Source organism: Carettochelys insculpta, chromosome 2 (genome assembly GCF_033958435.1).
Source record: "Carettochelys insculpta isolate YL-2023 chromosome 2, ASM3395843v1, whole genome shotgun sequence".
Taxonomy (NCBI): Eukaryota; Metazoa; Chordata; order Testudines; family Carettochelyidae; genus Carettochelys; species Carettochelys insculpta.
Genome location: NC_134138.1, coordinates 83479513 through 83618828, shown reverse-complemented (window position 1 = coordinate 83618828; position 139316 = coordinate 83479513). Strand labels below are relative to the sequence as shown.

General features: G+C 43.7%; 3 protein-coding genes across 6 annotated transcripts; 2 read left to right on the top strand and 1 right to left on the bottom strand.

Moving 5' to 3' along the window:
• Nucleotides 1-28849: 28849 nt before the first annotated feature.
• Nucleotides 28850-39637, top strand: LOC142008582 (transthyretin). Its single transcript, XM_074985814.1, has 4 exons — nucleotides 28850-28918; nucleotides 29871-30010; nucleotides 37809-37944; nucleotides 39530-39637. The coding sequence occupies exons 1-4, from the start codon at nucleotides 28850-28852 to the stop codon at nucleotides 39635-39637; spliced, it is 453 nt and encodes a 150-aa protein (XP_074841915.1).
• Nucleotides 39638-44332: 4695 nt separating this feature from the next.
• On the top strand, nucleotides 44333-56439 carry LOC142008581 (transthyretin-like). The gene is made up of 4 exons (XM_074985813.1): nucleotides 44333-44401; nucleotides 46542-46672; nucleotides 49283-49418; nucleotides 56317-56439. Exons 1-4 carry the CDS (start codon nucleotides 44333-44335, stop codon nucleotides 56437-56439), a joined length of 459 nt encoding a protein of 152 aa, XP_074841914.1.
• Nucleotides 56440-61878: 5439 nt separating this feature from the next.
• On the bottom strand, nucleotides 61879-131043 carry B4GALT6 (beta-1,4-galactosyltransferase 6). Of its 4 annotated transcripts, XM_074987243.1 has the most exons (10): nucleotides 130912-131043; nucleotides 121520-121636; nucleotides 120949-121062; nucleotides 116229-116315; nucleotides 103922-104046; nucleotides 96414-96530; nucleotides 93808-93995; nucleotides 92332-92454; nucleotides 72876-72977; nucleotides 61879-67590 (listed from the first exon to the last, which is right to left on the bottom strand). In XM_074987243.1, exons 1-10 carry the CDS (start codon nucleotides 131024-131026, stop codon nucleotides 67443-67445), a joined length of 1236 nt encoding a protein of 411 aa, XP_074843344.1. In that variant the 5' UTR covers nucleotides 131027-131043; the 3' UTR covers nucleotides 61879-67442. The 4 variants fall into 4 exon arrangements, with proteins under 4 accessions (XP_074843344.1, XP_074843345.1, XP_074843347.1 ...); XM_074987244.1 differs by lacking the exon at nucleotides 116229-116315; XM_074987245.1 differs by lacking the exons at nucleotides 61879-67590; nucleotides 116229-116315 and having other exon boundaries at nucleotides 72872-72977.
• Between the last annotated feature and the right edge of the window lie 8273 nt (nucleotides 131044-139316).

The window sequence follows — 139316 nt, the reverse complement described above, 5'->3', positions numbered from 1 at the left end:
ATGTTTAAACATGGAAAAACGTTCTTTCAAAATTTCATCTTACTCGAAGTGCTATCTGGGAAGCATAATTATCTCTTAGTCTGAAAGAGAAAAGTACTGACAATGTAACTATGTTTTGTAGATCTAATTTTACTTTGGATGAAATGATAAAAATTTAGTTGGCAATATGTGGAACAAGGTACCAATGTAAGTACTTGCCTTCCTCAAAGGAGTGGTGTAAAGATGACTTCATTTAATGTTTGTGAGGTGCCCAGATAAGAGTGTTAAGGGTCCTATAAGTAGAGGTACTGTCCTCTAATATTCCTCTAATACTCACTTCTACAGAGTTCAAACTTTGTCCATGGTTCAAACACCTTTTATGAATAATTAACCAGGGAATCAGTTACTGCAGTTGCTTCACCACCAGGACAATTCATAGCTTGATTTTGTGTCTTGTTTACTAAAGATAACAGATTTGTTTAAAAAAAAAAAAAAGACTCCATACTATATCACAGCAACATATGGGGATTACAAAAGCTGAGAGGGCACTCTGCACAAGAAAATGTCTATTTTTTTGTTACTTTTTCCAACTCATATGCCACCTATTGCAGTACAGCCCAGTGACATCCTCCAATTGATGAGAAGCAGCTTTCTTCTGCCTGTTTCAAACACACACACACGAGATACTTGATTTGAAGAGGGAGGGCTAGCTCAGTGATTTAGAGCATTGCTCTTGTAAATCCAGGGTTGTGAGCTCAGCCCTTGAGGGGGTATTTTAAGAGTAGATGGCAGGGTAGGTGTTTTTTTGTTTTGGTTTTTTTAAGTCAGGGAATGTGATAGGTTCTGCTGTGAGTGCAGGGGACTGGACTTCATGACTTCTCAAGGTCACGTCCGGTTCTAGGAGATATTTATAAAGGGTGACAAAGTTACAAATTTGATCCAATAATTAAAGGATCAATTAAAAGATCAACTAAGAGCACTGTATTTATATACAAAAGAAAATATCTCTGATTTTCACCAACTGCAGTTCAAAAACTGTGCCTTGCCTATACTGGACATCAGCACTGCTCTGAAACATTTTTACTAATGTCTCATCCCCTACCAGCGTCTCATCCCCTACCAGCACTATTGCACCTTAATGTCAAAGGTGTGCATAGAGCTTTAACAGCAAGGACAAGGGATAAAATCCTGTCTCTATTGAGGGCAATGGGGATTTTGTCATTGACTTCAGTGTGGTCTGGATTTCACCCAAGGTGTCCCAATGTAAAGACTGACAATGTCAGAGAACAGCAACGAAGGGTCCTGTGGCACTTTATAGACTAAAAGAAAAGTTTTGAGCATGAGCTTTCGTGAGCATAGAAGTGAGTCTGTGCTCACGAAAGCTCATGCTCAAAACTTTTCTGTTAGTCTATAAGGTGCCACAGGACCCTTCGTTGCTGTTACAGATCCAAACTAACACGGCTACCCCTCCGTTAAATGTCAGAGAAGTTACTTAACGAAGAGCAGGATATGATGGTCTGCCAGTCATCGAAGCAAGAGACGTTCATTTTTGCAGCTTCATTTTGAATGGTTTGAAGAAAGGTGACAATGTCAGTGAGAAAGTTACCCAAGGCCTAGATATGGGGTTCTGCAAGTGCAAACAGAAAGAGGGCTAGACTGAGAAGATGTTGCACAGGGAAAAGCAGAAAGTGTCAGTGATAAGATTACAGATATGTGATAGTACTGGGGAGAAAAAAATCTGCAGCCTGGATAAGAGAGCAACTAAGGATGGCCCCCAAGCTGTCAACCCAAAAAACAAGGACTAATAACACTCCTGCCCCCTGGAATAGATCAAGAAAGGATATTTTAAAGGAGGAAAGATGAGCTCAGTTCCTGGCATGTTAAGTGTGAGTGCTCTTTGAGCATGGGGTAGTGAAGTAATGCACAAAGTGCCTGCTATCTGATGACGGTATGATCAAGCTTCTTGTATTTCCAGGCACAGGCTGCTAACGTCCTCCACTACAGTAGCTTTTCAGCCACATTGGTGAAATACAATGGGCTTGGTTAATACTGGCCAGAAAACAAAATCATATTTCATCATCAACATGAATATTTTCTGAAGCCTATCTGATTAGTTTTAACTAAGGAATTGAGACAACTTGTATTAGCTTTTGAAGAGAGAACAAAGCATCTTAAATAACAACATATGGGTCTATGGGGTCCCAGACACAGTTAACTAGCAGCTGAACACTGACCAGATGTTTCCATTAATCTAGAGCTGTAAATTCTTCCCACAGTGTAACCAGCTACACAAAGATCCATCAGAATCAGAATGTCAGTTCTATTCGATGGTCTGCTTGCATTAGAGTTTACAGTAATTATATAAAATGTTAGCAGCTGAACAGAAAGGCATAGCACATTATTACCCTCTGTACCGAAGGCAATTGCTGGATTTTCTTTACAAAGTGCTTTGAGAGGCTAAGAAATGCAGTATAGAAGTGGCAAATCGTATCTTTATTATTTGATTATACAAAACCACTCATCTGTCAATCCCACCTAGTGCCAAATTGGAATGATTATTGGCGTATGTTTTTTTCTCTGTGTGCACTGGCGCGCAGAAGGCACCTGCTTGATAATTTTTCTAGTGTTGCATTTATCACGAGAGCAACGGTGTTTTGGCCTACAGTGAAGAAGCATAACTTTCTTCTCAAAGACGAAGATAAATAGTGTGAAGAAGATCAAAAAGTGTCTCAACCATCTCTTTAAGACAAGTTTCAGTGTGGTCACCCAGTTAGTTTCAGCTAAAACAACAAGGAGTCCTGGGGCACTTTAAAGACTTAACACATTTATTAGGGCTTAGGGTATGAGCTTGTGTAAGATACAACTCACTTCCTCAGATGCTGAAGAGAAAAGAAAACATAAAAGGAAGGGATGCAGTGATGGGAGTGTGACATCAGTACTAATTAAATCAGTGTGGCTGTGGCTCATCTCCAGCAGAGATGAGAAGGTGGGAGAACCTGAATAGGAACTTACCTACCATAATTTGAGTATCACTTTAGGTGTCTGTTTAGTTTAATGAGATCCAATGGGAATTCAAACAGTGCCACATTATATTAAATAATTACCTAAATAAATGCCTGCCCCACTTCCCCAGGCCCCACCAGGGTTCCCTCTAAATAAATGCACTCCCCCTCCCCCAGAGCGAGGCCCCCCCCACACTCCTCTCCAACTGAATATCCTCCCACAGAGCCAGGCACCCTCAGACCCCATCCCATTCTAATTCAATGCCAGTGACTCACAAAAGCCACCGAGGCTGCCACTTCTGCCACGTGTCTCAAGTGTGCGTACAGAGCAGGCAGATGGCACCCCTCCCCCTCCGCCATGCGGCTCTCAGGAGGAATCACATTTAAAGGCTCCAAGAGCTGCATGTGGCACAAAAACCATATTCGTCACAACGCTGTTCTAATTGCCACATGTGGCAAATATGTTGGAAGTCACAGATTTCGTCCTTGGGTCATGGTGACCAATTTCCGTATGAATTCCAGCTCAGCAGTTTCTCTGCTGTCTGTTTTGAAGTTAGTTTGCCTGTGAATGGCAACTTGCAACTACCTAGAAGCTGTGTCCAGGAAGTTAAAGTGCTCGCCCCCTACCTTTTGTATATTGCCATTCTTAATGTCACATTTGCGTCCATTTATTCTTTTGCACAGAGAGTCCAGTTTGATATGGGCATCGTTGGTACGTGATGGTATATTAGAAGATGTGCATGTGAATGAGCCTTTGATGGTATAGCTGATGTGGTTAGGCGCTATGATGGTGTCACTAGGGGAGATGGGCAGACTGAGTTGGCAACAGGGTTTGTTGCAGGGTTAGGTCCTGAATTAGTGTTTCTGTTGGGGGGTACGAAGTTGGTGAGAATTAGTCTCAGGAGGCTGCCCCTCCAAAGTCTGAACCAAAAGCCAAATTTGATAGATGACTAGCGACTTTCCTGTAGACACCCACGATTATGTTTCTTGACTACAAAGACATTCAAATCAGTTAAGCCATTTTGCGCTGGAAAATTTTAAGTCAAACCCTATTTCCTTAAGTTTGAGAAAGTCTCTGTAATATTTGTAGACATCCGCTCTAGTAGCGTGGAGATACCACCATTTAAAGTTCACCTATGGCTCGTAATGCCCACGGTATCTCTGTGTTGTAATTATTGATAAAGGCTGACTTATCAGAGGGTTGAAAAAATAAAGCTTACCTGATACTGGCTCAGTACCACACCATGCTAGCTAGTGGGAGGTTTGCTCTTGATTTCAATGGGAGCAGGCTATCTGTACGCTGGCCAGTCTCTCAAAGCGGAGGTTGTAAAGTATCTTGCCATGCTGGTTTCATAACATGAACAAACATTCAATCTCTGGGTGGACTGATTCAAAGAATGCAGCTAAATCTCAGACTGTGAGCTCTTTAAAATGTTCACATTGTCTCCTAGCCATGCTCCCGGGTTCAGTGTGTGGGTACAAACCCTCTGTGCTGGATGAGAGCTTTGTGTTTTAATAACTGGAGTCAACTGTAGAAATGAGGCGGTCTCCTTGTCTGTCTCCACTCTGCCCAGGCGACATGGCTTGCTGCTCCCCACAGTAATACACTGCCCTCAGCTAGCTTGGCAGAGCCATTTGCGGCAGGTGGGTGGCACAAAGCTCATCACTGTAGCTGAGTGAATAACTTTGCAGCTGGCCCTATATCTGTCAGAATTAGCCCTGCCCACTGGTGACCTGTATGAGAAACAACTCTATTTTCAGATTCATTCGTAATGTGTAAATCATCATTTACACTCATCATCTCCTGAGGTGGAGCAAGTACATGTTCAGCCTCTTAAGTCTCGTGCTATCTCATCCAGCAACATCTGTGGTCCAGGAAGACCATGGATGTTGCAGGGCCAGAGAGTCCCAAGCCTGAGGCTGGATGCACATCAGCAGGACAGGGGATGGGGCCAGGGCTGGGGCCAAAAGCCTGGCCTGGGCCAGAGCTGGAATCTCTACCGGCCCTACTACAGCATGGGAGGGTGAGATGGGGCAGAGCACCATCCAGAGCCCCCACAGTGAAGGCTGGGAGCCAGAGCCCCCACCTGCTAGAGCCCCGTGGCAGCCCTGGGAAGCCTGGAGTCCCCAGGAAGCAGGATGCTGGGGTTGCCTTGGGCAGAAGCCTTGGACCAACCCTGCTCCAGCAAATTGTGTCAATCAGGACCTGCCAGGTCTCAACCATGACAGAACAGGGAGGCGCAACTTCTGGTGTGGCTATGGTCTGGAAAAGTGGGTCTGTCCCACGAAAGCTCATCACCTAATAAATCATTTTGTTAGTCTTTAAAAGTGCTGCGGACTGCGCTTTTGTTTTGATAGTATCTAGACTAGCGCGGCTCCCTTTGTTTTGATAGTTGAGATAAGTGCATGGTGACTTACCGCTAGATGGCGCCCAACTATCGCACTTACAGAAGACAGATGAACTGTAACTGCAAATAACTGACAGCAGAAGTAGAGCAGACCTACAAGCTGTGGCACATTACTGAAGGGTACAAACCTGTAGCTGTCTGCACCGCATGCAGCTACAGCAGCGCTCCCGGTAAGCTGAGTGCTTGGGCAGCCGGGAGAGGTTTTAATGCCACCCACTTGGTTAGCAGAGTGTCCTCCGCACCCACAGCCAGCATCCAGTGTTTCTTCTGGTGGTCCACATCTCCGCAAGCCTCAGTGCATGTAGCAACCCCCCTGCACATGGATGGGAAAAGTTAGCAGAATATTGAGCTACAGGTACACAAAGTCACTCAAAAATGCCAGTGAAGGAGAGTAACAGAAAGCAACTGGAAAAAGCTGCCCTGGCCCAAAATTATAGTGGTAGATGAACAATAGTAAAGCCAAATAACTAGCAGTGCTGTAGCACCTTAAAACTAACACATTCATTTATTAGGTAATGAGCTTTCATGGATAAGACCCACTTCCCCAGATCTGCCTCAGGCTGGTTGTGGGAGCAGGCTCAGAGGAGGGGGAGGGGGTTGTGGTGTGGGAGGAGGTGTTGGCAGAGCTTCGGGGTGTGGAGTACTGGCTAGAGCAATGGTTTGGAGTGCAGGAGGAGGTTGGGGTGTGAGCTCCATCCAGGTGGTGCTTACCTTGGGGAGCTCACAGTTTGGAGCACAGTGGGGCTAAGGAAGGCTCCCAGCCTGATTGGACCCTGCACCACACCCAGAAGTTGCTGGCCAATCCCTGTGGCCTCTGGATGGCAGCAGGGGAAGGAGTGGGAGGAGTATCTGGCCGCGTCTACATGTGCACGCTACTTCGAAGTAGCGGCGCCAACTTCGAAATAGCGCCCATCAAGGCTACACGTGTTGGGCGCTATTTCGAAGTTGAAATCGACGTTAGGCGGCGAGACGTCGAAGTCGCTAACCCCATGAGGGGATGGGAATAGCGCCCTACTTCGAAGTTGAACTTCGAAGTAGGGCACGTGTAGCCAATCCGCGTCCCGCAACATCGAAATAGTGGGGTCCGCCATGGCGGCCATCAGCTGAGGGGTTGAAAGACACTCTCTCTCCAGCCCCTGCGGGGCTCTATGGTCACCGTGTGTAGCAGCCCTTAGCCCAGGGCTTCTGGCTGCTGCTGCTGCAGCTGGGGATCCATGCTGCATGCACAGGGTCTGTAACCAGTTGTTGGCTCTGTGGATCTTGTGTTGTTTAGTGCAACTGTGTCTGGGAGGGGCCCTTTAAGGGAGCGGCTTGCTGTTGAGTCCGCCCTGTGACCCTGTCTGCAGCTGTGCCTGGCACCCTTATTTCGATGTGTGCTACTGTGGCGTGTAGATGTTCCCTCGCAGCGCTTATTTCGATGCGGTGCTGCCCAATGTCAAAGTTGAACGTCGACGTTGCCAGCCCTGGAGGACGTGTAGACGTTATTCATCGAAATAGACTATTTCGATGTCGCTACCTCGAAATAAGCTATTTCGATGTAGCATGCACGTGTAGATGTAGCCTCTGTGTGCATCCGTGCAGCTCCTCTGGGCTGTGGTTCTCAGCCAATGGAAGTTGTTGGATGAGCCCTCAGGGCAAGGGCAGCACACAGAGCTCCCTTGCCCCCTCCAGGTTTCAGGCAGGGACATGGCAGCCACTTCCAGGATGGTACAAAGCCAGGCCAGGCTGGGAGCCCACCTCAGTGCTGTTTCACCCCTGGAATTTTAGCTGTTTCAAATCTGCAGGGCTGCAGAACCTGTTGGAAGGTGAAGCCCGACTCCTGGCAAAACTGGGAGTGTTAGTGATGATATAGACAGTAAGATGTGTCACCCTTTCCTATGTATGTACCGCTGAGGTAAGGCACACTCATCATTAGTTGGTCTTCTCAAAAAGCCAGTTGCTTTTATTTTCCACTTCTATTCCTCACCACAGGAAGCGCCAAAGCAATTAGCGTGCTAGTCCAGTCAGCAGAAAACATGAGGAGACATTTAGGGTCCACAATGAATGAAGCATAAATACCTGAATTCAGACTGTCATGGAAATTGCACTGTCTTGGCAAATTCACTCATTCACATTACTCCACAACGCACCAGCTCCAGGGGGCGGGAGCCCTCACACGCCAGCTTCCTGTGGGACAGGAAACTGAGTCATGCCTTCTTAGACAAATGCATTAATACAACATCCCACCCTGTCACACCCCATCCCCACAGCACACACACACACACACACACACACACACACAAAACTAGTGCCTTGCATAGCTTAGAAGGACTCTGTTCTCTTGTCCCAACATTTGGGGTACTTCCACACCCTTCCTCCAGTCCGGGAGAAATACTCCTCCTCCACCCCATTTCTGCCTCCTGCCACCCACTATAAATGTATTTCCCTGCTGGAAGGGGCAGGTGTCTAACACACTCCATTTATCCCACAGGCAGGGGAAGAGGAGGGTCAGAAGTAGAAAGGAAAGAAGGAGAGAGAGGGAGCTGCCATCCTTACCTCAGGGTGCTCAGCCAGGCAGGAGAGCAGATGGAGCAGTCAGGTGATCATTCTCTGGCCCTGGTTCTGGGGAGGCAGGCAAGAACACGTTGCTTCAGGGAGCAAGGTGGGCATGGGAGATGTGATGGCTGTGGAACGCTGTTGCCGAGTTCAGGGAGTAGTGTGTGCATTTGCCCACCTATAGTCACGCATGTGCTACCTCTTTAGCGCCCAGTCTCCAGGCTGCAATCCAGGGCCGTGGTAATGTAGCTGAAACCACAGAGCTTAGGAAGCTAGACTGTCCCAACCCTACATCTTGTTGAGTCTCCGTGGGTGAATCAGGCACGCTCTTAGGAGCTAAGGAGATCCCTGAAATCGTGAGTCTCTAGAAAACAGCAGATGACCTAAGTTCTGTGTGTGCACAGCCCCTGCTCTGTTCACTAACTTGTGCTTTCACACAGCATTAGATGACTGCTGCCTTTTAGCATGTTTTCATCTCTACATTCTTCCTGCTCCCCTTCCTCCCTCGTCGCACTGCTTTGACCCACCCGTCAATGGCAGGTTAGGGACTTGAACGGGGTTTGGACCAGAGCAAGTTGGGATCCTTCCCCACCTCTTCCACCTGCAATTCCCCTCCTCCTGGCACTCCTTCAGGGTGCAGGCCTTGCCACTCCACCTGGCAGGAGCACTGGCTTGGGGATGTTGGGGGCAGGGTGGCTAATCTACCACTGACCCCCCCCTCCAAACTCCCCACTGATGCTTTTTCGCTGTCACTCACTTATCCGTCCTTCCCCTGCGGTTTGTCTTCTCTCAGCTGTGTGTTGCGGTGAATTCACTGCCATCCTATTCACCCTGCTCCCTTCCACCAAGCTCCTCTCCTCCCTGCTTTCCTGCTCTTGCAAAGTCAGCCGCTCCCATTTCCCTCCTCCTCATCTCCCTTACTCAGCGGGCCTAAGGCAGCCCTGCCCTTTAGTCCCATTGTCCCTTCTTCTTAAGCTTCTCCCCCAGACTGCTTCCTGTTCTAACCCCGTTCATCCTGTTTCTGAGAGCTGGGCTGCGCCTTGTTTCCTCACCTTCAGCTCCCTCACCCACAGCACTTTTCAGATCCCTTTGTATTCTGCTTCCTGGATATGCTTGCCAGGCCTAATCCTCTACCCTGGCTCTTCTCTTTCACCTGCTCACTCCTCTCCCCCTTAGCCTATGGCATTGCTGTGTTGTGTCCCCTCTGCTCTTCCCTGGCTCATCACTTCCCCTCAGTCATCCTATGTGATTGCTTCTCTGCCCTATCTACTATTTCTTCCTGGGTTTGTCTGCTTTGTGGAAATTTAACTCTTACTGTCAGATGGTTTCCTCAGGAGCAAGAGTTGATTTCTTCACTCATCTCCAAGCCCTGGCCCTGTGGAATGAGTCACTTAGATTGTGCCTCCAGATTACAGGGAAAACTTTGGTGAGGAATCTGCTGATGGAAAGAGGTTCCCGTCAGTCTTCAGAAGAACTGAATGGTCCATTTTCCCAGAGGACAATCATTGTCACAAAATAAACAGATCAGTGAGCTCAAAACTAATCAAAGCTGATAAGTTCAAAGCTAACCAGAGGCCCAGAAAGCATAAACACAGTATATACATCAGAGGTTTGTAGTTGGAGACTAGAGGTGAAAGCGAACGATGAAGGCGGGATGAATGCCAGGTGATTGGGCTAACTAATCAATACCAGTGGATAATGGCAGGATTTATACCAGGAGGGAAAATAAGTACAAGTACTAATCATTTGCCCAATCAAATAAACTGTAGAATTATACAAAAGTTCTCACTAGCAATTATGAGCTGTTGATCTCCTTTAGTTGTCACCTAGCAACATAACCACCAACTGAGGCCAGCAAACCCAGAATTCTTTTTGGTGGGATGGATAGTGGGATTTTGTTTTCAAGTGATGGCTGAACGCCCTAGGTTACTAAGGGCTGACTTGAAAAAGTATTGCAACGTAAGTGCAAGTTCATGATAAAAATGCTCTGGACAACTAATACAGTAAGAAACAGTGCAGCTACTGATAGAACAAGGTGGTTCAAAAATGGACTCTGATTTACACAATTGCTATTACTTATACCATGCAGATATAATTACCAGTTGTGTGACACACTGTGCCTTTCAGCACAGACCTGACAAAATACAAGGCAAAGTTGCATTATGCCAGGAGGAGCATTGGAATGACAAGGTGTCCCTGAGCAACCTGGTTACAGTACGCAGCCTGTCCCTAGGAGGTTGTACTGTACACACCCTCTGTGGCACTGACAGGTGGGAAGGGGGTGTGTGGACAGGTCATGGCCGTGCCTTGTGCCTGAAAAGCAGTTAGCCAGATGCAGGTCTTGGTTGCGTGAGAGCTCAGGGACTGCAGCAGTGGGCAAGCCATGAATAGCGTTACCCACCACTGGAGACAACATTCCAGCTGAGTGGAAGAATTACTTCTCATGTCTTGCTTACAACACTCCTGCTAACTACGTCCTAAAATGGTGTTAGGTTTTTCTTTGCAACATCGTTGGACTTTTGGCATATTTAGCTTGTGATCTGCCACAACCTCCCACGTCCTTCTCCGCAGTACTCCCTTCTAGGCAGCTGTTTCCCACTTTGTATGTTTATCACTGATTGTTGCTGCCTAAGTGGAATATTTTGCATTTGTCCTCATTAAAATTCATCTGCTTTACTTTAGACCATCTCTCCATTTGTCCAGGTCAGTTTGAATTTTAACCCTGTCCTCCTAAGCAGTTGCAACCCCTTTCAGCCTGGTATGATCTGTAAACTTCATATGTGTATGCTCTACACCTTTATCTAGATCCTTGATGAAAATTTTGAACAGAACCAGTCCCTGTAGGAACCTACTTGATATGCCTTTCCAGCTTGATTGTGAATGCTTAGTAACTATTCTTTGGGAATATTTTTTTCCAACCAGTTATGCACCCACCTTTTAATAGCTCCATCTAGGTTTTAACAAAGTAGGGTCTCAAAAAAAACTCTGACATTGTAATCAATAACTGTCTGACAAAGGGAATTCTTAGTCATCATGAATACGACAGACTATGAATAGGAAGCAGTTAGAAAACTCTCCAACACCACATTTTACAGGCTCCTTTCCTCTGATCCTTCTGAGAAACACCAAAAGAAACTACAACATCTGCTAAAAGAACTCCTTATCTCCACTTGGGACCAAATTCACACAGACATACCTTTGAGCCCAGGCCAGGATTATTCTATCTGCTACACAAAATCCAACACACCTTTTAACCCCAGACACCCTATCATTTCAGGTATTGACACTCTTACTACAGGACTGTCCTGCTATGTAGACTCCCTACTCAAACTCTATGCTACCAGCACTCCTAGCTATCTCTGAGATACCACTGACTTCTGAAATCTTCCTGAAAATACCATCGTTTTCACCATGGATGTAGAAGCTTTTCACACTAATATTCCACATGAAGATGGACTATAAGTTATCAGGACCACCCTCCTAGATGTTGCAATGACACGTGTGGTGGCTGACGTATATAACACTGTCCTCACCCACAACTATTTCCAATTTGGGGACAATTTATACCTCTAGATCAGCAGCACTGCTGTGGGCACTCTCGTGGCCTCACAGTATGCTGTTTTTATGGCTGACTTAGAACAGTGTTTCCTCAGCTCTTTTACTTAAGCTGTGTCGATGTTATCTTCATCATTTGGACCCATGGTAAAGACACCCTTGAGGAATTCCACAAGGATTTCAATAACTTGCACCCCCCTATCAAGCCCAGCCTTGACCGTGACACACAAGAGATCCATTTTCTGGACACCACAGCACAAATCACGGATGGTCAAATCAATACCATTCTATACTGGAAACCCACTGACCTCTACTCTTACCTACATGCCTCCCACTTCATTCAGAACACATCACATGATCCATTGTTTATATTCAAGCCCTAAGGTACAACCACATCTGCTCCAATCCTACTGACAGACCAAAATCTTCAAAATCTCTACCAGGCATTTGTAAAAATTAATTACTCACAGGGAGAAGTAAAGAAACAGATTGACAGGGCCAGACAAATACCCAGAAGCCAGCTACTTCTAGACAGATCCAAGAGGGTTAATGACACACCACCACTTGTCATCACACCCTCAAATTTAACCCATATTCCTGCACTACGACGAATGTGATATATGCCATCATTTGCCAGCAATGCCCCTCTGCCATGTACATTGGACAAACTGGACAATACCTTTGCCAAAGAATAAATGGACACAAATCAGTCATTAGGAATCTGAATATACAAATGGGCAAGGAAGCATTTTAACTTGGCAGGACACATTATTGATGACTTAATGAGCTGTGTTTTACAACAAAGAGCTTTTAACACCAGATTACAGAGGGAAACATCTGAATTGGAGTTTATTTTCAACTTTGATACCTATCACAGTGGACTCAACAAAGATCCCAATTATCTTATACATTAATAGTAGTAGTAGCATCCTTCAGTCTACGTAGACTATAGAACGCGCCCTTCATAGTTCCGTTTGGCATCCTCATTTGCAGCGTTGGCTGTGACTGTGAAGACCCACACCAGAGTGACAGTCCTTGCTGCATCTGTTGCATATGTAATGGGTGTCTGGCAGGTCCTTGCTGTGCTTTCTGTGGGCTCGCTTCTCCTTTGTTAGCTGTCTGATCCTCAACTCACCCTTCCGAAGGCCCTTGTATAGTTCCTGCCTCCATCTGCTGCGATAGTCTGCCAGCTCCTCCCAGCTGTCTGGCTTGATGTCTACTTCCCTGAGGTCTCTCTTGCAAACTTCTTTGTAGAGCAGCTGGGGGCGTCCGGGAGGTCTTTTGCCAGAGGCTAGCTCTCCATACAGGATGTCTTTTGGGATCCTTCCATCATTCATCCTGTGGACGTAGCCAAGCCAGCGGAGCCGCCACTGCCTGAGGAGGGTGTGCATAATTGGGATTCCAGCTTGCTCAAGGACGGTAGTGTTGGACACTCTGTCCTTCCACGATATTCCTGAGTCAGAGCAAGTGGAAGACGTTCAGCCTCTTTTCCTGGCAGTCGTACAGGGTCCAAGTCTCACTGCCGTAAAGGAGGGTGCTGAGGATGCAGTCTCTGTAGACTTGCATTTTGGTGTGAGTGTACAGCTTGTTGTTATTCCACACTCTCTCGCTGAGTCTGGACAGAGTTGTGGCTGCTTTACCGATCCTCCTATTTAGCTCAGTCTCCAAGGACAGGGTGTCAGTGATGGTGGACCCGAGGTAAACGAACTCGTGGACAACCTCTAACGTATAGTTGTCAATGCTGATTGATGGAGAATCAGCAACATCCTGAGCAAGTACATTTGTCTTCTTTAGGCTGATGGAGAGCCCAAAGTCCTTACATGCTTTGGAGAACCGATCCAGCAGCTTCTGAAGCTGGTCTTCTGCGTGTGATACGACAGCATCATCATCTGCGAACAGCATATCTCTGATGAGGACTTCCCGCACCTTAGATTTAGCTTTCAGCCTTGAAAGATTAAACAGTTTCCCGTCAGATCTTGTGTGCAAAAAGATGCCCTCTGTTGAAGATCCAAAGGCGTGTTTAAGGAGTGTGAAGAAGATCCTGAACAATGTCGGAGCAAGGATGCATCCTTGTTTGACACCGCTCCAGATGCTGAAAGCATCCGACAATGTGCCATCATATTGGACAGTTCCTCTCATGTCTTTGTGGAAAGACTGGATCATTTTGAGTAACCGTGGCGGACAACCTATCTTGTGGAGCAGTTTGAACAGTCCATCCGTGCTGACCAAGTCGAAGGCCTTGGTTAGGTCGATGAAGGCAATATAGAGTGGCTTCCTCTGCTCCCTGCATTTCTCCTGCAGCTGCCTCAGAGAGAAGACCATGTCGACGGTAGATCTCTCTGCATGGAATCTGCACTGTGATTCAGGATACACCCTCTCAGCAATCTTCTGGAGTCTGCCGAGGATGACGCGAGCGAACAGTTTACCAGTGATGCTTCGGAGGGAGATTCCACGGTAATTGTTGCAGTCGCTTCTGTCTCCTTTGTTCTTATACAAGGTTATGATTGTAACCCTTCTGTTAATGCCAGATGCCTGCCAGAAGGGCCGGGTTCAACTCTTGTGGGGTTTTCCTATCAAGGATACAACCAACCGGCTCGAGCCCCCACCCAGTGGCCTGGGACAATTTCACCCCTGTGCTGGGTGCCTGTAAGGCAGTTCTCCCCCACCTCGCAAGCACAAAGTCTAAGATAGAAATGGCTTGTTTAATGACTGTAACCTACCCCAAGGTTACAGCGACAGATGCAGTATATCTCAGCACAGAAGAGACAAAACCCCTTTTACCCAGATACCATCCCCATATAGAACCCAGTCTCTTGCTGGGGCTCTTGGCCCTTTTCCACACACACACAGTTACAGGGTGTACCCTCTGCAGTGCAGTCCCAAACTCAAAGCCCACAGATACATCACCAGGGGAATACTAGCTGCCCACTTGTCTGTAGCCTCCCCTTGCTGTCACCAGCCATCTGCCAGTCGCCGTCGTCCGCCGCCGCTCCTACCGGCCGCCCGCCGGTCACCGTCGTCTACCGCCGCTCCGCCGCCGCCACTCCTACCGGCCGCCCCCCAGTCGCCGTCGTCCGCCGCCACTCCTACCAGCCACCCGCTGGTCCTGCTGTTGTCCGCCGGTCCTAACCCCACTGCTTGGGACTGCCCTAAGGCAGAACCCAGTGATTTTAGCTCTGTGTGGCCTCAGCTGCCACTCTGTGATTTCAGCTCTTGGTATCTCTAGTGTGGGGTTTCACAAACACCCTAGTATCCAGCTCTATCTTTCAACAGGTGGGGAGGGTTAGTCAAGCCAGGCTTATAGCTATATGGCCAAGGCATAGGCAGGGCCAAGGCACTCAGCAAGCTGGCTCAACCAGTACTCCTCCCCTTCTCTCTCACAATGCTTTAAACCAGGGAGCCCTGTGTAATCAATGTCTTACACAGCTAAGGCGACTGCCCTGTCCCCCACAACCCAGAGCATTGTTGAGATCTCACAACTCTCGCATTAAGTGTCAGCTTAAATTGTGATTTTACAACTACATGTTTACAATAGACCAAATCGCATGGCTTACTTGCTACCCATTAGGCTTTGCCTGAAAAGGTATCACACATGCACACCTTTTGCATTCTCATGCAGATGACCTCTGGGAGACTCATTCCTCCCAGCCTTCAGCAGCACTGCGTTCCTTCTGCCACATTCCCTACATGATGTTAGCGTTGCGCATATCCTGTGGAACCTCTCCCTCTCTCCAGCACAGGCACAGTAGCTCATGTCGGGGTTCCAGGAGAGTGTCTGTGGCACACTTGATTACCTCTGGTGGTTTTCCATCCTGGCCCGGGGCCTTTCCTACTGCAATGTTGTCAATGGCTTTCTTCAGTTCATCCACAGTTGGTTCCTGGTCCAGTTTGTCCATTAGTGGTAGGAGTTTGACGGCATTGAGGAGTGAGTCGACCACAATGTTCTCGCGTGAGTACAGCTCGGAGTAGTGCTTGACCCAGCGTTCCATCTGTTTGGCTTTGTCAGTGATGACTTCACCAGATTTGGATTTCAGAGGTGCCATCTTGTTCTGGGTGGGTCCTAATGCCTTCTTGATGCTCTCGTACATTCCCCTGAGATTACCAAAGTCAGCACTGGTCTGGATGCTGCTGTATAGCTCGAGCCAGTAGTTGTTGGCACAGTGCCTGGCTGTCTGCTGTACTGTTTTTCTGGCTGCTCTGAGCGCTTGCAGGGTATTCTGGCTCGGCGAATGTTTGTACTCCAGGAGCGCAGCACGCTTTTTTTCGATGGCTGGAATCATCTCATTGGAGTTAGCTTTGAACCAGTCATTTGTGTTGTAGCTCTTCTTCCAAACACCGACAAGGCTGTGTTGTACATTGTATCCCTCAGATGCTGCCATCTGGATGTCACATCGGCACCCCCAGGGTTGCTGCGCAGATTCTCCTCGAGGGTCACTCTGAACTTTTCAGTTTTCTCTGAGTTAGCTGTCTTTCTGGCATCGATTCGGGAGTGACCAGGGAGCATGTGACTGGGTGCTTGTGACCAGGGTGGTTGCTAACAGGAGGGAGTTTTGACAGGGGCTCTCCTGCGGAAGGAGGGGGCAAACTACAGCACCTTTGGGTAAGTGGCTCTCTGGAGTGTGTGGGTGCCTGGGTTTGGGGGTTCTGGGCCTGGGTTTGTCTGTTTATTTGGTGTTTGGAGTGCTGAGCTGTCTGTCTGTTTGTTTGTTTGTTTGAAAGGCCATGTGCTCAGGCTGGCCATGTGCTCAGGCTGCGTGCCGATTAGCTGAGCCGTAGTCAGAGGGAGGGGCTCTCTCAGGTAGGCCAGAGCTCTAAAGCCCTGCTGGCAAGTGACCAGGGAGCATGTGACCGGGTGCTTGTGAACAGGGTGGTTGCTAACAGGAGGGAGTTTTGAGAGGGGAGTTTAGAGGGGGAGCTTAGAGGGAGCTAGTTACTTCTTCAGGTGTAAGGGGCAGCATGATCCCCAACTGCTGGCTGGAGCTGAGGGACCTGCTGCAGCATGAGGAGCGGGGGGTGGGGGGGGCGAGATCGAGGGATGTCAGTGGTGGGCAAGTGGTTTGGGGGCATCTGGTACAGCTGTGAGGATGGCAACACCCACGGAGGCTGCTTGCGGTGTGCTGGCCCAGATTGCATGGCTTCCAGGCCCAGTCCTGCACTCCCTGCATGCACGCGCCACACCAGATCTGTGGGGCTCCAGGGACAGCCGTACCCAGATGAAGAGTTGGTAGCTTTGGCTGGGACCCAGGGTGCGGCTGGGCAGCGAGATCAGTGCCTTCCTGGAGGACGTGGGGCTGCAGCAGCGTGTGGCCAGGTGCGGAGAGGCCAGGGGAAGGGGGGACCTGGGGGCAACGAGAACTGATGGGGGCAGTGTGGTGCAGTTGGGAGACATGGGAGTGGATGGGGGAAAAGGGGACAGGGAGGGAGGATCTGGGGGGTGATGGTAGCTGATGAGAGGCAGAGGGGTGGGGAGGAGGGTCCTGGGGAGGTGAGGAGGTCATCACGGGGAGCTTTGGGGACATGTGGCACCAGGGAGGTGCAAGAGGTAGCGGGACTGTACCCACATTCTCCATGTCCCACTGCCTTGTGGGTTATCCTGGAAAGGAGCAAGGCTAAGGGAGTAAACCCTGACAGAAAATCCGGAGGGGAGTCCTAAGGCGGTTCTGTGCCAACTTCTGGCATTGACCCAGCAAATCCTGCAGCTGAGCTGGTACCAGATGTACAGGTTATCCTCTCCTTTGGACTATATCAGTAAAGCCGAGAGGGGAACACTGCATCTGGGCAGCCCAGGGTCCCAATAATCGCCCAAGCTCGCGCCTGGAGAGGTACTCCAGCATTGCTAACAGCATTGAACCAACACGGGAGGTAACAGGTACCAGTTATAAGCTCTTGCTCGATTGGCATAGAGAACGAGCACCAGGGGTTGCCTCTGACGGTGGGAGAGATCGTCGCATCTCACTGGACAGTCACCGCCTGCCTCAAGCTGGGCAGCCCCAGCCAATAAGGTACTGACCCGCCACAGTTCACCTGCCTCACTGGGTGTGTGAGGCTTAAGGTTCCCAAACCTGACAAGTGACCTGAAAGCTGAGCACCAGGCAAACCAATAAGAAAATCAACAAGGAAAGGAAACCATCAAAGTTTTAAGCTTGCTTGTTGGACTGTGCGGACCATGCTGACAGGTCTGACTGAAGACATGCAGGACATCAGGAACACCTGAAAGACCGCTGTCATTGATGAGGAACTGAAGAGGCTCCAAGTTGACATTGCTGCTCTGCAAGAGACATGTCTTGCAGATTAGGGATCTCTAAAAGAAAAGGACTACACCTTTTTCTGGTAGGGTAAAGCCCGAGAAGAAGCCAGGGAGCATGGTGTTGGCTTCGCCATCAGAAACACCCTTCTACAAATGGTGGAATTAGTCATGGGTGGATCAGAAAGACTCCTTCAGGTCATACTTCAAACTCGCGCTGGTCCTGTCCACCTGATCAGCGCTTACGCCCCAACCCTGTACACCGCACCGGAAGTAAAAGACAAGTTTTATGATGTGCTTAGTGCTGCCATAGCACAAATACCTGCTCGTGAACAACTGTACATTCTGGGTGACTTCAATGCGAGAGTTGGAGCTGATCGTGACTCGTGGCCTTCCTGCTTAGGCCACTTTGGTGTGGGAAATATGAATGAAAATGGTCAGTGTCTTCTCGAACTTTGCACATACCACAATCTGTGCATCACAAACACATTTTTCCAATCCAAGCCACAGCACGGAGTGTCATGGAGACAACTACGCTCAAAACACTGGCATCAACTAGACGTGGTCATCGCTAGACATGATAACCTCAAAAACGTCCTTCTGACACGCAGCTATCATAGTGCTGACTGCGATACAGATCGCTCATTAGTTTGCTCCAAACTCAAGGTGATTCCCAAGAAGCTGCTTATGCATTACAAGGACAGTTTCCCCACCTTTGATATTCACAGTGATGGTAGATGTCCCATTTAACTTAATACACACTAAGTGAGGGTTTTTTCTCTTCCTGGCCGTGTCTACACTATCCCAAAACTTTGAAACAGCCATGCAAATGGCCATTTTGAAGTTTACTAATGAAGCTCTGAAATACATATTCAGCGCCTCATTAGAATGCCGGCGGCCGTGGCACTTCGAAATTGCCACAGCTTGCCGCTGCAAGGCTCATCCAGATGGACGTCCTTTTTAAAAAGACCCCATCAACTTCAAAATCTCAAAATCAGCAGATAGGAATAAGGGGATTTTGAAGCTGCCAGGGTCCTTCAAAAAGGACCCCTGTCTGGATGAGCTGTGCGGCGGTGAGCCATGGCAAATTCGAAGTGCCGTGGCTGCTGGCGTTCTAATGAGGTGCTGAATATGTATTTCAGCGCTTCATTAGTAAACTTCAAAATGGCCATTTGCATGGCTATTTCAAAGTTTTGGGATAGTGTAGATGTAGCCCCCATCTTCTTTCCCCCCATTTAGTGGATTCCTAAGGTTTTTCTTGCTCCCTCTCTCATGAGGAGCAAGTTCTCACAGACACTCAGTAACTCTCCATATTTGAAGAAGTGGGTCTTTCCCATGAAAGCTCATCACCCAATAAATACTATTGTTAGTCTTGAAGGTGCTACAGGACTGCTTTCTTTGTTTTAGGGAAATAAGGAGATGGCCATGTGAGATGGTATTAAAGCCTTACTAAAGTCAAGAAATACCATATCTACAACTTCTCCTGCATTGACAAAGCTGGTTACCAGTGTTCCCTGTAAGCTGAGTGCTTGAGTGGCTACCTAGGAGAGATTCAGGTGCCAGCCAGGTGTTCAGCAGAACACCCACAGCCACCCATATTGAGCAGTATGTATTTCTAAGGGTGGTGCACATCTGCACATGCTTTGATTCACATAATGAAATGTATTCCTCCCATGGATGGAAAAAAATTAGAGGGAACACTGCTTGTTACCCAATCGAAGGCCAGTGATAAGTCTGGGTTCAGCAAAAAAAGAAGTAAAGAGGGGTTATGTGTCCCTTTGGCCTGCCAGAACACTTTAATTCCAATTCTCAGCTGTGAAAGATGTGTCTCTTCAGGGCTCATGTTAAGCTGGCAAGGTTTGGAGATTAGCTGAGTGCCTCCATCTTTGTTATGGTGGGAAGAGGGGAGCCAATGTCATAGAACAGACTGAGTGTGTAGCAGTATCTACTGAGCACATTGCCTTCCACTCTGGATTTTACTTCAAGGGCAAAGAGTGTCAACTGACTGTGACTCTGTCATCCAGCCTGTGCTGTTGAAGTCAACGTCATTGACTACTGAAGTGATCACCATCCATGATGTGAATAAGGATGAAGGGCCTGACTTTGCACGCATAACAGAGAACTGACTGGATGCTGCTGTAGGTCAATTCTTTGCCCAGCTCTTACCCACTGGGGTACGCTGATTGGGAAGGCTGAGTAGAGACGTGTTATATATTTTGAAGTCACGGAGTTTAGGAAGAAATTGCGTGAACACAGAGAGCTGCTTTTTCCCTTTATTCCATCCCATAGTACAAGCCATAACCAACCAAATCAGCTTGACTAACCCCCTAATGATCTAACACAGTTACTAGGTCAACAACCAGATCTATCACTATGGCACCCAATACACAACAGGAAGGTGGCTGTATCATTTGCATGTGGTCTTCAAAACACAGTGGTGCTGCTGCTTCAGTACTCAATCTGAGCAAACATGCCCACACTGCAGGAGTGTTCCCATATTTATTTTGCAGTATCACTCAGCTGGCACGGTGCTGTAAAATACACACAATGGATAACGTATGTTCTTCCAGAACATTAAAGCAGGGAAACATGTAATCACTTGCAGCCATAAACATTCCATACCTGCAAGCATTGTTTTATCTATAGAACACAGAGAAGTACTGCAGCATAAGGTTTTGTTATTATAACTTATTTGAATTATGCATTTAAAGCCTTGCATATTAATTTTTTGCTGTGATAAAATCCTCAAATAAACCAACTAGTCTCAGGATGGCCTCTAATGAATATTTTTCCCCCTAGAAAAACAACACTTTGAATTATCTAGGACATCTCCACTGCCATTAACTCTTAAGGAAGGTTTGATACATGCACTAGAATCCAGTCTTTCAACCATTTGCAAAGCGAGTAAAAGGGTTATAAGCTCAGAAGTTTAATTAAAATATAGCTCCTGTTGAGCCAATTAAAGTGGCAATTTGTGATTGCAATTATGTACTCAGCTGCAAGCAGGTAGCACTTTTCACGGAATACAAGTTAGCGGAGGATATGTCTGTACATGCAAAAAACATAGTTGACCTCATTTTCACAGGCATTTATATCCCAAGCCACAACTGCCTGTTAGCTCTATTCTTTTTGCTCAGGGCTTTTCAAAATATGTAAATGTCCCAGCTAGAACACACCAAGCTTGCTTTTCCTCATTTGTAAGAAAGAATGAGAGTTACAAATCTAGGAGTCCTCACCAGGGGAGGTGGGAGCGGGTGTCGGCCCCTGTATTTTCTAAGAGCATGGAAAGAGGTTAGGATATTGCTGCAGAAATGTTGCTCTGCTATGGTTCCCTAGAGTCAGTTACTGACTGATTAAGCCTCTGGTTTTCATCACCTCTGTTTTGGTAGGCCTGATGGAGTTTCAGTGGAGGTTTTTGGACCAGAGACTCTAGATTAAGAATTGTAGCTGCTCAATCATATACTTGTTAGCTACTCACTTCATCCTCTCCTGCTACATGTTATGTGTGTCCATAGGGCCTGTAGCCTATAATAGTGGTCTCTCTTTGAGCTTCTCTGCCATGCTTAACATTGGGCAGACTCCAAAACAGAATGAAAAAACCCTGAAGAGTCTCTTGAATTCTAAGTGAAGATACATTCAACCAGGTGCAGCCCCGTTTGCTTTGCATGCATGAGTAAGGTTGTGTTCAAGCTCTCACTCAGTCTGCACGCACAAATACATTTATCTGTGGAGGCCTAGTAACTTCAGTTAATGAATATGGAGCCTGATCCAAAACCCACTGAAGTGAATAGTCAGGCCATTGTACCTACTGCAAATGGTATGTATGAGACAGAATGTTCAGCTCAGCATTTCCTAAAAATCCCTAGCCAGAAGCTGGCATTGGAGCAATTTGTAAAAAGAGAAACACAAAGACATGTGGCCATATTAATCACACATGGGTATAGGCATGACCCATAGCTGTTAAACAGTGTGACTGTAACTGTGGTGACTGGGGATGGGTGACATAAAATGGAAATCAATTAATTCAAACAGTATAGCCACATCTACACTGGCCCCTCCCTTTCTAAAGGGGCACATTAATGAGGCACTTCGGAAGATGCTAATGAGGTACTACCATGAATATGCAGCACCTCATTAGCATAATGGCAGCCGTGTGCCATTTGAAAGTGCCTCTTTTGGAATGCATGCCAACCGTGTAGACGGGGGCCTTTCGGAAGGACCCCCCTGCCTTCAAAAGCCCCTTTTTCCTACTAGGTTTTAGGAAGAAGGGGCTTTTGAAGTCAGAGGGTCTTGTGGAAAGGCCCCTGTCTGCACAGGCGGTATGCATTTTGAAAGTAGCACTTTCGAATCATGTGCAGCCTCCATTATGCTAATGAGGTGCTGTATATTCATGACAGTGCCTCCTTAGCATCTTCTGAACTCCCACATTAACACACCCCTTTCAAAAGAGATGGACCAGTGTAGATGCAGCCCAACATAGCTGAAATCTTGCTACATAAGGAGCAGAAATACTGTAGTTCCTAATACAGCCATGATACAGAGTTCTGGAAGCCCCACAGCCAGATGCATTGGGGCAATTATTTAGAGAAGACAGACAATGAATGACCTGTGCTGTATCAGCACTGCTCAAAGTGAGCAGTGAGCAAACACACACATAGCAGTAATGCTATTACTGATGACTAATATGCCCTTATAAATGGCTGCCATGATATGCCACTAAAGCACCCTTGTGGTGTGCAGCTTCTGAGCAAGATGATCCCTCAGACATGTAGAAACCATCTCCATCCAGCAGCCTCTTAGGGAGGCTGACCCTACAGACCAGTTCTCCACCTTGACAAGAGCGGGGTTGTCCATACTTCATCTTGCAGGAAGTGATAGTCTTCCCAAGTGTGAGGCCTCATCTTCATTTGCCTGAACTTGATTCCTTCCCAAAGAGCCATTATAAACTCTCCTCAATGTGTTGCACCCCAAACACCTGTAACACAGCAATTCTGTGATCACGACAGCCCATAATATCAAAGAATTGTCAATGACGTGCACAAGGAAGTCACCAAGACCCTTGAGGACTTCAGCCCTACCCCAACAAGAATATGTTGAGATGGGAGTCTAGGGGAGTAACAAAGGGGCTGTAGGCTAACTCCCAAATTTGTTTTCTTGCCAGGACTCTTGGGCCAAGAGAACACACTGAGATGAATCCAATGAGTAATAGCTCATATACTGAACCCCACTAAAATGAGAAGTGTAAAGATAATTTCATAGATTTACAGATTACAGGGCCAGAAGGGACCCTTCTGATCATCTAATCTCTTATACAATATGGCCAGAGAATTTTCCCAGAATAATTCCTTTTGAAGTAAAATATTTAAAAAAAAAATCCAATCTTGATTTTGAAATCACAGTTTTTCAGGCAGCATGTTTCATGCACTGTAGAAGAAACTCCCAAGCTACACACAATGTTGGAACAGAGTGCTAGGGTGGGAAAAAAGTGTTTCCACACATCTGTTTGTATTAGGTACCAGAATAAAGTGTCTGTGGTCATTTGACTAAGCATTGAACAGTCTTAAACAGCAAGATACTGAGCAAAGTACACATTTATAATAGCTGACCCAGGATTCACAGCAAACATATGAGCAACCTTAAAAGATTATAATCTGGGCCTACAGATCTGAGTTAATGATAATAGCAGGGAGGGATAGGTATTCAGTGATAACACCAGCAATATAAGTAAAGGTCATGTTACATAATGTAATTAGATCAAAATCAAATAAAACTTATTTCTATGAAAATATACTACAAAAGCACCACAGCAAAATTCACTATTTGGATGTTCCTTTCATAGGGTTTAGGTTTTTGCTCACAAAGCACTCATACAACCCTTACAGAGAGGAGTAAATCATTTGAATTTGTGCTCAATGAAGGGAACACAACTTAAATGTTTTCATTAGTTCTAAATCCTCCTGGTAGCACTTGTAACCTTCTTTTTAACTTCACTTAAAATACAAGATAAAGATGTACTGTATTTATTGACGACATGCAAACCACAAGAAGCATTTCCCTCCCCTTCAGTCAATCAAAAATTAACTCGAGAAAAACATTTGAAAGATAACTAAAGTCAAATACATTTATGCTCATTAACACAGAGCTAAGCATCCCATCTTCTGTTAGTATTTAGCATTCAAACACTGCTTTCGCATTTAAAGCGCCTTGCAAATATGAATCCATAACACCACTCAAAAAGAAGGAAAGTAATAGTCCCAGTTACATAGATGTGGAAACTGCAGCACAGACATTAAAAGACAATCCAACATTCACAAAAGTCAGTAGAAACACTCTCATAGACTTCACTGGATGCTGGATCAGGTTCTCACTGATTCACCAAAGATCAGTGTCAGAGTCAAAACTACATTTAGAAGACAAGAGTTCTTGAAACTCAGTGCCAATGTTCATTCTTCTAGACTGCAAGGAAACTGAAGTGTCCCCCTCTCTTAGTGTAGGCGTATTACAGGTTGATCTTCTCTAGCCTGGAACTCTTGTCCAGCAACATCCATAATCCAGCATGAATTTAGTTAGCCACACACCCACTAATCATATGTATGGTCAAGCGTTCTGTAGTTCCATAAAGTTTGTTTACAGCCACCAGTCGTGGCTCTCAGTGTTCTGTGCTGTTTTAACTGTAATTTATCCTTAAATGTCTTCTAAGAGCCCACTAAGCAGTGGAAGCATTGGAAATGTGGCTAGACAATATTGACCTCCCGTGGTGCAGCAAATTCTCTCATCCAGCACCTGTCACGTCCTGAGGGTGCTTGATGAGAGAGGTTCAACCTGTATTCTAAGACAGTGTTTCTCAACTTATTTTTTAATTAAATGCCCCCTTTTTAAAAAAAATTATAAGTATCCCCAGACTTCTCTCACATACCCCAAAGGGCACTTGTACCACTGGTTGAGAAACATGATCCTAAAGTAATCTGAGGTTTTGAAACAAGAGCCCTTCAACCTTTCCAGATTGCTGTACCCTTTTCAGGAGTCAGATTGGTTTTGCATATCATCAAGTTACACCTCACGTAAAAAACTACTTACAAAACCATGAAAAACTATTGCAGAAGACTGCTACTGAAAACTTGCTGACTTTCTATTATCACATTATCAAATAAATGATTTGGAATACAAATATGGTACTTACATTTCAGCATAAGGCATATGAAGCAGTAGAAACAAGTCTGTCTGAATGACTTTTAGATTGTACTGACTTTACTAGTGTTTTTATGTATCCTGTTGTAAAATTAGGCAAATATCTAGATGAGTTGAAGTACCCTCTGGAAGACATGAACATACCTCTAAGAGTGCACGTACCCCTGGTTGAGAAACACCGATCTAAGAAATAAACCGTAGGTTATCTCCCAAATACAGTTCACTGTGATGTTATTCCATACTAACAAAATAGAATCCATCTACACGTTTCAGCATAGATAAATTATTAAAATATTTATGAAGCCCATGTATTAATTAACTCTTTGCGAAACTCTTTGTTGAAAGCTATTCAGATTACTGCATGACAAAGGCTAATACCATATATTAGGTGATTTTTCATACCATCAGAAGTTTACAGTTTTGTGGTGGACAAAGTCCAATTTTCAAATGCAGTAATTGTAATTCCTGTCAATTATTCATGTAAAAGTATTTGATTTCTAAATTAATACAAAATAGATGTAAGGACAACATGAAAAAAGAGGTTACTAGTGAAAGGTACAAGTGTGTGTGTCTGTATGCAAGAACAAGAAATATGTATAGTTCAGCATCTGGAAAACAGCTTTGATGTAAACAAGAGAATTAACAGACATGTTTGTTCTTGACCTGAATACAGTAATGTTGCCAAGTAGGTAGCATGCCTTCATTAAAAAGTATGTATTAATTTTAACTAACAGCTGGAGAACTTTAAACAATTTGTAAATCAGCTAAGCCGTAAAGGGTTGGAATATTTGAGGATTAAGCATGTTTTCATAACCACCTCCTTTTGTGTGTCCCACAACCTAGTCTCGTGCTGAGCCATCCAGATTCCTCTACCTTTATCTAACCCCTATCAAGTCTCCTCACTCCAAACAGGCCCCTTTTCTTCTCAGCTTCTCAGCACTCCAGTTCCAACAGGCCCCAAACCACTTACCTGTGGGTCCCTGAACCTTTCTATACCTTTCATCCTGAATGGATAGACCTTGTCTAGCAATGCCTTCAGTGGAATATTGTCATGCTATTTACATTTCATATTGTCCAAGATCCCCAAGACAGAAGATCCCCAGAGTTCATTGACTTCCTCGAGATTCTGAAGATGTCCTAGGACTCACAGAATTGAAGACCTTCTTCAAAAATACAAAGGAAAGAGAAAAAGGAGAGATTGGTTTGATATTTAGGCTGAGAGGCAGACTATTTCTCTGTCTCTAAACCCATCCTTTATGATAGCATTGCTAAAAGAACAAGGTTGTTTTGAATGAAAATACAATGCACATCATACTAGAACCTAAATATGCCATTCCTCTATACAATTTCTGAAGCTGAAACGAATCTTGCAAAGAAGCCAAAGAAGTCTGATTCTTCCAAATTCACTGTCCTGGCACAGAGAAATCTCATGTGAAGTTAAAGAAATAAATTCCAAAGGTTGCTAGTATGAGCCAATATTATGCCATGGTGACGCTTTTCTGAAAATGGGATCATTTCCCATTTAGCCATTAACATTCCTACCAAGAGTCTTAACAGACAGAGACAAAATGCTCCTTGCAGATATAAATAATAGATCTCTAATTCTCTTCCACGTGCAGAAAGTCACTGCTAGAGAGGTTCTCACTCATCTAAAAAAAAGAAAAAAAAAAGATGTTCCAAGTCAGTTATTTCAAAATAACTATCTTGGAATCTACAAAATGCACCCGCTATTTCAGATAGCAGTTAGTTTATTTCAAAATTGGTAAGTCTCATTCTGTGGCTGTGTCTAAACTTGTATTTCTCTTTCAAAAGAGGCATGCAAACGAGGGAAATGAAAATAGCAAATACAGTGCAGATTTACATATCTGGTGCCTCATTTGCATATTCTTTTGAAATAAGAAAAGCAGTGTAGACATTGTTCTTTTGAAAGTAAACCCCGTCTTTGAAAGGGAAGAAGGGTTTTTTCGAAGATGGGGCTTACTTTCGAAAGAGCTGCGTCTACATGGCTTTTCTTCTTTCAAAAGAATATGCAAATGAGGTGCCAGATATGTAAATCTGCACCTCATTTGCATTTTGATTTCCCTCATTTGCATGTCTCTTTTCAAAGAGGAATGCAAATGTAGACACAACCTATGAGGGATAGTGCCTATTTCAAAACAGGTGCTGTTAAGATAGGGAATAGAGCCTATTTCAAAATAAGCCATAGTGCATCCAATGGCTATATTTCTAAATAGTCTCTCTGGCCTACACTGGCCCAAAACTTCAAAATGGCCATGCAAATGGCCATTTCAAAGATTACTAATGATGCGCTGAAATACATATTCATTAGCCTCATTAGCATGCAGGCAGCTGTGGCACTTTGAAATTGCTGCGGCTCGTCCAGATGGGGGCCCTTTTTGAAAGGACCCTGGGAACTTCGAAATCCCCTTATTCCTATCTACTGCTCGCATGCTCTTGAGGTACTGAATATGTATTTCAGCGCTTCATTAGTAATCTTCAAAATGGCCATTTGCATGGCCATTTCAAAGTTTTGGGCTAGTGTAGATGTAGCCTCTGTGCGCAGATATTGTGTTTTGAAATAGCTAAGTGCAATTTTGAAATAGATTTTTGTGTGCAGTGGTGTTATCTTTGAAATAAGGCTGTTGTGTAGACCATACCATCTGAGAACAGAATTTTTAGCTGCAAGACTTGAATAACTCCCACTGGCAGGCAAGGAAACTGAGGGTGATTCCCAATTGTCTCATACTTTTTGTGGTCATTTTTATATGTGCAAAGTGTGTGTGGAATGCTGCCATTGCAATTTTAATGGGCAAGGATTGTGTCTACTTCAATGTTTGCACAGCATTTCCTATCAAGAGACCCTGCTCGGCTTGCATAATATATTTTATTAAAATCAGCATAACTTTACATAATGTAAATGAATACAAGAGAGAGTAGACAAAAAGACCAGTTTTATCATTTTCTGCTTTAAAACTTCTAAGGACTTGATTCTAAACCTATTCATGTCAATGGCAAAACTCCTGCACCCTAAATGATACCAGATCAAGTCCTAAAAGCTAAAGTACTTTCTCCTCACAGTTCATGCCTCCTTTTTAGGTAGATTTTGAAAGTGAAGTGTGAACTACTATTCACATTTTCAGTTGATGGAAATTACTCTGCTGTGTCAAGACAAAAAGCAAACAGTAACAGGTGCAAAGATAGAAATGAAATGAAATTTCTTATCATCATTGTCATGTGCCATTTTTTGTGTGAGTTAAGGTCACAGAGATTTGCCTTTTAATAACTAGGGATGAAATCTTGGTCTCATTAAGGTCAATGGGACCAGGATGTTACCATAGTATTTTTTGTGTATTATGCAGTAGTTTATCCCATTCCACCTATATTGTGCATGATTTTTTGTATCTTACGCAGCAGTTTATCCCATTGTGCCTGTACTACGCATGAAAGGAAACAGCACTTTGATTAAACAGCTAAGCCTCAGAAACATTAGATAAAAAGGGAAGCATACATGGGAGTAGACAAGAAATAAGACTGGATATATAAGGAACGCTCCCCATGTAAGTCAGCAATGCAAACAGGGCCTTGCTCTAACCAGTTATGCAGCAAATAAAAACAAATTATTTGCATTATTTTACAGAGGGTATTCTAACAGCCTAATCTCCCCAGACAAGGTTCATGTTTGTGTGAGTTACTTATTCCCTTAACTCAATTTATCCTGCAGTCCTTCCACATGCAAAAGTCCCATGGACTTCTGTGGCAGTTCCATGCATGGAATAATCGCAGGATTGGATTGTTTACTAAGTAAATAATCAGAATCAGCAGGTTTGGAGTCATATGGGCACCAGATAAGCAGCCTGTTTTGTGGTAAGCTTGAGTATAAAATCCCAAATCCCATCAGCTTTTAGCTGCTGGCACAGAAGTTCACAACAGCAAGCAGAATGGCCTTTTATTCTGTGCTTCTCGTTTTCTTAGCTGGACTGGTATTTCTTTCTGAAGCTGCACCATTGGTAAGTGTTTTGGTATTGAAGGAGTAGTTAAAATGATTGCATATAATGTAAACTCATTTCTGAATACAGGCACAGACATATACTTTATATTGCATGCATTATACCCTAAAAACAACTCCCACAGCCATTGTCATGTTACAGTGTTCTGATACTGCCATTTTTCTCAAGCATTTCCCTCAAAATTCACAGTGATATTTAAAATAAAGTCAATGTTGGGATTCATCCAGCTATTATTTCAAAGGCCTTGTGGTTCATCTATTTCAGTGAGGTCTTGTGGTTAAGGGAAAGCACTACGTTCTAGAAGATTGGGGCTCCCCGTTCCTGGTTCTCACAGGGATGTTGGGCAAGTTCCTTTATTTCTGTGATTCAACCTTTATATCTGTAAAACAGGGACAATTTTATTTTCCTCACTGCTGTGTTGTGATGGTTGTTTACTTTGTGTAATACACTACAAGAGCAAAAGGTGGGAGATGCTATTGAAGAATTACTAAAAATTAAACACAGCATAGCAAAGATGGAGGAGCCAATTTCCTCTCAGCTCCAGAGATATTTCTGGGGTAATAAGATGCTGCTTCTCGGACGTAGAAGGTTAGGTAGCTAGCCTGAAGAGATACTTGTTCATTATTTTCTTGCCCTAGTTCTGTGCTCATTCAAAGAAACACCCATAATTAACATGTTATGTTATTTACCGAGATATTTACTGTCTTAAACTATGTTTACAAATTTATTATGCAATTATTCCAAGTAATACAATGCACCCAATCTAAGATTATCTTGATATATGAAACTTCTATTTGTGAAGTTCACCAAATTGAAAATACTGCTGTGTTTGGTACGTGTTAAAATCTGGAAGCGTGGCTTTTCTGCTGTTTGGAAGAAGACGGCTATCAGGCATGTTGACTATGCCCTATATAATTTAGTGAGTTACACAAACCTTTTCTATTTTCTCAAGGTTTCCCATGGGTCTGTTGATTCCAAGTGCCCTCTTATGGTGAAAGTTCTGGATGCAGTTAGAGGAAGTCCAGCTGCCAATGTAGCAGTTAAAGTGTTTAAAAAGGCTGCAGATGGAAACTGGCAGGAATTTGCTACAGGGTAAGTTAAGTTGTGCTGTGAAACTTTCAAGATGTCTTGAAGATCAAAATGAGATATAAAGGGGATCCTGACTGGATGAGCAATTTGTTTCATAGCTTGTCTCCCTTACTTTGCAAAAAGCATCTAATCTAATCTGATCTAAAGTTACTAAACTCAGTGGGCCCAGGCCCATGATGAGAATACATACCAGGAGAGAGAATTACTGAGAATTATCCATCGTACCTTAGCAATTTTTCTATTTTTCTCCTAGCTTTCAAAAGGTGCTATGGTATTGCTGCTGTTAAAAAAACCACCTGTGTAACTGACCTTCTGCATAATCCAGCATAGCCATTTTGATATACAGTAGGTTCAGAGCTTTATTTGTAGAGGAGGAAGTCTTTCTCCTCCAATCTTTGTTAGAAAGCCCTAAACATGCAATCAATAAATGCCCTTCCCTGCTGTTTTCACTTACACACACAAAACTCAGGACAAATTCCTTGGATAAAGTTACACTGGTGTAACTAAGAGCAGAAAAAGGTCTCCAGTATCTGTTTGTGGTTCTTGTTATAGTGTTTACATTGCACATATTCATATGATACCTGAGCAGATAACCACTTCTCATGGATTTATAATCACAACATCCCTATGAGGTCGGGAAGCTATTATTCCCATTTTGCAGATACAGAGAGATTAGTAACTAGGCTCAAGGTCACACAAGAAACAAAGAGGTGAAGCCCAGTCTCCCACATTACAACAGAGTACCCTAGCCAGTTCATTTACGGTCTTCCTTCCAGTCTTTTGTTAAATGTTTTGTGATATTGTTTCTCTCTCTCTGCAGCATTGAGACCGCTGTTTGCCTCTGTCTGTAGGTATTTCACAGACTACCCCCTAGAAAGGCTATACAGCATAGCTGAACAGATCTGAAGAAACTCTGAAGTGCTAATATATGAACATGAAGCATTCAGAACAGATTTATAGAGTGAAACCTTGTTCAAAACTTAGTATCTGTGTCAAACAATTTGTGCAGGGTGATGGGATAACTATTGGTCTCTAAAAACCACAGCATGCTTTCTTTGCCATTATCGGGAAACCTATGTTCTTTTTAAAATATGTGAGAGTGGTGCTTTTATGAAGCGCTAGCTCCCTGATGTCAATAGACACCTCAAGTGTTCAGGACCTCTGCAAATCATGACTCATGCATCTGATGAAACAGGTCTTTGCCCACGAAAGCTTATGCTCCAAAATATCTGTTAGTCTATAAGGTGCCACAAGAGTCTTGTTGTTCTGAAAATCAAGTCACTTGTTTTCAGATCCTTTAACGTGAACTTCAGAAACTAACTTTAGATGCACAAAATATAGAAAATTTTGCCTGGGAGAGTAGGAGGAAGAATTATAGTCTAGCGCTTTTATATAAAGTCAATTTAGCTGTATTCCTTCTGGAACGGCATAGTGTTAATTCTTCCCTTGATATGGGGCTAAAGCCATGCTATTTTCAAACACGCAACTTGTCCAATCAGCTGGCAAATTTTGAGACATACTATTTTATAATCACAGGGCTTGCAGTACCGTTAGATTATTTTATACTTTAAGCAGATCTATGTTTACAAGGTTTCAGTCAAAAATGTCATTGTTTGTTTCTCCTGACATTTTGGGAATTTTTGCAGTCACGAGAATTCAAGATTTTGGTTTTATATTCCAATTAAGAACATAAATTAACTTTGACATATTAGTATTTCCCATGGGGTGAAAATTTTGTTTTTTGAACTATTGTTGTAATGTCCTCAAAAGATTGCTTCTTGTACTCCTGACCAAATACTTAGGACCTGCAAAGAGGAACCATATAAATATTCCAGTCTAGGTTTTAAACGAGAACCAGTCCACAAGGGCAAGCAAAACTGGCAATATGTGTTATTACCTCACAGACCTTCTGACTATCTGGATACAATAAATAGTTACAACTGTTAAGAAGCATGTTGGAAACAAAGTCTGGACACCATGTATGAAGCAAGGAGGAGGGTTTATTACGCACAGCTGGCAGAATGCCACATCGCCGATCAGGACTCAGGGGAGCACTGTCAAGCAGTTAGTTACAACTGATTATATAGGATTTTAATGGGTGGAGAGAAGCAACTGGATAGGCGCTAGCAGCAAGACAAAATAAGCACCGTAAGCCAATAACCTAAGAGGTTACACAAATGAATCCGCCTATAGCTCAAACAACATTTACGTAATACATATATACAACTTCTTAACAGTTTAATTAAACAATGCATACATGGAACTCCAATCATGAAGTCAAGGGAGTGTTTGTAATTCTCCCCAGATAGGTATGATCCAGTGATGTACATCTAGGGATTTAAAGCAAAAACAGCAAAGATAAATGGCAAGCATACTGAGTTTGTTATACTTTGTTCATATCTCTAAGGCTGACAACAGTGGGAGGTGTTTGGGGACAGAAAGAGAGAGAGAGAGAAAAAAAAGTGTTCTTCTAGTCTAGTTCTGAGACCTTGAATGTAGCTGCTGCTGGGGTAGTTTTCTCTTTCAGACTTTAAGGCACCTTTTCAGTTTGTGGCCTTCTTGAGGTCTGTAATGTGTGATAAAAGGCAGAGACAGCAGATTTTCACTACACTGACTGCCTATGAACCATGATGCATGTTATGACATAGATAGGCCTCATACCAGACTTGGAAGTTTAGGAATGATGAAAAGGGATCTTAATACAAACCATAATATGCACTGGAAAAATTTACCTAACAGTAATTTTTAATAGTGTATTATGTCAACAGCACTTGGAATGTACATACACAGGTAAATGCTCTTCTCAGGGTATGTACCTGTAAGTGTGAATAATTATTGTCATTCTGTCTCTTAATACTACCTGTTAGTGCAGTAGGAGAAGCACCTTGCATTTGAACTAAGAGTATTTAAAAGGCAAGGAGAGAGTTACAATACAACAAGCATCTTTATTAAGCTCAGTTTGAATTAAACTTAACTAAAAATATGCAAGTGAAGGTAATTCCTTATGAGAAGTTCTTAGGAAGGAGCATGGTCTACTTGTCCAGAGGCCTGGGAGGTAGCTGTATTAGTCTGTATTCTAACAAAATAAAAAAAGCAGTCATTTAGCACTTTAAAGACTAGCAAAATAATTTATTAGGTGATGAGTTAGGAATGAGAGTCAGGTAACTAACTCTTCATTTGGTCATCTATGACCTTTTCACTTGCACCCTTTGTGCCCACATACTGCTGCAAACATAATGCCTATCGGCTAATCCCTGACAAAATTAGTTCTTCTGTGGGGGTAGGGCTAGAATGTGGAAAACAAGCTACTTCGTATGCATTTGCAATGGTTTATATCACATATTTTACTCTAAAGTACTACTTCAGGAATTGAATATGGTCCAAATTAATGGGCGATCTGTAAACATTTGAGTGCATAATTTAATTTCAATACAGCATATGTCCCATGAAGAGGATCAGTGGGAGTGATTTCAAGGGTACTTTACACCCAGCAAAATTACATAAGACCCAAGGTCACATGAATGTAGATAATAAAGAATTCAGTCACTATACACAGCTTTATAATGAAAATGTCCCAGACAATGTAATCGGACCAGATTTTTGTGCTTTGCTAGCTATGATTCCACCTGAATCATAAAGGAGAAGAAGGGCCTGGAGGTATCTCCCCACATTCCTCATGTGCAAGAGAGAATTCCTTCTTTTCTCTCCACTCCCTTCCATCCCCAATACAGATGATTAAAACATTTTTCTGAAGAGAATTCAGATGCTTCTGTTTTTCAGTCATAGGACTTCTAGAACATGGAGGAGAAGAGCAAGTTACAAAATACCTTCAAGTAACCTTACTCTTCAAATGCAGAAGCAACATGAATGAACTATGACAATAAATGGTTCCATGTACAGTTATACTTAAGTGGGTATTCAAAAGTTGATGTTTCAGTATGGTCAAGCATGCAAGATAAGAATACCTCACAATAAAAACAGTGGATGTATCATATGATATACAAGCTAAATATGTGAGAAGACACTGTTTTATGCAAGCCTGCACTTTCACTGTTGGTATTCAATTCATAGTGTTGGGCAAAAGCCATTGAACTGAAAGTATGTCAGTTTCACACTCACAGAAGTTTTGTTTACAATCCATTGATTGAGGACTTGAGCACCTATTCCACTGCCAGGATCAATAACAGTAAATGTAGGGAAATCAGGGAACGTGGTACAACTCAGAAGTCCTTTAATTGGGTTAAAAATTGCTCTGGTTTATTGCACAGACAAGTCTAGCTGTAGAAAAGCCTGGTTGTTGTGCAGATTAAAATGAACATTGGAACCATGCTTGTACTCAGATCAATGGACAACCAGGCTCTAACAAGGCTTCATCTTTGCTTTAAGCATTGCACTCACAGGGCATGATTGCCACACATGGGGTCATATCCTTACATAAACAATTGCTGTTTTCAATGGTGTAGAGATTTTTTTTTCCAGTTCAACTCAGTTTGAAGGTGAGATGTCTCTATCACAGGGCTGAAGAAGATCCAAGTTATGCTTTTGCCTTTTCATCAGGTGAGAGCTAAGCATTGATAGAGAGGTTCATTATAAACAATCTATGCATTCGTGAACAGATATTTGCAACTCTCCTTTTGCTGAACCTAATTTAGGGCAAACTTCTGTATCACTGAAGTCTCCCTGGGAGTTTTGCTATAGGATTTTGATGAGCACATGAAGCCTCTAAGGGCTTTTTCCTGGCACTACTAACATGCACTTGGACCTAGGACTAGGAGCATTGCGATTGATGCAAAATTCCCCTGAAGTTCTAGAACCGAGTAAAGAGATGCTAAAGACTCATCATTGGTCACATTCACTCCCACTGAAGCTCAGAGGTTTTGAAAATCCCAACCTTACAAAACTACATTATTTGTAAGTAAACACTATGTGCAGTTGCCCTTCCCAAAGATTATAATAATCACAATTTTAAATGCTTTAACTAAGCCCTAGCAACCAAATCTAATGGCACCGACACTTGAGCAGTAAGATACCTATGATTTCATCTAGTTTAGCTCTTGTCGGTGCTGGCTTGTTCATGAGTTTCTATTTTTTATGGAAATTACGGACAATTTATTGGTAAGCTATTTTTGCTCTTGAGTTCATGGCTTTCATATGTCATTAACTATTTGGTATCTGCAAGACACTTGAACCATAGTCTACAAACATACACATACTTCAGAACGCTACTGTTGCCTTGTCTTCTCATTGCCTGTGATTAGCTGCATTAGTCTTTCAGTAGCCTCTTTCTATTGCTACTACACCTACAATGTTTGTATCCAAATGCCCAATGAATGTTTTAGTCTCAAATCCAGCTTCTGCTGGATCAGGCCTAAACTAGAAGTAAGGTTATATTGCAAAGTCTAAAATGGAGTTCATCTTCTCTCAAGTTTGGGCTTGTTCACAACTAACAGATTAATTCTGTGTATTATAAAAACGCAGCCTCATTGAAAAATTCAATTTGGACCTAAACTTTTCAGTGATTGTTCTGATGACAGATTTTGATTCAGGTACAATTGTTAGCCTTAACTGAAACATGGCTACAATGTATTGGCTAATGTGATTAAATAATTTCTGCTTTCAAAACTATGTCTACAGTAGCCCCCCCTCAAAAGGGGGATCCTAATGAGGCATTTTGGGATATGCTAATGAGGTGCTGTAATGAACATGCAGTACCTCATTAGCATAATGGCAGCCACAGCACTTTGAAAGTACTGCTTTCAATCATGCGTGTCTCATCTACAGAGGGTCCTTTTTGAAAGGACCCCAAACACTTTGAAATCCCCTTATTTCTATTTGGAATATTCATTACAGTGCCTCATTAGCATATCCAGAAGTATCTCATTAGCATCCCTCTTTCAAAGGGAGGGGGCTAGTGTAGACAGCCATAGTTGCATACAACAAACTTGTGCAGAATCTGACCCTCTCCCTTTTGCAAGTGTGACTACAAATTACTGATCAACCGCACTGCCCTTTTAAAAAGGTCACAAAGTTAAACAAGGTGCAATTTACAAAATGAAATAAATCAACTTTTAGGTCAGGGACTGAATCCTAGCCTTAGAACCCTTTCATCATCATAAGTTATTTTCAATCAAAGCCTAGATTGTTTCATGTTTTAGCTTACCTTAGGTACAGTACATTCCCACTGAACCAAATTGCAACCCCAGACAGAGTTTCTACTCAATTGGAAAGTAACTAGACTTTCCCCCAAGGTACATAACTAGGGTTACACAAGGGCCTTCAGAAGGGCGAGATGAGGATCAGACAGCTAGCAGAGGAGAAGCGAGCGCACAGAAAGCACACTAAGGACTTGCCAGACACTCACCACATCTGCAAGAGATGCAGCAAGGACTGTCACTCTCATGTGGGTCTCCATAGTCACAGTAGACGCTGTAAATGAAGTCAATTGAAACTATAAAGGGCGCGATCCATAGTCTATGCAGACTGAAGGATGCCTATTACATAACTAGAATAAATCCTTCACTGAGACTATTTTTCTCAGAGGTGAAGCCACGTCAGTCTCTAGCTTCACAAAAAACAAGCAGCCCTGCAGCACCGTAAAGATTAACAATTTTATTTATAAGGTAATGTGCTTTCATTAGTAAGACCCACTTCAGACTATGTTTCTTGATTACAATTCATTCTGAGGCAAAACCAACTAAAATGAAGTGGGGAAGCAGGCGAGCGGGTTGGAAAGAGGAAAGTGGGAACAATACAGTAATTGATTTGTTCTTTGACTATCATTACCGTGTTTCATTATGGATCCCTCTCTTCCATCTCCCACTCTTATCTGCCTGGACAGCTGTTTTCATGGGTAGCAATAAAACTGCTGAGCTCTTAGCTATTCAGACTTTAGGTTCCTTCCTTCTTCAAATATCAAGCCATTACACAAGATTATGAATGAAATAAACTTCACAAAGATTTCAAGAAAAGAAAAAAATTGCAGATAAAGGAAAGAAGTTTAGAAAATAAAAAAGGGAGGAAGAAACTGGTTGTGTAACTGCTTGAAGAATACTTTTAGTTCAAAAAGATAAAATTGTTTATGCTAGTTAGATAGTCACAAAATGCACCTTTCCTTTACAGTTTGCTGCTTGAGCCATTGATTGTACTTTATTAACCTAGATGGTGAGCTCTTTGGGCCAGGGATTCTTTTCATTATTCACTGCATCTAGCATAATGGGTCCTTACTCCTCAGCTCAACCCTTACGAACTGCAATTCCAATTAATAATACAAATAGAAATTTTATCATCACCAGATCATAAGCAAATACCCCTCAGGGCCACATGAAAATGCTTCAGTAGGCACATTTAAAATATATAGCCTTGTATGCTTTTCACATTTAGTCAGCAGATCTTTTCCCCAAAACATCTGCTTCCTTCCATAACTTTATCATGGCAAACAGTAGATCTCCTCATCATGACAATTCTTTTTCCAGACCTCTAATTTTCAGATCCATAGCACATTTAATGCAAGCTAAACACCAAATTAAAATAGGCTTTAGCCAAACTGTGTGGCATAACTGCAGTAATGACATGCTTTCTACAGCCCACGCTTGGTACATGATATACATGAATGAGCTGGTAGCATGGATAGATGCTGTGACACCATGAAGCATACTTTAGAGAATAATTTCAGATTTATAGAACCAATCCTTGGGACCCAAAGAACAAGGCTTCATAAGTGTGCCAGTTAGCATTCCACACAATTGTCATAATACATCTGAATGTCAAGACCAAGTATGTATGTGGCTGTTTATCATTATAGGAAAACTACAGAATTTGGAGAAATCCATGAGCTTACAACAGATGAACAATTTGTAGAAGGGATATACAAGATTGAGTTTGACACCAGCTCTTACTGGACAGAACTTGGTCTATCTCCATTCCATGAATATGCTGATGTAAGTATCCATGAATGCCTTACATCTTACCTATTGAGCAGAATATTTGCTTTAAAAAAGTACAAAGAGTAGATTTAGACACTGCAGTGTGTCACCATGTCCTACAGCATTATGTGCAGGAAAAAATGCAATACCTACCATGGGAACTGAAGAGTTCCCTTGTAAGTCAATGCACCAAACTCTCTGCTAGTGTAAATGGGCAAAACTCCACTGAAGACAATAGAGCTCTGTGCACACCAACAGAGAACATGATTCAGAGTTGTACTCAAAATGGTGCATTTGAAATGTTCTGCAGTATGGAAATACTTTTATCATTGCAAGGCTTTGGAGACCCATTATGTGATGGTACTGCCAAAGGTAAATCAGAAAAGGGTCTTTATTGATATCCAAAGCATTTCCTGTTTTAAATAGCAACTCCAGTTCCAGTAATCTAGAAGCCATTGAAATTTCTTCCATTTGACATGTAACCTCAGAAAATCAGACATTTCCATTATTTTTTGCCCACACATCAATTATTAGTAAAGTTCAATGTGCATTTTTCCTTCGATCACTCCTGAAGCATGAGATAGAGAAAACTGCAGCAAAGAACAACTAGGAATAAATTATGAAGGACAATTAAAATATAGATAAGACTTTTGAATGCTATTCTGTCAATTTCCAGAAGAATCAAGGTACAATTTCATCTTGGCTACATCTACACTAGCCCCAAACTTCGAAATGGCCATGCAAACGGCCATTTCGAAGTTTACTAATGAAGCGCTGAAATGCATATTCAGCGCTTCATTAGCATGCGGGCGGCCATGGCACTTCGAAATTGACGCGCCTCGCCACTGCACGGGTCGTTCCAGTGGGGCTTCTTTTCGAAAGGACCCCGCCTACTTCGAAGTCCCCTTATTCCCATCAGCTCATGGGAATAAGGGGACTTCGAAGTAGGCGGGGTCCTTTCGAAAAGGAGCCCCGTCGGGACGAGCCGCGCGGCGGCGAGGCGTGTCAATTTCGAAGTGCTGCTGCTGCCCGCATGCTAATGAAGCGCTGAATATGCATGTCAGCGCTTCATTAGTAAACTTCGAAATGGCCATTTGCGTGGCCATTTCGAAGTTTGGGGCTAGTGTAGACACGGCCCTTATGTTTTCCTTGGCTGGTAACCAGGCACTTTTATTGTCTACGTGCTATAACACGTACATAGTGTTTACAGGGAGAGGGGAGGAACAACCACCTTTATTTGCAGCTTAACATTTGCAGCTAGCTATCTTCTGAGAGTTAAAGGTGATAAGCACTGCACAGGAATGAGTCAGTTCTCCTGATCCAAAGCCCAAGGAAGTTAACAGAACTCTTTTCACTAACTTCAATGAGCTCTGGATGAGTCCCTGAACCCTCTGATACTTGGATTTGTTGAGGCATTAATTTGTTAATATATCTTACTTCTAGTTGATTAGGTTTGCACAGCAAATGAAATATAAAACCAATAACTGAAGGAAATCAGACAAATTACTACATTAGGGATGACCGTGTGCTGGATCTAACATTGAGGCAGCTTTGGAATACATACACTGTGCTTCAAACTTACAAATATTTTCTTTTCCAGGTGGTCTTTTCTGCCAACGATTCCGGTCACCGTCATTATACCATTGCTGCTCTTCTCAGTCCCTTCTCATATTCAACTACTGCTGTAGTCAGTAACCCACAGGAATAAGATCACTCCCAAATCATCCCAGAATACTCTCCATTGATAGAACTACCATAGGTTTGTAGGAGGTTAATTCCTGTATCGAATGGCATGCTCTCTGTTATAGTAGTCTATCATTTTGTAGCCTGGCTGAGAATTCAGGCAAGTCAATAAATGCTTAAAGATGAAATAGTTGCAATTCTCTCAGTGATTTTTCACTTTGTTCAGAAGGGACACATTGGCGTTGAAGTGCAAAAGAAACTTTTTTAAGAAACAAAACACACTTTGACTGGCCGTTCAGCATTCACCACCACTTGACCTAGCATAGTAACCTGTAACTTGAACATCCCCCACCACACACACACACACCCCCCTCACAGTGGAGACAGATCAATACATTGCCTTATTGTATGGCATTTGAAACAAGTTCCTTGCATGGTAGGCAATGAATACCAAGAGATATCGTTTCCTGTCAGCACACATACTTAAATCCCAGAAATAGCTGAACAAATTCTAATGAAATAAGTCACATTTATTTATTATTTGTATCATGGTAGTGGTAATGACAATGGACCAACAATGGAGCATATTGTGCTTGATGTTATACAAACACAGAAGAGAGCAAAATAGCACAAAAACATTCGTAACACTTAATAGAAGAACAGACAATGAAGCGTAAATGAAAGAGATATAGAATACAAGCAAAGTGAACAGTGCTATGATTTTTATCATGCATTTTTGTTCAGAATGCTAAATGCAACCAAACAGTTGACCGAGTTCAGTTTATGGATGCCATTTATAAATCTTTTCAAATATTTCTGCATTTGCCAAGATCAGCTGGAAGCAGATATACTGAAAGGAAGGGTGTTCCTGTTTGAAACAAGAAAGCGCCTCCATTTGTCCCTTTTGATGGCACAGTGATCTAATACCCAAAGTTGATTTTCTGAAGATATCTAACTGGAGCCCTATGAAACATCATGTTAGCTCAGGCCAGACCTCATGAAAAAAGACTGCAGTATTTCACCATCAGTCACAACACAAAAGGGACACAGAATAGCTACATAGATCAAGTACTAGCTGTTCTTTACTGGAGTTTTAAAGGGGAAGTGCTAAGACAGAAGCATGACTTTTTAACAACATTTATCTGCATAACAACTTACAAGAGAACTTCAAAATTCAGCATAGGTTAAGATGCAGACTGACTCTGCGAATCAGTTGAAGTCATGGAGAAACTGATTTTTGTGGGGAAGGAGGGGACTAAGTTTTCTAAACTTGTTGGCTCTCGTCTGTTGGGTTGAATGTGTTTTGTTCTAGTGGGATTGCGGTGACTCAGAGGCAGAGAATGGAATGATTCCTCTAAAAAGAATCAGTGCTCATTTGTTAGTGACCTTGTAGTTTAAATTTTTAGACTGAGAATTTGTTCAGAAGACTAGATCCCAACTGGATTAATACATTGTGTAAGAACTGCAGCAACAATAAACTGGTTGGATTTTTCTGATTTCCGGACTCAGCCCTTGTTACACAACTGTTACAAACAAATCAAATATTTCCATTTGGTGCTGTTTCAATGGAAGATGTTTCAAAGGTATCCAGTTTTGGTCAATCTTATTTGGACTGGAGCTTGAACAACAATAAATTCGCACTTGCTATAGCTACACCCATTAACTACATATTTAATTGTCAATAACAACTGCTTATGGAGAACAAAATGTGGTTTCCTAACCACATTCAAGTATCCAGCTGATGAAGTTTGACACAATGGAAAACTGAATGCAGGTGTTGAAAAGACAGACCTCAAAAAACAGGTCAGGTTAATTCAGGGCTCTTTATGAAGCAGTTTCTTTTGAAAAAAAATCATACATCCATCATTCTCAGACTCATCACATGTTCGTGTCCTGACCCAATCCCACAGTCAGTTGTGGCCACATACCACAATCTATTGGGGTCAATGCAAGAAACCACAGCAGTTCTGATAGTGGGAACAGATCATTTATAGGGAGATGTTGGGGAGCAGAGGTATGTTTAGGAGAATTCTGGGGGGTTAGGGGTGTCCAACAGGCAGCCTGTGGGCCAGAATCAAAAGCATCACTTTAGAATTCCACACTAGCCTTTATTCAAAATTTTAAATTCAAAAGTGATGCTATACCCATCCCGTAAAAATCGGCATTTTGTTATCCGTATTAGAGCTCACTAATTCAAGACTGATGGTATTTTCAATGAAGACAGTAACATTTTAATATCAAATTACTTTAAACTGGATTTTATCTCATAGTGTAGACTATTACAAGATAAAATAAAATTTATTAATATCGATTTTGTAATTTTGGAATTTATAAATTCAATTTTGACTATACTCACCTCCCCACATGCTCTTCACAAAGTCGACACTCAATTGGCAAATATCAACTGTTGCAGTAGTGCATTATGGGACTCTATCCCACAGTTCCCTCCTCCCCATAGCATTCTGGGTATGCTCGCTGTTCTTTGACATCTTCCCACATTGCATTGTCCTCATTCCCCTTCCGCATTAAGCAAAAGTTCGTTTTTCTAGTTGAAAGGAAGGAACAAAAAAGGAGGGAATCAAAAAATATGGCTAAGTTAACAGAAATCTTTCTTCTTTAACTGAATGATCAAGGCTTTCATAAAAAAATCAGCAAGTGTGGGTCTTCTGAACTGGCCTTCCATTGACTGTCCCCTATTCCGTAATTGCATCCAATCCCTACAAATAACACAGGGATCCTAAAAAGCTTGAAGAAAGAGTTGATAGTAAAGCTTTTGAAAAAAAGAGAGTTGCTGATGGGAGTGTATTTGGCTTTCCAGTGCATTATTTGGCTGTGTTCTCAACTGGCTATCCACTGACTGTCTCCCCTCTTTGCTTGCATCTGATCCCTGAAAACAACACAGGGACAGTCTCTAATCTCAGCTGGCCCTCCACCCACTCTTCCCTGCATGAAGAGGTGCAAAGTGAGAAGAAAGAGGATAGAAAAGTCTAGGAAAAAAGGTTTTTGTCTTCTCTCTGCACTGCACAGACATTGACAACATGGGGGATGGCAGTGAAATCTCATACACTGAGCTTATAAGGGAAAACAGGAATCTCAACTGGCCCTCCACCCTGTGGGCTTTTTTGGGGGTGGAAGGGGAGTCAAAGCATGAAGACAGATAGGAAAGGCTAGGAAAAAGTTTTTACAACAAATATCAAAGATTTTGCAAAAAGCAGCAGGTGTCTGCAACAGGCAGCAAGGTCCCAAAAATATTTCTGGTGGTCGTGGGGGGCCTGTGGTCTGTGGCTGCAGAGACAGTTCATTCTCGCACCCCTGAAAATCTTAGCTGCTGGGGGAGACTTCCCCATGGCGGCATCAAGCCACACAGGTCCACTGCTGGGGCATGCGGGGAGCTTTAGTGGGGGGGCCAGCTGAAGTAGCCCCTCCAAACATCTTAGCCGCCAGAGGGAGACTTCCCCCCCCTCCAGCGCTAGCAAGCACACAAAGTTTTCCCCACTCTTGGAGCCCTAACTGTGCGCAAGCCAGGACAATGGCAAATCCTTTTATTGGGTCGGGGGCTACTCACATCATGTGGCTGAGTGCAGGAAAGACCTCGACTGCGTGGTGCCTGTGGGGAGAGGGAGCGGGGCACGCACAAATGTAAACCACTGAGAAGTTTCTCAACCTCTTATGCAAGCACAAGCACACAGTGCAGCGGGGCAGCCACTCGCGCCAGGCAGCGCAGAAAAAAAATACCAAGTGTAGAGACAGAACCATGAACTCCATTCTGGGGCTATTTGTAATGGGTAGATGTGCTCACAGCAAAGAAAGAAAGACATTTCTCAGGCTCTCATACAAACATGAGCCCATGGCCACAGGCTTCCTGGTCCTGATTTGAAACTCACGGACTTCCTGTTACTTAATTCCTGCACACCTGGAGAGCAGCAGCCAGAGCGGAGCACTGTGGAGTATTGTGGGTTACACACAGGACACCTCTGGAGGCTAATAAATTCCATTTTAAGACCTGGCACCTTCACGCTTGCCTTTAATTGAACTTCTGAATTTGAGCTTGAGTAGGTACCAGCAGGTGCCAACGATATCATGCTATCGATATCAGTGCTCCCTAAAATGAGCTAACAGTATTTACAGTGAACATAGTCATGTGGTAATATCAAGCTGCCTTAAATTCGCATTTATCTCATAGTGTCAGTGCAGACATAGCTTGAGGGTGGAGTGATACACATCTACTTTGGTTCTGTGTTTCAACAAAGAATGAGAAGGGTGGAAGTTTTCATCAAATAAACACACTGGGCCGATTATGTGGATGAGTGTATTTTCCATGCCATGATCAGAATAAAATCCATATAGAAAATGAAAATCATATTACTGTGCAAGAGAAGGAAAATGTACTTTCCTCACTCAGTTTTTAAAGATGAGGTTTTGACAATGTAAAACAGAACAGGAAACATGGAAAGGAATAGGCCTTTTACAGTTAAGTAATTGTAATCAGTGAGGCAAAAGGATCCAATTTATTTTATAGAAGGTAAATGCAGCAGACAGACAAGGTTCATGTTTGTGTGGGTTACTCATTCTCTTACTATTTACTAAGTAAACAGTCAGAATCAGCAGTTTGAAGTCATGTGCATTTCATAAGCAGACTAATTGGACGGGATTTTGTATAAAATTCCAAATCCCATCAGTTTCTAGTCACTGGCGTTGAGACTCTCAAAACTGAAGCAGAATGGTCTCTCATCCTTTGCTCCTTATTTTCTTAACTGGACTGGTGTTTTTATCTGAAGCTGCACCGTTGGTAAGTTTCCATACTGAGATGGCCTTTCAAGGGTGACTGGTGTGACCTACCTCACTCTTCTTCTTTAAGATAAGTGGAATAAGTCAGAGAAAAATCAGCCTACTTGATTACATTTGATTTTAATTGTATATTGTGTGTTGGTCCTGCACTCTCCTTTCTGACAAAAATGTGCTCCCCTCATCTGCTGCAGTTATTCATGGTGATGAAAACAGGAGATTGCTGGTTCTACCTGCTATTATACTCTAACAGGATAATTTCAAAAAGCTGCTAAGCTCGATCTGAGATGGGAAGGAAGAGAATTCATAGCTCCCTTCCTTTCCAAATATGTTTCAGCCTTGGGAAGCTGTAAAGAAGCAACACCCACCCTTACAGGAAATCAAAGCAATTGTCATCTCTCGGGGAGGTACTGGCTTGTGGCTCTATGACCTTGCAAGACTGCATGTTGCTTACTGATTCACCTACTAATTCCTTCTGTAATGATCCTTGCAGTGAGAAGGGAGATGAAGTGGTACCTGGTCTCTTTTTTCACCTGCTTTTCCTTTATTGCTCCAGCTCTTCCTATCACCATTCTGTATCTGGAGCGAATCACCACATCCGCTACTCTGAAAGAGGTCTGTGACCAAGTTTAAGGACCCATTTACCCCCATGTCAAGATAGCACTCAGATGTCCTTTAAAAATGTGAGATCCACATGCTCTCTAGCCTACTGATTTCCTCCAGCAGCACTGTCCTGATACTCTTTCTCTGGTCCACAAAACACTTCTGATGTTTGGGGAAGCTAGTCTCTAAGGCTTTAGGCTAGAGAAAAACAGGTTCTGCACGACCTGCCCTCCACACTCAGACAAAGCTTCTGATGTGGTAGCTCATACTTTATCCCTAGAAGTTGATAAACTCCTGCTACAATCTGCTGTATTGAAAATCGGGGGGGGGGGGGGGGGAATAAAAATCAGTCAGGACCACTGAGTTTATTTTGGTATGTTAGTTTAATAGAGGAACTTTTCTTAGACTCCATGGCAGGACTGCTAGTGATGGTCTAGAGTGGCAGGGGTCCCGAGAAGGTATTAGAAGTGGGGGAAGGAGTCACAAAGATTAAGTTATCACTATCGTTAAATAAGAACCTTTTTTTTTTTTTAACAAAAAAAATCAAGCCAAAACCTGGTTTTTAAAACCAAGAATGGTTGAAGAGACTTGATGGTTATCATTAACCAGCAGCTACCCTGGACTATATCTACATTACAAGCCAAATTTGAATTTAAGGCAGTTAGCTCGATTGTACCAAGTGACTGTCTTCACTGCAAATACCATCAGCTCGATTTAGGGAGCACTAATATCGATATCATAATATAGTTGGAACGGGGTGGGTGTAGCATCAGGTTCGAATTTAGGCCAGTGCGGAAGCACCTATAGAGTTTAGGTTGTTTTCTATTTAAGGTACTATGGGAGGAGAATGGTCCTGTTTCATCCTCATTCCCCTTGGGGTTGCTGGACGTTTAGAAATAAAGCATTTCTCCAGTGAGTACGTGGAGTATAATGGTTGGAGACTTTGTGCAGGGGAAGCTACTTAAATCCTTTCCCACCCCGGCACACTCGTCCGAAGGCTGACCACAGTCTGGCTCAGAATGGGGTTATGATAGCACAGGTAGACTGCTTGCCAAACTAACAGTTAACGAAGAGAGGAATAGGGAAATGTGACCCACGTGACCAGGTCTCTCCCCCAACCAAGAACACTCTCCTCTTGTTCCCATACTAAAACAAGATCAGGCTGCCAGATTCCAAGCCACCCCCACTGCCCACTTCCATTATTAAACCTTCACTGTGTCATCTTTGGGCTTGGTTGTGCTACTTAGCGACACCTCTGCACTGAATGCTAGACAGCAGCCCAGAGGGACTATGGAGAGGCACTCAGTCTCAGTGGACCTGAGTTCACCCCTTAGGGAAGGGGAGCATTCTCTCCCTCTCTGTGACCCTGCAAGCTACATTGTTTGTATCCTATGGTAAACCTGTGCACTTGGTATGCGAGAAAATACGACACTCTCGAATTCTAAAAAAATAGCATTCTTAAGGGGCAAGCATTATCATGTCCTATCACTCCTATGTAATTTGTCATAAAAGAATTACATGTCTCTTTTCTCTACATGCAGGGCTCTCATGATTCCAAATACCCTCTCATTGTGAAAATTCTAGATTCAGTCAGAGGAAGTGCAGCTTCTGGCTTACCAATTAAATTACACAGAAAGGCTGAAGATGGGACCTGGCAACTCTTAAATTCAGGGTAAGTCATAATAAAATGAAATGGGGGCAAGGAAGGCTTCGAAAGGGGCCAATGTTTAGAAAGCCCACATTTTACATGAGCTCATTTTAAAAATGTAAATCATCAGTTATAATGAGAGCAGCAGTAAGGTAGTTTATGCCTACACCCATTATTTACTTTGTCTGTGGAGTCTTTTCTTCTAAGTAAATTATAGCTGTAAAGCTAGTAGACTGTCTCCTGAATAGTTTGAAAAAATTGCTAACATGCGGAAGGTAACTCTCAGGCAGTACGAAATGTCATATAGAAAGCTATTCTTCCATGAATTGCTCTTTGATGCTTCCTCTTCATGACATTTCCCTTTATTTATGCCTATAAGAAACTCATTAGTTCTTAGTATGCAGTCTACCTCCACTCTAGTGTGTTGTCAGAGAATGAATGCCCAGTGACTTCTATATAAAATGGCAGTCAGAAGTCTGAACTTGAAATGTTTAATTAGTTTTCAAGTTCAAACAAAAGAACTTAGGTTCTTTTCTGTTTAAGGTACTATTGGAGGAGAATGGTCCTGTTTCATCCTCAGTGCACAGGTTTACCATAGGATACAAAAAAATGTACCTTGCAGGATCACAGTACCTTAAATAGAAAAACAACCTAAGTTCTTTTGTTTGAACTTGAAAACTAGTTAAGAATTCTAGCTGCATTGGAACATAAAAATATTGTTTCAAGACAGTCTGTTTGAGAAGAAATCTATAGTGGCCAACAATACAGTAAGTTACAGGAGAAAGTAAATGTTCTGGCTAGAGAAACCATTGTCCTCTGACAAGCAGTCTACAATAGTCTGGATCATTTCAGAAAGCAAGTAGTGAAAGTTGTCACACCTCAGGAATCTCCCACTAATGGGAGCCCAGGCCCGGACCAAGACCAGGCACACAACAAAACTGTATGCAAGCTCCTCAATAATATTACACAAGAATTCTTGTAACAATTTAAGCACCACCGCCATAGCAAAGGTGCTCTCATGCCCAAAGAGCTAAGCAAGAGAACAGAGTAAACAGCTTAAAGCATATGACATTTTTCTCTCTCTCTCATTCCTGGAAAAAAACATATTGACTATACACAATACAGTGCAATTTAGAATGGGAAGTGGGATGTATAGGCAGGTGTAGGTGTAAATATTGTGTAGGTATGCGGAAAGGAGAGTTGGATGCTTTAGTGTCAGTGTCCAAGGGCATTTTAAAAAAACCTGAGCTACATTGCAAAGAACACATGGTGCCATTTTTATTAGGTTTATTTGGCAGACATGTTCATGCAGAGTCCAGTAAGCAGTTGAACTTCACTGGAGGTAGGGAAATTACTTCCATATTCACTTCAAAGTGATAGTGGAATTTTAATAAGGGCTTCCCAGAAACCCACTCTAGCCTATCATTGGTACAAAGCTGTACTCTAACCTAAAAGTGTTACTGGGGGTTAGTTGAGAAAGTTTGCTAAGTAAATGGAAAAATTGATTAAAAGTCATCCATGTAGGATAAAGAAACATTTTAAATCAATCCAGAAATATCCTAAGAACAGGCTTGAAAGCATTCCAGGAAAAGATGAAAATGGCATCTGATTTAAGAAGTTCCTAAATAGCTTATCATTAAGTGCTATATTTCCTTGCATTATATTAACCAAAAGAGGGACTTGAATGTGTTCAATTGATGTGCTGATTAACTTTTTCTTTTAACTGAAAGGAACTGCAACATGGACATTTTGAGACACAGACTGAGCATGTAGTACAATGGATGAGGATTATTTGAAACACTGGTCAATATAAAATAGCAAGTATCATATTATCCACTGATGTCTAATCACTAGTACCTATATTGTGATTAAGTGGAAATAGGGCTATTAGAGGAGCTGCATTATGACAGGAGACAAAATTCAATACAGGTGCCACATCCCCAAATTAGCTAGCACTCAAAGCTCTGCAGTTTCTAGCCAATATTAATGTCCTGATAGACTAATTTAAACAAACCTCTGTCTGTGGAGGACAGACAAGTCAACAGACTAATGAGATTTCATAAGACTAAACTCTGGGTCAAACCTTTGGCAACCTCAATGTAATGCAAATAAATTGTAAACAGACTATTCCTTTAAATAAGCCAAGTAAAATAAAAGAAAAAGAATTGGAAACAAACTTATGTGAAGTATTAATAATTGTGGAATGACACTACCTTAAATGTCTTCATTAAAACACCTAGGGAGTCATGCACTCTTAGGTTGGCGGTGAGTTTCTTGTTCGTCCCCTGCTGGCTTTGAAGTAACATTTAACAACTCTAGGATGGGCCTGACAAACTTTTCAGGCAGTAGTGAACAACCAAGCCAGATTTCTTATGACTTACCTCCAGTTCTCGCAACAGTAACAATAAGGAAGATTCTATGGCCCTGGCACGCATTGTTGTGTATATGGAAGAAATAATCTCAGAACTGACTTTGCACGGCTTCCACAGTACAAGAAGGAACAAGTCATTTTAGATCATTCAACATTTCCTTAGACGTCTGGCTACACTGTCATTGCAATTTAATACTACATATTGCCTCTGTTTCAGACATCTGAGAACAAAAATAAATGTATATTACCTTGCTCTTACGTAGAAAAACCAATGAACACGGGGAGATCTATGACCTCACAACTGAGGAACAATTTGTAACAGGGTTATACAAGATTGAGTTTGATACAGTCACCTACTGGAAGGGACTTGGCCTTAATCCCTTCCATGAATATGCTGATGTGAGTATTCATTATACTTCTATTTCACATTTTTAAAAGGACATATAATTGCAAAGAACAAAGCTGTGCTTACTGTATAGGGCTTCATTAATCATTGTGTGTACATTTATTGAACCCTGCTCTACGTTTTCAAAGCCTTTGCCATGAACTAACATCTTCAGGTTCACTGAGCTGTTCAAAATTGCCAACTCAAACCTCCACAGGAATTCCAGAGAACAAATGCCCCAGAACTACCCTCCCATTTGCTCTTAGCAGGCTCCTCAACTTATTTTTCATGTAAGGATTTTTGCTCCCACTTCTGCAACCATGCAGTGCTCCTTGCTAAGTCCTGGGTTTGGAGGATACCTATAGTAGCACTACTGGAGAAGAATAGCAGGACTACTTTTCCCGCAGTCTAGTAGGAAAGAGGAAGCTTCCATATTTTCCTCTGCATATCACCAATGTTTTTGATACTGATGGGCAGCTTCATATATGATTAATTTTATTAAGTTGATGCAATGCTGTACCTGCATTGCTACAGTTATTTAAAGTTTATAGAAATAAACAAGATAATTTAATATCAATGTTCCAAGCAAAGTCCCTTTTCATGTACACTCTCCTGCTGCCCCACACACACAAAAAAAAAGAAAATAAAAATGAATCCTTAAGAAATACATCAGTCTTGGAAACTACTCTGAAAAATCACTAGCCATCGAGTTCTGTTGCAGCAAGGTTTGAGAAAGACATGTTACATTCCAGCATGCAGAACTCCACTGAAAACACTTTGCCAACAGAAAGACATCTTGAATAGACAACTTGGCCATCACAAAATTATTTAGACTGTTGAATAGTGTGTGTCAAAAAAAAAAATCACTCACCTACTTGAGCCTTCAGGAAAAAGCAGCTGTGGTGTTTGGTTGAAACCAAAACCTGTAAATGTTTAAAAAGTGACAATTTCAGCATTTTCACAAGTGTTAAATTTTTGGGTCCACCTCAGGCAATTTGATTATAAAAAAAAATGTAACTTTCCAGTTACATATAATTTAAATATACAGAATGAACCAACCAATTAAAATATTTCCAAAAATGGAGCTTGTTTGAAATAGAGATGCATATACAAACAAAGCTGTCATGGCACTAGAGGCCGCTCATAAGTATATGTGTGGCAAGGAGATGATATGAATAATAGGAATTTTGCAGATTTCTAATTTCAACAGGGCAGTGCAAATCACAGGTAAATTAGGAATCAACAGAACAGACCCTGCTATAGAGGGCAAAGTAGACAACACTCACATCCACGCAGAGGATAAGACCTTAAAATCAACAGGACTTTTACCAAGTCACTGAGACCTTTTGAAAATCCCACCTGCAGTTCAAACAAATCTCTTAATGTACACGAACCAGACAGGTAAGAGATTAGTCTGGTGTGAGTAAAAGAATATCTGATGGTACACAGCTTAAATATACAGAATGAATTGGATGAAGTTGGTCATGTGTTGTTCATATAGTAGTTGTGGCTGACTCACAAACAGGATGAATATTAGCAGGAAAAGTATCAAAACAAAAAAGCAGTCCAGTAGAACTTTAAAGATGAACAAAATAATGTATTAGTTGGAGAGATTTTGTGGGACAGATCCACTTCTTCAGACCATAGCCATACCAGAACAGACTCAATATTTAAGGGACAGAGAACCAAAAATTGTTATCAAGGTAGACAAAAATCAGAAAAAGTGTAATCAGGGTGGACAAAATCAGAAGAGCAGAGGGACGGTAGGAGGGGGGAAGTCAAGAGTCATACAAAACAAAGTATGTAAAAGAATCCTTATAACGGGCCAGGTAATTGCTGTCCTGGTTCAAACCACACGTTAATGTGTCAAATTTGAATATAAAAGAGTTCCGCACTTTCGCTCTGCAGGCGGTGGGTAAAGTTCCTTTTCAGTAAAACACAGACTTTCTGGTCATGAACAGAATGGCCCAGTCCATTAAAGTGCTGGCTGATAGGCTTGTGAATTAAAAGTTTTCTGATGTCTGTTTTGTGTCCATTTATTCTTCGTCGAGCAGTGTTTACCATTTGTCCTATGTACATAGTACGTGGGCATTGTTGGCACATGACGACATATATGATGGTAGTTGAGGAACAAGAGAATGTGCCCATGATTCTGAGTAACCTGCTGATGGTATCTCCAGAATAGATATGTGGACAAAGTTGGCAACGGGGCTTGTTGCAAGGAAAAGTTCCAGGCTTGGTATTATCGTGGGATAGCCTGTGGTTGCTGGTGAGAATCCTCCTAAGGTTGGGAGGTTGTCTGTAGGAGAGAACAGGCCTGTCACCTAGGGCCTTCTGGAGTGTGGCATCCTGATTTAGGTTAGGTTGTAGGTCTTTAATGATGCATTGTAGTGGTTTAAGTTGGGGGCTGTAGGTAATGACCAATGTCCTGCAGAGAGAAAGTGCGGAACTCTTTATATTCAAAGTCAACGCATTAACGTGTGGTTTGAACTGGGACGGCAATTACCTGGCCCATTACAAGGACTCCTCTACATACTTTGTTTTATCTGACTCTTGACTTCCCCCCTCCTACCGTCCCTCTGCTCTTCTGATTTGCTCACTTTGATTACACTTTTTTTGATTTGTCTACCTTGCTCACAATTTTTGGTTCTTTTGCCTTAAACATTGAGTTATTCTGTTCTGATATGGCTCTGGTCTGAAGAAGTGGGTACGTCCCACAAAAGCTCACCACCTAATAAATTATTTTGTTAAAGTGCTACTGGACGGCCTTGTTTGCTTTGATAGAACATAAACTAACACGGCTCTTTCTGTTACTATTCAGCAGGAAAAGTGTGAAGTTTTAAATCTGTTAGCAGGAGGACAGTCAGGTTACTTTGTATTTTCTGCTTCTTGGTGGAACAACAATATGTTCTTTTGGACCTGCACACATAGAAATACTGGAATGCTGGGATCTCAGCGATAGAGGGCATCTGAAATAAGGAGTGTCGAGTCTTCAGTCCATATGTGGAGGAGACAGCAAGATACAGATGTACTAGAAATGAATAAAATCTAGACTGCTTGGGTGTAAGAGGATTTCTAACATACAAGCAGAGTTTGAAAAGGAATTCGAGTGAGAGCTAAAATAGCTTTTCCAGAAAATTAGACATTTTAAGTGTGTACATTCGCTTAAGAGCTGGCCAGAACTGTCAGGAAATTTGAATGCTTACCTACCATCACTTAATTGTTCATTTTTCCACTCCTGAATGCTTAGAAAGTTTACCTACTGCTCACAGCAGAAAGATAACAAGCTTTGATTTAAATGAAAATCTTCACCTGTGACCCCATGTAAAAATAAATACACTCTAGGCCACTACAGCCATTTGGCTGCTTCTGGATAACCAATTATTTTATACCACCTTAAATTTCAAAGTTCAAGGACACTAAAGAAAAAACAAATTGCCCAAGAGAACAGATACTAAGTCCTGCCTTTTCCTTTGTTGTTTTCCTCAATGTACCAATATCATCACAGTTTTACCTGGATTGAGCTTTACCAACTCCCTGTTATCCAATCTGTCTTGGCTATATGCTAGAAAAGCCAGTTACGCCTGGTCCATGTCTACAGTACTCTCAAAAAATGTGACTATCATCTGCAACGTTATGGCACAGCAATTAAGACTACAAATATCTTCCCTAACAATGTTACAGCTTGAATGGAACACTACAAAAGAACCAACCGCACAGACCAGTAATTGTCATCTATTATTTTGTAATGGGTTTACCTTTCTGGCATGGATACCTCAGTTTCCACTCTTCTGATAGTGCTCTTCAGTTTCACTTGGTGGGTGGGGTAATCTGAGGTTTACACATCTGGCCAAATCTCAGTAAAACATCCCCTTGTTTTCAAGTAACAAAGCAGTCTTCTAGCTCTCTGTAGACTTAGTAATCTTTAACTACCCTCCATGGATTCAATAACCCCTTCTTCCCCTTGTTGACACAAGCATACATATATTACAGTGGTGATGTGGACAATTCCTTGGCCCAGACCCTGGGTTCAGCAGCTCCTTACCAAGGACATGAGGCTGTGTGAAGGGAAAAGAGTTGCTCCCACTTTCTGCTGAATCTCCTCTGAGGGCACCCTAAGTATAAACAGTCAACTCGGACAACAATCCAACACCTCCACTGCATTGCTCCAGGCCTCCTCTTTTGCCACTTTACCACTGAATGTTTTCTGCTTTTCCACAAAGCTTTATTCATTACCATAGTTTTTCTCACTAATCCTGCTCCAGGATTCCTCTTCCTCCTATCTAAAAACATGTATTCATTCACTCTCCACCACTAATCCCAGATTTCGGATGATACAGCTTTGTAATCACTTATTTCAGTTACATGATTAGCCCCACTAACAAGACCAGCACACTGTTACAAACCATTGATTTAGATCCACTGAGAACAAAGAGAGCAGAAACATCTATCCCAGACAGAGTTCACAAATGGTCAACAACACCTCCTGGTCAAAAAACACTTTTAAAAAAGCTAATCTCAAAGGTTGATGTTATGGCTGTTCTGTTCTGTAACACCAGTGTATCATGTCTTGCATATAATTTATTAGAATTTACAAAATGTAAAAAAGAGAGACATAAAATTGTCAATCAGACAAGCATACGTGTGCTTCTGAAATTTATAAAAGGTTAAATCAATACAATAGTTCTGAAGCAGAGTTTGTTATTTGGGGACTGCTAAGTAATGAGGACAGGTCATAGAGAGCAATCTGAATAACTTAAATTGAATGCAAGCATACTGTTACGATATAGCCAACCTGAGTAAGACATACATAAACAAAGAATGCAGGCCATAATTAATGCATGGGACACTCTACCCTGGGAAACCAGGTTTCTAAAACATGCTGGAGGGTCATAGTAAACTGGCTGAACATAATCTCAGTGCATCACTGAGTCCCAAAGGGCTAATGAGATCTCTATAAACAAGGGACTCCTGAGGAGCAGAGAAGTTATATTACTTCTGTATTTGGCATTGGTAAAATACTACCGATGTAATACTGTGCTGTATTTCAAGGATACAGTAATCCCTCGAGATATGCACATTTTGAATGTGTCTCTCTCACATTTAATTAAAGGGGTTGTGGGGGGCAGAGGTGTCAGCGCCGTGGAAGAGCACGGAGATCGCAGCCCCGCAGCTAAAGGCCAGCAGATCCAGCCATGGAGTGAGTCCCTGGCCAGGGTGTGGGGAGACTCACAGCTCCATGGCAGGAGGCCAGCAGAGGCAGCTGCGGGGTTCCCAGCTGCGGGGTCGGGGGAGACCTTCAGACTGCAACTGGCAGAGCCAGTTCTGGGGTCCCCAGCTGGGAGACCTGCAGACCCATGGCTGGAAGCAGCTCCCAGCCCTGCCCAGCCCCCAGAGGCAGCTCCAGATGAGGCTGCCAGTTGTTTCCCCTGTCCTCTGCTTGCGGGACCCAGGAAACTGACCAGCTAAGTCAGTTTTCCAGGTCCCGCAAGTGGCAGGGAGACGAGAACCAAGCAGCAGCCTGGTTCCCTTCTTCTCATCACTTGTGGGACCCAGAAAACTGACCAGCTCATGGCAGGTCAGCTTCCCAGGTCCTGCTAGTGCAGGGGAGCCAGGAACTAGGCTGCCACTTTGTTCCCAGCTCCCCACCACTTGCCGCCATGAGCTGGTCAGTTTCCTGGTCCTGCAAGCTACACAGAGACTGGAACCAAGCTGCCCCCTGGTTTCTGGTTCCCCGCCACTCTGGGAGCAAGAAAACTGACCAGCCCTGGTGAGCTAGTCAGTGTCTTGGCTCCTGCAACCCCAGGGGAGCCAGGAACCAGACGGCCCAGGGGAGCCAGGAACTAGGCAGCAGCTTGGTTCCTGTCTCCCCTCGACTTGCGCAAAACTTCGAGTTACATCAGGGTTCCTGGAGTACAACCCCCATATAACTTAAGGGTTTACTACTATTTGAGTTATCTAAGATGGAATTTAGCCAGGACACAAAGACTAATCATGCCCACTACTGGAAGAGCGCCATGTGAGAACTGATGATCACAAGAGATCAGGAGCTTCATTTAATAGATCTAATCCTACTTCCAAATGAAGACAAAGGGAATTTTGATAGTCTTCAGTGGGAGCAGAGATTGGTCCTGCATTTTATCCAAAAAAATCCCACTTCTAATTTCACTGTCCTCCACAACATTAGGTGGGTTAATTAAAGAACACTGATGTTAGAAAAGGTTCAGAGAAGAACCAAAAGATTTTAAAACATATAAGCTGTGTCTACACTATAAAAACAACTTTCGAAGTACAACTTCAGAGTAGTGCACTACTTCATTCCTGGGAATGTAGTAAGGACTTTGAAGTTCGGCCCCCTTCTTCGACGTTGACTTTGAAGTAAAGGAAAATGTGTGTAAACTCTCTGCTGGCTACCTGGAAGTAGTGCCTAACTTGGAAGTTAACTCTGAAGTTAGCTCCTAGTGTAGACACACCCACAATGGTAGATTTATGGATCTCAATCAATTTAGCCTATCAAAACAAGATTTAGGGATGCATTAATCACCGTTCACAAATAGCTATATGGGAAAAATGAACAGAAGACTCTTCCACTGTAGCAGATAAAGTTATAACAATATCCAATGACTGACAGCTGAAGATAGAAAAATTTAACCAAGAAATAAGGAGCAAGTTTTTAATAGTTAGGGTAAGTTGTTTCAATAGTTAGTTATGAAGGGTTGTGGTAGATTCTCCATCACTGGAGAGATTTAAATTATCTACATTAATTGCTTGAACTAGAGTAAATCTGTTATAAAAATCCTGTCTTGTGGTAAGTGGCAAGTCAGATAAGATGATCACAATACTCCACCTTTGGGCTTTAAAAATGTACAACAACGTGTCAAGCTCTCAAGTATTTTTCTTTCTTCTCTCCAGGTAATATTCCGTGCTAATGATTCTGGTCATCGTCATTATACTATTGCTGCTCTCCTTAGTCCCTTTTCTTACTCAACTACAGCTGTTGTTACTGAACCAAAGGACTTAGAAACTCCACATTAACCACGCAAACTCTCCTACTTTGACCATTATAGATGTGCAGATTGATTTTCTGTAATGAACGATTCTGCTTTTTGATGGAAATAATCAGTTATTACTCAACATTTTTCATCTTCAAAAATGAACACACAAGCAAACTGCTACAGTATAGATTTTTATTTTGTAAATTGTGTTAACTCTGGTAAAGTCAATAAATGTTTCTCCTTAATTGTGTTCAAATATTTGTTGTTCAGTAGAAACTCCCAGGGTTGTAAAAAATCTGTATTGAAACTCCATTGCTGAGACACTGGAAGCAAACCGAAATCTTCCATAAGGCCAATGAGCACTAGGCCTTACCACAAAAGGAGTGTGACCAAAATAGATCTGCAACACCAAAGAAGACCTGAAGACGATTTATGGAACAAGACATTTAACTTAGTGAATAATGTGCTGATGTAAAATAACTAAGGGTCAGACCCTATATCAAGAGAAACATGCAGCCCTTACACTGAGTCCAACTGATTTCCCAGTTCTGTGGTCATACCTACAAAAGACAAAATCAACCTGCAAATGATAAAGTTGCGGGGCACTTAGGGATCGCTGACATTTATATAATTAAACTGAAAATGCATATTGGAAGCAAGAAAGATATTTCAAAATGGTTTTTCTTCTTGTGTGTGTCACTTGTCACTTAGAATCAATACCAATGGAGAGATTATAAACCCCTGTGTTTGCACAGTACATATAAATTTGTCCTGGGGACATGACTGGTTCTGAATGAGACAACTTGCTGAGCCATGGGAGGTCAATATTTTCTAGCAGCATTACCAACACTTCTATTGCTTACTGGACTCTTAGAAGACATTGGAGGGGAAAATTACAGCTAAAAACAGCACAGAACACAGAACCAGGACTGGTGCCTATAAACAATTTTATGGGACCACAGGGAAACCTGCTAGGCTGAAATCTCGACACTGCAATATTTTCCTGCTACTCATAGCTCTTCAGAGTATTTCTTGAAGAAACAACCCATTAATTAGAATCCAATCGATACGGTATGTTTGGACAACTATGATTTATGTACTTCATACAATATACTTTATTTTTTCAAGTACTGTGAGATCTAAACAGATAGAAAGTGTTATAAGATTTAAATATTACTAAAAATTGTTGTATTTCACATCAAACATTTCATCAGGAGACCAGATCTGTTAGCTGAGGTACAATGTTTTTAGATTCTGTACAGATCTAACAATGTATTATTTTACAAGAGCAACTAGACACCACAAGTCAGGCTCAGATCTCTGTTATGCAGGGGAAAATGGCAATGGGTCCAGCCATAAATAATTTTCACTCTATGCTATCTCAATTTTAAAAAAGTTAAATTTTACAAAAACTTAACATGCTCTGAAACATGTTTTATTTTTATGTGTAACAAGTTTCTAAATGATCCATTCTTATCACATAAGAAACTTCTCATTCCATCAATCTGTGGGATCAACATGGGAGCAACACTGTACCAGAGACTTCTAATAGTGCTTATTTTTTCTAAATAAAATACACTGAATGAGCCACCTTCTAGAGAATACAAAAATTAGACAACTACACCGTCTTTAGAACATTATATTTCAAAAAAGACAATGATAAAAAGTACAAACATTTCCATGAACAACAAAAACAAAAGTATGACAGTACACAGGAAATTGCCAGCAATTGTTTCAGTGCAGTTTTCAATAAGCCTGCTCAAATATCTCTACCAATAAAATAATTGCTAAGTACACTTCCTCTCGCTGATATGCAATACTTCCTTTTTACATTTTTATAGTTGGCTTCTTTACAATCCGTTATAACACTATTATATTCTTTTAAATGGAAGAGTACAAAAATAGTCCTGAAAGATTTAATAAATATTTTGCATTCATTTGTCAATATATTCTTGGTTTTAAGGAGATATTAAATTTTATATTTTTCTTCTCTTATTTCAAAATATAACAGCTGGGATGGAAATTTAGATGAAAAATACCTTTTAGTGTCCTGAATGGACTTGAGACACTGTTTGTGTTTTTATTGAATTTTTACTTCATTTATAAAATTCCTCAGTCTTAAAAATACTTGTTTCTATGGCTATGTCTACACTAGCCCCCCCACCACCTTTCGAAAGTGGGATGCTAATAAGACACTTTGGGATATGCTAATGGGCGCTGTAATGAATATGCAGCACCTCATTAGCAAAATGGCAGCCACGGCACTTTGAAGTGCTGCTTCTGATCGCGTGCAGCTTGGCTACACGGGGTCCTTTTCAAAAGGACCCCGCACACTTTGAAATCCCCTTATTCCTATAAACAAATAGAAATAAGAGGGTTTCGAAGAGAGCAGGGTCCTTTCAAAAAGGACACAGTGTAGACGAGCCACGTGTAATGGAAAGCAGCATTTTCAAAGTGCCGTGGCTGCTGTTATGCTAATGAGGCACTGCATATTCATTACAGTGCCTCATTAGCATATTCCAAAGTCTCTCATTAGCATCTCCCTTTCAAAAATTGGGGGCGGGGGTCTAGTGTAGACATAGACTATGTGTGGTGTCTTCTATAGAGGAACAGTCAAATTTACCGTCAGGAACCAAAATCCTAGCATGATATTCTTCTGTTTTTAAGACTATCCTGTCAGGAGGACTGTGCATAGCTCTCAGCTCTGCACTTCATTACTTTTGTTTGAAGGCACAGTTTATGTTAGAGTCTGCTACAGAACAATATTGGGTTCAGACAGAGTGTACACGCATTATTTTGGTGTAATATCATTAAGATGGCAGCCTTTGAAACTTCACGATACTAAAAAGGTACCTACCTGGCAAAAGTGGTTGGTAAATATCTTTATTAATGTAAGGTGTATCAATTTGGGGATAAGAAGTTTGTGTTATGTTAAATTACAGTTATGGTTTGTAACCCATTTATATACAGTTATGACTATATGTACTTGTTAGCCGATGGCTGGATAATGAGTGGTCTGTGAGCTTAGCACTCCCATCTGTGAACCATACCCCGCTTTAGGGTGAGACGGATTGAATGGGGCAGCGTTTTGAATAGGAGATGGTTGCAGGGGTAGATGGTACTCACTAGGCATTCCCACCTTCCATACGGATTCCTTAATTAAGGTGGAGTTCTGTGTGGTATCAGCTTTCCAGCATGGATATGCCTCTACCCACCCCGAGAACAAAAACAATAACCAGCACATTTTTTTTTTTTTTTTAAAAAGATTTACATTTGGGTAGTTGAATGAAGTTCATTTGTAACTGCAGGAATGGTCCTAAAGGCAGAGATGTGGTTGCCAGAACTGTCTTTACAGGTTTGCCCACATTGTGGGCTTGGCAGACAGGACAAGCCAGACAGTAGTTTTGGGCCACTTGGGAGAATTCGGGAGCAAACCAATTTTGTTTGAACAGCAGTAATCATCCCCCTGCTTCGCTTACATGAGCCACGCTGTGGTGCATGCAAGCAAGATAAGGGAGAAGGACCTTAGGCGCAACCAGGCGGCCGTCTGGGGAGTGCCAAAGGTGTTCAGGATGCAAAAGACAATCATCCATTCTCCAGCCAGTCTTCTCCGAATTTAGGGCCTGATCTTGGAAGAGTGCAGTATCAATAAGAGTTGCAATAGGAGACTGGGAGTCTGTAAAAATAGGAAATAGTGAAGTGACCCAAGAGGGGAAAGGGCTGCAGCAGTCCCCGCAGATACCTCTGCTGCACCCCTGACTACTGTAATTGAAGAGTCAGCTCAGCTTGCAGAGCTAGCAGCAATCAAGTTGGCTTGTGAAGCAGGTGCCACTACCATTTACACTGACTCCTATGCTGTATGGGCAGGAGCCACCCAGTGGATAACTAACTGGAAAAACAATAACTGGGAGATAGGAGGGAAGCCTGTACGGGGACTGGAATACTGGAAATGGATATACCACCATGCCACCCAGCAACCCCTAAGCATAGGACTTGTGTCAGCCCACCAAAAGAATAACACCCCAGCTGCACAGCTAAATAACTTGGCAGATGCGGCAGCCCAGATCTCCGCCACCCAGGTAAATTGGGAACGTTTGTACATATGGCTACATGAGACTCTGGGATACAGAGGGAGTGATGAGCTGGTGTGGCAAGCACATATCAGGGGGTGGCCTATCATCCACCAACAGGCCAGAGGTCTAGTATAAGCCTGCACTATCTGTACTGAAAACCAAAAACACATAGCTGAAGGACAACAGTTTGCGAGGCTAAGAGAGGGAAAGACACTATGGGCAACCTGGCAGGTTGATTATGTTGGTCCACTGCCCACCAGTAAACAAAGGTGGAAGTATATCCTCACCGGAGTTGAAGTTGTCTCAGGAATTGGTTTTGCTTACCCAACTCGACTGGCAACAGGACTGTCCACAATTATGGGACTAAACTGCTTAACAGGAATCGTCCCAAACCCCAAAGAAATCCAGTCCGATAATGGCTCACATTTCAAGAACAAGCTTGTAAGAGAGTGGGCCCTCCACAATGGAGTTCAGTGGACTTTTCACCTCCCGTATCAGCCCCAGTCTAATGGCATCGTTGAATGCTGGAATGGGCTGTTAAAGGATCACCTAAAGCCCACCGATGGTACACAGGGAGACAGATTGGATGCAGTGGTGCAATGGCTAAACAATCGGCAGGCCCCTAAGGGCAGTCCAATCAGCAAGGGATTTTTCCCCACAAGGAAAATCCCTTCAACCGCAACTGCACTGCTTAAGAATCCCAAATATGCTCCTGGAGACACTGTTGTAATTAAACATCCCAGCCTGAGAACACGAACATGTGTCCTACATGCCTACAAAGGAAAAGGGGTGTGGACTGTCTTAGATTCTGAAAGGGTACCAATAACCATTACCGAGGCTTGGATCACATCCAAGACCGGCTGACCTTGTGCTTTCTCTTCAGGAAAGGTGGGAACAACCAGGAACATATACCTCCCCAGGAGTGAAGCAAAGGCGGCTACCTCTAACATAAGCGCACTAGAGGACTTTTAGGCTGTGTCTACACGTGCCCCAAACTTCAAAATGGCCATGCAAATGGCCATTTCGAAGTTTACTAATGAAGCGCTGAAATGCATATTCAGCGCTTCATTAGCATGCGGGCGGCAGCGGCGCTTCGAAATTGACGAGCCTTGCCGCTGCGCGGCGCGTCCAGACGGGGCTCCTTTTTGAAAGGGCCCTGCCTACTTCGAAGTCCCCTTATTCCCATGAGCTCATGGGAATAAGGGGACTTCGAAGAAGGTGGCGTCCTTTCGAAAAGGAGCCCCGTCTGGACGCGCCGCGCGGCGGCAAGGCTCATCAATTTCAAAGCGCCGCTGCCGCCCGCATGCTAATGAAGCGCTGAATATGCATTTCAGCGCTTCATTAGTAAACTTCGAAATGGCCATTTGCATGGCCATTTCGAAGTTTGGGGCACGTGTAGACACAGCCTTAATGTATATAATAGATGTGTACTGCTACATTAGTGATAATAGATTCTAAACAATCACTGTAAACCTAGCTGTGTGGCAAATCCCAACTCGGGTGACAGCATGCTACCTCAACCCCTCATTACCTTTCTAACCGCCTCACTGACCTCTGCCATACCTGAGCATCCCCTCAGGAATGCCATCCAGTCCATCATCTCCGCCGCCGGTGCCACAGATTGCTGGATGCGTACCCTGCTGAACTCCTCTATCGGACTGGGAACCGAGTTCATCACTCTGAACCTGAATGATTGGTGGAACATGAGCGACATTTCCCGGTGGGGACCAACCTGGTTTGATGACAGTGACCTCTACCACCATAACCCTCAAAATGACTCTGGGGGGGAGGTACTGGGAAGACGTAGACAATGGCAACTCATGGTGTGGAATCAACCGGTAGAACACATAACAACAGGAGCCTCTGGGGAAATGTACCCATTTGCTTTGAGAACGAGGATGGCACTGGACCTCAATTCGGTCATCTGGAAGATCACCAGTGCACCCATATTGTAGCCTTTAATGAGAAATTGGGAGCCTGGGATACCTATTCCAACCAGTATAGTAACACACACAGGGGGCCCTTGAACTGCTGGGGAAATATTATTAATGTTTCTCTCAGCCATAGATACCTATTTGGCATTGGTAATGCTGCCATCGTGCCCCTGGATTTTAGCCAGTACCCGGAGAGCAACGCCTGGTACAATAATTCCCTATTCATGACCCGTAGCACCAGACACATGTATAATCCTACACTGGTAACTAGTAGCACCCTAATCCCAAACCAGTGTGCCAAGGCAGATTTATTTCAGGTGGACCAAATCTTACAAGACCTGCTGTTCGCTCTGCAATGCACAGTCACCAACAATAGCTACTGTGCCATCTATCATGCTCCAAAGGGAAGGCCTGCTGGAAAAGGGTGGTATAAAGGGACCCTATTCCCCTATCCTTAACAAGGACCCAGGGCTATTCTTTATTTGTGGAGAAAAGGCCTACAAGTACCTACCAGTGGGCTGGGGAGGGCGATGTTCACTTGGACATGCTGTCCCTGGGGGACTAACTATGCACCCCCATATTACAGCTCCAGGCATTATCAACCTTGGAAGTTTCCTGCATCGGTTAAAAAGGAAGGTCACCATTAACCCTCTTATAGAATGCCCTACTAGCTTCCATTGGTTTACCTGTGCACTTCTGCCCTGGCTCGGGGTGGCTGAGCTTGAGCAAGCCCTGGTAAATGTCTCTGGGTAGATAGAGATAGCCCTTAACCATACTACTGATGCCTTAGGCCTGCTCAATGAACAAGTGCAGCTGGTAGCCCGCCTTGTCCTTCAAAACTGAATAGCTTTGGATGCGGTCCTGGCCCAACAAGGAGGAGTATGTGCTGTAATTAACCAAATAATCTTGCTGCTTTTATGTAAACCACTCAGGGCAAATTGAACAAGATGTATCTGCCATCAAAGGTGCAGTTAAAATCTTACGTGCTGTAACCGAGGATGGAAAGGCCTCATGGTTAGAATGGCTAGCTCAACAATTAGAATTTTCTTTTACTTCATTTCTTCATTCCATTATAACTACTGTATTAACCATTCTAATCGTTGTAATTGTTTGTTGTATAATTTTGTGCATTGTTAAACGTCTGGTTTATGTAGCTGTACCCTCTGCGCAAATCCAATATATGGCATTGGAAAGCAATCTTAACCACTCCCTTGATTGTAAATCATCTAATGAGACCATATCTATTGGGCGTTTCTAGCTTCCTCCAAAGAGGGCAAGAGCTGCTGGCATCACCACCACCACCACCTTGCATTCTGGGACATGTTGTGGCGTATCAAGGGGGTGGAATGTAGCCAGACAGAATCCCTCTGCTCTACTCCATCTTACCCCTCTTCGGTGCTTCAGAGCACAAAGGAGAAAAGGAAACATCACAGTCTTAGGATGCCTGCGAGCACAGATGTGCAAATAGCAAGCACAGTCTTTGATGCCTCAGAGCACAAATGTGCTGCCTCATCATGACCCTGGACAGAAGAACACAGATAAGAGGGCCAACAGGCCAGCCGATGACCAAAGGGCCTCAAACTACCCTTGGCTGGTACTGATAATTGACACACCTACACATAGTCCCAGGAGAGGAATCTTGCACCCATACGAAAAGAATGTCCTGTCTTAATGATTTAGTTATCTCTATCTTACAAGTGCAAATTAAGTTGCAACTCCCTTGTAACAACTGGCGTCACAAAGGTGAACCAGCATAATTGGCGTCTAATAGATAAGGAAGAGTGTACATGACTCAAGGGGTATAAAGAAGGGTCCAGCAGCCCACTCTAACTGAGCTCCAATCACCTAAACCTGCCGGTCTGGTAAGGTCATTACCTCCCGAGGACCCAGGGGACACCCTCCTCGTACTCTTCTTCCCGAGGGATTGAGTGAAAGACGCTGGCTATGCCAAAGTCTGAGGATGCAGGGGTGAGAATTATACCTGCAATGTATTTTGTTCACATTTAATAGTAAAAGATCTGTAGGCTGAGGCATTTTGTTCTCAAATGTGTAACTTTCATTTGTAATCTAATTGGTATACCATATGCATCATCCTACTAGTAGTTAAGAAGATAGAGCAATAACCTTGTAACCATTGAGATTTCTTATTTCTGCTTTTTATAAATAGTAACCATTTAAGCTTCAGTCCGACTCCTTCCAGCTACTGTAACTCGGCCAAACACAAACAAAGAACCCTAGCCTGTTTGGCTATATTACCGTGGGCAGTGGTAAGGTGCAGTGAGAGCTGAGCACTGAGTCATGTCACCTCCACGGGACAGACTCCTGGGGCACCCATCAGCCTCCCTGGCTGCCCGTTGCAAAGGGATGGTTTGTCCTAGAAGTTAAAGACTTGGGTGAAGTAAGATCTCTGCACCAACCTTTTGGGCATCCGTCAGCTACCCTGGCTGCCCGCTGCGAAGGGACTGCCTGTCCTAGCAGTTAAAGACTCGGATGTAATAAGGCTCACAGACCATTTGTTACCCGGCCATCGGCTAACAGAATTAAATCCCGTTTTCCTTCTCTAAGATAGTACATGATTGTTTTGCAAAGGTCAACAACTTCAGCTGAAGCATATTCATGTGTATTTTTAAAATGTAGCAGGAGACATTAAAAACCCAAATCAAACATTAATTTCACTGGATGTCTTCCACACGCATAAACGAAAAGTGACATGTCAATAAAAGCACAGTGGGGAAACAAGGCACAAACCTAAACTACCAGAAGATGTGCTATAATCAAAAGGTACTAAACTGATTGTACTGATAGCCAGAAAACTTCTCAAAATAAAGCCAGACATTTAAAAGCTGTTCCTTTTAACAATCCTTAAAACGTGTTCAGCTAATATAACATATGGCTATAAGATCAAATTTACTTTGAGACTATAACTGCTTATTTAGTGTACTAAATATCGAGCTCACGTCTACCCAACTGCCGCTCAAAATATTCAGTATGCTCAATTATAGAAATATATCTAGTAGCAATACAAGAACTCAAGCATGCTTATTTTATGGGTTTGGTCAGTCTGCTATTCTTTTGTTACTTTTCCTGTACATTAACTATTTTACAGCATATTATGTTGATTAGATTTAATGATCATTCCAATACAATATGAAATATCTCTTACAGTCCACTTTCAAGTATGTACATCAAATCAGCAATTACTCCATTTCTGCAAACTACTGGAATGTCTACAAAGGTACTCAGAACTGTTCTTAAAGAATGGCAGGGGCAAAACTTGCTGCTGGGATGGCCACAAAAAGAAAAAATCCTAATAGAAAATTAACTAAAACACCTGCATAACAATAAATCCAGTGGGCAAACAAGTGAGCAGTCAGTTTAGATAAGTGTTTGTTAGCATTCTTGCAAGAAACCTAAGTTATTTTTTTTTTATTTTTCAGGGTAGCAGAAGAAAGTCTTTGGTTCCTAAATCATTGAACAAAATTACACAGTAGATCTTGCTCAATATTTAACTGATTTGTGTTACATTAATAGAGAAAACAAAGTGTTTCAGACTACTTCCTACATTATATTACCTACAGATGTATAAAAATAGTAGACAAAGATAGTGTTTCTGAATGGAATGCTATAAGCACAATATAGGCGAAGTGAAAGCAAATTAAGGTTTATGATGTGCAAAAACAAGAGGCTGGATATTCATGCACCTAATACCACAAAAACAGACAATTATCTGGGACTTATCCTGATCAGTCCTGAGCACATTCCATCTCACTGAATGCAATGGAATTGAGGGTGTTCTGTATATTACAGGAAGTGCTCATCATGTTAGAGGATTAAGCCCAATAACATCTATGGGGATTATTATTTTATTGGGGGAGATCTTCAAAAGCACTGAGCAATGGTTTAATTCTGGTCCTGCTGATCCTAGCATAATCAATGGAGCAGTTAGGCCAACACCATGTGTTTTTTTAAAAATCCCTCCCTATAAGGATTAGGACTGTATTTTGCTATCAGTTCTTGAAAAAAAATTAACTGGGTATAATATTTGTCCTTCCAATAAAGATATACTTTGGCTCTTCTAATTCTTCAGGAATAAAAAGTGCTGTTTATTAGGAATATATAAAAAAAGATACTACCAAACTACGGTACACATACTTTAACACACTGTTTTAAGCATAAAATCCCTGACATTGAAACTAGTGGCACATGAAGACAATTAAAGCAAGCATATCATGATATGCAACAACCTTAAGCATTTTTTTCCCCAAAATGCACATGCAAAACGCATAAACAGATTTGGATGGCAGGTGGGGAATCACAGGATTTTATCAGTAATAAATAAAAATAAAAAGCTTTCCTCCTAGAAAGATTTCATGTGAAATTAATTCTTCTATAATGATATGCAGGACGCCTATAGCTCAAAATTCATATAACAGTTTATAGTCATAGCTGGCCATCAATTATCGATCATTTCATCATTTCATACAAGGTATAAACTTTGTTTAAACACAAATATTTACATTTGTTCTTTCATGCTACTGTACACAATGAAAACAGTAACACACTCAAGTACATACTGAAGCATAATTTACCATATTTAAAAAGCTATTTGAGCACATCAATTTACCTGACATATTTACAAAACATTTTAAAAGGAAACAAAAAGCATTCATTTAAGTTATGCTTTTCAACTATAAAAATGTCCGGGGATAAAAGGCCTCTCTCTTGGCTTCCAAACAAGCTACAGATCTATTTTCTGTAGTATATATATATATATATTTGAGTGGCTTAAGATAGAGAATATGGTGAAACAAGGCTTGAATATTTAGTAGTCCCATGCTGTAAACATTTAATAGTAGCTGCTGGCATTTCTTTTCAGAATATAATGCATGGTCACACATGCAGTTATTCTTCTTTTCCCAAACATCCTTCAGAGAGTCAAACAGACCCAGCTTAAGGTCTAATACAGTGTCTTTAGTTTGTGTTTTCCAGTGTTGCTAGTATGAACTCCAGGAGTGTAGCTTGCCACTCCACTTCTATCAATAGTCTTTAACAGGAGCTAGCTCTGGTATAAGGTTTACAGTTATATTTTTATAAAATCTACTCACAAGTATTTTAGGAACACAAATTAAATTGTTCAACCCATCAATATACTGACGCTCTCTGGAATACCTCAGGAGTTTATACCTGCAGAACAGAGAGGAGAAGAAATATGTAAAGAAACACATTAAAATATCAACTGTGTTATTGTAATTAAAGATGGGTCGTCATTTGTTTTGAAACACTCATTTTCGAGAAACTCTGGGAACACTTCGCATATACAAATTACAAACAACTGTTTTAAATGCATTAATTTTTGCAGTTTAACAAATTAAATAAACATTCAAATAACTGCCCATATTCCTAGGCAAACTACACTGAGATTAACTACACAGTCATCATATAAATTACGATAAATGCATATTAGTGTTTGAGGTCCCAATTCAGTTCAAACTTTTTAGAAACAGTGGTTTTCTTCACAACATCAATGGAAAGGCAGAGTTGAGGTTGTTTAGGTACTTCAACTGTGCATTTCCATACCTTTAATTATTGGATTTTCTTAAAATTTAACCTCAACTCTGAATTTCCTACGCTTACAAATGCTTATTTTTCTTATAGCTACATCTCTAATGTTTCGTTATTTTAAATTATTGAGATGATCTCTGAACTTCAAGATTAACGCAGCCTGAGTTTTGGCATTTCTTTTCATAATCTTAATTTAAAAAAAGTTTCATCCAGAGCACTAACAAGAAACTCAAAAAAGAGTGCTGTCATATGAGATTTCTAATGCTCTGGACACATGCAGTATCAAACTTGGACTTTTTTTTTTTTTTTTTTTAAACAAACATTTTAGCTTTTAGGCCAGATTCACTAATATGCTCTGGCTGCTTTACATCACTCTGGAGCCAAATATAGTTACCAGTGCAATTAGGTTTACTACTAGCTTGCATCACCACAGCATGACAGCAGAGATAAAAGTGAAGGAATGGAGATGGAGGATGAAAGCAGAGGTATGCACACCCCTGGAAGAAAAGCGCATTTTTAAGGAATCAGTGCAAAAGGAAAGTCTACCCCAAGTCTCCATGTCTATTTTTTCTAAGGTGCAAACAGATGATTGCAACAGCAGGAGTTTTGAGAAAGGTGCTCTCCAGGTGAAGAAGGAGCAGATCACAGGGTGCGTGGCTATCTGGAGTGTGCATGTTTGTGCTTGGGGGTTACTTGTGACTGTGTACTGGGCTCGTGTGTGTGTGTGTGTGTGTGTGTGTGTGTGTGTGTGTGTGTGTGTGTGTGTGTGTGTGTGTGTGTGTGTGTGTGTGTGTGTGTGTGTGTGTGTGTGTGTGTGTGTGTGTGTGTGTGTGTGTGTGAGAGAGAGAGAGAGAGTGTGAGATCCATGTGCTGAACTCCTTGTTTGTTTGAAAGACTGTGTGCCGAGGCTGCCAATTAGGGTTTGAAATCTAGACCTCTCTGCTCAGTGGTTGAGCCATAGCCGGGGGCGGGACTACCAATCAGGAAGGCCAGAGCCAATAAAGCCTGCTAGTAACTGACCAGGGGAGCGTGTGAACAGGTGATTGCAAACAAGAGGGAGTTTTGAGAAGGGAGTTTACTGGAGGAATTGAGAGGAGAGCTAGTTCCATTTTCGCATTGTCTGGAAAGTTTATACAAAAACAACCATATCCCAGACTACCACACTGAGTTTGCCTGTCTATTTACATTTTGATTTCTGATTGCAGGTGATTTCAGTTTCAGTTACTGTGGCAGTTGGGATTGTGTGCCTGGGCAAGTTGGAATCTCTTTGATCCCTTGTTCCCTTGATTGCCTTTGATCAGCCTCAGGATCAGCCTTCCCCTGTGTGACTAATGAGGGGGAAGCCTGACTAAGGTTCGCAGGCTTTAAAAGCCAGAGTCGGAGAGATCAGCGGAGCGAAGCAGGCAGGGAGCTGCAGACAGGTCAATTTAAAAAGGGAGTTTTGCAGAGGGGTTCCACTATGGTTAGGAAGACCTGCAACATGTAAGCCAGCACTGCTCTCTCCTGCACCTGTGCCTGTAGTCAGGCAGACCTCCCGACCAGGGATGCCTCTACCCAGACCCTGATGTGGTTTTGCAGGGACTGTGACTTGAAATTCCCGCCTAATGAAGTCCAGGCTGGGGAGACCATCCAACGTGGAAGGAGTTTTCTGATAAAAGCTCTCAGGAAGCAGGTTGTGGAGACAGCTGAGGTTAAAGAAAGTTGTCCCACCACAAAAGAGCGCTGATACACCATCAGTGGAGATGGAGATGGCTCAGGGGGATGATGGCAGCCGGCAGTGCTCTACTCCTACTCCCAATCCTCCCACTGTGGTACTGGGAAACTGTTATGCCATTCTGGGTATGGGAGATAGAGGAGATAAGGAATCACCCCCTACAGGTGAATCAGAGAAGCCTTGTACCCCTGAGGCTGGGAGGTCTGCTGCCACCACAATTAGAAAGAAACATAAAGGTAGTTGTAGTAGGAGACTCCCTTCCGAGGGGGATGGAGGCACCCATCTGTCGCCCTGACATGTCATGCCAGCAGGCATACTACCTGGTAGGAGCCAGTATCAGATGTTACGGAGGCATTGTCAAGGATTATCTGGCCTACTGACTACCACCCCATGCTACTCATCCATGTGGGCGTGAATGATACTGCAAAATGTAACTTTAACTGGATCAAGTGTGACTCCTGGGCTCTGGGAGTACAGGTGAAGCAGTTGGGAGCGCAGATGGTGTCCTCCTCAATCCTTCCTGTTGAGGGTAGGGGCCCAGACAGGGACAGTTGCATTCTGGAGGTGAATGCCTGGCTGTGAGGATGGTGTCACCAGGAGCAATTTGGCTTGCACATCATGGGATGCTGTTCCAAAAAGGACTGCTAAGCAGGGATGGAATTCACCTTTTGAGGTATGGGAAGGGTGTATTTGGATTGAGACTGGCTAATCTAGTGAGGAGGGCTTTAAACTAAAGTTTGATGGGGACAGGTGACCAAAGCCCACCAGGTAAGTAAATAACCTGGAGACCCAGGAGTGGGTTGGAAATAGGAGAGATCATGGGCTATAATAGAAGAAAGAAGAGGGACTCGGCAGAACTGGGGGGCAAAAGCAAATCAGTATCTTAGATGCCTATATACAAATGCAAGAAGCATGGTAATGAGTAGGAATAAACACAACTAAGATGTAATTGGTATTACAGAAACTTCATGGGATAGTATGCATGATTGGAATATTAGTATAGAAGGGTACAACTTAGGAAGGATAGGCATGGTAAAGGGAGAGGAGGTGTTGTCTTATATATCAAAAGTGTGTATGTCTGGACTGAGGTGAAGATGGATGCAGGAGACAGATGCGTTGAGAGTTAAGGGTTTAGTTAAAAAGGGGTAAAAAAATTCAAGGGTGATGTTGGGACGGGGTCTGCTACAGACCACCTAGCCAGGTAGAAGACGTGGATAAGACTCTCTAAACAATTAACAAAGTTATCCAAAACACAGACTTTGTGGTGATGGGGGACTTCAACTATCCAGACATATGTTGGGAAACTAACACAGCGAGGCACGGAATATCCAGAGAGCTTTTGGACTGCGTGGATGGACAATTTTTTATTTCAGAAGGTGGAAAAAGCTACTAGGGTGAAGCAGTTCTAGATTTGATTTTAATAAATAGGGAGGAACTCATTGAGAATTTGAAAGTGCAAGGTAGCTTGGGAGAAAGTGACCATGACATCATAGAGTTCATCATTCCAAGCAATAGTGAAAGGGAGAACAGCAAAAGGAGACAATGGATTTCAGAAAAGCAAATTTTGGTAAACTCGGAGAGTTTATCCCTATCAGGGATATCTAGATGGTGTTTGGTCCTGCCAAGAGGGCAGGGAACTGGACTCTATGACCTCTTGAGGTCCCTTCTGATTATAGTTTTCTATGATTCTATGACATGTCCACATTGCCACTACACACTCATAGCTGGCCCATGCCAGCTCAGGTGGGTTGGCAGGACTCAGGCTGTTAGGCTGATTAATAGTGGTGTAGATATTTCATCTTGGGTTGCAGCTTGAACTCTGGGATTCTACAATTACATAGTTCTGCAGTGGGAGCCCTGTAAACCTGAATCACCAGTCTTAGGCCAGCAATAGGTTTTTTACTGCACTGTAGATATAGCTTTAGTGATCCCACTGTAGTGGGCATTTAACTCGCTTGGCCAGGCTGCCTCACTATGCAGCATAGCCAAGCCAGTATTGCCATGGAAAGTCTATGAAACATTGATGGTCTTACTAACACACATCCATCACATATCTTCAAAATGAGCAGGGACAGCAGGTGCCAACTAACCAACCAATGACAACTCTTGATACATGGGTTCTGTTGCTTTCGTGGCACAGACTCAATAAAATAAACAGAATCATACTATGAAAATTCTCTTTAGTAGGAGAGTGACTGTTTGAATTATTTAATGGAACAAGACACCCAATTAATAGTGAAATATGCTATTTACTTAGTTTTATCTATGATCTACAGTCCCATAAGCCTAGTTTAATTGCAACCCAGGACCTTCAAGTGTTCCTTATGTACAAAACGTTAATGATTTTTAACATAGCATATCTGTCAATTTAACCAGACTTTTGCCAGCAATTTTTAAACTGTCATTATATGAAAGACATCAGATTGGTATAGCAAAAAGGTGAGAGGAAAATATTTTCTTTTCATTTTACTTTCCCTGTACTTTGTGAAGTCAGCTTTGTCATCAGTATCCCCTAGTATGAGAGTACCACACACTAGAGCTACATCTACACCTGCCCTCTTCTTTGAAGGAGGCATGGTAATCAGGCTGAAGGGAGATTACTAATGAAGTGCTGCGATGCATATGCAGCACTTAATTAGGCTAATTTTCCCTGCCGCAAATTCAAAGTGTCAAACTTTGAAGTGCCGGCATGCCATGTAGTTTGGGGAGTAAAGGTACTTCGAAGTAACGCAAGCACGGCATGCTGGCACTTCAAAGTTTGACACTTCTAACTTGCTGTGGGGGAGAATTAGCCTAATGAAATGCTGCATATGAATCACCGCAGTTCATTAGTAATCTCCCACCACCCTGATTCCAAGAAGAGGGTAAGTGTAGACATAGCCTAACAGTGCATTGGAGGGCAGAGGGGGACAAACAGTACACCTAATAAAATAGGAAAACGCTGTAAAAACTGCAGAAATAAGCAGGGACCTCCCCCCAGAGTGGATCTCACCTGAATTTTAAATAAACTATATTTCACATTTATCTCATAAAAAGTTGTATGTACCAAATTAAAAATCAGTACAGCACTTCACAAAAGAATCACAGAAGTTCATGAACAGTCCTTTAATGTGTTTGTGTGTGAATATGCTTAAGATAAAATCTTCTGTATTCCTTATGTTTTAGTGTTTGATCATGTTGCATTTTTTCTTACCTTCCTAAAAACTGGACTTCACCTCTGTGATGATGAGGAATGGACTTGTACTTCCCTAGGTCTCCCTCTGGTCTTGTTACATTATATCCAGCATAATGAACCCTACAGTACAGCAATTAAAGAGAAGTGTATGAACAAATTAAATTTAGATGATCCCAAATGGAACTATGAAAGGTGCGGTCCATAGTCTATGTAGACTAAAGGATGCCTGCTACTACTACAGCAAGAGTGAAAAAATTGCATTCAAATCTTAACTCTTACATTTGCTGACAACCTTTCCAAAAAAAGATATGACCTTCACTTTACTGGTTTTTAACTTTTTAAAATTTAAACAGTGCTATATATACTGTGACAAATAGCAACCAGGCAACCCTGTCCCAAGCATTTTACATCCTACTTCATACATCAAAGAGGTAAGAAAGACTGGGCGTATATGGAAACTATGAGGTTACAAGAGTAGAACCATAGGATATGGTCTTGTTTTACTACCTAAGACTGTCCTGTTTAAATCTATGTGTCTGTTAATTTACATATAATTTAATTCATAAAAATTAACAAATTCAGAAAAAACAACATTTTAAAATTTTAAGAACGTTAATGCAGGGCAGTATGTGGCAGGCACATTCCACAAATGCAATGGGCAGGAGAGAAGGGCCAACTCTGAGTAGCAGGTAGGGAATGGGAAGCAGAGCAATATAGCCCTAGCTCACTCTGCTCCCCTCTTTCTTGGGCTGCCACTCAGGGTAGAGGGTGAGACTGGTGCCACGGTCACCAGCTGGAAGTGAAGCAATGCAGCAAGGGGAGCAGAGTAACCTATGTCCACGTGCTCCACATTCTGTGCATCTCTCAGTCACTGCAACTGAGTGCAGGGGACAGCCTGACATGTTGCCAGCACCACACCCCTTGCCCTGCTTATCTCCAAAGGCCACATTGCTTGGAGAAAGGGGGCTTGAGGAAAGAAGCAGGGCAGAGCTGAGGCCAGGCACCAGAGGAGGGTTGTCCCAGCCCTCCCCTGAGCTGGTGAGGCATGAGGAGGAATCACACAGTGGACAGTGAAATGGCCGGTGCGTCCCCCACTGCCCCCTCCCACATCTCTCTCTCTCTCTCAGTAGCAATCATGCCTGATTTAATGGTGTTTTTATAGATAGTCAATTTCACTATTCAGTTGGTTGGTTTACAACTCTGCCTCATGGGATAGCAGGATATCACTTATACAGGGCTCTTGGACATAGAAGCAACTTATATATAAGCTCTTCCACAGACACTAATAGGGGTTTTAACTGTTTTAGTAGCAACAGCAATAGCAAAGCTGGGGTGTGGGGAAGCACATGCACAAAGAAAAACCCAGATATGCTTCGTGTTACAGCTGTTGTAACACACATGCCTAATAGGGTGATATTTCTTGAAAAGGTCTAAGGGTAGGGGGCTGGAGACAGAAAAGTTGAATGGCATCTGGGCCAGTGTTGCTAGGCAGATGTACAACCAGCATTCATGCTCAGAACTTTCCAGAGATGGAAGTGGTAGTATGGGGCATGCCCAATGGGCTTCCTGTAGGTGCACTGAAATTCCACCTGCTGTATCTTCCCAGGCAGCATCACTGAGGCAGGTCAAGTAGTCAAAGCAGCTGTGTGGTAGCTGGGACAAGGTCCACGATAGTTTGCTTTTTTGTTCCTGTTTTCCCCTCACTCAAACATTTTGTAGCAAGCTGGTGATGCTGTTAACTTTCCGAAAGGGAAGCACAAGCAGTATTAGTTATGGAAGGAGGAATTTGGAAGAAAACTTATTTTTAATTTTACACTTCGAATGCTATTATAATAGTCATATTTTGTTAACTGACATAGTTTCCCAACTCCTTTCTCATTTAAAATGTGTTGATAGGGAAACTCTTTATTGCAGTGCTTTTGACTCATAAGACAATCGCTCATCAAGTAAATTCAACCTAAGCTTTGGACACGTCAGGTATATCTCACTGGGTTTTTATATATATATATATGCATGCACATGAGTTAAAACTATGAAAAATAATGCATATGGATTATGAAGTCATCTTGTCATTTAGCAGAATTAAATATTATTTAATATATATTTTTTATAAAGTTGTTACTAAATAATTAAGCTCATTTTTTCTCTTTTTGGATTTGATTGTGCTGGGTGGGGGAAGAGACTGATCCTTGATGAAAGTCCTCAAAGAATGAAATCTGGGTTTTCATGTGCTTTTCTACAGAAATTGTGTTCAAGCACTAGGAAGGGGCCAAATGTTACACTATTAGGTCAAAAGAGACCTTCAAACATCAACAGGCCAAGCAGAAAATCCTTTTTATATATTTCCTTAAAATACTGAAACGTATATTATAAAGGAGAGCTCCATTAGAAACAGGATATTGAAATGTGAACCCTTCAAAAATTTAGTGTGCCATTTAACTCCAGTTAAAAAAAAAAAAAAGAAACATAACATCTTAATCTGTCTCCCCACCCCCAACTAGCGTTGTCAACCCTCCATGAACCTCCACGAATTAATGATTAAGACATTTGATGAAACCTCCAGGAACACAGCCAACCAGAAGTGGCAACCCTATCCCTAGTACAAATTGTATATCCACCAAGGGGGAGACATTCAAAGACAGAAAGAGCAAGTGGGTACCTACTTCCATTGAGAGTCAATGAGATTTGTGTCTTAACTCCTTGAGGCATTCTGAAAGTCTACCCCCTAGGCTTTAAGCTTTTCAGAGCAGAGCCTGGGACCTGGTCAACACCAAAAAGTTAGGTCGAACTAGATGATATAGTCAACACTACAGGGCGCATTCCACTGGACTTTAAGGTCCATTTTAATACACCTGCTTTTCACGAGGCACAATGCCAAATTCAACCTTGTACAGTTGACTTTAGGGCAGTGCTGATGGAGTGTTGTGAAATTAGATGTTCTTGGCTTCCTGGAGGTGTCCCACAGTGCCACAATCTGGCCACCATTTTCAGCTCTGTTGCTCTCCAGAGCCGTGTCTACACGTGCACGCTACTTCGAAGTAGCGGCACTAACTTCGAAATAGCGCCCGTCACGGCTACACGCGCCGGGCGCTATTTCGAAGTTAACTTCGACGTTAGGCAGCGAGACGTCGAAGTTGCTAACCCCATGAGGGGATAGGAATAGCGCCCTACTTCGACGTTCAACGTGTAGTCGTTGCGCGTCCCGCAACTTCGAAATAGCGGGGTCCGCCATGGCGGCCATTAGCTGAGGGGTTGAGAGACGCTCTCTCCAGCCCCTGCGGGGCTCTATGGTCACCGTGGGCAGCAGCCCTTAGCCCAGGGCTTCTGGCTGCTGCTGCGGCAGCTGGGGTCCATGCTGCAGGCACAGGGTCTGCAACCAGTTGTCGGCTCTGTGGATCTTGTGTTGTTTAGTGCAACTGTGTCTGGGAGGGGCCCTTTAAGGGAGCGGCTTGCTGTTGAGTCCGCCCTGTGACCCTGTCTGCAGCTGTGCCTGGCACCCTTATTTCGGTGTGTGCTACTTTGGCGTGTAGACGTACCCTCGCAGCGCCTATTTCGATGTGGTGCCGCGCAACGTCGAAGTTGAACATCGACGTTGCCAGCCCTGGAGGACGTGTAGACGTTACTCATCGAAATAGCCTATTTCGATGTTGCTACATTGAAATAAGCTATTTCGATGTAGGCTTCATGTGTAGACGTAGCCCAGATGTGCAGGAAATAGCCCAGAAAAGAAGGGTTAACTCAACCTGTGCAATAACTGGAGTTGAGATGTTATGCCTGTGGGTGCCCCACCTTAGATGCATCAGTGCCGCTGTACACACAGGTTGAAAATTTGTGTAGCAGTGTCCCCCTCACCGGCTGCCCATGTAAACAGAGCGCAAAGCACAAAACGCCTGTGACAGCTACTGCACGTGCACAGGCAGCCGGTCAGCTCAGATCTTCTGTGATCCAGAAGTCAAGGCAGAAATCCAAAGCAGAGGTAAGGAGGGTGGGTGGTGGAGCACTCACAGGGACAACATCTCGAAGATGTTTAAGATGTTCCACCTTAAGTGACTACAAAGCAGTGACTGTTTGGAGGTGGATCCTTTGGATAGTGCAGATCGACTGAAAGCAATACAGATTGGCTGAAGCCAGTCTGAGTTGGAAAAGGTCTCTATAGCATAATGCTGAGTGAAGGTGTGAGCGGATGCCCACATTGCCAACGTTAACTTTGATAAAGAATGCCAAGTGGGCATTCTTGCACATTCCACACATGCAATGACTGCTTCTACATCATTCCTCAGAGGTGCGTCCACTGATGACATTTGCAGAGCAGCGATCTTGTATAGCTAGAGATCCATTTAGAGAGTCTCTGTTTGGAGATGGGCATGCCACGGGACGTTTTGGCTGTAGAGACGAAGAGTTGGGTTATTTTCTGGAAAGTCTGAGTTCTCTGCAGGTAGAATGCTGACAGTATGCATGGTTCTATGTCTATTGTTGGTGTGTGGTTTAGGGAAGACGACACGTAAGTATACCAGTTTGTCGCAGGGGAAAGAGGTAAATACTTCAGGGGAGGAATTTAGGGTGGGTGGGTAGGACCACCTTATCTTTATGACCAATTTATACATGGTGGCTCTATATGGTGCTTCTGACATCAGTGCACTGATCTCTCCTATCCTCCATGCCACAAGGAAAGCTACTTTCATGGAGAGACTTTCATCAAGGAACAACCTCTTCCCCTGCCCTCCACCCAGCAAAGAGCAGATGGCTAACTGTTCAAAGGGTTTCCCAGTTAGGGCTCTGAGGACTAAGTTGAGGTCCCATGCAGGTGTTGGCTCTCTGGATGGTGGGTGGGGGGAGGGGTAGAGGGAGGTGTTGTAGAGGCCCTTCAGGACCTGCTTAATGGATAGGTGGGGGAAGACGGAGCGGTCTTGGATATGCTGGTGGAAGGCTGATATGATTAGGTGGACCCTCATCATACTGATAGATTCATTTGCTGGAGGTGGGATAAGCACGTAAGTAAGTACATATGGGATCCCCACTTGCATGGGATCACATGGTTGGAAGCAACTATGAAACACTGCTGTTTCTGTGAATAGGTTTTCCTTGTTAAGGTTGTCGGCCATTTTCAAGGATCATGCAGATCCGAGGTTGACAATGCAGCTTTAAAATCTGTCAGCCAACCAGGAACCACGTATGGAGGCGAAGGCAATCAACAGCTGGGTAATGGATGGATCCTTTCTGCTGGGTCAGGAGCAGAGAGACACAGGAGGAGGATGGTGAGGGAGACATCTGGACAGCTGGGCCAGCTCAGAGAACCAGGTCTACCTGGGCCATCGGGATGCTGGAGTATGACCTGAGCCCCATCCTGTCTTATATTGACCATGACCCATTGAATGAGAGGAATCTGCGGAAATTAATATGCTAAAGGTGTATTCCATGTGCTGCTGAAGGCATCCCCCAGTGAACTGCAGCCTAATCCACATCTGGAGTAGCAATGGGGGCAGCATACTTTGGCAGCTGGGGCAAACAGATCCACAGTCGGGAAGTCCCATTTGCAGAAGACATAGAAAATGGTGGATCTGATTATTTTCCACTCATGGTTGAGGGGAAAATTTCAGCTGAGGTCATCTGCGAGTATATTGTTCCTGCCTGGTATGTAAGTCTCCAGAAGGTGGATTTTCCAGGAGATACACCACTTCCACAGCTGCACTGCTTCCTGGCAGTTTTCTTGAGCATACTCTGCCCTGTTTATGTAGTACATTGCTGCTGTATTGTCCGTCATTATGCAGCTATGTTGTTGCAGATGTGTGGAGAAATACATGCAGGCATGGTGAACTGCTCTCAGTTCTAGGAGATTGATGGGTTTGAGCCATTCATCTGTTGAACATGTGCCCTGGACCATTTGATCCCCTAGATGGGCACCCCACCCTAGTAGGGAAGTGTCCATTGTCATGATATTTGGAGAGGGTCTCCAGAATGGCACCCCTGCACATATGGTCTGGGGCTGCATCTACCAACCAAGGGAGTCTGACTATAGCTGGGACTCTCCCTTTTGTTCCGCAGATGGACCTGGGGCCTGAACACTGCTCTGAACCAGGCCTCCATCAGGTCTCATCCAGAAGCATACATGGGGCGCATATGAGACCGCTACTGCCATGTGGCTGAGGAGAAAGACATTGCCTGGAAGTCACAGTGGGCGTGATCTGCAGCATGGTGATGAGGTCTTGGATTGTCTGTAGGGGAAGTGAGGCTGTAACCATCTGATAATCCAAGAGTGCCCGTATGAATTCAAGGATTGGTGTTGGTGTCAGGGTGCACTTTGGGAGTTTTACACAAAGGCCCAGATTGGAAAACAGTGTTTTGGTTAAAGTTATTGCCTGCTTGTTCTGAGCTGAGCAGTGCTCCCTTATTAGACAGTCTTTTAGGTAGGGAAAGATGGTTATTCCCTTTGTTCCCAGGTGTGCTGTGACCACTTCCCAGGATCTTTGAGAAGATCCTTGGTGCTGTGCAACGGCCAAAAGGGGAGCACCTTGTATTGAAAGTGTCATTTTGCTATCACAAACCTGAGGTATCCTCTATGCAATGGGTGGATGGTGACATGATCGTAAGCATTCTAGATGTTGAGTGGACAGCCAGTCCCCTTTTTGTAATACAGGGATGATCGTGACTAATGTTATCTTGAATCTTTGGCTCAGACTTCTGAGATCTAGCATGAATCTCCATCCCCCTGTTTTCTTCTGTGTGAGGGAACAGTGTGAGCAGAAGCCCCTTCCCCTGTGCTTGGTGGGTACCTCCTCTTTGGCTGCCAGCTGTAGAACGCTTGCCTCTTGCATGAGCACAGACTTGTGAGAAGGGTCGCTGAAAAGGGATGGTGGTTAAGCTTGGGGCTTGAAAATGAATGGGATGACGCAGCTGGCGTGTACAATCTTTAAGCCCCACTTTTCTGTGCTGATGGCTCTCCATGCCAGGTAGAACGCTGCTAGCCTTGAGCCAAAAGTGGTATGTGGGTCAGCCTGGGGCCCACGAGGTAAGGGGGTTTCCAACTCTCGACCAAATCTTCAAAACAACTGATGGGCCAGAGCCTGCTGAATCAGAGACTGGTGTGTAGTCTCTCCCTGCTCCTGGGGTGTTTGATGTCATGTCATATTGTTTGTGACTGAATTAGGGTGGTTTATACTTGTAACTAAATTGCCTGTTTTGTTTGCACTTCGCAGTGGTTGTTTGGATGCCCAGTGTATGCAAGGTGACACTTGAATCTTTAAGAGTGTGAAGCGTCTTGGGATTTCTGGCTAAGGGCTGAGACATCTCGAAAGGAAAATCCTCAACAGTGGTTTGGACCTCCTTAAGTAAACCAGAGAGTTGTAGCCAGGATACTCCCTCATAACTACTGCTGATGCTAGGGACCTCCTCTTGATGCCTGCTGTGTCAAGAGCAGATTGTAACTCTGTTCTTGAAATTTCAGTAAAGATTAAAGCTGGTCAAAGACGTGGTGCATATATTTTGCAAGTTGTGCCATGTAACTGGCAAGACGAAACTGAAGGCTGGCTGAGGAATACGACATCTTCCCCACCACATCCAGACTTTTCCACTCTGTCTCCTGGGGCAACTCTAGTATTCTGCTGTTTACCCCTCTGATAGTAGAGTCCATGAATCAGAGAGTTGAGGATGGGTGAAAAAAGAAGGAATTCAGTGCCAATTGATGCTACACAGTACTTGCTCTCCAGGCTCTTTGATGTGGGCACAATGGAGGCAAGGGTGCTACAGAGAAGCTTGGTCCAGAAGCACCTCACTAATTGGTATTGCCAGTCTATTCTGGGTAGACATGTGTAAGATTTGTAAGTTTGTATTGTGTTACCCTTGGGGTCAGGAAGGATCTCAATCTGAGACCCTCCTAAAGGGGTCTTGGAAGTGGAAGGCTGCACTAAATGAGGCTATAGAATTTGACAAGTGACAAGCTCTTCTTGTTTCCCGGCTCACTGACTTTATCAAAGAGCTTCACCATCTTCAATAAGGAGGGGTGACCCCTCTCCTTTTGTCGTAACACTCAAGGTTGCCCCCTTAGATGCAGGGAGGGCAGCAATGCAGTGCTTAGAAGCACGTTTCACTGTCAGGGACACAGACCCTGAGGAAGCATGCAAACTATTCCTCCCTTGAGGGGGATTTCCCCTTATCTTTCTGGCTTGTCCCAGTCAAAGACATATCAGAAGTCTTTGTCTCCTCAGGCACAGCCCTCAGGAGGTCGTCAGTGTGGTGCCAAGGTGTAAGAGCCTGCTCCATTAACCAGACGGGGAGCTGCTGTTGTCTCGCTTTCCAGGACTGTCCCATGAGCTTTTTGCAGTGTGGGCAGCTCTTGGTAGCGTGGCATTGACCCAGACAGCGGACACAGAGCAAATGGCCATCCAAACTTGGGATGGAAAGGTCACAAGCAGCACACTTTTTAAAGCCCGAGAAGCTGGGCATGAGCAAGTGAGGAGGCTGACTACAAAGCCAGTAAAAGCAAGTAGAGCCACCTGCAAGAAGCTGCACCCGCAACTTTTCTTGTTATCTGTTTCTTTTGTGGATAGTTGGTAAGTTATCTTCTGTGGATGGTTTTTTTGGTTTTTTATTTCCAGGTCTGAGGTGGGTGAGGGAGAAGACATATCTTGTGATCAAAGTCAGTGGTGATCAGAGAAGAACTGAGAGGCTGTCTGCCCAAGCATGTGCAGTAGCTGTCACAGGCATCTCATGCCTGTGCTCTGCATGCATGCTGGCAGCCAGTGAGGGGGACACTGCTATACAAATCTTCGATCCATGGGCACAGCAGCGCAGAAACCCCTAGGCTATGTCTACACCAGCCCAAAACTTTGAAATGGCCATTTCGAAGATTACTCATGAAGCGCTGAAATACGTATTCAGCACCTCATTAGCATATGGGTGGCCGTAGCACTTCGAAATTGCCGCGGCTCACTGTCGCGTGGCTCGTCCACATGGGCGTCCTTTTCTGCTGATAGGAATAAGGGGATTTTAATGTTCCCTGGGTTCTTTCAAAAAGGACACCTGTTTGGACAAGCCACGGCAATTCTGAAGTGCCGTGGCCGCCCGCATGCTAATGAGGCACTGAATATGTATTTTTCAGCGCTTCATTAGTAATCTTCAAAATGGACATTAGCATGACCATTTCGAAGTTTTGGGCTAGTGTAGACATAGACCCAATGTGGAGCACCCATGGGGACTTGCAAAGAAGTAGTTTGAATTTTGTTTCCTGTTTGGCCAGCATGGCAAGCCAAGCAGACAGCTCATCTCAAGAGCACATCTATACATGAATTCCCAAAGTTGCAGACAAGTTTCAACATGAAGCATGCAGGAAATCCAGGATCTTACTGCTGGGGAAAAAGGTGGGAGAGAAGCTGTGCTGGCAGAACTACAAAGCAACAAAAGAAATGTAGACGGCTACACCAAGATCTCTCAGGGTTTGGTTGATAAAGGATAAACCAGGGAAGCCCAGCACTGCTGTGTGAAAATGAAAAAGTTCACGAAGGTATTCCAGAAGACCAAGGAAGCAGATGGACATTCTGGGTCATCACTACAAACATGCCGCTTCTGTGAGCGACTGCATGGATTCTAGGAGGGGAACCAACCACTGTCCCCAAAGAATCTGTGGATATCTCTGAAGAGATTCTTTAGGCTCCTTCTGGCAATAGTGGGGAAGATATGGTGGATGAGGAAGAGGAGGAAAAGGGCAATGGTGAGCAGCCAATCTCACTGACAGCCAGAACCTTTTTTGAACTTTGTACACGATCCCCCCCTCCCAGGATGTTTTGCTGATGGACCCTGATAGCAGGGAGAGCACCTCTGGTGAGTTCTCATTTTTAAATCATACTACAGTCATACTACTGCTACTACATTTAATCATCCTTGGGTTAAGGAAATTGGGTGTGATTTGTGGTGGACACTGTACCTACACAACCTGGGGTCCCAGAAAAACTTATTAACTTGTTTGGGGATGGAGCGGTAATCCTCCCTGCACATCTCCATAAAGTGCTCTCTCAGACTTTCTTTAAATCACAACTTTCTGGGGAGGCCTGCCTTATTCCAATCTCTATGATAGGACACCTTCCTACACTACGCCATCAGTAAGTGATCTGGTGTCACTGCAGCACAAAGCAGTGCAGCATGCCCCCACCCTTCTGTTCACATTCAGTCAGCATCTGTTCCTTATGTGGAGGAGTTATGAGAAGGCTAACATCTCACATAGCAACTTAGAAGAATCAGGGGAAGGTATGTGTAACATAGGGTCATTAAGCCTCTCCACCATGCGTGGCTCACCGGCCTCCCTTCCCTAGGATTCTGGGAGAAGGGAAACTTTCCCTGTGCCAGCAAAGTAGGAAGGGGAAGCATGCAACGACTGAGAGCCAGAGAGCTCTCACAGCACAAGCTGCACTGCCATGGCTTGCCTCCCTTTCCCTTCCCTGGGCTCCTGGTGGGAAGGCAAACTTTCACTGTCCCAGCCAAGGGGGAAGCATGTGGTGACTATTGCAGCCACACACAGCTCCAAGAGGCATGGCACAAGATGCAGTTCCATGTCTTGCCCAGCCCCCACCATCCATGGGCCCCACAGGAAAGGGAAACTTTCCATGCCCCAGAAAAAGCAGTGAGGGGGAGCACACAGTAACTGCGACTGCCATAGCCTCAACAGACAATACCCCACCCACCCACAGCATGCACAGCTACAGAAACTACTTTTGGAACCCACAGTGCTGCACATTTCTAAAAAACCATATCCCAAATCTGGCCCTTACTTGTGGAAGAGAACTGAGTCAAGCAGGCCCCTTCAGATCTCTGTGTAGTACCTGCTACACAGAGCACACCTAAAAGCAAAAATCTGTCCTTGTACATAACAGATCGCTATAGTTTCCCCACAGATGTTCTTTCATGAATTTACTCTGTGTATTATAATACTCATCTACAGTAAATGCATCTCCCTAATGTCTGGTCTTCTCTTATGTTTTCAACAACCTCTTCCACAACTCCCTTCTACAACCTGTTAGACTGGCACAGATCAGAAGGAAAAAAAACGAATGTGGGAAGGCATTTTCTTTGACCACATGCAAGCCACTTGCATTGACTAAGCACAGTTAAATGCACGGAGGAGAAGCACACCAGAGAATAGGTGAGTGGATTGGGAGGATACAAAAGTGTCCAAAGACTGTGAATCAAGACGCAGGAGGACATGTTGAAGCACATGGTGCAGCAAGCAGAGCTCCTAAAGTGCCAGGCAGAGAAGCACAGAGCCCTGTTGCAGCCTATACTAAACCACATTGCCTGCCTCACCATGTTCCATATCTTCCCCCTCGGTGCCCCAGAATGGAGAGGTGGAGTCAAAGGCAGCCTTGAATTCAACCCCAAGGGATGCTTCTTAGAGAAGACAGCTGACATACTCCCACCTACGATTGCAAAACACCTCTTGTCCTTGCTTATCTGTCTTGAAAGCCCTTGCTATGACCTCCTTTACCATGTGCTTCATTTTGTCCCCTAAATAAAAACATACACACTCTCAAAAACAGTGTCTTTATTGCTTGTGTTGCAGAAGTGGGGCTTTGGGACTTCTACAGGGTTTACGGGCCAGCACAAAATCTCCCGGGGCACCTCCTTAACAGTAATAGACGTGACTGTCATGTCACTGTCTGGTTATTCATAAAACTGTTTTTCAAAGCCTCCCTGATTAACAGTGTACCTCACTCACTGTGCTCTTCTTATTGCCCTGGTGTCTCGCTGCTCATAATTACTAGCCAGGTGACCTGCCTCTGCCCTCTAGCCTGGCGTGAAATTTTCCCCTAATTATGGAGCACACAGCAGGCTTCAACCACAAGAAGAAGAATGTTGCTTTCATTTAGGTCTAATTGAGTCAGGAGGCTCCCAAACCTGGCTTTTAAATAAACAAATGCAAATTCTACTACTATTCTGCACTTGCTCAGCCTTTAGTTGAACTGCTCCTTACCACAGTCCAGGTTGCCCGTGCATGGCTTCATGAGCCAAGCGAGCAAGGGGTCATGATCACCTTCTCGTCTGGGAAGAAAGTTCCATTTTGCAGCTTTCTGAACAATCCAGAGAGTTCCTAAAGATGCACATATCATGCATGTTTCCCAACCAGCCCATGCTGATGTCAGTGAAATGGCCCTTGTGTTCCACCAATGCCTGAAACACCACTGAGAAGTACCCCTTGCAGTTTATATACTGTGTGGCAAGGTGGTCTTGCAACAAAGTGGGGATATGCACTCCATCTATTACCCCACCGCAGTTAGGAATCACCATCACAGCAAAACTGTCCATTGTGTCCTGCACATTTTCACATTTCACCATCCTTCAAGCAGAAGGGTATTGATTGCCTTGGCTACCTGGATCACAGCAGCCCCGCCCCTGTAAATTTCCCATTCTGAATTGATCGCCCCCTGATTAGTAGTTGTCTAGTGCTGAAGCTTCCACAGTGCTACTGCCACGCACTTCTGAGCTGTCAGAGAAAGAGAAGTTACTCACCTGTGTAGTAACAATGGTTCTTCGAGATGTGTCCCTGTGGGTGCTCCACAGTAGGTGTCGGGCTCACCCCGGCGCCGCAGATTGGAAAATTTTTAGCTGTCTCCGTCGGGTCACGCATGCGCCGATGCGTGCCGGTCCTTCGTGCGCCTTTGGTCACATGCACGATCCAGTCCCCGCCAGTTCCTTGACCAACTGCCCCAGATGCTTCTGAAAAATGCGAAAACAGAGCTCCGAAGCGGGGAGGAATGGGTGGGTAGTGGAGCACCCACCGGGACATCTCTCGAAGAACCATCGGTACTACACAGGTGAGTAACTTCTCTTTCTTCTTCGAGTGGTCCCTGTGGGTACTCCACAGTAGGTGACTACCCAGCAGTGACCCCAATTAAGGAGGTGGGTGTCCGTTTATGTGCAGCTTGCCCTTGATAGGACTGCTGTTGATAGGCGCATATCTTCAAGCACCTGGTGCATGGCATAATGCTTGGCAAAGGTGTCGTAAGATGACCAAGTCGCCGCTCTGCAGATGTCTTTTAATGTGATGCCTTTGAAGAAGGCCGTCGATGCTGCCATCGCTCTGGTGGAGTGAGCCCTGGGTGGAACCAGCAGGAGTCTTACTCAGTTCATAACACAGTCTTATGCAGGATACGATGTGATTTGAAATTCTTTGTGAGGATAGGCCTTCCCCTTTCGACCTGGGTGCAAGAGACACCAGGAGTCTGTCCGTTTTCCGGAAGGGCTTAGTTCTCTCTATGTAAAAGGCCAATGCCCTCCTTACGTCTAGCAGGTGCAGCCGTGCCTCTTTGCTAGCATTGTGAGGCTTAGGATAAAATGAGGGTAATACTATTGGTTCGTTAATGTGGAACTCTGAGGAAACCTTTGGAAGGAAGGTTGGGTGCAATCGTAAGATCACTGCTTCTTTTGAGATTACTGTGCAGGGTGGCATTGCCATTATTGTTGCGAGTTCACTCACCCTGTGGGCTGACGTAATCGCAAGAAGGAAGGTTGTTTTCAGGGTAAGTAGCCAGAGGGGTACCGTGGCCAATGGTTCAAAGAGTGGTCCCGACAGCGTGTGGAGGACCAAGTCCAAACTCCATAACGGCAATAGCGGTTTCCGAGGGGGGTACAGGTTTACCAGCCCCTTTAGGAACCGTGTGACCATAGGATGGGCGAATATGGGTGGCCCTTCCTCTTTATGTTGAAACGCTGATATAGCTGCAAGATGGACCTTTAGTGAAGATAGGGAGAGTCTATCTTGTTTTAGCTCCAGCAGGTATTCTAGAATTGCAGTTATAGGGATGCCCTGAGGAGCCAACTGCTTGGAAGAGCACCAGGAGATGAATCGTTTCCACTTCTGCACGTAAGTCCTTCTGGTGGAAGTCCTTCGACTGGACTCCAAGACATGTTTCACTCCCTCCGAACATGTGCTCTCTAAGGTGCTGAGCCATGGATTAGCCACGCCTGTAGGCGGAGTCTTTGAGGGTGTGGGTGCACTATGGTAGGGGGAGTGGTGGGTGGCATGACACGCACAGAAGTGGAGGAAACCATTGTTGTCGGTCCCAGGTTGGGACTATCAGTATTATGCGTGCTCTCTCTCTTTTGGCTTTCTCTAGAACCTTGTGAATGAGTGTTGTGGGAGGGAACGCATAGAGTAGAGGGCCCTCCCATGGCACCATGAAGGCGTCCCCCAAGGATCCCTGTCCTATGCCCGCTCTGGAGCGGTACTGAAGGCATTGTTTGTTGTGGTAAGTGGCAAACAGATCGATTTGGGGAACCCCCATTTGTGAAAAACTTGTCAGAGCAGATCGGCACGGATCTGCCACTTGTGCGTGAGCACAAAGTGCCTGCTTAGCTGGTCCGCCTTCATGTTGTGGACACCGGGTAGGTATGAGGCTTTCAGCGTTATATTGTTGACAAAGCACCAGTTCCACAGCCGGACTGCCTCTGCGCATAGCACATGGGATCTGGCCCCTCCTTGCCGGTTGATATAAAACATGGTCGAGGTGTTGTCGGTATTTTTCCCCCGACTACTTTGCCGTGCAAGTATTTCCAAAAACGTCTGCACACATTGAACACTGCTCTGAGTTCTAGTATGTTTTTTATGTGCAGTGTCTTTTCCGCAGGGGACCATAGCCCCTGAGTTACTTTGTTGCCGATGGGCACTCCCCATCCTACGTGGGATGCGTCTGCCACAAGAAAAATTGCAATTTGTGATTGGTGGAAGAGCACCCCTACTAGTAAGTTCTTGGGATCTGCCCACTATGCCAGTGACCTGCGCACCTCCACTGTGGGCGATAATGTCCTGTGGATGGTATGGACTATTGGTTTGTAAATGCTCGCCAGCCAATGCTGCAGGCCCCACGTATGCAGCCTGGCATTCTGTACCACAAACACGGTGGTCGCAATGTGCCCCAACAGTTGTAGACATGTTAGGATTGGCATTATGGGGCTGTACGTCATCACTTGTACCAGGGATTTGATGGTGCGGAAACGGGCCTCGGGCAGGTATACTCTTGATGTAGTAGAGTCTGTGTGTGCCCCTATGAACTCTATATTCTGCGTAAGCTCGGTCTTTGATTTCGAGATGTTGATAACTAGGCCCAACGAGGCGAATGTGTTTGTAGTGATGTGTATCATGCGTAGGACCTCTGCCTTTGAGGCCCCTTTCAGTAGGCAGTCGTCCAGGTATGGAAAAATGAACACACCCTGTCTGTGTAGGTAAGCTGATACTACCGCCAGTGTTTTGGTGAACACTCTGGGCGCCGAAGAGAGACCGAACGGAAGAACTCTGTATTGGAAGTGCTCCCTGCCTACTGTGAAGCGGAGGAAACGTCTGTGTGCCGGGTGAATAGTTATACGAAAATACGCGTCCTGCAAGTCGAGGGCTGCAAACCAGTCTCCATCGTCCAATGCCGTAAGCACGGAGGCAATTGTAATCATCCTGAAACGCTGTTTGTGCAGATGCTGGTTGAGGGCCCATAGGTCCAGGATTGGCCTCCAGCCTCCTGTCTTCTTCTCTGTTAGGAAGTACCATGAGTAGAACCTTTCCCCTGGAATTGTTCCGGAACTCTCTCTACCGCCCCATGAACATGAGATGGTCTACCTCCTGTTTTAACCTTGTCTCATGGGAGGGGTCCTTGAAGAAGGGCTGGGTGGGCGGTTTTGGTGGAGGTAGTGATTGGAAGGGGATTGTGCATCCTGTGATTATAAATTTCCAGTACCCATTTGTCTGTGGTGATGTTTTGCCATTGAGAGTAGAACGGTTTGAGCCGATGATGGAACATGTGCTGAGACTGGCATTGAGGGATGGTCTTGATATTGCAGTCCTCGACATACCCATCAAACTTGCTGTCTCAGGGCTTGCCCCGAAGGTGCACGACCCTGCTGGGTGCGTCGTCTGGGGGCCCTATACTGTTGCTGCTGGTGGTGGCACCCTTGGTCATAGCTCCGTTGGTATTGTGTATGCTGAGGTTGATAAGCATAGCGCCTTTACTGGGGGTAAAACTTCTTCCTCCTGTACGGAGGGGTATATATGCTCAGGGTCCTAAGTGTGGTTCTCGAGTCCTTACTGGAGTGTAGGACCGAGTCAGCTGAATCTGCGAATAACTTCTGTTTATCAAATGGACATTCTACAATTTTTGTTTGCAGATCTCTGGGAATGCCGGATGTCTGGAGCCACGATTCCCTACGCATTACCACTGCTGGGGCTGTGCAGCGTGCTGCCGTGTCTGCCACGTCCAGGGCAATCTGAACTCCTGTTCGTGAGGCCGCGTAGCCCTCTTGGACGATCACTTTTAGCACCGGTTTCCTATCCTCTGGAAGTAAATCCATGAGGGAAGTAAGTCTGGAATAATTGTCGAAGTTGTGGTTTGACAGGTGTGCTGCATAATTTGCCATTCTGAGTAGTAAGGTAGAGGAGGAATAGACCTTCCTACCGAACGTGTCTAATTTCCTCGCGTCTTTTTCTGACCCTCCTGATTTATATTGCGGTGTCTTGGATCTCTGCTGTGATGGTTCGACTACCAAGGAATTTGGTTGGAGGTGGCTAAACAGGAATTCCATGCCCTTGGCTGGAACAAAGTATTTCTTATCCGCACTCTTATTTGTGGGAGGGGTGGAGGCTGAAGTCTGCCATATGTTGGTGGCTGATTCCATAATCGCTTCATCTAGTGGGATAGCAATCTTAGATGACGCCGGTGGGTCTTAAATTTTTCCGGAGTTTATGATGTTTCTCCTGCACCTGTGCTATGTGAATGTCCTGTGTTTGTGCTACTCTCTTGAATAGTTCTTGGAATTGCCTAAGGTCGTCCGGGGGGAAATATCCCCGGGGACAATCCTCTCATCTGGGGAGGACGAAGAGGCGTCGCTATGATATACCTCCTAATTCCTCCGATTCCTGGATTTGTATATACGCTTGCCCTTTCGAGGATTCAGAGGGTAGGTCCAGGGCCTATGGACCAACGTCCGCCTGGGAAGGCTGTGTTCTTCTCACGGAGTGAGACTGTGTGAATGGGTGTTGGCGAGGTGTGGGTGGAGATCTACCCCTGGATCTGGACCCCCTGTGCCGGTGTTCAGTATGGTAGGGACAGCCATAACAGCAGGGGCAAGGGCCCGGTGATGGGGATCTGGACCACGATCGGAAAACGTACGCATGGGATCTAGACGAGCGTGACCTCCATGATGACGCTGACAGTGGTGGAGATGCTCTGTGATAGTATTCATAGGGGTCCCTACTGGAGATTGGTGAAGGTTGTCTGAGCCAGGGGGATGGTGGTTGAAGGAATGGGGATGGAGGTCTGAAGCAGGCCACTGGAGTTGCTGCTCAATGTATTTCGGGGTGGGGGGGAGCTAGGCGATAACAGCAACACGGTGACCTCCGGGGATGGGCTGCGGTGCCGGGTTTTGGCTTTTACTTTTCCCTATACCTGCGAAGCAGGTGCTGCCCCCTCCCATGCCAGGGACCTCGGTGCTGTTGTGGGTGCCGTGCTCGGTGCCCCGTGCATGGTGCCGCGCAGGTAGCTTCCTCCAGCACTGTTGGGTCCCGTGCCGGGTACCCCTGCTCCAGTGCTGTCAGTGCTGCAGAGCTCGGTGCCATGGGAGTTGGTGTCGCTGATTCCAGCGCCTGCCCCCGGTGCCGACTGCTTAATGGTCGGAAGCCCCGGCGCCGCTGTGTGCGCTACAGTCATCCCGCTTTGAGCGGCCCGCTGGTCAGAGCCCTGTGCTCCGCTCGTCCTGCTTGCAGGTGTTACCAGCAAGGATCGAGCTGGTGAAAGCTTCCTTTTATTTTGTACAGAGGAGGTTAGGGAAGCCGCCTTCCTCTTGTGCGACCCTGAGGGCTCCTCTTTATGGGGCTTCTCCGATGGTCCAGGTTGGAGGGCCTTATCAAATAAAATCACTTTCAGCCTCATTTCCCTGTCCTTTCTGGCTCTGGCTGTGAGCTTGGAGCAGTGAGGACACTTTTGTGGAACGTGGGCCTCCCCGAGGCAACGAATGCACTCGCTATGCCCATCTGAGGCAGGCATGGCCTCGCGGCACGACGCACATTTCTTAAACCCCGGCGAGGACATCTCGGCCTGGGCGTTTAAGTCTTTGAATGTTAATAGGGCACTTAACAGCTAATCAGTCCTGTAAAAAAGATAACGTTCGTGGCTTTTAGGATAGCAGACCGCTTAAGGCGGCCGCCTCCGTTCTTCTCTCTCTCTCCCCCCCTTTTTTTTTTTTTTTTTTTTTTAAAAACTATATCTACATTTAAAAACAACTTTAAACAGTGCTGACTAAAACTAATAACTATTAACAAAATTAAAACACAGTTTTATCTTTCGCAGGTGTTGGAGCCGAAGCAGAATCCATCTGCAGCCGTTGGTGGTTGAGAAGGAACTGGCGGGGACCGGATCACACATGTGACCGAAGGCGCATGAAGGACTGGCACACATCAGCGCATGCGCGACCTGACGGAGACTGCTAAAAATTTTCTGATCTGCGGCGCCTGGGCGAGCCCGACACCTACTGTGGAGCACTCATGGGGACCACTCGAAGAAGAAGGACTAATTCCAGTATTGCTGCACTTCAGGGTGTGGGGAAACAATTCACCAAGTTTCATGAAAGCGGCCTTACACATGCAGAAGCTTTGTAGCCACTGCTGATCATCCCATACCTGCAGAATAATGCAGTCCCACCAGTCTGAGCGTGTTTCACGGCACCAGAAATGGCACTCCCCTGTGTACAAAGCATCGAGCGCAGCCAGCATCTCCATGTTCCTCCTCTCCAGTGTTTCACATTCGTGTATGTCCTCCTCAGAGTCTTCATCACTCTGAAGGCTGCTTAGGTTCTGCACATACTACAGCATAATGTGTGAGGTGCTCACAATACTTGCCAAAGAATTTTGAAGCTGGACGGTGTCCATGCTAGCCTTGCAATGACATCTGCATGGATACCCATGGAAAAACAGGCACAAAAATGCTTTTGGATGTTGCTTCCCAAAAGGGCAGGCATAAGAGAAGTGCACTGTGGGAAGCCGATGATTCACACCCAGAAATACCCGCAGTACTGTTTTGTCCCATCAGACGCTGGGAGCTTAACCCACAATACAAGGCGGCAGCAGGAACTGTGGGATAGATATCCACAGCATATTGCTGACAAAGTTGAAGGTGCCCACCTCAGTGGGGATGCACTCCATTGACTTTATGTGCCAGTGGGGAACATGCACGCAACTTTACAAAATCAGGTGCTACAAAATTTACCTTAAATTCAACCTAATATCCTAGTATAGATGTACCCTAAGTCTTTCTTTATAAAGTATATCAAGAGTGCTGTCTGTGCAATAATTATGGATATACACTTTTAAATTTAACACACTATGAATACCCATTAATCCAAATAAGTCTTCTGCAGACTTTTCTTGGCTTATGTATTTCAACAGCAAACAAAAAAAAAAATTGATCACTGTTCAAGAGTTCATATCTTACACAAATGTACTATAAACTGTCACCTGTTCCAGAGATCATCATCTTCTCCTCCCCATCCCCAGAAAGCATTTGGAAATCCATTGATCTTTTTGAACTGTTCCACCGTCAGTCCACTTACACCACCAAAGAACTCGTTGTATGGAAGACTGAAAATGATAACAAGGATGTTTTAATCTATTGATGGAATTTATGTAAGTAAAGATCCTATTTGAACAACTGCTTCCATAACTTCCAGGAAAAAAAAAAAAGTGTAGTGTATGGGTAGATGCTCAATACACCTACTATAAAAAAAAAGTTCTGTAAAGCATTTTTCCTAGCGAAGGATGGTATTTGCAAATAATGTAGAAAGTGAATATTTGTAATAAGGGCTTTTGTTTGTGCAACAGACAAACAAACAAACAAACAGGCAACACCAGAGATTAGTATCCCATAAAAAAAACCAGCTAAGAGGTTACTCACATGTGCAGTAACTGACTCTTTGAGATAAGTGTCTCTGTGGATGCTTCACTCCTACCTACGGTACATCCCAGTGTCTTTGATTGGAAATTTTACAGCATTGTTCATTTCTCTACGCTCAGGCCATGCACATGCAGTATCCACACCACGAGCTTGGTTAGTTGAGTAGCACATGCATGGTTCAAAGCCACCGTTCCTTCCCCACAACAGAGTAAAGTACTGTTCCAAAGTAGAGGGGAGGCAGATAGGTAGCTGAGCATCCACAGTGACACTCATCCCGAAGAGCATTAGTTACTGCATACGTGAGTAGCCTCCTCTTTTCCTTTGAGAGATGTCTCTGTAGGTGCTCCACTTCTGGTGACCATGAAGCCACATCTCTTATGGTGACTCAGATTTCAGTTGAGACAAAAAGGCTGTGGACAAGACCACTCTGTCATTCCAGCCTCCACTGCTGTGCCTGTAAAACTAATGTTTCATGAATGTGAGGGATGATGACCATGTGGCTGCCCTGCAAATACAATGACGGCAAGAGATAGCTTAAGGCAGCCCACACTGGAAAGATATAAGTATTGAAGATCCATGACAACAGCTAGGTAGATTAAAACAGAGTTATTTTAGAAGCAAGTAATGCCTTTTAATGCAATAGACGTTTGAGAGCTGTGCTCATATCAGGATAGTGAACATAAAACCAACACTCAGAACATTTCTACAAAGTTACATTAGCTTTTCCACAAAAGTGGAAATAAATCATGAAGAGTAACTTGCCTTCACTGCCACATGTACTGTACATAACTAGTAAAAAAAGAGGGTATCAAAGGAGGTAGCTTCTCAAATACAAAGACTCAAAACTTTGTTTTTTCTTCCTTTTATGATACCATGAGTGAATTGTTTGCACAACATTTACAGTAAGAACATGGCATATCTATTGGTTAAAATCCTATATTTTTGTTGTTTGAATATTAAGGATCTCTGCAAACTTTGTGTGTACATTCAAAGACATTTCTGCATCTTTTAAGGCAAGATAGGTGACCTGCATTACTTACATGTACATATATTTGTCCAGTTTTGCTGCAAAATGACGTGGCATCTCTCCACATCCATAATAATTTCGGTCATTTTCAGGCAAATGATCCACATCATGAAAAATTACACAGTCCCAGGCAATATCCTTCATAGCCTCTTTAAAGCCAACATTAAAGAGCATTGCACGGTTAAAAGGTTGTGTACCGCTCTTCATGGAAAAACAAAAGAGAAACAGAATGAAACACAAGCAAATAGACACCACTTTGATATACCAGCTCCCTCATATGAGAAAGAAAAGGTATACTAATACTATGCCTTCCTTTTTCCATTTAAATCACAGCTGCAGCAAGAATACCAGTAATTTCATCAACTCCATTTTTGCAAAGTTAAAAGAATATCCTCTCTAGAATTTCTGCCCTTGAAAAGCAAGAACTTAAATCTACAGTTTAGTTGTGTTTAGTCCCACTGCATCATGCTATTCATAAGCACCAATATTATAAGGACTGACAGTTATGCTCAAGTAAAAGTTGCAGTTAAAGTGTTACGCCAAAGTATAAATGGAATGCCAGATCACTAATGCAATATCAAAGTTTCAAACAATGTTTAAGAGCTCAAAAGCATCTCATTACAACAAAGCACACAATATTTATGAATGTCAATTAGTATGAAAAGCTATTTTGACACGTTTACAGTACTATAAAGATGTGATAGCAGCTATGTCCAGAGCCCGATAAAATCTTGTTTGATGATTTTATTAAAAGCCTTTAGTTTTCAACATACTGTATATACTCTATCACTAGCCCTTTCGCTTATACCAAGCTGCCTCCAAAACGAACGATCAAAAAATGGAAAATTGCTCTGAATCATTCATAAGCCCAACCCTGTATTTCAGGGCTTGGCAAACCTCATTTCTGAGGCCATCAAGGTAAGTTGCTGGTGTAACAGGACATTTTGTTTACTTTAAGTGTCAGCAGCCACAGACCCTGCAGTTTCCAGTGTCTGCAATTCATCATTTCGAGCCAACTGTTGGAGGCCAGCATGTACTTTAGCCCATGCTGCTTCCAGTTGTTCCCACTGGCCAGGAACAACAACAGGGAATTTAGATATGGTAGGGAATTAAGGTAAAACATCCGGGCACACCAGTGGCTTACCCTGAAAGGCTAGGAGAGAGCCAACATTTACTGACCCATTCACAAGCCAACCCTCTCTTTGATTCACCTTTTTTTTTTTTTTTTTTTTTTTTTTTTAAAAACCTCAACTAAGTAAATAGAGGATACTTATTCTCTCTGTGTAAGTGGCTTAAGTGCCACTACAAGGAACAGTGAAATATTCTCCTAGGCCTGTGGGTTAAATATATACAGCAATTTAATTTCTTATTAAATAAAAAAAATCAACTTTGAAGAGTAGTTTCCTGAAGATGAAACAAAAATTGGTTTACATCAGTTTTCAGTATCAGAAAATTATCACATAATTAGATCTTTTTAAAGGTATCCATTTCCTCACTCTCTCCATTCTGTTAGTTAGTTAGTTAGTATGTGAAAGATAGAGAATTCACATTCCTAGAAACTTAAATCATGTAATTAACATACAGATCAACTATAATACCACCAACAGCAGAGCAAATTCCTTCCAAACTGCTCCACCAATGTGCCAGAACTCTGTTTTGAAGGCACGTCATCTTCAGGGGGGTCAGTCATTCCCCAAAGCTATACAGGTCTATGCATTTCTGATGAGAATATCTGTCAGAGTACTAACTGGAAGTATTTGTGATGTGATCACCTGTTCAGTAAAAAATAGACCGAGTTCATCTCATTTCATGATAGCCAAATGGATAGTCTTCAAATAACTACTTTTCGTGACTATCAATTTGGGTAAATCTCGAGGTGTAAAGCTCCATAGTCCTTTATGACTTCCTCCCCTTGAATCACTGTGCAAATAAATATCAGTTTCTAATTTTTATCACGACAAAAGGAAATGGTTTTGCACTAGAACTTTGTGCACCATAGCGTCAATAAGGTTAATGTTAACAGCTATAAAAATAGCATCCTGTATTTTAAGAAAGAGTAGAGATTTTTGTTTATTACTTAATAGATTAGAATGTAATTGATTAACTCAGCAATGGACAAGCCAAGCTAGTGAGTGGCCTGCATGAGTGGCCATCCAACTTAATGGGCTGCAAAACTGCTACAACCAAGATTGTCTCCCAGGATATGGTAGTTTTACTAACCGTGCTTGAGTACTTAGAATATGCAGTATGTGCCAGCTGAACTATATTAGCACTCATTGGATATGGAGGAAGTGCACAGTTCTCACAGTCAGTGTTGCGTGGAGTCAGTACACAGCTCACTTCACATGCCTTTGCTTTACATGCATGTCACTTTAGTAATACCAGAACAAAAACAATGACACGGAAGGAAACCAACAGAATCTGGCAACCTTATGCATGAGCAATGGTAAACCATGTCTTGCAGGCAACACATAGAACCCTGATGGGTTGCATGTGGCCCATGCACCAAGTTCAGAAGCTGAGAATTTTTCAATTCATCAAAATATTCAATAGCGGCAGACTTCAGTGAGGAAGTTTTAAGTAGTTTCATCAGAATAGTATTTCCAAGTTAAGACTCACCTGTTCAACAACATAAAAAGCAAATTCCAATCGTTGTTTCTGTAACATAGGTATCAGATGCCGGAAAAAAATTGGAAGATGTTCGTGACGATTGCGAAAAGGAATGAGGATTGCCACCTGCATAAGTCATATAACAGTGTAAATATTAAGATAATGAGTATTTTAAAATCATAATGAGTAAAATAAATCTGTTGCGGCTGTTACGAATTTCAGTATCTTAGCTTCACAATATAAAAAAGCAAAAAACATTGTCCTGCAGCACTTTAAAGGCTAAAGAGAAGTTACTCACTGTAGTAACGATGGTTCTTCGAGATGTGTCCCCGTGGGTGCTCCACGATAGGTGTCGGGCTTGCCCTGGCACCGCAGGTCGGATCTTTCCAGCAGTTTCTGCTGGACCACGCATGCACCAGCGCGCGCTGCTCCCTTGCACGCGTGCGATCCGGTCCCCTCCAGTTCCTTGACCAATCGCCTCGGATGCTCCTGAAAAATACTAAACAGAGATCCGAAGCGGGGAGGATGGGCGGGTGGTGGAGCACCCATGGGGACACATCTCGAAGAACCATCGTTGCTATGGTGAGTAACTTCTCTTTCTTCCTCGAGTGTCCCCGTGGGTGCTCCACGATAGGTGACTACCCAGCAGTAACCCAAGAAAGGAGGTGGGTAATCGGTTTATGTGCAGCTTGTCCCCGAGAGGACCGCTGTCGAGAGACGGGTATCCTCTTGGAATACCCTGTGAAGGGCATAATGCTTGGCGAAGGTGTCATAGGATGACCAGGTCGCCGCTCTGCAAATGTCTTTTAGCGCAATGCCCTTGAAAAAGGCTGTTGATGCCGCCACCGCCCTAGTGGAGTGAGCCCTAGGCGGGGCCAGTAAAGGAGTCTAAGTTCGTAGCACATTTTTATGCAGCATACGATGTGCTTCAAGATTCTCTGCGAAGAGAGACCTTCTCCTTTTGATTTGGGAGCGAGAGAGACTAGGAGTCTATCCGTTTTCCGGAAGGACTTAGTCCTGTCTATGTAGAAAGCCAGCGCCCTCCTCACATCCAGGAGGTGTAGGCGCACCTCTTTGTTGGAGTTATGAGGCTTTGGATAAAACGAGGGTAAAACTATAGGTTCATTAATATGAAACTCTGAAGAAACTTTGGGAACAAAGGCTGGATGCAGCCGTAAGGTTACCGCCTCCTTGGAAAATACTGTGCAGGGGGGCGTTGCCATAACTGCCGCAAGCTCGCTCACCCTTCGAGCTGACGTGATCGCAAGACGGAAGGTAGTCTTTATCGTAAGGGGACAGAGGGAAACCGTGGCTAAGGGTTCAAACGGTGGTCCCGTTAGCGCATTAAGCACCAGGTCCAAGCTCCACGAAGGTGGAAGCGGTTTCCGAGGGGGGTATAGGTTTACCAGCCCTTTGAGAAACCTGGTAACCATGGGATGGGCAAACACCGTGTGCCCTTCCTCTTCATGTCTGAAAGCCGATATAGCGGCAAGGTGGACCTTCAACGAGGATAGGGAGAGTCCGCCTCTCTTGAGGTCCAGTAAATACTCTAGTATTACAGGTATAGGCGCAGCAAGGGGGCGCTAATTGCTTGGTAGAACACCATGCAGTGAATCGAGTCCATTTTTGCTTATAGGTCTTCCTGGTGGAAGTCCTCCTGCTACTTTCTAGGACTTGTTGCACTCCCTCCATACACGTGCTCTCTAGGGAGCTGAGCCATGGATTAACCATGCTTGCAGTCACAGGCCTCAGGGGTGTGGATGCACTATGGACCCCTGGGCTTGCGTGAGCAAATCTGGCGCCACCGGGAGGGGCATCGGTGGATGGTCCGACATGCGCAGGAGTAAGGGGAACCATTGCTGTTGATCCCACGTTGGGACTACTAGGATCATTCGGGCTCTCTCTCTCTCCTGGCTTTCTGCAAGACTTTGTGGATAAGTACTGTGGGAGGAAATGCATAGAGCAGGGGGCCCCTCCACGAGATTGCGAATGCGTCCCCCAGGAACCCCCCGTCCCAGTCCTGCCCTGGAGCAGTATTGTGGGCACTTCTTGTTGTGTTGAGTGGCAAACAGGTCTATCTGGGGAAATCCCCATGTGTGAAAAATCGGTCGTAGCAGATCGGAACAGATCTGCCACTCGTGTGTGAGTGCGAAGCGCCTGCTCAGCTGGTCTGCCTTCACATTGTGAGTGCCTGGTAAATACGAGGCTAGGCTTTCAAGGTTATATTGTTGGCGATGCACCAGTTCCACAATTGGACTGCTTCCGCACTGAAAGTGTTTGCAGGCGTTGAACACTGCTCTGGAGCTCCAGTATATTTATGTGCAGTGACTGTTCCGTGGAGGACCACAGTCCTTGCGTCACCTTTTCACCCATGTGTGCTCCCCACCCCATGTGGGAGGTGTCGGTAGTGAGAAAGAACAGATATTTGTGGTTGGTGAAAGGACACCCCTGTTAGCATGTTCTTGGGGTTCACCCACCATTGCAGGGATATGCGCACCTCTGTCGTGGGCAACACCACCCTGTGGACGGTGTGTGCTGCCGGTTTGTAGACGCTCGCCAGCCAGTGCTGCATGCTGCGCATATGCAATCGGGCGTTCTGTACCACAAACGTTGCTGCTGCCATGTGGCCCAGCAGCTGTAAACACGTCAGAACCGGCACCGTAGGGCTGAAGGTGATGACTTGCACGAGGGAACCAATGGCACGAAAGCGGGCATCTGGTAGACAAACCCTTGCTGCGATGGAATTTATACGTGCCCCTATGAACTCTATGTCCTGTGCGGGGTCTATCTTTGATTTTGCCAGATTGATGACCAGGCCCAGCGAAGAGAACGTGTCTGCTGTGACGCGTATCGTGTGAAGTACCTCCTCCTTCGAGGCCCCTTTCAGTAGGCAGTCGTCCAGATATGGGAATATAAACACCCCCTGTCTGTGAAGGTAGGCTGACACCACTGCCAAGGTCTTGGTGAAGACTCTGGGGGCTGAGGAGAGGCCGAACTGCAGAACCTTGTACTGAAAATGTTCTTTGCCTACCATAAACCGGAGAAAACGCCTGTGAGCCGGGCGAATAGTTATGTGGAAATACGCGTCTTATAAATCGAGGGCTGCGAACCAATCTCCATCGTCCAGTGCCGTAAGCATAGAGGCGACTGTGATCATCCGAAAGCGTTGCTTGCGCAAGTACCGGTTGAGGCCTCGAAGATCTAGGATGGGCCCTCCAGCCTCCTGTCTTTTTCTCTGTGAGGAAGTATCTTGAGTAGAACCCTTTCCCTCGGAGTTGCTCCGGCACTCTTTCCAATGCCCCTATAAGCATAAGATGGCCTACCTCCTGCTCGAGTCTCGCTTCGTGGGAGGCGCCCTTTAGGTGGGGTCTGGGTGGAAGCGACTGGAAGGGAATCGCGTAACCCGTGGCTATGATCTCCAGTACCCATTTGTCTGTGGTGATCTTTTGCCACTGGTCGTAGAATGGTCGGAGGCGATGGTGGAATAGTAGCTTCGAATGACATTGCGCGATGGTAGTGATAGTGCAGCCCTCGATCTGTGTGTCAAACTTGTGGCCTTTGGCCCTGCCCCGAGGACGCATGGCTCTGTTGAGAACATCACCTGGGAGTTCTGTACTGTTGGTGCTGTTGATGTCGCCCTTGCTCGTAGCCCCTGTGGTACTGGGGACGCTGTGGTTGACACTGGTATCGTCTTTGTTGGGGGTAATACTTTTTCTTTCTGTATGGAGGGGTGTAAATCCCCAAGGTCCTGAGAATAGCTCGAGTCTTTACTGGAATGAAGGACCGAGTCGGTTGATTCAGCAAACAGCTTCTGCGTGTCAAAGGGGAGATCAACAATCTTCGCCTGCAGATCCCTCGGGATACCCGATGTCTGGAGCCAGGACTCCCTGCACATGACCACTGCCGTAGCTGTTGAGCGTGCTGCCATATCCGCTATGTCTAGGGCGATCTGAACTACTGTCCGAGGCTGCGTAGCCTTCCTGCACGATGGCCTTGAGCACCGGCTTCTTGTCCTCTGGAAACGAGTCCATGAGGGAAGTCGGCCTGGAGTAGTTGTCGAAATTATTGTTCGCTAGATGGGCTGCGTAATTCGCCATTCTCAACAGTAGGGTAGAGGAGGAGCAGACCTTTCTGCTGAACAACTCTAGTTTCTTGGCGTCTTTGTCCGTTCCCCCTGTCTTGAACTGAGAAGTTTTTGACCTCTGTTGAGACGATTCCACCACCAGAGAATTTGGTTGCGGGTGGCTGAACAGGAACTCCATGCCCTTCGCCGGGACGAAGTACTTCTTATCTGCTCTCTTGTTTATAGGCGGAGTGGACGCAGGGGTCTGCCATATTGTGGTGGCGGACTCCATGATTGCTTCATCAAGCGGAATAGCTATTTTGGAAGAGGCTGGAGGTCTCAGGTTTTTAAGGAGCTTATGGTGTTTCTCCTGCACCTCTGCTGTTTGGATGCCTTGCGTGAAGGCCACCCTTTTAAACAGCTCTTGGAACTGTTTGAGATCGTCCGGAGGATGGACATCCCCTGGGGCCGTGGCCTCGTCAGGGGAAGATAGCGAGGAACCGCTAGGGTAAGCCTCTCTGGACCCCTCTGGGTCCTGTTGACGGTGATACATCCTCTCGCTAGATACTTGCGAGGGAAAATCTCGGGGTTCCAGAATCAACTCCCCCTGAGATATCTGCGTTTCCATTCCCGTCCGCGATTGCCCTCGGGGATATTGAGCCGTCTGGGGGGGGATCTGTCCCTGGGAGTATGCCTATGGTGTCTATGCCCCGCATAATAGGGGCGACCATGGCAACACGGGCACTGTTCCGGAGATGGAGACCTGGACCACTCTGGAGGCGCATACCCCCTGCGTCTGGGGGAGCGAGATCGTCTGGGTGATTGAGATAATGCAGAGACTGATTTGTGGCAGTACTCCAGGGGTTCAAAGCCCAGGAAGGGCGATGGTGGTCCGAGCCATGGTGATGCTGGCTGTAGGAACGGGGATGGGGGCTCAGGGTATACTGGAGGTGACCCCTGCCGCCTCGTTGGAGTCCGCAGCATAAGTGGAGGGCTTAGAGCGAGTAGCCCTGCAGCCCTGTCTGGAGAAGGGCTGCGGTGCCGGGTTTTCTGTGCTGCCTTTCCCCTCCCCTGTGGGGCTGGTTCCGCCCCTTTTCGCGTCGGGGATCTCGGCCCCGCTGTCTGCGCCGCGCTCAGCACGCTCCGCTGCGGTGCCGCGCGGGTGGTCTCCCCCGGTGCCTGCAGGCCGCGTGCCTCCGAGCTCTGCACCACCAGTTCCCCGGGGGTCGGTGACGCTAGCTGCGGTGCCGCCGGTTCCGGTGCTTGCCTGGCCACCACCCTGCCCGCGGTGCGGGGCGGCTGTTTGATTATCGGAGGCTCAGCCTCTGCCACATGCGTCTCCGCGCCGCCGCCGCCGCTCAGCTGTGACTGCAGCTGGGGGCTATGCGCTCCACCCGTCCCTCTTGCTGTGGCTGCCGGCAGGGATCAGGTTGGTGAAAGCTTCCTCCGGTTTTGCGCTGATGGGGTCAGGGACGCAGCTTTCTTTTTGTGGGCCCCTGTGGGTCCCTCCTGCTGAGGCCGCTCTGGCACGTCTGGCTGGAGGGCCTTGTCAAAGAGCAGCATTTTCAGCCACATCTCTCTGTCCTTCCTTGCTCTGGCTGTGAGCTTTGCGCAGAAGGAGCATTTCTGGGAGACATGAGATTCCCCGAGGCACCTAATGCACTGACTGTGCCCATCGGAGGCCGGCATCGCTTCGCGACATGACTCACACTTTTTGAATCCTGAAGAGGACATCGTGGTGAGTCTTTGAGTTGTTAATAGGGTACTTAGCACCTTCTCTGTGCCTGTTCCCCTCTCAGACTCAGCCTGCCGCGGCAGGAGGCCTAATGGCCTTACGTCCACGGGCCTCCGCTGCTCCGCTTGCTACTAAGGCTGTAAAACTTTACTTTTTACGTTTTTTTTGAAAATAACAAGCTAACTTAAGCTAAAAGACTGAAAAAGAAACTCTAAACACTTTAAAAACATTAAATACGCTAACTCTGGCCGTAGCCTGAGCGGATTCCGTCTGCAGCCGATGGCGGTTAAAGAGGAACTGGTGGGGACTGGATCGCGCACGTGGCCGGGAGCGTGCAAGGGAGTGGCGCGCGCCGGCGCATGCGTGGTCTGGCAAAAACTGCTGGAAAGATCCGACCTGTGGTGCCGGGGCGAGCCCGACACCTATCGTGGAGCACCCACGGGGACACTCGAGGAAGAACAATATTTATAATGATCCCAGGAAGCCCACTCAGACACTTGCAGAAGACTATTTTTCTCCCCACTTTCCATCTCTCTCATTCTGTCCTACCTAGCTGATTTGTCAAGTTTTTTTTTCCCCTAGCTATCTGTTAAAGTCTCTGTCTCTGTTATCATTTATCAGGATTTTCCAGATCTGAAGAAGTGTGCCTGCCCCACGAAAGCTCATCACCTAATAAATTATATTGTTAGTCTTTAAAGTGCTATAGTACAGTGTTTGGTTTTTTTCCCTTTTTGGTTTTATGAAGATACAAACTGACAATTACCTCTGAAGCTGCTTCTACATTATCATTCTTCTGTCAGAGGTGCCGCAGGCTAATAATGCACTAATGTGCATATTCAGCACCTCATTAGCATAACAGCACCTAGGTGAACAGACTTCAAATTGCAGATTGACAGTGGAGATGGGGGCAGCTTCAAAATAAAGCGCCCCACTTTGACATTCCCTTACTCTGAGCTAGTTCTGTGGGAGTAAGGGAATGTCAAAGTGGGGTGCTTATTTTGAAGCTGCCCCCATCTCCACTGTCAATCTGCAATTTGAAGTTGGTTGTGTGGGTGCCATTATGCTAATGAGGTGCTGAATATGCACAATAGCACCTTGCTCACTTTCTTCGAATTGCTTCATTAACATGGCACCTCTAACGGGAGAAACAGTAGTGTAGCAGCAGCCTAAGTGTTTTAGCTTTAAAGTTAAATTAGTGAACTCTTCTACAACTTTTTGTGTTCCCCTGGAAAGCAACTGAGCAAGGTGGCACTTTTACAACGAAAAGATGATGCATTTTTCTAGTGAAAGACTACAAAAGCATTTAATGGGTAACGCAGACCTCCAAATCACAGTTTGTTGTAAGCAATTTAACAAACCAAAGGATTGCACATACTTTGAAGAGTCACCACTGATTAAAGCAATACCTTTTTGACTACATTCATTGTTATGACCAATATTCCCATCATGTGAATGCGCACAAATCAGAACACAAATAATGAATTCATGTTTCTATAGTACAATGCCCATACAAACATTAAAGTCTTATTTTCTCTGCAGGTAAGTTTTCAAGTACTGACGCTATCTGAAGGTTAATGACAATATTTAAATTACTCTTTTTGGATTAAAGGACAAGCACAAATATTTAAATTTTTGAGAGATTGGATGCCTGTAGTTTTAAGTTCTTAAAAGCAGGAAAACAATTAGTGGAAAGGAGTTCAGTAAGGAAATTTGTCTCACCTTCCATCGTGGTTTACAATCTTTTGGTTTCCAATGACCACCTGGCTCAATGTCTAGATCCTTTGAAAATACTTCCTGAATGTCATCAAAACTAATTTCACTCATGTTGACATTCATAAGGCCTCCTAATGTAGTGAGAAATATGAAAAATATTCATTCATTTTAATTAAGATATATAGGTCAAACTGTTTTTGATTTATTCCACCTGAGACATTACATAAAAGTAAAATTACTATTTGCATTACCTATTGGCAAACAGAGTCTGAGCTCTGATTCATTTCTTCCAGAATATTTAGTCTGTATGGGGATGGATTTTAGTTTGTTTTTTTCCCCAAGGAACAAAAACATTCCTTTGCAAAAGCCTGTATAAGAATACTGTAATTGTTTGATACAACATTCTATGATAGTTAAAATAAAATTAAAATCCCTAATCAATATGGATATATTTTATACAAATTTTGCAACAAGATACTTAGTAGACAAAATAAACTTATCAGAAGCATACCTGCTCATAAGAATCCCCTTCTTTACAAGTTAGAGTAGTTAGTTAATGGTGCCCCACACTACCAGAGACAAAAGCACAACTCTGATACTCAAATTCCAGGTACCTTGACAGCTTCCCTTACAAAGAAATGGAGAAATATGTAACATCTCCATTCACTAAACTTCTGAAGTTTTAAACCTAAATATTTACAAATATATGCTACAATGGAGGAGAGAATGAATATAGACTCTTCTGTTACAAGATGACATTTAGAGTAAACTGAATTCATCTAATCACTCCATACATTTGTAATTATCTAGTCTGTATTATCATAACTGATGGAAAGTTGTAAGCAGCCAACCCTGACAAGAGGGCAAAAGATAGAGGAAAACTAGACTGATTAAGGGGACAGTAAACAGACTAAGACCCAGAAACAAAATATAAAACAATATAATGAAGCTGCTGTATCTAGTGTCTCATACTGGCATCGAGAGACAGCCATTCTGCTGATCTCATCACAAAAATGAGCTATTTATTTGTGCTCATGTTGTGCAGACAGATATTCAATGTGCCCAGAAACTTGAAGGATGTATCTTTCTAACCCTACTGTACATTTGTGACCTAGGAGATATAACACATCCAGAAACAAATCACATTTTTCCAAGCAGTTCTTGTCTAACAATTTATCAGATTTTCTGTAGGACATTGTCCTGTGTAGGCAGATCTTAACTGCCATGCAGATGTCCAAATTGTTCCAGCTGATTAGTTGAGGATGGGTGCATTCAGGGCAAGGTGAATTAAAATGTCTTGAATGGTAAGACACTATTTTAGACAGGATATCTTGGACAGGAAAAAAAGAGTACAGAAATTGCTTTTGACAGTGAATTTAATTTGCTAATCTATTTTCATCCAGAAAAAGAGAATCCATACTGATGAAACAGGAAACAGTTGATCCTTAACCAGGTTCTGTTTTCGGCTAGTAAGTTACAGCAGGACAATTATTTTAAGAAATGTGGAGATGCAAGGAGGAGATGTCAGGTGGTCCTTACCACATGAAATTTGATGGACCCCAGCACTGTTATGAATACAAAAGGCTGAGGCTTAATACTTAAAGCATGCTTTAAGGAAAATGTTGGTAGCAGCTGATTTACATATTCAGGTTATACTGTGCTTCCCAATACATCTTCCAGGTGTAATAAACTGTAGCTGGTCTCCTTCAGTGCAACAGAAAGTGCACACCTACTGACTACTCCAAACCACACCTACCAACTAACCAAAAATCAGATTGATCCCAGAAGTCATGCTATCAGCTTAAAGTTCTCTGAATATTGGCCTCACCTGCTCTTCTGTCATGAGTAACTTCAAAAAAAAGATATAAAGGAGAAATAGGATCTAAGGAAGTGTAAGAACTACCTTAAATTCTATCATTTGCCAATGTATTGGCCACAACAGGCTATATATGTATGAAATGATAGTGAAAATGGAGTCCATACATTCAGGTGTCTCAATCCATGAAAAGAAAGGTCATCTTTTCTTTAAACTTGTTTCTCCTAATGCCTGAAGCAAACAAGAGATCCAATTTTACCTTAATGGATACAAACAAGGTGATTTTTGCAGTGCTACACTGTAGCAACACTGACTGTTGTCTAGGCACAGTCACTGAACCTGGAACAGATGGAAGAGTATGTATTTAGAGTCAAGGCTCTCCTGGATGCTACCGAGGTATTCAGGATTTTGGAAGACACATCTAGGATTGCTAAGGTTTTCCTTTTATTAGCCAAGCTGTCAGCAGACGCCAACCTGGATGTGGACTGAGAAATAAGCTATGACATCTGACGAAGTGGGTTTTTGACCATGAAAGCTTATGCCCAAATAAAGTTGTTAGTCTTTAACGTGTCACAGAACTCCTCGTTGGTTTTCCTATTTGCGTGATTGTTAGTGTAGAATTTTCCTTAAGGCGTTAGCCATATTGCTTACTAAGGATTCAACATCCTCAGAAGAGGAATCACTACCTAAAAAGGAGGGCAGGAATTTGCTACAATCTTGCTCTCTAGAATTTCTTCAGGTTGGATCTGTATGGCGGATACAAACTTTTAAAAGTAATGATCTTTGCAGTATCTCCCTTGCTCAGCTTCAGCACCTCAAAGTTCTTCTGTGGAGCAGAGGGAAGAATAAGAGTGGGAAGAATCAAAAGACATGGGCCTTCTGTTCGCCTCCCCCTGTGCCCCTCTCCTCCACCCCCCGCCTTTTTTTTTTTTGTATTTCTGCCCTTGTATGCTGCAGGTCAAGGAGCCCTGAAGCCTTCGATATCGCTAGCTCTCTCTCTCATTCCTCCTCTGCTGGATCCAATCCCCCAAAGAAGGGGAAGAGGATGATGCTCAAATCTTCTGGCTCAGCTTCAGAGGCCGTTTCTACACATGCCACTTGTTCCGAGAGTAGCACGCTAATGAATGGCCCGGATAAGGCGTGGATGAAAATCTGCAGGAATAAGGGGCTTCCAGACAGAGGATTTCCTCTCGAGAGATCCCCAGGGGCCACGCTTCTACATGTTGTTTTGGAGTCTGGAAGAGCTTCTTCCGGACTCTGACTCATGTGACTGTATGCTAATGAGGCACCAGAAATTTACATCCACACCTCATTAGCATTTTCCAGGCTGTTCATTCGCATGCCACTTTTGGAACAAGTGGCATGTCTAGAAACGGCTAGAGTAGGAAGAACCGTTTCAAAGAAGCAGGTGTTATCTCAGGGAATGTCTTAAGATGTTGTATAGGGAGAGAAGGTGAACACCTGTAGCCCCACAAGGATGTTTTATTCAGAGAGTTCAGAAGTACAGGTTGAACCTCTCTTGTCCTGACCAATGGCAGATGAGACTTTGCTGGACCTTCCACTGTTTACTGAGTTCTTTGACCTTTAGGGTAAATTAAAGCTAAAAATAGCACAGAACAAAGAGTCAGGACTAGTGTCTGTAAATATTTCCTAACAGCATTAGGAATATTTCCACTGCTTACTGGACTCTAAGAAGATATTTAGGGGTAAATAACAGCACAGAACACCGACAGCCAGGACTGGTGGCTGTAAACGTACTTTATGGGACCACAGGAAGCTTGGCCGCACTCATGAGAAATGGTCATCCAGCTAATTAAAATCATGATGGATTACGGATGTGGACAGATGAGAGTGTTCTGGATTAGAGATGTTCAACCTGTATCCTGGGCAGCTAGATGAGCTTCTTCTTTTCCTTCAAGCCTCTCCCTACTTGGTTCTCTGGCTCCACATCCACTTTTCCTACATGTGAGTTGAGGTTATTTGGTCAGGTAGCAGGCCCTTTAAACTTGCCCAACTTGGAACTCCATGCCCTAACAAATCTAAGGTTGTTGACTGGTCACAGTCAGAGCACACCTCACTGTCTGATGAGACTATAAAAACTGCCTTACAAATAGAACATTTTTTGGATTTGAACTCGCACTACCTTGGTTGCTCTGCCACACCAGGGAGGGAGTCAGACAACCACACGGTGGAACTGCTGCTGCAGTTTAGCTACAAAGATGATGAAATCCAGTCCAGGAAGGAAGAGAAAGGATCTTCTAACCTTAACTCCTTCTATGATGGCCCAAAAAAAACAGGAAAGGGTGCGGGGGGGGGGGAAGGGGGCAAAAAAAATCTGAAACAATTAAAATGTCCACCTGACCAATGCCACGAAGGCAGAGAATCTACCAACAAGCACGAGCAGAGGGATATGGCCAACACATGACACCTTTGGACTGAGCTGTGGTATGGAGAGCAGTACAGATGTGTCTGAACTATGGAAAAAAAACTGACCTGCAGCAAGCTATCCTCTCTCAGGTTAAGCTCTACTACAACAGTTCTCAACTAGTGGTTCTAGAATTCTGTCAAGACACACCAGCTTATGTCTGCAAAATTCCAATGTACGCTGTAAGAGCAAAACTTTGGGGAGAATATGACCAGACACTCATTTCCAGAATCAGAGCCTCCAGGTTAACTTAAGACAGGTAAACGGACAATTGACCTAGCTGAAGTGGAAACAGAAAGTATCAAAATGCGCTTGATTCCAGACAATGCAGGCATCACTGCCTGCTTCAAGAATGATTCACTGAACTGAAAGGATAAACGTGGGCAGAAGAACGTCCAGTTTAGAGATTTTGATTATTAAAGACAACACACATTAAAATGTAACAGTCAAACCAAAACAGCCAAATGGAGAGGTTACTCACCCTGTGCAGTAACTGGGAGTTCCTTGAGATGTTGTCCTAGTGGGTGCTCCACCTTTCAGGTATGTCAGTGCCCAGTGGCTAGAGATTTTCTTGTAGCAGAGTCCCCCCACCTGGCTACCCATGGGTGCAGGACACAGGCACAAGATACCTGTGACACTTACTAGGCATGAATAAGCAGCCAAATCCTCAGTTCTTCTCTGATCCAGAAGCCAAAGAAGGAATCCAAAGTAGAGGGGGGAAGGGTGGGTGGGTGGAGCACCTAAAGGAACAACATCTCAAAGAATGTCAGTTACTGCACATGGTGAGTAGGCTCTCCTTATTTCAGGGTCCCCATGGGTGCACCACCTATAGATGACTACAAAGCAGTGTGACTGGTTGAAGGTAGTTCCTTCAGATGATGTACATCGGCCGATAACAAAACAGATAGGCTCTATAAGACCTGCCTCCAATAGGTAAGAAATGTCCAGTGGGCATTCGTGCCCATTCCACACATGTACTGGCTGCCTCTACAGCCTTCCTCTGAGGCATGTCCACTGACACTTGCAGAGCAGCTACATAAGTGTCTGCTCACACATTCACTCAGCATTGTGCCACCTAAACCTATGCTGATTCATAGGCCGCATTGAGCCAGAGATCCATTTGGACAGCCCGTGTTAAGAGGCAGGCATGCCACAGGACCCCTCAGCTGAAGGGACGAAGAGTCTCCTCTGGAATGGCTGCTTTCTCTGCAGGTAAAAGGCCAAGGCCCAGTGGACATCAAAGGCATGCATAGCTCTCTCACCATCATCAGTATGCAGTTTAGAGACGAATACAAGTAAACTGGTTTGTTGCAGTAAAAAGAGATAAGAACATTAGAGAGGAATTTAGGGTTTATGCAGAGGACCACCTTGTCCTTGTGAAAGGTCATCTATGGTGGTTCTAACATCAGTGCACTGATCTCCCCTACTCTTCATGCTGAGGCAACTGCCACAAGGAAAGCTACTTTCATGGACAACTGCAACAAAGCAGGTGGCTATTTGCTTCAAGGGTTTGCTGGTTATAGCCCCAAAGACCAAACTGAGGTCCCATGCAGGCATCAGCTCTGATTGGCAGGAAGGTGTTGTGGAGGTGTTAAGGAACTGCTTGATGGAGGGGAGGGTGAAATCCAAGTGGTCTTGGATAGGCGGGTAGAAAACTGATATGGCTGCAAGGCAGACCCCAATCGTACTAATCAACAGATTTGTTTGCTGAAGGTGAAGTGAATATATGTGGGATCCACACATGCATGGGATCACATAGTTGGGAGAGCCCTCAGACTATGAAGCATTGCCATTTTTGTGAATAGGTCTTCCTTGTTGCAGTTCGCCTGCTGTTTTCAAGGAACGTTCAGACCTGAAGTGGACAAGGCAGCTCTGAATCTGTCTGCCAATCAGGAAACACGCATGGAGATGAAGGCGGTCAATGACTGGGTAGCAAATGGACCCATTCTGCTGGATTAGAGTGAGAAGACAGGAGGAAGATGATATGGGTGATGTCTGGACAGCTGTAGAAGTTTGGAAAAACAGGTCTGTCTGGATGTTAGTTGCATGAGCCCTGCCCCGCTATCCCATGGGTCTGGGCGCTAGTTGCACGAGCACTTCCCTGCTTTATCTTGACCAAGAATCAGAGAAATTGGTAGGAATGCATATGTTAAAGGCGCATTCCATGCAATTTTGAATGCATTCCCCCAGTGAACTGCAGCCTAATCTACGGCTAGAGCAATAGTGGAAGCAGCATGCACCAGCAGATGTAGTCAGCAGATCCACAGTTGGGAACCCCCATTTGCAGAAGACAAGGTAGATGATGGATCGGTTGACTTCCCACTCGTGATCAAGAGAGGAATTCCTGCCTGGTATATAGGATGCCACCAGATGGATTTGTCAAGGGATACACCACTCCCACAATTGCACTGCTTCTCAGCAGAATTGTCTGGAGCATACTCCACCCTTTTTGTTGATGTAATGCATTGTTGCAATATTGTCCATCATTACGTGGACTGTGTTGTTGGAGATCTGCTTGGAGAAGTAGATGCAGGCATTACAGAACTGCTCTCAGCTCTAGGAGGTGGATGTGCTCAAGTCTTTTGTCTGTTAACCTGAACCACTTGGTGCCCTAGGTGGCACCCCAAACTAGCAGGGAAGCATCCATCATAATCATGATAGTTGGAGGCAATTTCTCTGGAAGGGAACCCCTTTGCATGTGTTCTGTGGTTGCACACACCAGCTGAGAGAGTCTTTGACTGTAACTGGGAGGCTCAATGTTTTGTTCAGCAGATGAACATGGGCCTGAACACTGCTAGGTAGGGAAAGATAGTTACTTCTTTTGATCTTAGATATAAGGTGACCACTGCTAGGACCTTTGAGAAGACCCTTGGTGCTGTGTACAGCCAAAGGAGAACATGCTGTATTGGAAGTGTCACTTTGCTATCACGAATCTGAGGAATCATCTGTGCAATGGGTGGATGGCAACATGAAAATAAGCACCCTGGAGGTCAAGAGTGGAGAGCCAATCCTCTTTCTGTAGTGCAGAGATGATTGTGGCTAACATTACTATCATATTGAATCTTTTTGACAAAGTATATACTGGTTTAGATTTCTGATGTCTAGTATGGGTCTCTAACCTACCATTTTCCTCTGTGCGAGTAGAAACACCCTTCCCCTGTGCTTGGTGGGTACCTCTTCTATGGCCATCAGCAGTTGAAGATGTTGGGTCTCTTACACAAGCACAGACTCACAAGAGGGGTCCCTGAAAAGGGAGGGGGATGGTGTTTGCATGCCCTGGTTATGACATCATATTGATCTCCATTCTCTAAGACCCACTTGTCAATGGTGACAGCTTGCCATGCAGGGTACAATGCTGCTAGCCTTGAGGTAAAGGGGGTTTGTGGCTGAGCCAGGGGCCCGCAAGCTATGAGGGGCGTCCAACTCTCAACCAAATCTTCAAAACAGCTGATGGGCCAGGACCTTCTGGGTTAGAGACTGATCTGTGGTTTGCCTCCTCCTCGGTTGTTTCTGGCATTGTTTGTTACCGTAGCATCTGTTGCTGAATAGAGATGGTTTGTACTTGTCTGCTGCGTCCAAAGCTGGATCGTAAAACTGTCCTTGAAGTGAGCACGCTGCTTTATATTGAACTCTTTTGTTATCTGGAATTGTTTAAATGAACATGTGATGTGGTGTATATATTTTGCAAGTAGTGCCACATAACCGGTAATACAAGACCGTAAGGCTGGCCAATAAGTACGACTTTTTTCCCCATTGCATCCAGCTTTTTCCACTCTGTCGCCCGGGATGAATCTGGTATTCTGCAGTCTACCCCTCTGATACACAGTCTCTACTATCTATGAGTTAGAGGTGGGTGAGAAAAAGAGGAATTCAGCCCCCTTTCAGGCCACAGTACTTTTGATCCAGCCTGTTTGATGTGGGTGGAATGGAGGCTAGAGTGCTCCAGAGAAGCCTCACTGGCTCCAGAAGGGCTTCTTTAATTGGTACTGCCACTGTGTCCTGGGTGGATGAGTGTAAGATATTAGTTTGTGATGTGTATCCCTTGGGGTCAAGAGGGATATCTCAAAAGTCTGAGACCCGCCTGACTAGGTCTTGAAAGGTCCTGAAGTCACCATCAAGGAGGGAGGTGGGGCTATGGAGGACCATGAGGAAAAAGCCATGATGGGAATGGAGAATTTGATCAATCATCTCCCCTATTTTAAGCCCAAGTCCCTGACCTTTGAAATCTCTTACCGGGCTCATGACTGTATATCAGAGGTTGGGGTCTGATCATCAGTAGAGGTTGAGGTAATGGCTGGGGAAGGGGCGGGTGGAGAAAAACTGCCCACAGATCCCAGTAAGGCCCATTGGGTTGAATGGGTGGCAGCACCCATTGCTGTGGCCACAGTTGTAGTTTTACTGGCTTGGATGAAGATTTCCCTGCTGTTCTCTGAGGAGAAATGTCATCATCTGAGTTAGAAGACCTTACTGAATTAGAAGTCGGAGCGAATGAATGCAAAAGCCTTGAACTATATAAAGAGCCTTCACTAACCAAGTAGTGCCCAGTACCAAGGTGACAGAGCTCCCCGGCAGTGGCACATTGTGGAATAAATGGTGGAAGGGGCATCGGTACCAGGGCCCCCTGCACTGCTGGTACTGAGAAGACGGAAGCTGCTGGAGCCATGCTAAGCACTTCACATGCTTTGCCAGCACTGGCTTGTCAGCGTTAGCAGCTGCCAGTACCCAGCGTACTGTTCGCAGAAGCTGATATTTGCTTTTACTTTGCCAGCTTGTTCTGCAGCACAGATGGTGGCTGTAACAAACACATACACCACCTTGTTTGAGGAGGGGCAAGCCCTCTGCTTTTGTTGCCTTTTCAGCAAAGCACTTGAGGCTGCCCCTTTAAAAGCAGGGAGGGCAGCAGCATGATGCTTGGAGCTGGTCATTTCACCACTGGGGAGACAGACCCCAAGGAAGTGTGAAACCTCTTCTTAGCTCCAGGGGATTTTCCCTTGTTTCTAGGGCTCGTCACAGGCAAAGCCCAGTCAGTAGTTTCAACCCCTTGTGAGCTATACCTGAGGCATGGAGTCATTGTGGTCTGTAAGTGTGAGCGCCTCCTTGATCTACCAGATATGGAGCTGCTGTTGTTTCATTTTTCTGAACCATTTTGTCAATTTCCCACACTGCGGGCAGCCTTCTATGTAGAGTGAATGGCTAGGAAACTGAAATGGAGAGGCCACAAAAGAGGAGCAGTTTTTAAAAGCTGGGCATGTATGAAATTGACAAGACTTGCTGCGCTATGAAGTGGAGCTGCTTAGAACAGCTAGAGCCGCTTGGGAGAAGCCACATTCGCAGCTTTTCTTTGTTGTTTTCTTGTCTTATTTATTTAGTTATTCAAAGATAACTTGTTCTTATTTTGATTTTTTTTTCAGGTGACTGAGGGAGGGACTGCTCTCATGACTGAAGCCAGTGGCGACCGGAGAAGAACTGACGAGCCAGCTGCCTACACACACGCAGTAAGTGCCACAGGCATCTCATCCTTGTGCATGCACAGGCAGCCAAGGATTGGGTGGGGGAACACTGCTACACACAAGTTTTCAGCCAGTGGGTGCAGTGGCACTGACAAACCTAATGGTGGAGCACCCATGGGGACCCTCAAAGAAAAACCTGCCATTTTTAAGTTGAGTAGTAATTGATTTGTGGAATTTGTTTCACTGAAATTATTAGGACTACGCTTTTGCGGTCACTGCAGACTGAGGTGCTAGGCAACAAAGAATTGTTGCAGAATATGATTCAAAGTCAGGAAAAGCCAAAGTCAAAGTAAAATTGCTGTTCTCCTGGTTATAAGTCTTTCAGTATGGCAATTTTCATTGCTGGAACTTTGTATTTTGCGTTTAAGTATTTTAGATGTGTGACTATCAAAGGTAAATTTCCTTATTTACTCATTTTGTTAACAACAGAAAAAAAAGGAATTGCTTTTGTGTTTTATTAGTATTTAAATTGTTTCCATAAGGTTTTCCAGTTCACACCTTACTGAGCTAAGAATGAAGGTGGGATTGAGTTACGTTTCCTAGTTTTTGCAGGACTGGAATAACAAGGCATTTATTGGTTTACAAATTGAAGACTATATCTATACATCAGAAAGAGAAACAAAGCTGGTAGAGTGCAAATTCACTTAATATATTTTAGAAGTATTTGGCCAGTTTACGTATTTGTTGATGTATTTTGACAGTTATTTTAAGCAACTTAAACCCTGACTTTAATCAATTTTAGCTCCACTCTAAGATGTAATTCAACATGAATCAGAGTGGTTTCAGTTAAGACTTAATGTTGAAAAACTGAAGTACTACATTTTACAAAGGTCATCGCTGTTTTTTCACGTGGTCAAGTTTTAGCATTAAGTTTATCAGTTCAATTCAAAACACATTTGCCAGCTAAATTCCTGCAGTTGTAAGGGAGTAATTTAAATTAAGATACATTTGTAATATTGGTGCAATAGTATAAAATTAAATTACTTAAATCATAATGCATTTAGCATTAGAAAATATTTTTCAACTCCTCACCTAATTTTTCAGCCAGAGCAGTTTCTGTATTTTTAATTACTGACTTGTCAAACATGTCCTAGCTACTTGTATTAATTAGTACTTAAGTATTTTTAAAAGCAAATTGGATATTAAACGCTCCAAAAATCTCATAGGCTGTCAGATATCATTGCACATTATAAGGATTTGAGAGAATTTCATATATAGTAAACCCTCGACATTACAGACCCCGATTTAGCGGCTTTCAGGAACAACGGACAACCCCACTATTCCTGAAGTCTGCTGAGGATTTTATGGACTCAACTCCCTCCCCCTCAAAAAAGTTAAGAAACTTACCATTGCTGCCTGGAGGAGCTGCTGCCAGAGCCGTGCACTGCCACTGATGACAGAGCCGCCACACGCTCCTCCCACCAGAGGTGGGGTGTGTACCCGAGTGCTGTCTGCCCACATATGCACCCCACAACTGGTGAGAGGAGCATGTGGCAGCTCGGGTGTCAATAACAGTTCCTCCAGTCAACTGCAGTGAGACAGCTCCAGCCGCATGCAGCGGGGTGCCTCCAGACACACACAGGGTGAGGTGGGGTCCCAGCTGCAGTTCGGCAGCTCCAGCTGCATGACAGGCTCTGGTAGTTCCTCCTCCAGCAGCTGCAGTCTGGTCGGTCCCCACATATTTTTTTTTGGTGGTGGGGGCGGGTAGTAAACACTTGGATTTAATGGACTTTTGGGATTAACAGAAAAACCCTCCCTCAATTAGTCTGTTCAATTGAGGGTTTACTGTACTAATCGATAATCATGTTACTGCACAGCTGTTGAGATTGTTTAGCAACAGGACTAAAAAAAAAGTGTTGACATTGAAGACAAGATGAGAGACTTCTGAGCGATATTACCATGAGTGCAGGGCACTGGAATTTATGACCTCTTGAGATTCCCTTCCAGTTCTAGTATTCTATGAAAGGTAGGTTGACATTTGTCTACACTTGGAAATGAGGTCACGATAACTATGTCACTCTGGATTTGAAAAAAAAAAAAATCAGCACCCCTGAATGACACAGTTAAATCAACAGAATCCTGGTATAGAAAGAGCTAGTTTGATAGGAACATTCTTGTGAAAATGAAATTAGCTGAGATAATTACTATTTAACTCTTCAATCAATGGATATGTGAAATGTATCTACAAAACATTTATTAACAGATTTAAATTAAAATCCTGTTAAGTCACTCAGGTTTTATGAGTTGTTGCTAGCCTAGGTAATACAACAAAACACTCAAAATGCGCAATTTCAAGTTGCGCTTAACTCACATTAACACAAGTTAAGTGAAACTAAAAATCTGGCTCCCTCTGGCCCTGGCTCAATGCCCTCCCCTCACCAGGTTCAAAACACCCTCGGTAGCCTGGCTTCCCCACCCCCCCGGCCCTGGTTCAACTCCAATACCCCCCTCCCTGCAGCCCCAACCCACCCCAGACTAAACCACCCTGCCCCGCCTCTCAAGGCCCCAACCCAATGCCAGGCTTAACCCTCCCCAACTACCACCTCCAACCCCAGGATTTACCTTTCAAAAGGAGCTCCAGGCACTTCTGCTGCTTCCCCGGCTGCAGAACATGTGTTCCGCTGCGGGAAAAACTGCTCCCCCCAGCTTCTACAAAATTAGAGTTATGTGAGGGTGCGTGGGAACATAATCCTCATGTAACCTGAGGGATTACTATATACAATACAAGTAACCTTTTGCTTGACCACCCTTTGCAAAACTACAGCAACTCAGATAATCACAAGAACAATTTATCCCTTGCTGCAGAAAAGAATGTACACTCCCAATACAAAGAGGCAGTAACATAAGGAACAATATCCCTGACACAAATAGCTTGTATTTCCTCCTTTCACAAAAAATACTTCAAAAACAAACTCCAGAGAAAAACTGCAGAGATGCATTTGCAAATTAAAGACTATTAATCTGGATTTGAATAGGGACAGCGAATGGCTGGTTCACTACAAAATCAAAACAAAAAAAGCCGTAAAGTAACACTTTAAAGACTAACAAAATAATTTATTACTTGAGCTTTCATGGGACAGACCCACTTCTTCAGACCATAGCCATTCCAGAACAGACTCAATATTTAAGAAATTGAGAACCAAAAATAATAATCAAGGTTGAGAAATCAGAAAAAAAAAATCATCAAGATGAGCAAATCAGAAAGTAGAGGGGTGGCGGGGGGGGGCGGGGGGAGATCAAGAATTAGATTAAGCCAAGTATGCAAAAGAGCCCCTATAACATCCCAGAAAATTTGCAACCTGGTTCAAGCCACGTGTAAATGTGTCAAATTTGAATATAAAAAAAGAGTTCAGCAGCCTCTCTTTCCAAAGTAGTGTGAAAATTCCTCTTCAGTAAGACACAAACTCTTAAGTCATTAACAGAATGGCCCACTCCATTAAAATGCAGGCTGACTGGTTTGTGGATCCGGATTACTATTTTTCGTTCTCTACACCTTAAATATTGAGTCTGTTCTGGTATGGCTATGGTCTGAAGAAGTGGGTCTGTCCCACGAAAGCTCATCTAATAAATTATTTTGCTAGTCTTTAAAGTGCTGCTTGACTGCTTTTTTGTTTTGATAGTACACAGACTAGCATGGCTTTCTCTGTTACTGCAAAATCAGTTTTCCTTCACTTGGTATTCACACACCCTCATCAACTTTTGGGACTGGGCCACATCTATGCTGACCCAATTGGTCTCATTAGTAGCACTGCACCACTTGATAAGGTAACTCTTTTCTCCCATGCACTAGTATACCTATGCCTGCCTCTATAATTTCAACCCCATACATCTGCCAAAGTGAGTTTTTGCCCACAAAACGATATACCCATATATATTTTAATCTTTATATCCACAAAAACAATGAGTTCTGTGGCAGTATAGACTAACACAGCTACCTCTCAATCTGATCTACTACAAACTACGTTCTGTGGACCACTAGAAGTCCAAGGTAAGCTAATCACATACTGGTGTCACTTCCCATTTCCTGCTGTTAAATTACTTTACAACATACCTTGAATTACATTAAGTATCCTTCCCAAAATTAACTTTGTACACAAATAATGCTACTGGCATAAGAAGGGCCTATGTAAGACTGCCTTTTTGACAGACCTGTCACTTAAGTAGTCTTCTGCATCCATGGCATGCTGCAGAAAAGTTTCTCACCAACCCCGAACAGGTCAATGCATAGAGGAGATTGTTAAAATGCATAGAGAGAGATCAGATTCACAACTAAGCAGAACTTTTGGTGGAAAAATAGATAGAAAGGTGTTTCTACACAATGGGAAGTTGAACTGTATCTACCTCCAAACGGCACATATAATAATCTGTACTGTTTGAATAATTTCTCTGATTAGTCTTTAAAATATATTCTGGTAACTCATGCTGCATTAGGATGGCAAGGAATAGCGTTCCCTGTATTCTGAGCACTTGGGTGTCTGCCCAGAAGAGATTCAAGCGCCACCATCTTAGTAAAGCGTCCAGTGCTATCAGCATATTCTTCTACTGGTGGTGCACACCTCCATTTATTCTGCCCATGGATGGGAAAAGAGGAACCCTGGTAAGGAGTTCCGAGTTTATTCCCACCTATCAAATCAGAGATATTATGAGGTCTAAGAGAGACACAGATTATAAAGACTGGGATTGTATTAATGAGAACTCTTAAAATAGGAAGGACACACTTTTGTTTGCTAGTAAGTTCAAAGGCTGTCTTTGGGGAAATGAAGTTCTTGCCAAAAAGCCACAGGTCTGGTGAACTGAGAACTGTGGCTTTTTGGCTTTTCGATTTATACTGCTCATCTCCTCTTTCAGTCTTACACTACTTTCAGAAGTGGAAACATGAGGTGCAGCCAGAAAATATCTGTGATTAAAAATGTCCCTCTAGCACACAGAGAAAGCTATTTTTTGCCCTGAATTGAGTATGTTTTGGCATAGCCTTATAGTTCTAAACAAGCTACGTAAACTGCCTTTCTTCCTCTGCCCACACTATCCTGCACAGCTTTGCCACTGACAGAGTAATGAACTGTAGTGAGTCTGACCTAATCCTTCCTTCTCAATCTAGCGGGATGTAGCCAGACATGAACCCCACTTTTGGTCTTTTCTTCTTCTCTCCCCCGCTACTGGGAGAGAGAGAGAGAAACAAGCAGGGGAGACAGGTAGCCTTTGATGTCCTGGGAACGCAGGTGTGCTGTCTCGCCCAGCCTCTCTACTATACACAAAAACCAGACAGTAAATGGGCTAGCTAATGGCTGCCCTTCTGGCTGATCTCGGTGATTGACACACCTAATCACTTCCCCAGGAAGAACGGGGAACCCCTGCCCATCACCTCCAAAGGTGCCCAATTGTCTACAATTCACAGGTGCGAATTGAGCCTTGCACCTTCCCTGGGAAACCTGGGGTTCAAACATATTCCTCCCGATTGGCCACTTGAGACCAGGAAGAAGCCTACGTGAGAAAAGGGGTATAAAGGGGCTTGGCAGCCTACCCCCCCTTTGAGTTTCAATCACCTACACCTGCTGGCCAGGTCTGGAATTAACTCCCGAGACTGGGGACACCTGGTTCGTATCTACTTCTTCCCGAGGGATTGAGAGAAAGATTCTGGGTCACACCGGATCTAGGAGGCAGGGGTAAGAATTATACCTGTATTACACTTCTTTCCTATAGGAATTGAGGGAAAGACTCTGGTTCCACCGGGTCTAAGAGGCAGGGGTGAAAATCACACCTGCAACTTGCCTTTCTTGTGTACACATTAATAGTATTAGTTTAAGCTAGCTAGTTTGTCTAAAACTTTTCTTAAGTTAATTGTGTTGTTTCCCCTTTAAAAACTGCGAGTACTAACTTGTACTTTAATCATTTGTCCTAGTTAAATTGTTTCTATCTTTGTATAAATAAAAAGTAACTGTTAAAGCCTCTCTAAGTGTAATTTTCCTCTTGCTGCTGTACCCGAACTAAAACACAAACCAAAAGAACCCAGCCTGCCCTGGCTGCTTAGCGTAGCTGCTGGTGTGGCATCACCCCCTTTGTCCCACCAGACCTTTAGCTGGCACCTGGGCATTGGCTCTCATGGGGTGAGGACATCTCTCAGGATTTTGACAAGGGAAAGAGTCTCTAGTCCCTGGAGATGACTGTTGGCAGACTTGGTGGTAAACTTTGTTCCAGTAGCCTCTGTCTTTTCTGAGTTTTCTCCCAAAGTGGTGCAGTGAGAAGGACCCAGATAACACTGGCTGAAACCCAAGCTTGACCTGAGATTAAATGGGATTATACTGACACCCACATATAGGCCATCTCAACTCTCCCTTTGTGGAAAGATTATAATCTTTTATACCATCTAAGTGTGTCACACTTAGGTTTTCCTTCAAAAATTATTTTAAGATGAAGGGAAAGGGAACAAAGGATGGTGTTGAAATGAAAGCCTTATTTCATACTTTATATTTCAATGCTTTAACTGTTATTTCCTTAATGAAAGGTTAATTGGATATTAGTGTATTTGTTGTAATACAAAGCTGACTGAAGTTCTCTGTATACCAAATCCTGAAACTTGTCTAGCACCATGTACTGTTGGACAGTGACTGGATTATTTTAAAACCTTTTGCCCATTTATTCCAGCTTAATAAACTAAAAGCTAAGATGTTTAAATTTAAAACTAAAAGAAGATTTTTATTTTATGTATGAGAAGGAAATAAGATTGCATGAGGAACTCCTGCTGCTTTTAGATTTCTAAATATTTCACTTCAGAACATTTATCTTCTACATTTTTATTATGAGTCATTTTCATTTTTTTCACATCTTGCAAAACCATAACAACATCACCTGCTCAGTTACTATCGGATTTACGATTTTCTTACATTCTGAACTACTCACTTTCTTGGCCTATGCAGCTTTACAGTACGCAGCTTGTTTGTGACTTATTTAATTTTCCATTAAGAATATTTTCACCTACAAAAAAAGTCTAGGTAACAAGTCCCTACAGCCTCTAACTCAAGAAAATTGTGCATAGCAAGAGACAGGCTAACTGTGGGTGTTGAATACAGTCTTACTTGTGGCACAAATGCAAGAAAACATTGCACACAGAAGAAATTTTATCAAAATATTAAGTATCAGTCAGAATAGCAGGCCAAATTCTGCTAAACTCTATTACATATGTTCAAGTGACTTTAAAAATTCTAATTTAACAGTTTGCATTTCGAGTTAGCAGTACCAGATACAATAGAAGAGGATATAAATTAAGGTGAGATTATAAACTTACTCATGTAAGGCAGCTTTTCTGGACAAGCCTGGTATGGAGAATATGTGAAGTTTTCTGGAAGATACATTGTTGTTTGAGCAAGGTAGTCACTGGAATTGTTGCCTTCAGGATAATCTTTGGGAAAAAAAAAAAAAGTTTACTTTTGTAAGCATGGAAGTTCCCCCAGCAACTCTGCATCAATACATCACTATAATGGAAGAGACTGTTTTGCACTCTACCCTGATATCATTGCATATACTTTTCGTTTGCTGACAGTTCTGGCTCTGAAGATAAAAATATATTCTGGCATTCGTGAGGATCAATTTGATAGCGGTTCAATCTGTTTACCCCAGTTCTTGATAAACCTATTTCTTCTTCTTCCAGACAACTTAAGTTCAGTTTCATAAATGACTTTGGAAATAGCAATCAATCAATCTTCCTTCCCCATTGCCCCTCAAAGTTGGGAGAGTACAGAATGGGGAGGAAAACGAAGGGCACTTAGAACAGCTTTTTGCAAATCTACATGTAAACAAAATGTGTCCTTTACATGATTACATAGACAACTCTTTTTACAAATAGCAAACATTCTTACCTGTGCCATTCAATGTAGTATTTTTATTAGTGTACAATCGGATCAGATGTCCTATTGTTTTCACATTTTCTTTCAACATTATGCCTCGGGCTTGCACCATAAAGAGATAGGTGTTTGCTGTTAAACACAAAAGCAACTATTTCACATCAACCTGAATTCAACAGTATTTAATAATTTATATAATCAAATTAACACTGAACAATATCAGAGTTCAAGGCTAGCCCTCAGCAGCCTACTAGATGAACAATAGGATCCACAGAGTAAAACCTAAACATGTGAGAATACAAATTAATGCACAAACAAGAAAACAAGCATTTATTCATATTCCTAGCTCTAACTGAAAGGGTAAAAATATAAAGTTTAAGTTTCAATTTATGAACACACTTTAAGTTTCCCTGCACCCTGAAAAAATACCTATTATGCTACATTAAGAATCAGTTTACCATAGTAACTTTTATACATATAATTTTATAAGAGACAGTAGAAATTCTTCATAATTCAAAGTGCCTCTGTCCTACTTTTTGACAGTAAGAGTATGCTAAGGTTTGCTTATGTCCATTCACTCTCAAGTGGAAGTATTAAAAAGGCACAAGTGAACATTTTACAATTAGATAACAAATCATTGGACAAAAAAAAAAAAAAAAGGCTCAAAATGTTGTAGAACCCTGTTTACCAGATCCCTCCCTAGTCTGGTTCTCAACATTAAGTAACAAGTACAGTGTAAACTGGTCCAGAAGTGGGCACTCTCCTATGGCCACTAGATGGTGCTGTAGACTTGCATTTTCCAGGTGAATTTTTGATTATCCAATCTGGCCCTAGTCACAGTCAGAACAGATAAACAGGGTTATGCTACATTAAAACTCAGTTTTCCTGTGAATTAGAGACATTCCAGGTTGGGAAACTTAGATGCAGAGAATTTATCTAATGTACTCAAGATGGCAGCACATCAGTAATAGAAATAAGAATCCTATCTCGGATCAGTAATCAAAGCCCTAGAGCAGTGATGAGTAAAGGTGGGGGGGCAAGAAATTTCATAAGGAGGACGCAGCACGATCGGCTGCTAGGTCTGAGGCTCATCATTTCATTTAAAAACTTTGACATTTTACAGTAGACCCCCGAGTCACGCATAGGTTGCATTCCTGGACAACCACAACTAAGTCAAATTTCTCCAAAGACAGGACTGGGTCAGGGAGGGGGCCCTGCTGCCTTTGGGTTCCTGATCCTGGCTGCATCTGGCTCCCCACTCCTGTGAGCAGCAGGGAGCCCAGAGCCAGGTGCAGTAGTGCTGGTCAGTTTCCTGGCTCCCGCAAGTAGGGAAGTTGACCAGTGATTTAGGTAATTCTAAGACTGACACCAATATCTGGCAAGGTAATGGAATGGCTGATACAGGATGTAATTAAAGTCTAAAAGGAAAGCAATGCAAATTAACATGTATTTATGGAAAATAGATCTTGTCAAATTAAACTGTTTTTTTTAAATCAAATTTCAAGTTTGATTAATAAAAGTTCTATAAAGTGTTTCACCTGGTACCACAGGACATTCTGATTAAAAAAACTAGAATAATATGCAAGTGACAGTTGACATTATAGTTTATGGATTAAAAGCTACCTAACAAATAAGTCACAAAGGGCTTGTCTATACTTGCCCCCAACTTCGAAGGGGGCATGTTAATGAGGGGAATGGGATATTACTAATGAAGTGCTATGGTGAATATGCAGCATGTCACTGGGCTAATTCTTCCCCATGGCAATGTCGAAGTGTGAAACTTCCAAGTGCCGGCATATGTGTAGCTGCGGGCAGTTTGATGTGCCCGTGTTACTTCAAAGTGCCTTTATTCCCCAAAAATATGAAGTGTAAAGGCACTTTGAAATAGCATGCACGTGCTGGCACTTGGAAGTTTCACACTTCGAAGTTTCCACAGGGGAGACTTAGCCTAGTGAAGTTGTGCATATTCACCCCAGCACTTTATTAGTAATCTCCCATCACCCTGATTAATATGCTGCCTTTGAATTTGGGGGCAAGCATAGACCCAGCCAAAATGTAATTGTACGTAGGGAATCATCATGAAGTAGGATTGTTTCCAGTGGGACACTGCAGCTATTTGTTCTTGGCCTATGCTATTTAATCTATTTCTTTAGCCCATGCTATTTTTTACCTATAACCTCAAGGAAACATAAGATCATCACTGAAAAAGTTTGCAGATGACAAAAAAATGGTAGAGTGATAAATAATGGAGAGGTCAGGTTACTGACTCAGAGCTATCCAAATCACTTGCTAAACTTGGCAAAAGCAAGGTACAGCTTCCTTGCAGGTATGGGCACTTTGCATCATCTCTTTTCTAGGTCTGTTTGAAGTGGCTTAAACTGGATTGAGTTTGTAGTTGATCAAAACAGCAGTGTATGTATCTGTAAAAACACAGGAAAAAATAGGAGCAGATTGTTATCACACTTCCAACTCTCTTTAATAGACGGCTGGTGGACTGCCTTTAGGGTCACCATACCAGAAGTTATGCTGCCACAGCACAGCTCTAAGGATCACAGAAGCATGCAAGTCTTTTCACTCCACTGAAATGTTGTGCATAGGGAAGGATCCAGAAACACAAGTCACACAGAATTTGTAGCCTTCAGTTTTGGATGTTCCCATTCTCAAACAGAAGGTCTGAGATCCAAATGAGAATCGGATTGTCACACGATCATGTTTGAAAGTTATGGTTAACCTAATTCTATTTTTTACTCAAATGCCAAGGAATATTACTTTAAGTGATCAACTTTAGAACAGTACTGGTGCCTTTCCCAATAGCTTCTCTCCATTGTTTGAAGATTTTGCACTTAGCCTTATAGGAAATTTCTAGAGACTATTAATTCCCTGAGCTTGTATTTAAAAAGTTTCCCAGCAGATGAAAGCTTTTCCTTTAGAGACCAACGTTAAAAAAAAAAAAAATCAATTAGATGAATTAATACTTTAATGACAATTCTTTACCCTGAAGCAAGAAACTTGTTTTTAAATCAGATTTCCCTTAGGGTATAGTCCCTCTGCAGCGTTAATATGAATGTCTTGAAAATACAGCTCCTACAACAGGAAAGTTTATTTTTCTGGTAAACATGGGATGAGATTACACCAGAAAAATCTAAGTTGTTGTTTTAAATCCTACCATATCCCCCATCTGACACTCCTTTTTTTCATTACCACATGGCTCCATCACTGGATGCTTTTATATATTCCAAGACTACAAGCTAAAACTAATGTAATGCACTTTAAGTTTTTTAACTCCTGGTTTTGGATATGCACATTAAGATATTTGCTGCTTCCAAATTTTGATTGTAATTCTAAAATGAAAGTGAAGTACTTCATTAAAAATGCTAAGGCTGGGTCTACACTTGCCCCCAACTTTGAAGTTTCAGATCATAATGTTAAATTTAATAATACGCAGGGATTTACTATAGTCTCCACCACATTTCTAAGTAAGTGAAAAAACACTTTTTTGCAATCACTTTCCCACAACTATGTGCCCCCAGCCCAAAATAAAACCTCCTCTACAGTTTAATCTCTTTCTGTATGCTGCAGAAAGAATTCTTCTTTTCTAATTTTACTTTTTGTGCTGTATTATGGGCATCCATACAGTCAAAAAAGACTGTAATCCATAAAAGTGTTTGACTACAGACTGAAAAGTCTCCATCTTTAGAAAAAAGACTGAGTAAAACACAGTAATGTTATAGGGCACCATTCTACTTTAGCAGAAGGGATGGAAAAGTTAACTATTAGGCCCTGTTCACATCCAGCTTCTGTTGTTCACTGGTTATGTAGTGGGCTCATAAGGAGACAGATGTTTAAACAAAAAAAACCATGTCTGGGCTTCAGTTCCTTATCTGTACAACAGGGGAAAATACAACCTCAACTCACAAGGTATTTTTAAAAAGAAATTCATCAGTCTTTATAAAGCACTAAAAACTAGTTCTGAGAAACACAGAAGAGCTTAAGGAAATTCTGTCTTCAGAGCAGTAAATTGGGCATGAAGTCACATGCTGAACAAAACATTGTATCCTCTCATTGAGCACTTTCTTGGGCAACAAAAGCCACATAACTCATATGCAGAAGAGACCATATTAACATGGCAAAGGAACACTTCATTTTGGCACTTCCTATCTTCTGAGTGACTGACTTACAACCTTAAAAGACCATTAATGTAGTTTCGTATGGATACATAATACTACTGAAGTCTGGTGACAGAGAGATAGCCATGTTAGTCTGTATTCTCTCAAAACAAAAAAGCAGTCTTGTAGCACTTATAAGTACCACATGACTGCTTTTCTACTGAAGTATAGTGTACTTAGGGAAGAGCTAATTTTATATGGCTCTCCTGTTAGGATGTCTTCCTGAAGAGGATTATCTTAATGAAAATAAATGGTAATGATTTCTGTTTACTGGAAATAATTACATGAGTACAAAACATCTGTTAAGGACAGTGCAATAGCTTATCCAGTTTTTAGCAAAAGAAATGCATTATGTTTTTCTTTCTGCAAACCAGCTGCCTAGAAGAAATGAATAGACATTTTCCAGGATATTCTAGGGCTGTGGCCACACCAGCCCCTCTGAAGGAGCTATGGTAATGTGGCACTTTGGAATATGCTAATGAGGCACCACCATGAATATGCAACACTTGATCAGCATAATGGCAGCCACAAGTGTTTTGAAACTGCCAGCTTCAAAACACGTGCCGCCCAGGTAGCCGGGGGCCTTCTGAAATGCCACCTCCTCCCACCCCCCCGCCCCCCGATTTTGAAAGACGTTTCTTCCCAAAACCAAATGAGAAGAAGGCGCTTTTGAAAGGCCCCCGGCTACACGGGAAGCTTGCATTTCGAAACTGGCAGTTCTGAAGCATGTACAGCTGCCATTATACTAACGAAGCACTGCATATTCATGGTGCACCTCATTAGCATGTTCCAAAGTGCCACCATTACCCTAGCCCCTTCAGAGGGGCAAGTGTGGCCACAGCCTAGGAGAAATGAGACAGTAGGGAAGGAATGAAGAGGACTGTTTCAAAAAAATGCATAGTACCAAATTTCGGGTGAGTTATATCCCAAAATTAGTTTCCCCCCCCCCATATAAAAATGTCACTCCCCCCATAAGTGGAAAAAATTGATTTTTTTTCCAGCATTGCTGACTCTTTCCATCTTATCGTAAATTTCACAAAAAAAAATTTTCCTTAAACCATAACTTTTAGGGAAAAAAAGGCTGTCCAGAAATTGCAGCTTTCACCTAAAACCAGCATTTTTACTCTTCATGGTAATTGAGAAAAGCTTAAACGTAACATGGCTTTTGTAAAGGGAAACCATTCCTCAGTCTATTAGAATTATTTGGAGGAGGGGACAGTCAACAAACATGGAGAAGGGTGATACAGTATATTTGGACTTTCAGAAAGTTTTTGACAAGATCCTTCTTAAAAGAAGACTTATTCATGAGAATGGCCATAGTGGGTGAGACCAAAGGTCCATCTAGCCCAGGGGCCTGTCTGTGACAGTGGCCAGTGCCATGTGCCCCAGAGAGGGTGGACCGAAGACAATGATCAAGCAATTTGTCTCCTTCCATCCATCTCCAGCCTCTGACAATCAGAGGCCAGGGACACCATTCCTACCCTTGGCTAATAGCCGTTTATGGGCCTAGCCTCCATGAGTTTATCTAGCTCTTTCTTAAATTCTCTCTTAAATTCAGAGTAAGCAGTCATGGAGTAAGACAGAAGATCCACTCATACGTCAGTAAACTGTTAAAATGTATATTTCATACTTCTCCGACAACATCTGCTCAATGTGCAGCAGCAGTCAAAAAAGCTAATGTTAGGAACCATAAGGAAAGGGATAGGTAAGTCAGAAAATACCATAACACTGTTACATAAGTTCATAGTACACCTACATCTTGAATACTGTGTGCGGTCCTTGTCACTGCAACTCAAAAAGATGTATTAGAATTGGAAAAAGGAGAAAGGTGCAACAAAAATTATTAAAGGTGCAGTAAAACCCCTTGAAACCTCTGTGTGACTCAAATTTCATGTAAGTCAGGGGAGGGGGAATCCTCCCCCATCCTCCCAGATTCTGGAAGCCTGTAGCCAGGCACAGCGGCACCTGATCACTTGCTAGGCTCCTGCTCCACCACTGGGAGCTGGGAGCCAGGTGCAGCAGTGCCTGGTCAATTTCCTGGCTCCCCACTGCTTGCAGGAGAAATTGACCAGGCACTTCTGTACCTGGCTCCCAGCTCCCTAGGGCTGAGGCTCTTTCCCTCTCCTCCCAGCAGCAGCATCCCCCTAGCTTCCCCCAGCTAGGGGAAGCTGCAGGGCTGCTCCTTTTAGCATTTCGCTGCCAGTTCCAAGCAGCCCCCCGCCTCACCCAGCCAGAGGAAGTGGGTGGCTGGAGCCTGGGATTTTGACATTCATGTTAATACATATGTCAAAAATGCATAAAGCGGAGGTTTACTGTATGGAACAACTGTGAAGAAATAATCAATATTTGGACTTTCATCTTGGAAAAGAGATAACTGAATGGAGATATGATGCAAGTCTATAAAATTGTGACTATCATGAAAGACATTAACTAAGTGTTACGTGAGGAAAAACAAAATAAGAACCGGGGACACCCAATGAAATTAACAGGTAGCATGTTTAAAACAAACAAAGTGCCTCTTCACACACAATGTACAGTAGACCTGTGGAAATCATTGTCAGGGGACATTGTGAAGGACAAACCCATAACATAGTTCAAAAACAACTAGACAAGTTCAGGGAGAATAGGTCTATGAATGGCTATTAGCCAAGATAGTCAGGGATGCAACCACATGTTCCAAGTGTCCCTAGCCTCTGATTGCCAAAAACTGGGAGTGGAAGACTATGATTACCTGTTCTAGTCATTCCCTCAAAAGCATCTGCCTCCCTGAGAGGCAGTGGCTAGGTTGACAAAAGAACTCTTCCATACAGCTAGCATGTCTACGTGGGACATTAGATCAGCGTACCTATGTCTCCCAAGAATGTGGATTTTTCACTCTTTAGTAGCTATGGGTAGCCTAGGTTACTGAGTGGCCCTCCTTCACCTAAGGGCTTGTCTATAATTTGGGAAGGTCGACCTAGTCAGGGTCAATCTTCCAGAGTTCACTTTTGGGAGTCTGGTAAAGACGCACAAAAGTGATCCGTCTGGGGTCAGTAGTTGACCACTGTAAACCTCATTATTGAAAGTAAGGGTGGCCAATGGGAGAAACACTCCCACTAATCTCCCTTAGTGAAGACAGTCACATATGTTGATGTCCAATATGTCAATTCTAGCAATTGCCATAGCTAGAATTGTGTATTTGAAATCGACTTTCAGGTCTCATATAGACCTGGCCTCAGTGTGCCACAAGACTGTCATAACCAACATGGTCCCCCAAGATAGGGCAGATTTGTTAATTGTGTTTGGTACCTAAAATTTGCTGGATTTGCAAACTGAATCATACCAGCACTTTGATTGGATCATGAATCTCACAGTCAACATTGTGTGCCATCAGCATGCATCTTTGTGTTACTTTATACTAGTAGGAAAAAACCTCTGCTACTTTGCACCTGCATAATCTGGCAACCTTGTGCATGGGCAAGAGTACACAAAATGTTTCATGGGCCACAGATTGCCCATCACTGCTCTTGAGAATTTTGCTGATGCAACTCTTCGTTGTAGATCAAATCTAAGTAATCCTCACAGCAATCTTATGAGCTAAATAAAAATTATCCCACTTTTGTAGATGAGGAAACTAAGGCATAAAAACTGAAGATTCTTTATTCTCCTAGTACACTGATGGAAGAACCAGGAATAGGCCCAAGGAGTTTTGGCTCCCTGTCCCCTGCTGTAAGCACTAAAAGTCAATAAATGTCCTACATAGTAAATATGCTCTGCTCTCATAAATTACTAGTGTAAACCAAGAGGCAAGGCTGACTTTTTTTTTTTTTGGCGGGGGAGCGCGGTCCGGAGGCTATTCTCCTCTGTCACTGAGCACTATCTTAACATGTTAGCACCACTTCTGAAGTCCCACTTCAAAGAAGAAAAGACAGTGGTACAAGAAATACTGATCTTAAACTATGAAAGTCTGGGTAAAACTGATAAAAAGAAAAACACTGGATTAATGAGCTGCTTTTCTAGTCTGCATTCCTATTGTCTTCAGTGTTCTACCAGGACTTTTACCTTATTATAATAATAAGACAGCCAGTATGTGAGGTAAGGATGAAAGGAGTCTTTCATGAGAGAGATACCGACATGTCCAACCAAACTATGCCAAGTATGCCTAACTCAAACATTTTTTCCCCCAACAATCAGTTATGGCCTCCCATTAAACAAGGCAGAATCAACTCAAAGTGGCATCTGCAATGTCACTTCATTACATTACTTGAAATTTAATCTTAGAACTTTTTCCTGCTGAGATGTCTACAAACAAACGCCATAGACAGTTATCTTGCTCCGGTCACTGCATACAAGTCACATTCAAGAAGTCTGGTAAACTTGGTTATATCACATGGACGTGGATTTTTTTCCATGTCCATGTGACATAACCATCTCTAAGCAACATAATTAAGCCAACCTAACCCCTATTGCAGCCAATGCTAGGTCAATGGAAAAGTTCTTCCATCAATTTAGCTACTACCTCTTGGGGAGGTGGATTAATTAGTGTAGTGAAGAGAATGCCTCTGATTCCTGTAGAGAACATAGGTGCCAGATTCCTATAGCCTTGGGGGTGCCCAAACCCCAATCCACCCCAACTGATCACAGCAGCAGGGAGGGGAGGAGCGAAGCAATAGGGTCACCAGCAGACAGAAGGTGCTCGGTGGGATGGGAGAGCCAGCTGCTGGTACTTGCTACACACCTACTGACTTTTTTCCTTGGGTGCTCCATCCCCAGAACACAGAGAGTTGGTATCTATGGTACTTTGTGTCTACACTGAAGCATTACAGCAGCAGAGCTGCAACATTTTCTGCATATGTTTATTAAGCATATGTTCATAAAGCATTTGAAGACCTTGAATGAAAGGTGCAGCAGAAGTCTACTGTACTGTGCCAACTATCCTTCAATCACTCTCTTTCATTGCCACTTGAGAGGAATCTCCTTTAGCTTTAAACCCCAAATTTACTTCCATCCAATACCATTTTGTGCTATTTCTCGTTCTGTGAAGAACCCCCTCCCCAGAGTTGTCTTGTTACTCTGAAGCAGCAGACAATCATTTGAGAAGTCCCCCCAAATTATTTCAAGGTTCCCCCACACCAGACTCACACGCACCTACACTTGGGCCTCAGTGTCAATTCCATTCCTCGCACCTGGGGAGCGCAGCAAGTTAAGAGACCTACAACCCTCCACCTCCCCTGCCCGGCCAGGCGGAAACTCCTTGCTTACCTATCCCCGGGGCCACATAGATGAAGTAGAGACACGACGAGGAGAAGGAGAAGAAGAAGATGAAGGCGAGGATGGAGCGGTTGGAGACCCGCAGCACCTTCCCGAGCACAGACATCCTCCTCCTGGGCAGAGGCTGCCGCCGCCTAACGCCAGCAGCGGCCAGCGGCGGCGCCAGCAGCACTTTGCAGGGGGAGGCGGCAGACTCCCATGGAGCGCGCAGCGGAGCCCGCCGAGGGAGAGGGCCGCGGGGTGAGCCTGACAGGAGGTGGCGGCGGCAAGAGCGTGAGGGACACTGGAGCGAGCGGCAGGTGTGCGGGGCACAGGTGCTCTGGGACGGGCGAGGGCTCCGGTGGGCGCCACGGAAGGGGGAGGGGCTGCCGCAGCGGTGACCACAGCGCAGCGCAGGAGGAAGGGAGCGGCTCGCGGCGCTGGGGCTCAGCAGCTCCCTTCCCGGCCGCGCAGAACGGCAGCAGCCGGGGGCTCCCCACCCCTCACCCAGCTGGGTGGGGTTGAGCCACCCCGCTCCGGCCGCGGCAGACCCCGGGGCTGGGCTGGGCTGGGCTGGGCTGGACAGCCTAGTGCTGCCGCGGGCAGGGCCGCAGCGGTGACTGGCTGGGCCGGCGGCTGCTCATGCCGCCGGCAGTCGCGGCCGCCTGCTCCCTTCTCGCGGGGGGCGGCGGCGGCACCAGCGGTAGCACCAGCATCGCCGCCGCGCTCCTTCCTGGCGGGCGGCGGGGAGCGCGCTGCAGCCGCCCGGCTACTGCGGCGGTTGAGAGCGTGCGCGAGCCTCTGCGTGGCGACTGACTGCGGAACTCCAGCGGGCACGCGCCCGCCCACTCGGCTCGCGCGAGCTGTCTCGTCTGACACGGCCAGGGCCAGGGCCTCGCGGCAGCGCTAGACAATTCGTGCGGCCTGAGTGGGTGGGGACGGCTCGGGTCCAATGGGGGACAAGGGATAAAAGAATCCGCTTGCCCGATTGGCTGGTTTAATTGGGGGGGCGGAGCGTCTCGCTAAGCTCCTGCTGACTGTGTTCTCACAGAACTAAGTGACTGACAGGGCAGCAAAATGGCAGGTGAGAGTCAATGTTAATAGATGCAAAGCAATGCATGCTAGCACACGTCTGTCAGCATGCGGCTTCACCGGGGGATGAAGATTGCACTTGTCACACAACAAGGGTACCAGCAGCCAATATTTGGCCAGTTCTTCAGTTTTCAACAAACCTTAACCCTGGGTTGTTGCGCTAACTAGTGTACAAAGCTGTCTCCAAACTCCAACTTCCTTTATTTATAACCTTTTTCTTACTCACTTCAGGTGGTGGGTGTTTGTTGCAAACTGTTCCACCTAAATGGAACCTCTCTCTTCCATTGCAGAGACAGCTACTGAGTATGCACCAGAACTACCATGCATCTCTTCTCTAGAAGTCACCAGGCCCTTGTGATGGAAGCCCACCTTGTTTTTAACACAAACAAGCCCATATAGCACTAAGCCCTGCCTTTTTTAAGATACAATTCAACATGAATCCTTGTTTCCTCCTCATTGCTTTGCTCCCTGTTTTTGCCATTTAAAAAAATTCAAATGCTGCAGTGTAGTCCTGCATGTTATAACCAGGTCCAGCTTTAGGGAAAAGCAAGCAAAGCTGTTGCCTTGGGCCCCATCCTTTCAGATACACACTAGCACAGCTATCTCTCTGTTACTATGCTCTAATTGACTGTAGCATCCACTACCTACCAGCCAGGACCCACTGTGAACATGCCACCTTGGGCCTTACCCTCAAGCCAGACCTTTCTGGGCTGGCTCTGTTTATAACAGAACTGCAAGACAACTCTCTGTCATTTTTCCACTAAGCAGACCATAATTTAATTATGTTTTGTCCATAATAAAGATTAAAACTTCCAAACCCATCATTCTCTTATCTGGTGGACCACAGATCTTTAAGGACAGGAGAGGAGGAGGGGCCAGCTGGAGCAGCATCAGGAGCCTGGGGCAAGCCAGCCACAGGTGATCTGGCAGCAAGGAGTGGGACAGCAGCAGCTAGGGATCCTGGGCTGTGAGCAGCAACAGGGAGCAGTGGCCAGGGTTGGTAAGCTGGCAGCCCATCCTGGGGAGTGGTGGCTCATTGGCTGGGGAAAGCCACGTCTGTGCAGAAAGCCCAAGGCCAGGGAGCAGTGGCTCACAGCAGCTCATCCCTAGGGCTGGGAGGGAAGTTGCAGTCCCAGGAAGCCACAGCTGGAGCCAGGCAGGACGCTATGGCTCAGGAAAGCTGCAACTGGGGAGGGGTGGCTGGGGTCAGGAGCTGGAGGCTGGGGAGTCTGTGAGGAAAGGGAGGAGGGAAACTGAGGGGAGCCCAGGGCCAGGGGTTGGAGGCCACAGGGGGGCAGAACTGACCTCCCCTGGTCCAGTAGAATCCATGGTCCAGGACCACTCAGGATGCCAGACAAGGGAGGTTGAACCTATATACCCAATATTGTTATAATTTATGCCACTGAGAGGAGGCTTGGCCTTAGGGCCATGGAGGTTGCCTTGGGGCCCAAACCTTCAGGGCCCTGCACTCCAGTTGAAAATAGCATCCACCAGCTGGGCAGTGCTTCCAGTGTGCCACCTTGGGCCCCACCCACCAGCCACCTCACTGGGATGGGTCTTACTCAAAGGTGTGAATAAACCACTTCCATTGGAGAGTTGAGTTACACTGATTACACTTGAATAGTAACGGAGACATAGCCGTGTTAGTCTATATACTATCAAAACAAAAAAGCAGTCCAGTAGCACTTTAAAGACTAACAAAATAATTTATTAGGTGGTGAGCAGAAGGCCCCTCTGCTCTTCTGATTTGCCCTCCTTGATTACATTTTTCTGATTTGCAACCTTGATAACAATTTTTGGTTCTCTGCGCCTTAAATATTGATTGTGTTCTGGTATGGCTATGGTCTGAAGAAGCAGGTCAGTCTCACAAAAGCTCACCACTTAATAAATTATTTTGTTACTCTTTAAAGTGCTACTTGACTGCTTTTCTGTTTTAACTGATTACACTTGTGTGCATAACGTTATCTTGGCAGGAGAGTTTCTTTTGCCGACATAGCTTCTGCCCCACATGGACTACAGCTATGCTAGCAAGTTTTGCCAATAAAACCTCAGTTTTGTTGACAAAACTGGTGGAACGTCCACACACAACATACATTTTATTGATCGTTTGTTGACAAAACTCAGCACTTTCATCAACAACCTTCTGCCTCTCCCAGATGAGAAAGAGGACCTTTTGTTGACAGGTTCTGTTGACAAAAAAAAGCTGTGTGGATGCTCTGGGAGGCCTTCTCTCAACAGACAGGGCTTCCAGGTCAATGGGCAGCCCTCTCTGCTGTGCTTCCGCGTTCTTGTTTTGTCGACAGAGCTGCCAGTCAGTTCAATAGAGCGGAGTGCTCTTCCCATTGGCTTTTGTTTGTGGCCATGCTCTGTCAACAAAAAAATTGCCAGGAAATCTCTTCCAACAGTGACTTCTGTCAACAGAGTGCTGGAGTGTAATCGTAGCCGTGGAGGGGGTTCTTTTATGCCAATGGGACAGTTTTCTTCTTTTGTCATAGAGTGTCTTCACCTGACATGCTGGCACTGCAGTACTGTCTGAATAGACATGGCTTATGAATTCTTTCATGGACACCACCGCTGTTGTTGTGTTCTCTCCTCCTCTTTTCATGAATAAGCAGTACTGTGCCTGTGTCAATTGTAGAAAGTGCTTATGTGGAAAAATATTAGAAAAGTATATTTTATTTTTAGCAGATTTTAGTGCAGTACACATATACCTGTAGAAACAGTTGGAAATGAAGGTAGTTTGATTCACTGGACTTACGAGTTCTCTCCAGAGCACCACCAAAGGTCCTGTGGATGACAGTTTGAAAATCATTCCATTAAGCAGTCTTTTCTACGTGCATGTCTACACTAGAATTTTTTAGTTAACTGTTCTCCAGTTCCCTCAAGTTAGCTAAGGTATTGTTTGTATGTGTTAATCCGGACATTCCACAAATATTTATAGTTTATCCTTTAAACATATCCTAGTGAAGAAATACCCCAACAGTGTGTAAGGCCAGTACTGGCTTGGACACTTGTTCTCCCTGTTTGCTTAAGCAACCCAGTGCTGGCTACCAGCAAGCCATTAGGTGACTGGGTCACATCAGCACTACATTCCTCTGAAAGAGCTATAGATGAAGTGCTGTGTGCCCGAGGACTAGCTCCTGGCCAAGGTGTGGTTGGGTGCAACTGAGACAGATACATGGTTCAATTTTCACAAGTTCTCTTTTGCTAAAATCATTGGGGTTTTTTGTAAAAAAAAAAATAGGTGCCAGTACTCAGTACTCCCACCTCCCTGCCATCCCCCAGCTAATCCCATGGCTGTGTCTGTTAAGATGCTGGTACTCAATACTGTCAAGTATCTGGACAAAAAACACACTAGCTAATATACACTGTGTTTAATCTAAAATCCTGGATTGCTCAAAAGAATGAGAACAAACTTGCATATTTTTCCAAACTGTTCTCTACTTAAAAGCCCAGCAATGTTTTAAAGGTGTTTGAAATAGTTGTTGAACCTTAAGTTCTACAGTCAGCACAGATAGTATTCAGAAGTATTGCTTCAATCTTACTAACAAGCTCACTGTAAGCTAACAATTGTTTATGGGCAAAGCCATTTTGATGTGGAGTACCTAGCTGTAATAGCTGGTACAAGGAAAGAACAGAAGACTGTACAGTTTTTTTTTCCTGAAACAGCTAAAATGTCAATTTCTGCAATCGATGACAAACAGTCTGCTCCATTTTCTTGCATTGCAGTATTTTCATTTTTTAAAATTAAAAATTGTATATGACAACATTAAAAATGGAAAGTGAGCATTTAACAGCCCAGTGAGAAGTGTTAGAAACATTACAACAATTTGGTTAATTCATGGACAATTATTCCCACTAATGACATATCCAAATTCTCTTTTAACTATTTTAACTCCAATTTAGAAGTAAAATAAAAGGAGTTACAATATAACTAGTATCCCTTTATATTGCTACATGTTGAGAGGAACATTCCTATATATTATATTATTAATAATTCTATAGCCATACACAAACTTCAGTTGTTGCCTTAGAAGAATTGGATTTGTATGTTTTAATATTTCATTTGATAATGTCAATGTTCATTTTTAATTTTTTCTTCAATCTATTTAAATTTTCAGAGTTAAAACAATTTGGACAGGGCAGGCAATGATTAGTGACAGTAGACACTGAGATTCAAAAATATAAGGTTTTATAACAGTTAAAAAACAAATTGCCAAAATATCTGTAAGTTAAAATTAGTATGTCCTCAACCATTTCTTATTTTGCCTATCTGTAAATCTTAATAATTACCAACAGAAATATTTGTTCATCAGTTCAAGTGTGTACAGTAAAATGGAAGTTTACTGACATGTAACAATAAAAAATCTAATCCTTCCAAGCCTAATTATGTTGCGCACCATGGCTGCTGAAATATCTTGGCAACAGTAAGGAGAGAATGTATCAATCTGATCCAAAACATAGAACCCCTACTTCCTGAGATATTAAATACTAGTCTAATTAATACTGAATTTATTATTGTTAGTATTGGGTAGCTAGGGTGTTTAAGAGTATTTTCTGTTGTTGCAAAATTGAGACCTGTAGATTCTGTATCAGACTGTCCATCTATGGGAGTTTTATTGATCAGTATATAAAATTACAGAAAGAATAATTAAATAGAAAGCAGTAATAGGCAAAATAATCAAATTATACATTAATATTTCTTGCAGGTGGGCATAACATAAGATCATAGTAACTTGACAATAAATATTTGCACCATTAAGTGAAAATATATTTTCCTGATGTGATATCAAACTTTCTAGTATTAATCATACAAAATGTGGACAATGAGCTGTATTCATTTGTATATGATACCATTTTATACTATCTTATTCTTTATTAGTGGGTATTTGTGCACTATATTCAGGGTTTATTTTCTTCATTATTTTGCTTTCATTTTACCAATATGTTCAATATTGTTTGGTGGATATTTAATGTTTTATTTGTTTTATATGTAGAAGGCGTATACTAGAATACCACAACAAACCATCTTACACTATTCATCAATGACAAACACAGGACTGTGGGACTAGGAAAAAGTCTTTCCTAGCCTGACCCATTATTTTCAAAGTCCCTTCCACAAAAAGTTAAGAATTACTACGATCCTTACTAACTACTTTCAGGTTCAAACACAAAGCCCACCTTATGTAGAGCTTTCCCGTATGTTACTATTATACTAATATAAAACTTCTTCAAGTGCTGGGTAGAGGTAAGTATACTAATTAGAGAGAGCTGTTGTATTAGGTATGTAGGTGCTCAAATAGTACCGTGATAATCATGGAATAACATACTGAACTAAGAGCCATCAACAGTATGGCTAGAACACCTAACTTGTAACTTTGTGTAACAGCAAGAGAAACTGAATCCCAAAAGGCAATAGAAAAGTTTCATATACAGGAAATTTTACCTTAGCTTTGCTAGGTTAAAGAACACATGGTAGAAAGAGGAGAAGACCAGTTGTTTTGTAATTTTCCATAGTTACATCATCACCACTGGCTGCCATCTTGTTTTTATTATTTTTTCTAATCCAAGTGAGAAAGCTTTTTTGACACCCAGTCTTGCTAGCTAGAACAGAACCAACACTAATATAGATGAATTATTGCTCCCAAATAAGCTAGGAAGACTAAAAGTCTATTTAAGATAGAAAATACAAATTCTCAAAAGCAGCAAGTGACACTAAAATTAGGAGGGATTTTTGTTTATCTAGGACTGTATTACATAGTGATAGAAAATTCAGCATTTAGTCAAATATATTATCAATAGCACCAGTGAGGTAATCCTCATTTGCGTTGCAGTTCAGCTCCATGAGAAGCCAATATTTATTACCATTATTTCAACTAGATCATTGGTTAGGGTTTTCAAAAATGCCTTGTAATGGTGTATTATGGGACTTCTGCCTCCATCTTTATCATTGCTGGTTAGATTAAGGGGGAAGAAAAAGAGTTTCCAGCAGAGGAGTGGTCTGCTAGTAGATCCTGAAGCCTCTGACAGGTGATCCTGACTGGTTTGGCCATGAGACTATCAAGTGCTAGTAATTCAGCTGCCTTGGAGATGCCACCCTGGGAGCCTCTTGCTTGCTGTTCAGGGCAGTGGGCAGAAGCAGCAGAAGTAGGGGGCACTGATGTCAGGATAGTCTCCTCCCCCCAGGACTCCATCTCCATAGAGAGAGGGGACATGACAGAGCTCAGACTGGACGCAGCTTGTTAGCTGCTGCTCCTATGCCTGAATGTGCTCAGCAGTTAAAGGGCACTTTGAATCTCTGTCACTCTCACAAACTTTGGCTATGTCTACACTAGTCCCCCCCCCCGAAAGGGGGATGTTAATGAGACACTTTGAGATATGCTAATGAGGTGCTGCAGTGAATATGCAGTGCCTCATTAGCATAACAGCAGCCACAGCTCTTTGAAAGTGCCACTTTCAGTCACGCATGGCTCATCTACACGGGGTCCTTTTCGAAAGGACCCTGCACATTTTTGAAATCCCCTTATTTCAATTGGTTATTCCTGAGACCCCTTGTTCCTGAAACTCATCCTGCATCTCAGTCCCCTGCACAAGCTTGGTCAAGTGTGAGGATGAGGGAGGGAAGAGAGATGTCGTGAACGGGACAGGGCCTCGGGGAGGGAAGGTATTTAGGTTTGAGGTAGATCCTGGATTGTACTTAAATTCAGAAAGTGATTTTGTGCTTAAAAAGTTTGAAGACCCCTATAGTGAAAAGTAGAATTCTGTTGTACTAGCAAAGCTATGTGTCTGATAGTATAACTAAGTTTTTGGAACATTTGATACTGCAGAGTGAGGGGAAGATTTGTAATTCCCAGATATTAGGATAAACTTAGATTAGGTAGGAAGGTAGGAAGAAAAGAATCTATCTGCTAGGTCTGTAAACCTTTCTATAGAATGTTTAGTATTTATAGAAACAATCCTGATTTCAAACCAGAAAAGGAACAAAGCTTATCAATACATATAGGATAAGCTCTTTCTGGAATCTGTAAATCACTTGTATTGTTGATTCAGAATTGGTCTGATGAACAATAATCCGTTTTAGAATTCTTCTTGTTCACTCTCTCAACTTCAGAGTACAAAATTTGAAGTTTATCTGTAGTCTTTTACTCCTCCATCACCCAATACTAACTGTAGTCCTGAAAATTCTGGTGACAGAGCAGGGTTTATCCTGCAGAGGCATGTCCACATGACCTCTTTACTGCTGACAGACCCATCTGCTGAGAGCGAAATCTCATGTGGCTATGCTAATTAGCCATGTGAGTATGCAAATGGAGAGCCATTTGCAA

What these genes read in the sequence shown, in the direction of transcription:
- LOC142008582 (XM_074985814.1), top strand. Translation starts at nt 28,850, where the DNA reads ATGGCCTTTTATTCTGTGCTTCTCGTTTTCTTAGCTGGACTGGTATTT. An exon ending in TTTCTGAAGCTGCACCATTG is followed by an intron (nt 28,919 to 29,870) that starts GTAAGTGTTTTG and finishes TATTTTCTCAAG; the next exon opens with GTTTCCCATGGGTCTGTTGA. An exon ending in TGGCAGGAATTTGCTACAGG is followed by an intron (nt 30,011 to 37,808) that starts GTAAGTTAAGTT and finishes TTATCATTATAG; the next exon opens with GAAAACTACAGAATTTGGAG.
- LOC142008581 (XM_074985813.1), top strand. Translation starts at nt 44,333, where the DNA reads ATGGTCTCTCATCCTTTGCTCCTTATTTTCTTAACTGGACTGGTGTTT. An exon ending in TATCTGAAGCTGCACCGTTG is followed by an intron (nt 44,402 to 46,541) that starts GTAAGTTTCCAT and finishes CTCTACATGCAG; the next exon opens with GGCTCTCATGATTCCAAATA. An exon ending in TGGCAACTCTTAAATTCAGG is followed by an intron (nt 46,673 to 49,282) that starts GTAAGTCATAAT and finishes GCTCTTACGTAG; the next exon opens with AAAAACCAATGAACACGGGG.
- B4GALT6 (XM_074987243.1), bottom strand. Translation starts at nt 131,026, where the DNA reads ATGTCTGTGCTCGGGAAGGTGCTGCGGGTCTCCAACCGCTCCATCCTC. An exon ending in AGAAAAGCTGCCTTACATGA is followed by an intron (nt 116,316 to 120,948) that starts GTAAGTTTATAA and finishes CTAATTTTGTAG; the next exon opens with AAGCTGGGGGGAGCAGTTTT. An exon ending in CTTTTTATGTTGTTGAACAG is followed by an intron (nt 93,996 to 96,413) that starts GTGAGTCTTAAC and finishes TTTTCCATGAAG; the next exon opens with AGCGGTACACAACCTTTTAA.